Source organism: Furipterus horrens, unplaced genomic scaffold, assembly GCF_987537825.1.
Source record: "Furipterus horrens unplaced genomic scaffold, mFurHor1.1.pri manual_scaffold_3, whole genome shotgun sequence".
Lineage (NCBI taxonomy): Eukaryota > Metazoa > Chordata > Mammalia > Chiroptera > Furipteridae > Furipterus > Furipterus horrens.
Window position 1 is genome coordinate 161,740,491 of NW_028327173.1, and position 124,091 is coordinate 161,864,581.

At 40.7% G+C, this 124,091-nt stretch overlaps 1 protein-coding gene, 1 long non-coding RNA gene and 2 pseudogenes across 2 annotated transcripts; 1 reads left to right on the forward strand and 3 right to left on the reverse strand.

Annotated features, from left to right (window-relative positions):
• The first annotated feature begins 20,436 nt into the window (after positions 1-20,436).
• AQP9 (aquaporin 9) lies at positions 20,437-64,809 on the forward strand. The gene is made up of 6 exons (XM_090270665.1): positions 20,437-20,787; positions 46,413-46,539; positions 51,686-51,823; positions 52,640-52,758; positions 57,632-57,849; positions 62,840-64,809. The coding sequence occupies exons 1-6, from the start codon at positions 20,677-20,679 to the stop codon at positions 63,012-63,014; spliced, it is 888 nt and encodes a 295-aa protein (XP_090126791.1). The 5' UTR covers positions 20,437-20,676; the 3' UTR covers positions 63,015-64,809.
• On the reverse strand, positions 35,118-37,048 carry LOC150016557 (ADP-ribosylation factor 4 pseudogene; annotated as a pseudogene).
• LOC150016558 (PRELI domain-containing protein 1, mitochondrial pseudogene) lies at positions 40,426-42,099 on the reverse strand (annotated as a pseudogene).
• A 12,630-nt stretch (positions 64,810-77,439) lies between the features above and the next one.
• Positions 77,440-91,868, reverse strand: LOC150016559 (uncharacterized). The gene is made up of 3 exons (XR_016510055.1): positions 91,804-91,868; positions 82,462-82,565; positions 77,440-77,673 (listed from the first exon to the last, which is right to left on the reverse strand). It is a non-coding gene; the product is annotated as an uncharacterized LOC150016559 (long non-coding RNA).
• Between the last annotated feature and the right edge of the window lie 32,223 nt (positions 91,869-124,091).

Consider the following 124,091-nt stretch of genomic DNA (forward strand, 5'->3'; position numbering starts at 1 on the left):
AATAAGGTGACTAGGTAGCTTTTTTGGTTAAAATGTCATCATCATCATCCTGATAGGCCAAGGTTTTGGGTTTGATACCTGGTTAGGGCACATAAAAGAAGCAACCAATTAATGCATAAATAAGTGAAACAACAAATCAATGTCTCTCTCTCTCTCTCTCTCTCTCTCTCTCTCTCTCCTTCTCCCCTCCCTCTCTCTCCCTTAACCTCTCTCTGTAAAAAAAATTTTTTTAAAGTGACATTTCTGAAGCATGTTGATGTGCCTCTGTACTTTCTCTCTTTCCTCTTCCCAAAGCCTCACTCACCTCTTTCAAAGCTCTAAGACACACCATTCCTGACCTTACTCCTGAAGTCCCTGACCAAGATGAGGTCTGGATGGGGTGAGTCTTAGGACACAGGGGAAAGATAAATTGGAGTCTCTGTTATGCACATTATTGCTAAATTTTGTTTAAGATAAATACTTAAAAGTTTATTTCTTGGGTCATGTAAGAATGCCCCTGTGTCATGATGCCTGGGTAAAAATGGCTACATCAGAATGTCATGTAACAGGATTTCTGAAGAAGAAGGGCCATAGGAATATTTGAAAGTCATAGCTTATATTATAAGGTAGACGTATTCCATTGCATTAACATTAGAATTAATTTTGAAAACAATTTTCAAATTTTATTTTACTTTGAGGCAGTTTCAGAGCATTTCATATCAAGAAAAGTTTGAGAAAGCTTATTTATTTGTATGACAAATGCTTACCATATTAAGTCCTTTAGTCCATGCCAAGAAATATAAAACATAGTTATTATTTTTGAAGAATTTATAATTTGATTGAGGAGAAAAACACATATGTGCATACACACTTAGTCACACACACACAAATTAAGAAATTGTGCATAATTAAAGGATGAGTAATTCATACCATGAGGATATAGGCATTTGATTGTAGGACATTTCACTGTTCAATGGAATTGTGAGGAAACAGTTCATACATGAGCTGGAAAGTAGGCTTGGCTTTCAAAAGATGAGGTGAGTAGGAAAAAAAAAAAAAGGTGGGGTAAGGGAAAAAAAGATCAGGTGAGCAGGATTTGGGTGGAAAGAGATGCAGAGGCAGGGCATTCCAGGAGGAAAGATCCAACAGCAAGGACTGTAGGCAGAAATGAGCAAGGCACTTTGTGGGATCCTTCCAGGTGAAATGGAATAGGTATTGTTGGGAGGATTAACATAAGTATTGGGGCAGTTATGGGAAGAGCCAGATTTGTGGAAGTCCTTGAATATCAGTCTAGGACTTTGGACTTTACCTTTCAGAGAATGGTAATCACTGAGTTTTAGGAAAGGGAATGTTGTAACTACATCAAGTGTTTCTCTCTCAAGGGCATACAGGGTGAATCAGTGAACAACAGAGGGAGGCAGGGCATTCATTTTTCTTTTACTTTTCAGTTTTTCTTTATGACAAAAACGAATGTAAGTTATAAAGACTTATGATACAATGAACACCTATGAACCAACCTCCCAGTTTATTATGGCCTATGGGACCATCCCTTAAATCCCTCCCACCCCTCCCCCTGGAGCTTTTTGTTTATAATTTTTTTGCATTTCTTCACAGATTTACTGCCTATGCTTTGTTACTAAAAACATGTTGAACAATTTTGTATTTTTTTTCATAACGTAAAAGAAATTCTTTTTTTTAAATAATTTATTTGTTTATTTATTTTTAGAGAGAGGGGAAAGGAGCAAGAGAGGGTGAGAAACATCACTGTGTGGTTGCTTCTCACTTGTGCCCCCAACTGGGGATCTGACGTGCAACCTAATAATGTGCCCTGACTGGGAATTGAACCAGCGACACTTGGCTCGCAGGAGGAATAATTCTTCTTTTTTCTTTTTAATTTTTTTTAATTTTTGTTTTTCAATTACAGTTGTCCCCTTTTGTCCCAATTTCTCTCCCCCACCCAACCCACCCCTTCTCCCACAATCATATCCCTCCCGTTGTCCATGTCCACGAGTCATTTATACACATTTCTTGACTAAACCCTTCCCTTACTTATCCCCCTTCTCTCCCTCCCCCCTCCCCCCTAATAACTGTTATTCTGTTCCTTGTTCTATTTAGTTCATTTGTTTGTGTTGTTCCTTAGTCTCCTGTATTAGGTGATATCATATGGTATTTTTCTTTCTTTGCCTGGCTTATTTCACTAAACATAATTCTGTCTAGTTCCATCCATGTTGTCGCAAATGGCAGGAGTTCCTTCTTTCTCTCTGCTGCATAGTATTCCATTGTGTAAATGTACCACAGTTTTTTAATCCACTCATCTACGGATGGGCACTTAGGCTGTTTCTAGCACTTAGCTATTGTAAACAGTGCTGCTGTGAACATAGGGGTGCATAAGTTCTTTTGAATTAGGGTTTTAGGATTTTTCAGGTATAATCCTAGCAGTGGAATCACTGGTTCAAAAGGCAGTTCCATTTTTAGTTTTTTGAGGAAATTTCATACTGTTTTCCATAGTGGCTGCACCAGTCTGCATTCCCACCAACAGTGCAGTAGGGTTCCCGTTTCTCCACATCCTCGCCAGCACTTGTTGTTTGTTGATTTGTTGATCATGGCCATTCTGACAGGTATAAAGTGTTATCTCACTGTGATTTTTATTTGCATCTCTCTGATGGCTAGTGATGTGGAGCATTTTTTCATGTGTCTATGGACCCTCTCTATGTCCTCTTTATAGAAGTGTTTGTTCAGGTCCTTTGCCCATTTTTTAATTGGGTTGTCTGTTTTCTTGATGTTGAGTTATATAAGTTCTTTTATATACTTTGGAGATCAGTCCCTTGTCTGAGGTCTCATTGGCAAATATGTTTTCCCACATGGTTGGTTTCCTTTTCATCTTGCTAGTGTTTTCTTTTGCTGAGCAGAAACTCTTTAGTTTGATGTAGTCCCATTTGTTTTTTTTTTTTTTTTTTTCTCTTGCCTTAGGAGATGTATCCATGAAAATATTATTATGTGGGATATCTGAAATTTTCCTACCTATGTTTTCCTCTAGGACTTTTATGGTGTCACGCTTATATTTAGGTCTTTGATCCATCTTGAGTTTATTCTTGTGTGTGGCGTAAGTTGGTGGTCTAGGTTCATTTTTTTGCACGTTCCAGTCCAGTTCTCCCAGCACCATTTGTTGAAGAGGCTCTTCTCACTCCATTTTATGTTCCTTCCCCCTTTATCAAATATCAGTTGACCATATACTCCTGGATTTATTTCTGGACTTTCTATTCTGTTCCATTGATCTATATGTCTATTCTTATGCCAGTATCAGACTGTTTGATCACAGTGGCTTTGTAGTATAGTTTGATGTCTTGTATTGTGATTCCTCCTGCTGTGTTCTTCTGTCTCAAGATTGCTTTGGCTATTTGGGGTTCTTTGGTTCCATATGAATTTTTGAAGTATTCGTTCTAGGTCTGTGAAATACGTCATTGGTATTTTAATAGGGATTGCACTGAATCTGTAAATTGCTTTGGGTAGTATGAACATTTTAATGATGTTGATTCTTCCCATCCAAGAACATGGTATTTTCTTCCATTTATTTGTATCTTCCTTAATTTTTTTCTTCAGTGTTACATAATTTTCAAAGTACAGGTCTTTTATCTCTTTGGTTAAGTTTATTCCTAGGTACTTTATTTTTCTTATTGCTATAGTAAGTGGTGTTTTCTTTTTTGTTTCTGTCTCTGATATTTTATTGTTGGTATACAGAAATGTCTTCGATTTTCTGTATATTTATTTTGTTTCCTGCTATTTTGCCAAATTCGCTTATTATATCGAGTAGTTTTTTAGTGGAGTCTACAGGGTTTTCTATGTATACTATCATGTCATCTGCATATAATGATAGTTTTACTTCCTCTTTCCCGATTTGGATGCCTTTTATTTCTTTTTCATCTGATTGCTGTGGCTAGGACTTCCAACACTATGTTGAATAGGAGTGGAGATAGTGGACATCCTTGTCTTGTTCCTGATCTGAGGGGGAATGCTTTCAGTTTTTGTCCATTGAGTATGATGTTGGCTTCAGGTTTCTCATATATAGCCTTAATTATGTTAAGGTATGCTCCCTCTATTCCCATTTTGATGAGTGTTTTCATTATAAATGGGTGTTGTACTTTATCAAATGTTTTTTCTGCATCTATTGATACAATCATGTGATTTTTGTCTTCATTTTGTTTCGGTGGTGTATTATATTTATTGATTTGCAAATATTAAACCATCCTTGCATCCCTGGGATGAATCCCACTTAATTGTGTTGTATGATCTTTTTAATGTGTTGCTGGATCCTGTTTGCCAATATTTTGTTGAGGATATTAGCATCTATGTTCATCAGTGATATTGGCCTGTAGTTTTCTTTCTTTGTTGTGAGGAGGAATAATTCTTTATGTATCCTTGTGCAACATGCTTTTTTAAAAAATTGTTCAACATAATATTTCTGAGATTCACTTTTGTTGTTCAATATAACTGTAATTAATTCATTTAACTATTGATTAGTATATGGGTCTCTAGTTATTTTGCTCCTAGAAATAATGCTACTAGAAACTGTTTTGCATATTTTTCTAGGTACACTTATGCAATAACTTTTCCAGGGTGTATTTCTTGGTGTGGAATTGCTGGGTCATTGGATACACACACCTTCAAATTTATTAGATGATGCCAAACTGAATTTGGTTTCTAACGGGGGTTATATCAATTTTCATTGTCACCAGCAATGCATTGGGTGTTGCAATGGTTCTATAGCCTTGCTGACCATTGCTGTTATAATATTGTTTTGTTTTTGCCAGTCTGGTTGTTATCTCATTGGGGTTTTAATGTCCATTTGTTCAATTCCTAGTAAAGCAGAGTATATCTTCATGTTTATTGGCTATCTGGTGGTTTCTGAAGTGCCTCTTCAGTTTTTTCCCATTGGGTTGCTTACTTTTCCTTTACATATAAGAAATTACAGCCCTTTGTTTGTTGTATGTGGTGCATGTATCTTCTTCCAAATGTCTTCTAACTCTCTTTGTGTTATCTTTCGATAAACATTCTTTAATCTGAATGTAGTCAAATATATCAACATTTTCTCCTATGGTGTTTTCAGTTTGGGTCTTGTTTAGGAAATCCATCTCTGTGCTGACAGCAGGATCTTGAATGTTCAGCCTAAAAGTGTTCACTTTATTCCATCATTTATTGAAAAAGAGAAGTGAGACATGACCTGTGTTTTAGGATGATGGCTAAAAACAGTTTAAAGATTCTATCAGAAAGGACGATAGCGAGACCAGCCAATTTCAATTGTCAACACAAAAGACACAAAAAAGACTTCTAGAAATAAATATTACATGTTCCAAATATGTTGAAAATAGCTTTGATTAAAATTGAGACCAGACACACCACAAACTTCAATATCTGTAAGTTTCCCAAAGAAATTATGAGAATAGCAAAGTACTTGAGTAACACATCACCTTAGTTTATACAGGTAAGAGGGAAAACTAGCAGATAGTTGAATACTGGTTTCAAAAATTTAAATTATCTCTATTCTTATTCTAAATCTTATCTTCACAGGTAGGTGTTCATTGTTTACTAAAAAGGACAACAACAACAACAAAAAAAAAAACAACTTTCCTAAATATTTAGAGGCTTCTTTTCAAGTTTGAAGGACTATTGACTTGTAACATTAGGAAAATAAATCATTGTTAAAGAAAAAACATTTATTGTTTGCTGTATTTTTACAGTAAAGTTGTAAATTATAATTGCAATAAAAAGTTTTAATTTACTATGTGCTGATTAATCTGGTTATCATGACTTTATTCATCTAATTTACTTTAAATTAAATAGACTGTAAAGATCCACTTAAAGTCAGGAATACTCTCATATAGCTAAAGGCTTTCCTCCTTGTGAAAATTCATTTTACTAGTAAAATAAATAATGACTCTAAAAGATCAACTGTAAAATATAGTGTAGGTCTAATTTTTATTCAAAAGATTGAAAATTGAGGGATGGGCAAAGATGTAGCAAACAAATAAAAAGCAGAGGTGGTAATGTTAATAGTACATAAAATAAAATATAAAACCAAAAAACCATTTAATGGTTTAAAGAGAACTATTTATTTTTATAAAAGATGTAGCTCAAAAGAAGTTGTACTACTCATGAAAATTTATGCAAATACATTATTAGGGTTCAGTCAGAGAAGCAGAATCACATATATGTGTTATATGTATACACATATATATTTTTATATCTATAACTATACCTATATAGCCAAGTATGCATATACAAGGCCTGTCTGGGAAAAATCCAGCCATTGATAACATAATGAGAATGGTTTGCGCAACATTGATGTAACCTGGCAGCCAAGGAGAGTGGACTGGAATGCTCATGCATGAGCAATGATGACTTCAATGCACTAGTCAGTGGGGGCAATGGATGCCATTGAGTGAGCATGTGTACTGTGTTGAGCATGTGTACTGTGTGGCTGTCGCATTCAGAATGACTGAGGGAGTAGAGCAATGAATCTGTATCCAATTTTACATTAAGCTTGAACTTTCCTCCTCGGAAACTATTCGGATGATTCAGAAGGCCACAGCTATGGGCAACTGGTGACTGGCAGCTTCATCACAACAGTGATGTGCCCACTCATGCATCATGGCTGGTGCAGGTTTTTGGCAAAATATCACATCAGTCAGGTAACTCAGCCCCTCTACAGCCCAGATTTGGTGCCCTGTGACTTCTACCTTTTCCCAAAACAAAAATCACCTTTGAAAGGGAAGATATTTCAGACCATCAGTGAGATTCAGGGAAATATAATGGGGCAGCTGATGGTGATTGGGAGAACTGTGTGAGGTCCCAAGGTGCCTTCTTTGAAGGGGACTGAGGCATCATTGTCCTATGTACAATGTTTCTTGTATCTTGTATCTTCTTCAATAAATGTCTTTATTTTTCATACATGGCTGGATTCCTTCTGGACAGACCTCATCATATGTATGTGTGTGTAAAGTTATCTATTAAGGGATCTGACTTTATGTAATTGTGGGAACTGGCCTAACAATCTCTTCTAAGACTGTTTTCACATCTGATGCTGAAGCTTGAGGGTCCACAGGGCAGGCAGTCAGGAAGAGAAGGTGAGTAAAATGTGGTGCAGAGCAAGAACAAATTGGAATCTACTGGCACAATCAGAAGTTCACAAAGACAGAATGACCCCTGCTGAAACCTGTGTCAGTTCTTATGGCTTCTGCCCTTGAAGGTAAGAATGTGCTACAGAAGCTGAGACACTTCATGGAGTTAAATACACCCTATGAAGAATTCAGAGGAGCTACAGTGGATCCAGGGGAAGGTGGAGCAGATGCAACAAGGAGAGCCTTCAGACAAGTGACAACACATGTGATCTACAAAATGGTTGCTGCTTCAATTCTGTCCTCCACATCTTGTGCAAGAATTCTCTGGTGGCTCCCCCCAACCAGAAATATACAGAAAAGGGAATTCTGGAAAATGCATTCAGCCTAACCAAGTTGACACACTACAAAGCCACCATAAACAATATACCACAGACATATTTTAAGCAAATCTTTCTTTACAAGGATAATTTCATAAAATCATTATCATGGTGGAAGATTTGAACAAATTTTACTCAGAATTTGCTAGATTAAGTGTGGTAGGTAGATGTATAAGATGGTCCCTAGGTTCCCCAGCTTCTGGTGTATATACACCTTATAATCCATTCCCCTCAAGGGGGCCAAACTTGTAAGTATAATGGAATATCACTCCTGTGATGATATTATGTTACAGGGCTGAAGAGATTTTGCAGGTATAACTTAGGTCCTTAGTTGACTTTGAGTTAAACAAAGGGGTTTTTCCTGAGTGGAATTGATCTTGTTAAGGGAGTCATTAAAATGGACTAGGCCATTTCTAAACTAAGAAGCTTGGTATTCTGAGTGGGCCTATGAACGGGGTCACATGGCAAAGACCTGAGGCTATGACAGCAGCTCCCAGCCAACATTAGCAGTACAATGGAAACATTCTTTCAACAAGCTGAGTAGAAATGTATTTTTCTCTAATAGAAACTCCAAATAAGGACATAGCTGGCCAGCACTTTGATTGATCAATCAGTGAGATCATGAGCAGAAGAATTATTTATGCCATGCTAGATTCTTGACCCATAGAATCTGCAACATAATAAATTTTTGTTGCTTTAAGTTGCTAAGTGTGTGGTAATTTTTTATTCAACAATAGAAAATCAATATACTAGATACAATAAAGTAACACAAAATTAAATAAGCATTCATCTTCACTATGTGAATATATAACTTTATGTATCACAAATATCCTTCAAGAGTCTGCAGAACATTACAAACTTGATTATATATTAGGCCACAAATACATTTCCCATACATTCAAAGAACTTGAAATCTTATAGAAGACAGTCTCTGAAAATTGTACATTAAAGCAAATAGTAATAATAAAACGTTTTTTGGATATTATGTTTTAAAAAGTCATATTGACAAATAACTAAAAGAAATCAGCCAAAATGACATATTTTTCTGAGAATTAACATTGAAACACAATTTATCAAAATATATTGATACATGCAACTAAAGCAGTTCTCGTTGGAAAATTAACAGCCTTAAATCCACAAGAAAGAATAAAAATAAATTAATAAGTCAGTAAGTTTAAATAAATAAATAAGAACAATGAAAGAAGTTAAAATAAATCAGGAAAAATATAGTAAGAAAAATGAAATTAGTTGGTTTCAAAAAAAAACTATAATTGACAAAATCAAGGCATGTTTCTTCAAAAATAACATTAAAGTGATACAGTTCTGGCAACTGAGACCAAGGAGAAAAGAGAGAAAATATTAGTAAATAATGTTTGAAGTGAAAAAGGATACTTTAAATTTTATGCCACATCTGTATTAATAAGTTTGAAAATCTACATTAAATTTAAAATTTTTAAAAAGACATAATTGACCAAAATTCTCTTAAGACCTATAAACAACAGTAGCTATAGTAGATATTAAAATATTTTCAAAGATTTATACCCAAAGAAGAAGTTGGTTCATATTTATATGTAAACGGAGCCTATTAATTTTTAAGAAACAGATAGTTCTTGGGCTATTTAAACTGTTTCATAAGATAGATATGTAAATGTTCCTATTTTATTTACTCATGGCTAGTATTAGTCTGATATCAAAGTCTAAGAAATAAAACACAAATCACCTATTTATAATTTTACTTATAAATATTCAAGCCAAAAAATCAAAAACTAAATATCTATCTAAAATTTAAAATATAGTTTAACTTATTAATAGCATAATTAGTAATGCAAAAAAATTGAAATGCAATATCTTTGTTAAATATTCAAAATCCAACATCCATTTCTGTTTTTAGCAAAACATGTCTCAGTTTTTAAAAAAAGTCTTAGCATTAGAAGTGAGAAACATGAAAACTTAATGAATGGACCACTGAAGGCATTGTTATTAAATTCAATAACAATATAAGGATGCCTGTTTTCGTTATTATGAATTAATATTTTTGTAATGATTTCCATGCATACAATAAGGCAAGAAAAAGAAATTAATAAAAGAGTTAAAAAGGAAGAGATAAATAATGATTATTTATGTTACAGAAACAGGGGTGTCCAAAAAAAAACCCCGGAGTTTGCGACTGGGGGGTGGGGAAAAGGAAGCAGCTTTTAAGATGCCTTTGCATACTTGGGGCTAGTTGCTAGTATCTTTGTTATGCAAAATGGCTTTGATACTTCCAAGGCCCAAGAAGATGGGAGGAGTCTTGAACTATGGGATGGTACGGAAGGAGCCTACAGAGCCTGTGTAGGGTTCTGTGAATACCCAGAACTGGTTGCAACACCCACTGCATCAGAGGACGCAGTCAGGGATATATAAGCAGCCATGGACATTTTAGCGCTCTCTCTCTCTCTCTCTCTCTCTCTCTCTCTCTCTTGCACGCGCGCAATCACTCTCTCGCTCTCCCTCCATGTGGTTTGGAGGAGGGGGCTCTCCAGGTTGCTCTCTCTCTCGAGCTCCCTCCAAGCAGCTTGATGAATGGGCTTTTTCCATGTGGTTTTGAGAAGCTGGGTTCTCCATGCAGATTAAAGCTGAGTTCTCCATGTGGTTTTGAGAGGGCTCTCCAGGCTGCTTTAAGAGGCTTTCGCCATGTGGTTTTGAGAAGGAGAGGAGATCCACGAAGTTTGCAGGAAGAAAGCAGTTTACAAGGAGGCTGAGAATCCACGCGGTTCTGCATTGAGAGCTGGAGGGCACCACAGCACAGAAAGTACCTCCTCAATCAGATTTGAGTGATTGGCAGCTACTGGTAAAGCTGAACTGTGCCGAGGAAGTAGGGAAACGGTGTTTCTGACTTTTCTAAGACTGGCCTGGTTTGGTAAGGGGAGGCAGAACTATGTGTTTGTGGATGTTTTAAAGAACATAAGACTCAACAGCAGAAATCCACAAATAATCTAAATCTATTTAACTGTTAAACAATTCTTTTTCTTTTCACTAAACTCTAGTACTAAGAGTTGTAATTCTGGCAGCAGGCAATTGGGCCCCTAACTAAACGGCCTGTGGGTTCTGTTTCAATCAGAGCATCCCAGAGGTTCTGTTGCATTTATAGTTCATATTATTCTACCTCAAAAGTCCAAATAGCCAAACAAGTTAGGACTTTTCAATATTGATATTAACAGAAACCCCATTCAAACTGGCTTTGAAAATAAGAAACATTATTGGTTTACATAACTGCAAGCCCAAAGATGGAGTGGGCCTCAGGGTTGATTGATCCAATAATTCAGAGATTTATTAGGGACTCAGGTGTATCCTATCTTCATGCCCTGCTAGTCTCTGTGTCAACTTAATTACAAGGCTCGTTCCCCACAATATTATAGGATAGGAAGGAAGGCAGCCGTCCGTCTCGAGAGACGATGGTGTAGCTTCTTAAGAGTCTATCTGCACCGCCGAGAATGGCTGTGCAGTCCGACTCGGGAGTGACACGGTATCTGTCTCCTCCCGTGTTGAATCAACATCTTGCGATGACGCTGGAGTGTCCTCTCCAGTGGAGCTGAAGCTACAGAGCCTGGGCAGGGTGATATGGAGGGTCTGCTGTTGCCCATGCAGCAGACCCCCCCTCTCTTCGCAGCTGAAGGATCCAAGGGAAAGACGGAGTCAATACAGCTTGGCTTTAGGTGCGCCGCAGGAGTTGCCGGTGTTGACTACAACGTCGAACCGCCTTAGGGACTCCGGCTCCGGATTTTCTGTCGGGGTTTACTCCCTTAGCCTTTCCCCTGAAGAGGTATGCCGCAAGGCAGCGGAGGTTTTTTGGAATCAGAGTTTTCCTTCTCTGATTATAGGATAGGTGTCTGTAATATGTAGTTGGGGCTATAAGCTTCCTTGCTATGTCCGGGGATGATACAGAACTGGATTCTTCCAACTTTCAGAGAAGTGAGAGATTCCGTTCCAAACCCCAGAAATCTTCATCTTAAACATCATTGGCCCAGATTAAGTCACATTATTATTTCTGAACCAGCCATGGTTTCAAGGGATGAAAAATGATTCTGGTAAGCTTATACTATCTGTGTTCCACCCAACACCTATAGTTGCACAGGAAAAAAGGTGGATACCCAAATGAAAATCTGGTGCTATTAAAAAGTGGGTTTATAAAAAGAGGTTTAATAAATACCAAATAAGCAACTAACAATGTTCCCAACAATATGCACTACAAACTTACTTGAAACTATAAGACAGTTCATTAGGATGGGCATGTTAGGGATAAAGAAGCAAGCCAGTGACTCTCAAACCAGTCGGAGATGATTAACAGATGAATCATGGAAAAGGGGTGAGGAAATGACATTCCGCAGCTCCTCACACAATATCTCTGGGATCAAAAGGAGGAAGATTGTTGTCACCAAATATAGAGAAATAGGAAGATGTAGCTAGATAACTTTGCAAATAAACTGGAGATAGACCTATAACTAAATTACCCTTAGTTAATCACACCCTGAGTTAAGTAGTTAATCACATTAGATTTTGAACCCAGATTAACCAGTAGTGGAGAAACATGGGAGAAAGAGAGGGGTGGGGGAGCTAATTGCGTTAGGGTGGGGGAGCTAATTGCATTACTATAAACCAGTTTTCTTTGTCTACTTTGCACGCACATGCTCCTGGCTGGTGGTGTGCCCAACTCTGCAGACTCATGAATAAACGCCTCGCTTTGCTGCTCAAGTCCTGTGTCCCAGTTTTTATTGTGAGTGTTTCTTACAGGCAGATACAAGACATATACACAGAACTAGAGAATTGCTTGTGATGATCAGTTAGAAAATAAAATAAAAAAGGAATCTCATTCTGATTCCAAAATTAAATATGACAAAATATAAAATGTTTAGAAATAAACCTAGAAGTTTGCAAGATCCAGTGGGAAAAAACAATATAACTTTACTTGAGAACTTAAAAAAGACTTGAAAAAATGGAGAAATAAGAATTATATTTCTTCCCTAGTTGGTGTAGCTTGGCGGATTGAGCACTGGCTGTGAACTAAAGGGTGACCGTTTTGATTCCCAGTCAGGGCACATGCCTGGGTTGCAGGCCAGTCCACAGTTGGGGGCACATGAGAGGCAACCACACATTGATGTTTATCTCCCTCTCCTTCTGTCTCCATTCTCCTCTCTCTAAAAGTAAAAAAATAAAATATCTTTTAAAAAGAATTATATTTCTGAATGGGAAAATCCAATATTACAACTTTATCCATGAAGTTAATATTTTTCATTAATTATATTTGAAGGAGATGGAACTTAAAAAATGATTCAATAGTTCATCTATATAATAAATATTTGAAAATAATAATAAAAAGACTCTACCAGAAAAACATCAAAAAGTATAGCAAGACATCCAGCCAAGATGGAGGCCTAGACAGACACATTGTGTCTCCCTCCACAACTAAGAACTAGAGACAACCAGAAGTTCCAGAAAATCAAGCTGCATGAAAGTCCAACAAACAAAGAAATAAAGAGAAATACTCATCCAGACAGATAGAAGGGGCAGAGCCGAGGCAGAGAGGACACGATGTGATGATGGGAGCAGCGGCAGCAACAGCAGGGGGTCAGACATTTTAAAAACTAGGGAGGGACACCTGGGGAGAGCTCCCAGAACCAGACCAGATGGCACAGCTCATGATCCCAGCGCCAGGGAAAACAAAGCCTCATTGCTTCTGACTGAGCAAATCAGTGGGGGCTGGGGCAGAGAAATTCCTGGTCTCTCAGCAGAGTCCGCTTGCTTAAAGGGCCCCCACAGTCTTAGAATGTCCGCAGACCCACCCACTCTGGGAACAACGGCCAGGGCAACAGGTAGAGAGGCTCCAGTCCCATACGGTAGTGGGAGAAGTGCCTGAAAAAGGGGCAAGTGCTGAGCAAGTGGCACTGTTCTCTTTCAGACCCCTCCCCCACATATAGCACTACAACGTGGTAAAATGAGTTACCTTGTACTGATGAATACTTCAAGGCTCCGCCCCTTACAACATAACAGGTGTGACAGCTCTACATAAGATACAGAGCAAAATAAACACAGGAGCCTGTCAAGATGAAGAGACAGAGAAGTATGGCCCAAAAGAGGAATGGATCAAGGTTCCAGTGGGAGAACTAAGTGACAAGGAGATAGCCAACCTACCAGACATAGAGTTCAAAACACTGGTGATAAAGATGCTCACAGGTTTGACAGATATGCTTGAGTATGGCAAATGCATAAGGGAACAAGTGAAGGCTGTGCTAATTGAAACAAAGGAAAATCCACACAAAACCAATGGTGAAGGGAAGAAAACCGGAGTTCAAATCAATGATTTGGAACATAAGGAAGAAATAAATAGTCAACCAGTACAGAATGAGGAAACAAACATTGAAAAAAATGAGAAGAGGGTTAGGAACCTCTGGGACAATCTTAAACATCCCAACATCTGAATCATAGGGGTGCCAGAAGGAGAAGAGGAAGAGCAAGAAATTGAAAACTTATGTGAAAAAAATAATGAAGGAAACTTCCCAAATTTGGCGAAGGAAATAGACATACAAGTCCAGGAAGCACAGACAGTCCCAAACAAGCTAGACCCAAGGAGGCCACACCAAGATACATCATAATTAAAATGCCAGAGATTAAAGATAAAGAGAGAATCTTAAGAGCAACAAGAGAAAAGCAGAGAGTTACCTACAAAGGGTTGCCCATAAGACTATCAGCTGATTTCTCAAAAGTAACTTTGCAAGCAAGAAAGGACTGGCAAGAAGTATTCAATGTGATGAAAAGCCAGGACTTACAACCAAAATTACTCTATTCAGCAAAGCTATCATTTAGAATGGAAGGGCAGATAAAGTGTTTCCCAGACAAGGTAAAGCTAAAGGAGTTCATCATCACTAAGCCACTATTATATGAAATGTCAAAGGAACCTACTTAAGAAAAAGAAGATCAAAACTATGAACATTAAAGTGACAACAAACTCACAACTATCAACAACTTAATATAAAAAATACAAACAAAATCCAACTAAGCAAACCAGAATAGGAACAGAATCATAGGTATGGGGATCATTTGGAGGATTATCAGCTGGGAGCGGGGAGGGGGAGAAATGGGGAAATGGTGCAGGGATTAAGAAGCATAATTGGTTGGCACAAAATAGACGGGGAAGTTAAGAATAGTATAGGAAAGGGTAAAGCCAAAAAACTTATATGCATGACCCATGGACATGAACTAAGGGGGATTGCTGGAGGGAAGGGGGTTACTGGGAGAGGGAAGTAAAGGGGAAAAAAAGTTGGGATTACTGTAACATAATCAATAAAATATACTTAAAAATAAAAAAATAAAAGTAAAAGTAAAGAAGTATAGCAAGACTAATTAAAATCACAATTTTACTTCTGGGAATTTTTTTATACAGAAAAGATAAAATTTCAAATCAAATAGTGTTGAAAAACTTGTCAAACTATTTGGGGAAAAATATTAGAGTTTTACACTATACATCATAATATATTCTAGAAAAATGAAAAACAAGTGTAAAAAGTAAAATCATGAAAATAATGAATAAAATATAAGACAAAGTTTAATATTTTTGTAATTTTTGGATAGAGTAGATCTTTCTTAGCATTAATATTAAGTTGGAAACTTTATAGGAAAAGTTAATGAATTTAAGTACATAAATTTTGTAAACTTCTATATGGCTGTCAAACTACCATTTTAAGTGAAAGATAAATGATTAACTGGAAAATCATCTGCTACATATAACAGATAAATATTTATATTTTTACATTTTTATATTGTAAAAAATGACAAAAATTAATAAATAAAATACTGAACATTATAGGTGAAAAGTGGGTAGAGGACAAAAATAAAAAATTTATAAAATAATAAATGCAAATAGTAACACATGAAAGATGCCTCACTATTAACCAAGGAAATGCATACTGAAACAATATTATTTTTTCAGCTGTTAGATTGGAAAAAGATTGAAAGTGTTTACATTAACATATATTGAAAAGAATGGGAGAAGTAGGTACTTTAAAAACATTTTATATATATAACCTTTGACCAGTAATTCAACTTTTAGACAGTTATGCAAAGAGATAGATAATCTAATATATACATAAGGATGTTCATTTAATGTGAAAATTGAAAATAACAAACTATTAAAAGAAACTTGTTTAAATTATGGCATACTTGTACATTGGAATATTACACAGTCATTAAAAACATGAGTTCCACATTGGTACAGAAAGATGAATGAAATATTTTAAGTGGAACATATACTTTAGCATATAAATTATAATCCCACTTTTGAGGAAAAAAAGAAATAGACCTACTGAAAAAAATTCTGGAGGGATATATTCTAACCTGTTTATAGTGAACATCCCTGGTCTGGGATTATGAGAATTTTTTTGTTTTAATTTCAATACTTCTGAATTTTTTTCAATATAATATGATTTTATGCTCAAGGGGAAGTGGTTATTTCTTCCCAAAATGTAAAAGAAAGTGAAGGAGAGAGAGAAAATGGTTACCATGAACTGAAGGTTTGTGTCCCCCCCAAATTCATATGTTCATGCCCTAATCCCCAATATTGTAGTATTTAGAGTTGGGATCATTGGGAAGGAACTGGTTTTGAATGAAGTTATGGGGGTAGAGTCCCCATGATAGGACTGGTGCCCTTAAAAAGGGGATAGAGAAACCAGAGCTATCTCTAGCCATGTGAGGACACAGTGAGAAAGTGGCTGTCTGTCAGCCAGAAGGAGGGTCATCACCCAAACCCAACCACACTAGCTCCCTAAGCTCCGACTTCCTGCCTCCAGAACTGTGAGAGAAGATGGTTGTTGTTTAAGCCCCCCAGTCTATAGGTCTCGTAGGCCAAACTGACTAAGACAATGAAATTTGAGGCAAAGTAACTTTGAAGAAATTTTTTTCTTCTTTCTTTCTTTTTTTTTTTTTTAATCACTGTGTGGTTGCCTCTCACTCGCGCCCCCAAATGGGGACCTGATGTGCAACCTAGTCGTGTGCCCTGACCGGGAATTGAACCAGCAACACTTAGTCTGCAGGTGGACGCTCAATCCACTGAGCCACAGCAGCCAGGGCTTGAAGAAATATTTTTAAGGCTAGGTAAAACTTAAGCTTGTTTTAGGCCCTGGGAAAGAAGCCGATGTGGGAAGAGATTTAGGAGGGTGAGGGGAACATTAATCTGCCAAGTTCCCAGAGGGGCTGGAACAGTACACCAGTATCACAGCTAATTTAGAAAGAAGGAAGAAGGGTACAAGGACAACATAAATAAAGTTAGGACATCTTTTGGAGCAGGGACACGAACAGTATTATAGCCAATGAACCCATGTGTTTTCCCAATGGATTGGAAGAAATGGTCATTGGCTGAGTATGAGGGCTGGGACTGGGAACTGAGTGGAGTAGAAGAGGCGTATTGCTGCTGCATAGAATGAAATAGGGCATGGTGTCTGAATTATGCTTGTGAGATTCCTGAGCTTCATCTCAAATCTACCAAATCACAGTCTCTGAAGGTTAACTAAGGATATGGGACCACTGTTGATACTAGATCGTAATTATTTGAAAAAAGGTCAATTAATATATTTATATGATTTTCTCCAGCATTATTTAACAACCTGGGAAGAGCATATTTGAGAAAAATAAATGACTGTGTATACCCAGAGTTGAGTTTTGGCAATGTGACTGTGGAGGTTAAGTTGATGGGTCAATGGGACTTGAGATGTTGGTAAGTGCATCATTAACTTGAGTAATCACAAGGTAAGAATGGAGTGGAGAGAGAGGACTGGACTGGGATTTATGAGGAGTATATAAAGTAGATTTGGAAAGTCAGAGAGTGGGTGAAACACAAGAACAAAAAGTTTTGGTCATTGAGATGTATCCTGGGGTAAAAGATTTTGAAAGAGGAGATGGCGGCACACTCCCAACAGTGGCCATAAAAGGAGCGTCTGAACTAGAGGAGAGATAAAGTTACCCAAGCAGAAGAGGTTGGAGAAGTGAGGAGAGAGGATGAGATGGTTACCCTTTTGAACACCATGCTTGTTGGATCGCATGCCAGATAGCGAAGAAGAGAATGTCCGGATCAGGGAGGGACAAAGCCAGGGGGGAACTGAAGATCTGGCTAGGTGAACCCTGGACATTCAGCATGGTATTGCATCTAGGAGAGCACAATAAACTTTTGGGGGCAGGATGAGTGAATATTTTGGCAATAGACAGTGCCCTCTCAGATGTCTGTGGGTTGATAGCTGGAATTTTGGTTCAGTACTTTGCATATACTTCTATTTTACTATATGATGTGTTCATTTGGATGTCTTTTTCATAATTCTACCCAGTAGAGATCTTTCTTCCTCATATTTGAATTCTCACTGCTTAATACTGTGCCTGACATGTGATACTCAAGAAAAGCTTTTTCTGGATGAATGCATGAAAGAAATTAAGCAGCCCCATATTTCCAATAGGAACTTTGGCAGGAGAGTGGCTCTGCTAATATCTCTTCCCATGTAGAGGAGATATGTTATCCATTGTCTACCTTCTCTGGATGATTTTGAATATTTTGTTTGGTGGCTGGCTGGGGAGTGTAAACTATGTTTGATGATGAGTTGTTCATGGTGACAGAGGTGAAAAGTGTGACTGTTGTTTGAAGATAGAATAAAAAATAATAAAGATTTCATTCTCTTCTACCTGAGCACGAAATGTTCGGCCTCTGCTCCCTTCAACCTCTTTCCCTAGGTAAATTCATCCTTATGCATGACTTCAATTATCATCTCTATGTGTGCACAGACCTTCCTTTTGAATCCAGACCCATATCATTTCCTACTTGACATCTTCTCTCAGAAGCACCAGAGAGCCCATCAGGCTCACTCAGCACAAGCAGAACTCATGATCTTCCACTACAATCATGGTCCTCTTCCAGAGTTTGCTCTCTTGTTGCTTAGCACCTCTTCCCAGCAAGCCAAGAACCGAGCAACCAACCTTGATGAATCCTTTTCCCTTATCTTCTATATTCAAACCATCAAGACTTCTCATTTAAGAAATTAAAAACTCTTAAATGGTGCTATTTCTCTCTATTGTCAAAGCCACTGCCCAGTCCTAGATTTCTGTAATAATCCACAATGGGTCCACCTATGACCACGTCAGGTCTCCTCCAATCCGCTCTCTATCTCATCAGCCAGGATGATCTTTTCAAAACTCAAATCTCTTGGTGTCCTGTTCCTGCTTAAACCACTTCAACGACTCATTGATTTTAGCCCTAAACATGATTTACAAGGCTCAGTGAGGTCTGAGCCCTGCCCACAGCCTCAGGCTCGTTTTGCACCACTCCTTCACCAGCACTGGAAGCCAGCTGCAATGAGTTTGTTTCTTTCTTAGATAGGCACCGTACTATTTCCATCTCTAATCCCCCAGCACTACATGCTCTTCCTTCCCCAGTACCTGTCACTTACCCCTACACTTCCTTCTGACCTCAGCTCAGCCATGATTTCTTTGGAGGAGCCATGAGTGATCTTTCTGACAAGGCAAAATCTCCCTGTGATGTTCGCTCATGTCCCCCGACTTCATGGCATACAGCTCAGTTGTCATTTCATATTTCTGCGTGTGTGATTATTTCACTTACGTCTGTCTCCCTCACCAGACTCTTATAGCTCGGGAAGGGCAAGAACTCCATGTTTTTGCTAGGCTCAGGGTGTGGCACATAATGGGTATGCCGTAAATATTTCTTAGATGAGCCAAGGAAGAGACCAAAATAAACCTCTGTCTGGAATTAGCTATAGTCAGAGCAATGAAGTTTTGTTTCTCTGGTTCATCCTCTGGGTTTGGGAATAGAGTGATTATAATGAACTCTTCTAGGCAATGATATCCAGCAATTAAAGCCAAAATGCTTTATTCTTGGTGTGTCCTCAGGCAAGATATAAATTTTTTAGGCCAAAATTATCTGTTTTAGCTACAGATTAGGTGTCTTCTTTTGCCCTTAAACTTACAGCAGCTCTTTCTCCAGACCTCTCCTCCTTCCCATCCAGCCTGCCTCAACAGGTGGAAATGACTGTTGGCCTCCTGCAAAGATAAGGGAGGGCCTAGAACAAAGCCGGCTTCTCTGTAGAACGGTTGGGAGGAAGCATGGGACAGCCTTTGTATTCAGAAACAACTGCTGGATTCTATTTCTTCAAACAAACTAGTTTTGAAAAAAACAAAGCTTGAATATTTGACATGACAAGAAGCTGGTTCTCAACACTGTTGCCTGAAAGGATGTAATTCATCAAACTGAAAACCTAGAAGCTCGATTTAGGTGTATTTACCCACTTTCTTGTTTAATTGGGGTAGCTCAGTGATCTTTAAGCAGTATGAATTTTCAGGCTGCTATTGTTTATTTTCTATGTATTTTTGCCTAAATATTTTATGGTAAAGGAGAGACAATTGGTTTGGAATGTTTCTTCAGAAGGAGCTCAACAAATTGTCTTTTCCATCTTTCTGATTCTTGGATCCCAAACTATCCTCAGTAGATGAAGTCCAGTTTCAGTAACTGAGGAGGAGATCCCATCTTGTGCTACAGACTTGCAGTGTGAAATTTGCAATGGTGCCTTTGTATGTTACCTCTCTCAGGGATCACTGAAATGATATTAGAAGAAAACAAGAGTGATTTATCTTACAGAAAGACACATCTATATTTTCTTCATGTTCTCCAATTTGTGTGACAATCTCCTTCAGAAAAGAACATTTACACAAGACGTATATATACCTGGTTTCCTCAACCACCCACTTCTGAATAGTTGAAAAAAAATCAGAAGCTTGCCATTGTGTAACATAGAAATCTCTTCTGGAGCAGAGCCCATCGCTGTGGTTTGGCAACACAACCAACACATCTCTTGAAGAAAAAAAAAAAAAGAACCAACACAGAGAGAGTACCTTTAGAATAAAGGTAATGATTAATTCACCAGGCACAAAAAATGTAAAAGGATTCTTTGGAGATTTCAAAGGCTTTAACTTGCTAATTCAAATAAATAGCAGTGAACAGGGAGTGACAATTTAACCAGAAGAGGATTAAGTCACGGGCTGTAATCCGGACAGTGCGGAGTCAAATAATCTCATCAGAGATCTCAAGGAATTTATGAGCAGTTGTCAAACTTCCTTTTCCTGTGTGAGTGAAGTAGGGATCAGACAAAGTAAGTATTGGAAAGAGTCCTTGGAGAAGCCACAGGATGCAGCCTGAGAAGAGACAAAAGAGGAAAAGCTTCAAGCAGAGACTGGTCCTGAAGAGCAGTTTAGCTAAAGAAACACTCTCCGAGTTCTTGGGCACGTTTATAATGGTCGTAAGTATTTGCTGATTTTCTGTGTTCCAACCATTAATACCGCCTATCAACCTAGCTGGTGGTGGAGAGTTTTGTTTTGGTTTCTTTTCTTTAAATTCTTCATCGGATTCATCTCTTCCAGGAAGCAGCAAATTACTTCCAGGCTCTTTGGCTACCCAGTTGCCCCAATATTAGGTTTCCATTTACTCATTTTGTTTGTCCACAAGAGCTGATGGAAGTGGAAGAGGGAGAGTAAAGTACTTTCTTCACTTCAGAGATTTGCTTGACTCGAAGATGGCTTTGTGATTAATGTCAGACACTAGGAATTTTTCTCATTGATTAACTGATTTAGACCCTGCTGTTTCACACAAACATTGAGGTGACTAGTCACTTGAAGTATTGACAGTCAATAAATTTGATAGCAAGAAATAGCTTGTTATTGCAAGTGCTTGACAAAGATTGTTTTGACAGATGGATCACTTGATTCTTAAGTTGAAAATTGTACCAGGTGGAAATAGTGTACTATACTGTAGTCTAGTTTTGGCTTTGTATCATTTTTTATCTCTAACTAAAGCTAATCTGTAAAGATCTTTAATTAGACAATTACAAGAACTTTTCATGTACCTAAAAGAAGGACTGATTGTAAATCTCTTGAGGATTTTACGTAGAGATCTGCACATCTCATAATAAAAGACTAGAAAGTATACTTGAGTGGCATGAGCTCTCAGTTTTTATCCTGTTGTGTGTTCCTGCATTCTCTGGATCCTGGATTTTCAGCTGGAGCCAGACAATTTGTGAACAGAAAATTAAATCTTTGATTATCCTCATGTGTAGCTACTACTGATTTTAACTGGCTTTAAAAAAATCTGCTCAAGGATTTCCTACTCCATGTATAAATAATTTCATTTTTCTAAAGGTTATAGAGAATTGCCCATGAACTTTGTACATTGAGAGTTCTTTGATAATGTACAGCATGGTGACTACAGTTAGTAATACTGCATTGCATATTTGAAAGTTGCTAAGAAAGTAGATCTTAAAACTTCTCATCACAAGAAAATAATTGTAACTACATATGGTCAAAGATGTTAATTTATTGTGGTGACCATGTCACAATATACACAAATATCAAAGTATTATTTTATATGCCTGAAACTAATATAATATTATATGTCAGTTATATCTTAATTTTTAAAAAGTTATTTTCTTTGGGTGAATACATAGTAATTTAGGAGAATAAGAAAAGATTGAGAAATGAATGTGAACTCAAAAAATTGAATTAGTGTAAAAAAGAGAGAGTCATGTTTTCTGGTCTCCGGCAGCTTCTTTTTATCTATTCGCTCAGGTATTTTCAAAGCCTATGGACAGTTTCTTCCACTCCTTCTGGGCTGATCTCACATGGTTAGGAAGGGGAGATTTCGAAGGAAAAGAGCCATAAAAGCCCAGGATTCTTTTGATTCCAGTCTTTGCTTACTGGAAAATTGTCCTGAAGGAGACAGAAACCCTCAGTCATGCTACTTGACAGTTTGGTCCCAAAGAAGAAAGTGGTTGTCAGCACTAACTCACAGTTCAGCTCCACAGTAACGTGTGGTCTGGAGAAACTGAAGCAAATTCAGTCACAGCTCTGAGCGCTCTGCAGAAAACACAGAGGAGGAAGTGAAGTAAACATCCATTTTGCAACCAAAAAGTTAAAACTCTTCATGTCTTAACAAGAGCCTGTTTCATAATCCCATCCTGTCTGAGTTCAGTAAGTGAAAATTGCTTTCAGCCACTCACTGTTCTACTGTCAAAAAACAAACAAAATTCAACCAAGTGGATGTGAAGATCAAATTGGCTTTATTAAGCGATTCATTAATCGAGCAGCATCCCAGCTAGCAACTAGAAGGGTGGTCCAAGGAGTTGTACAAAAAGGAAGGTTTTAGCCCTGGCTAGTGTGGCTCAGTGGATTGAGTGCCAGCCTGTGGACCAATAAGTAGCTGGTTCAGTTCCCAGTCAGGGCACATGTCTGGGTTGGAAAACAGGTCCCTGGTTAGGGGCCTATGAGAGGCAACCAATCAATGTTTCTCTTTCACATTGATGTTTCTCTCCGTCTCTTCCTCTCTCCTTTTCCCTCTCCAAAAATAAATAAATAAAATTTTTTTTAAAAAAGGAGGTTTTATAGGCAGAAGGAGATGGCATTAAGAAATTAGAGTGGATCATTTCAGGCAAGGCCCCTTCCTTTATAGGGTAATGCAGGGGGTTAATTAGGAAGGTTTTAAAGAAAAAGAACTGATCCTTTTGGGGCCAGGACACCTCTTCTTTGGGGAAAAAAATGGAAAGGTTTTTTGTTTGTTTGTTTTCCCAAATATTTTATTTATTTATTATTAGAGAAAGAGGAAAGGAGGGCGAAGGAGAGGAAGAGAAACATAGTCCACAACCCAGGCATGCACCTTGACTGGGAATCAAACTGGCAACCTTTTGGTCGGCAGGCCAGCGCTCAACCCACTGAGCCACACCAACCAAGGCAAAAGGAAGGGTTTTTTAACCTACAGATTTCCTCTTTCTATGAGTTGGGGAGATTGGAGAGACTACTTAGGACAAATTACCTTACTGGTGTTTGGCCGGAAAATTCATCTGGGAGAAGTTGAAACTGCAATTAAATCAGGTATTAAATCTAGTTTTGGCCAGATGGCTCAGTTGGTTGGAGTCTCAGTCTGTCTCTCTCTCTCTCTCTCTCTCTCTCTCTCTCTCTCTCTCTCTCTCTCCCCGTATCCTCAGGTGAGGATTAAAAAAAAATCTAGTTTTGGTATCATGGGCTTTCAACACGAATGATGCCATTTGGGGCCTGTGGTTTTCTCTTTAAAACTAGTCATTTAACTAGCTCTGTGTCTTCCGCTAGGATTCAAGATGGGAGCTAAAGAAATAATATCTTACTAATATATGTTGAAAATTTAACCCTGTATTTTCTGCCTAAAGCCAATCCATTCCTGAAAGGCTCGGTTTCCATCTATACTGTACGTTTATTTTCTAAAGCGAGCTCTTATGAAATCTGTGATTGTGATTATAAGTTTCAATTTTTTTGAGGCCCTTCTGGTAGACAAGAAGTGGCTGCACAAACACAATCATTTCTTAATCCAGAAATCTATATGTTTTTGCTCAAGATTTCCAAAGTAATCATCTGTTTTATTAGAAAATGTTCATTTTGCCTTGTTTTCTCTAGTAAAAATCTTTGCATTTTAATAAGGCAGGAGGGGAAAGGGAGCCTTAAAAACATGGCAGAGGATAGTCAGCATTCATTAGTCCTTCATGTTTGCGAAGTTGCTTTTTCCCTCAAACCCTGGGAGTCTGGGGTCATTCCTCCCTGCCTCACAACTCCCGAAAAAGACCCTTGCTCTTAGAGAAAGCCACTCAAACTCGTTAACATCTGTTGGCTGTGAAAGGCACCCGGGGTAAATACTTAAGGGAGTGGTGTACAAGGGCTTGTAGTTTTGCCCACTGCTCTCCACCCTGGTGACCCTCTGCACCTGGCCTGTATTTCCTACTCTCCTCATGCCTAACTGCCTACTACAGACTTACTGGTAGCATTAAGAGAAGAGACAGTTGATGAAAAATTCTTAGTCAACTACAACTAAAAACAACAATAATAACATCGTAAGCCAAAGAACTAGCTCGAATTTGGCTTTTTTAGGCATTAAGATAGATAGGGCTTTTTGCCTTTGCTAATGTCAGGGAGGAGGTCTGCAATGCATCTTCCTTATCACAAATAAAGAAGTTAGAAGCCTTGAGCTGCAAAAGTAGGAACCATGTAGTAAGTACCTACCATTCGTTAGCTTCTGTGTGTATAGTTCTTTAATCCTCCCAATAGTTGCTTTAGGAAGGCTTTATTATCACCCACAAACAGCTGGAGAAATGAGGACTCAAGGAGATAAAGTAACTGGCTTTGGAATGAAGTGGTCTCTTTTGTCCAGCCTGTGTATCCCTCACATGAGGGAACAGAGACCCACATGCTCACAAAAATCTGTCAAATGCTCTTTCAACCAACAGCAGCACATCAGAAAGGCCATCCACAGTCTATCTCACCTGTACACAGCTTTTCATGGATATGCACTTCTGTACTTGGGTCTTCGGCCACAGCAAGAAAGTCCAAGTTTCCACAGTCTAAATGTGTGAATGAGCTAAACATGGAGGGCTATTGCCCTGTACGTCCAGTGGAGTGGATATAAAAGGTCCTTGAAGCAGGACATTAAAGAGGCGTGGTTCTCTCATTTCAAATAGTGATGATAACAAAAGACAGTGAAGGGGTTAATTAACATTGACTGAGTGTACTCTTATACCAAGACACTCATTCCTTGAAAAATCTCATGATGTAAAGGGACTGTTCTTATTTTACAGTTGAGAAAATCAAGGCTCAGTTGATTAAGCAACTTACTCATAGGCAAGTGTATGGTGGAGTTGGGGTTAGGGTCAAATCTCATCTCTTCACTGTGCTGAGGTTACTTAACCATTCTCCTTGTATGTCTTTGAACCTTTACCGCTGTTGCCTGTAACAATGTTACTCTTCTGTATGTTTTGAAAGATTACATATATGGTTTCATAGCTTGCACAACTTCTACAATTTGAGATTCTGTCTCCCACCCCCAATCAAGACTCTTTTTGAGATTCAGCTATTTGGAGACATGTAGAAATAAGGTAATTTATTTTAGCCATTGTGCAATATGGCTAAAACAAATTATGTATCCAGCACCCTCATAAACTGTTATGTTGATTGCAATTTGTCACAACTACCAACATTGCTGCAATGAACATCTTGTATGTGTCTCCTTGTATCCATGTTCCAGAGATTCTCTTGAGTATATACTTAGAAGAGGGTTTCGTGGCCCTCAGGCTGGCATCTTCAGTTGGATGGGTATTGTAAAATTGCTCTTCAAAGTGATTTTAAATTTATACTACTAGCAGCAACATGTGAGTTACCATTTTCCACATACTCACTGACCATATTATCCATCTTTTATATTTCTGTCCTTTTGACATATAAGAAATGTAATTTCACTAGTAATTTTTATGAATTCTTAGTGCAGTTGATCATCTTTTCATGTTTACTGAAACTTTAGATTCTTTTTGTAAATTGCCTGTTTATATCCTCTGCACATTTTAAATTTTCTTTTTCTTTTTTTTTTTTTTTTTGGTTATAGGATATTGGTATCTATTTAAAATCCAAATATTATATTTTGTGTTTTCTTTTTATAGTTTAATATCTTGCTTCTTGTGTTTAGGTTTTTAAATCATTAGAATTTATTTTGGTGTATGATGTAGAGTGGGTGTGTCTTTATCTGGAAGGACAGCCAGTTGTTCAGTACCATTTTTGATTCGTCTGTCCTATCTCTATGGATTGTGTTGGCCTATATTATATACCAGTTCACTTGCAAATGTGGTTGTATGTCTGGACTTTATTTAGTTCCATTGATTTCTCTGTCCAAACCTGCACTGATGCCTTATATTTTTGTAATTTTTATCTGGTATTTTTTTCCGTATTATTTTTTCAGTATCATCTTTGCTACTTTTAACCTTTTATTCTTCTACACAAATTTTAGGATTTTTTAATCAAGTTCTATGAATACTCTCTAGAGATATTGCCTGAAATTGCATTGAATTTATATATTATTCTGGATAGAACTAATATCTTTCAAATATTGAATCTTCTTACCCATGAACATAAAATAGTGCTTCATTCATAGGTCTGCTTTTTATATTTCTTTCTAAGTTTTTATAATTTACTTGATATTAGTCATATATATTTTGTTTAATATATTTCTAGGTTCCTACTGGATATTATTACTACTATGAATGGTACTATTTTTTTAAAAAAGATTTTCTTTATATATTTTCAGAGAGAGGAGAAGGGAGGGAGAAAGAGAGGGACAGAAACATCAATGTGTGGTTGCTTCTCATGCGCCCCCAACTGGGAACCTGGCCCACAACCCAGGCGTGTGCCCTGACTGGGAATCAAACAAGTAGACCCTTCGGTCCGCAGGCCAGCACTCAAATCACCGAACCACACCAGCCAGTGCTGAATGGTACATTTTTACAATTACATTTCTAATTGGTTACTACAGGGTTTAGGAACAATATTGATTTTTTATGTTGATCTTGTACTCAGCAAACTTGGTAACTCTCATTAATTCAAATAAGTCTATAGATTATGTATGATATTCTATATAGATTGAAGCTGTTAAATATGATAGCCACTGGCCATTTGTGGTTACTTAAACAAATAAAGTTTTGAAAATTAGTTCCTCAGTCTTAGGAGTCCCATTTCAAGTGATCCAGAGCCATATATGACTATTGACTACTGTATTAGCACAGATATAGAACTTTTTCCTCATTTGCAAAATGTTCTATTAGACTGTGTTGATACAGATATTTTTTTCTGAGAAGATAAGAACGCTAATTTTCTTTCTTTTTAGGTCTTAAATATTTAACTTTTTTCTGTCTTATTGCAGTTAAAACTTCTGGTGCAATGTTATAAGAAGCTGTAATTGTGGCATTCTTGTTTTATTTTCAACTTTAAAGAATCTGCTTCTCATGTTTTAACATTAAGTGTGATAGTTTCTTTAGATTTTTGCTAGACACTCTTGGTTTGTGTAAGGAAAGTCCTGTTTATTCTTCATTTACCAAAACTTTCATTAGGGAGGGTCACTGAATTTTTAAAAAATAAGTTTTCTACATCTATAGAGATAAGCATAGAGGTTTCTCTTTTATCTGTTGATGAAGAAAATTACATTGATCAATATTTTTAGCATTAAAACATCCTTACATTCTTGAGATTAATCCTTACCTAACCATGCAGCATTTAGTTTGAAATATTTTCTTAAGGCTTTGAACTATAAATTATTTTTATTATGTTGTCCTTGTCTAGCTTTATTACCAAGGTTATAGTAGAATCATTAAATAAACAGGAGTTCTTTCTCTCTCTTTATATTTTCTGGAACATTTTGTGTAAAATGAAGATTATTTGTTCCTTGAAGATTATTTTGCGTATGCATTGAAAATGAGAGAGAGAGAGTAGAGAAAGATAGGTGTGTGTGAGAGGTTTCTCTAATAGTTATGTCTTATTTAGACTGTCTGTTCTTAATTCCATTTTGGCAGTTTGCATTTTTTTCTAGGCAACTGTACTTCATTTTTACTTTCAAATTGTTAGTACTTTCAGAGAGCAATAATTTTGAAATGATTTTTCCTAATACTTGCTTGTGATTTTAATAATCTCTACCTGTGATGTCCTCTTTTTAATTTTTAACACCAATGTTTTTGTTTTCTACTCAGTAGTTGCTGTTTGTTTTTATTTTATTTATTTTTTATTGTTTTTCTATTAGTTGTTCCATTTTCTCCGCTTTGCTCTCCCCTGCTATGCCCACTTCCCCTTTCTCCCACAATCCATCCCCATTTAGTTGTCCATGTCCATGGGTCACTCATACTAATTCCCTGACTAGACCCTTTCCCTTCTTTCCTGCCTTTTCCCCTCCTCCCTTCCCTCTAGTCACTGTCAGTCTGTTCCTTGTTTACATGCCTCTGTTTCTATTATGCTCATTTGTTTGTTTTGTTCATTAGTTTCTTGCATTAGGTGAGATCATGTGGTATTTGTCTTTCTCTGCCTGGCTTATTTCACTTACCCTAAGTGCTAGAAACAGCCTGAGTGCCCATCAGTGGGTGAGTGGATCAAGAAACTGCTGTACATTTACACAATAGAATACTACAAAGCAGAAAGAAAGAAGGAACTCCTACCTTTTCTATAGCATGGATGGAATTTGAGAGTATTGTCTAAGCAGTTTCTGTTTTATTATACCCTTTCCTTGAGTGGATCAGCTTTCTTTATTTCTTCATTTTCTCTCCTACTTGCTTTTTCTATAAGTATTTACCCTTACTTAAGAAAATAAAAGATGTATTCTTGAGCTAATGAAGTGTAAAGTGAATTAGCATCTCCTTCTGAACAATATTAAAATTTTGAATCCTAATTCGTGAGTACTTATATAAATTTACTAACATATATCAGTTTATTTTCTAATCATTACTACATTCATACATCCCTTTCTTTCAGGTGCAATATTCTTTGTGCAGTAAAAAACTTTCTTTAGGAAATTTTTCAAGAAGGGTGTGTGAAAGAAATTTTCTCAGTCTCTGTTTGCCTCAATATGTCTTATTTCACTCTCAGGGTTCAATGATAAATTTTAGGTTGATAATTGATTTTGCTTGACATTTTGGAGGTGTCATTCCAATGTCTATTATTGCTGGTGATTTAATTTTGCCCTTAATTGTCTGCATTTCTCTGGTTATATTGAGGAGGTTCTCTGTTCTATTCTGAAATTTCACTATAATATGACTACGGTTATCTTATTTTATTTGTAGTCTCAGGATTCATGGTTCATCTTCAAGTTAGCTATTTACAATTTTCACCAATTCTGGAAAACTCTCAGCTTTATCACAAAGCCTTGCCCCCATTCTTTCCGTTTTCTCCTTTTAGAACTCCTATTGTATTTGTATAGGTGCTTGAACATAAAGAGCCAGACCAGCCTGGAAAATTTCAAAATTTCAGAGTTCCAAAGGGCCTAGTGATAAAAGTCTATTCTGGGTCACTGACCTAAGAGCCGCAAACTTCTAAAGCCAACTTGATTCCGCCCAACAGAACTCTGCTTTTGATCCCTGGGTTTTAATTTTGACCCAGAAAACTTGCTAGTTTCTTTGACTTTCAAAGGGGAAACAAGACTTTTGTTTTCTGCTTCCCAGAAGTGAGTTTGGTTGGTTTTTCTTTGGTAACAAAGTCCATTGCAACATATTCTCATTACTTGACAAGAAAGCAGAACATAACCATGAGAACAGAAGTTGGCTCATTTTTACCCATCAGCCTTGTGATGAAGATATGGCACAAAGTGAAGGACAGGTGAGGAAGATAAGCCTCATGAAAGTGAGATAATCAATAGAACTGATCAAAATGTTAAAGCAGTCCAGCAGTGAAGATTACTCCCATCATCTTGTGAGCAACTTATTCATGTCTGAGCTAGAATTGCTACCTAAAAAGAAAGCAAGTGTTTTAAGTGAAAATATGCCAGCAAAATATGTCTCCCCCCCCCTCCCTTTCTCCATCTTGATAGACTGGCTGGTCAGGCTAAGACACGGACCAGGGATGGCCAGTAAATACCAAAAGGAACTGAGGGCTTAGTCCCTCTCAGACTAGAATCCGCCACATGCTCTAGTCTCTGTCTGAAAGTTTAGACTTCCTTAGAAGCTCTCCCCCAAACCCTATGCCTCTATCCATAGATGGGTGGTTAAAGAAGTTGGGGTAGTGAGTCCACTTCTGGGTATATATTTGAAGAAATCCAAAACACTAATTCAAAAGAATATCTTCCTGCACCCCTATGTTCATTACAGCATTGTAATAGACGAGTGTATATATATATATATATATATATATGTATATATATATATATATATATATATATATGTAATAGACATATACACAATAGGCTATTACTTGGCCACAAAAAAAGAATGGGATCTTACCATTTCCAATAGCATGGATTAAATTTAGATGGTATTAAGCTAAGTAAAATAAGTCAGTCAGAGAAAGACAAATGCCATATGATTTCACTTATGTGGAATCTTAAGAACAACATAAATAAACAAACAAAATAGAAACAGACTCACTGATACAGAGAACAAATTGATAGTTGCCTGAGTGGAGGGGACTTGGGAATGGGTGAAAGGTTGAAGGGATTAAGAAGTACAAATTGGTAATCACAAAACGGTCACAGGGATATAAAGTACAGTATAAGTAACATAGTCAATGACATCGTAATACCTATGTATGGTGCCAGGTGAGTACTGGAAATATTGAAGGGAGCACTTTGTAAAGTATATCATTGTGAGGGTGCATCCATGCAACGAACCCTTATATAGCTATTAAAGACAGTGAAGCCAATCTTTATATGCTGATATGGAATAACTCTTGAAACTATCAAATGGAAAAAGTAGATAGAGATTGTATTTATAAAATACTCTTATCTGCACACATACACCTCCACACACACATTTTTTACAAAATATACCATAAAGTATTGATATTAGCTCCCTGTGGAGAATAAAATTCAAAATCTGAGATGGGAAAGAGATAAATTTCTTAAATTTTATTTTATAGCCTTTGTAATTGAAAAAGTTTTACATGTCATATATATTTTCTTCACTACCCTTTTCTCCACAAAAGAGCTCAGCAGCATTCGTCACTTCCAAGTGTTTTAGGGAGTTGCTCAGAATAGGTGCTGAAGAACTCTAGTTCCATGAAATGCAGATAAGAAACTAAGTGCAAGAAAATATGTTGTGTTTCCCAAATATGCTTGGGAATCACTGGGTTAAAACAAGTTAAGAAGATTTCTCAACTGAGGAAATTATCAGAGGCTTTAAATGTTCCCTGGGAATCGCTAACAGAGGAATAGACTATATAGCTGTCCCCAGATTCACTTGACCACAGATCCCTTCTACTGAGGAGCATCTCATGGAACTGATGATCTGTGGAATATGCTTTAGGAATTGAAGGGCTTAGGATGACTCTAAAACAACTCAGCTTCCAGAAGTCCTCCATCTTTAGGAATCTTGCAGATTGAGAGTGAACCACAGTATAACTGATATCATTGGGCCACTCTGAATAAACAGGACTGACCTTAGTAACCTTTGTCCACAACAGCACACTCAGACCCATGATCAGCCTGATATGAACATGCGCACCTTAATAAAGAAGTACTTTATTAGGTTTTTATTCTGGCCCTGGGATCATGATCAAGCTCTTGTCAAAGCGAGCATTATTTGGGATGAGCTGAGGGATGCAGTGTCGGTCAGAAAAGAAGAGCATTGTTTTTTTTTCAGCCTAGCAGAAATAATGGAGTTTAATCACCTTTCATTTCTGAGGCCCAAGTTTGTTCTTGGTACTTTTTTCTACTCAGAGAGCTCTGAAGCTGGCCATTTGCCCATTCACCTGCTTCTCAAGTCTCAGATTTGAGATTCCTCCCTTTCTGTGAGCCTGCCCTAATATCTCTTTTCAAGTACAGCTGGTACTTAATGGTTGATTGATGTCATCCTGATATTCTCTCAGGCTGCATGCCACCAAATACTTTATCTTTAATCAGAATGTCCAGGTTTCAGTCCTGGTCCTTTGTGACTATTTTTTGTTATGATTGAGAAAGTTTTATTTTTTTAAATTGGGAAACTAACTGACTGGAAAGTCGTGTATACATATGCACTCTGTCCTAATAAAGGGAACAAGTAGAACCACTGAGACAGCTGGGAATCACAGGACCTGTCTCCAGAATTGGATTTTGTCAAGCTGTACAGTCTTCCACTTTTTAAATGGGGATTGAGGATTAGAAGGAATGAAGGAAGTAATGTGTGTAAGAGTGCCTGGGTCAAACCATACTTGCTATAAATACGTGCCCATTCGCCCATCCAGAGGTCAAAGTTATGTGCAGTCACACCTGTGTGCACATGAGAAATTATCTTGACTTCTTAACCTTTCTAAGCTTTGCTTCCTTATTTGTAAGATGGAGACAATAAGAGGACCCGATTCATAGGGCTGTTGTATGGGAAGTGCTGAGCTCATAAAAGACACTCAATAAATATTAGTTGGTATTGCTGTGGTTACTATTATTATCACATGTTCCAATGCATATAGTCACATGAACAAAATAGGCATATGTAGACAGGTGGAGCAGGATGTGGGACTTCCAGTAACACATGCCTACAGCACAGGCGGGAAAGCCGAGGTTTGCAGAGAATGCTGTACCAACTGATTGGCATTTATTCTCCTTTCTCTCCAGTTGCAAAGAGCAAAATGTTCATAGGGGGAGGGGAATCTCTTCCAAATTGATGCCCTTCTCAAGAATGGGGACTGTGTTTCTTGGCCTCCATAGCATCACCATCTTAAAGTTTTACCTGTAGTCAGTCCTTCATTTGAAGATAGTCCAACTCCTTCCTCCAGAAACTGGGAGTGTGCTGCGTCTCAGCCCAGGCATGTTATCACTGTGATATCAGGGGCCAGGAAGCCACTGACACCAAAAGCTAACTAGCTTTCTCTTTCCAAGACTTAAGAATGCAGTAAATACCCACTAATCTTATTGTGACCAGGCAGGTAACAAATGTAAGTGAAGTGGGCATGATGGGGCAAGGGAGAGAATAGGCAGTATGTGCCCTGTCGTAGGGGCACCTGCCACCTCGACCCTCTCCTCTGTGGCTGAATAAGAGTGGTAAAAGTCTTTATCAGATTTTCCAGTTTTTCAAGAATGTCCAGAAATCAAGAGTTTCATGTGTAATTTTTCTATTTTTAAATACTGTCAATAATTACTAAAGTTTAAAAAAAATCACCATGTGAGCCAAACAAAACACATCTATGAGCCATGGACTAACAGCTTGTGGCTCTGCTCTAAAGTGTCCTTAACTACATTCTACAAGGACAAAATATTTTCAAAAGAAATGGGCAAATGGAGAGATTGTGATGGTCTAAGCCATTTGTTTATAACAGGCCTGATTATTTGAAATCTAGTTCCTATATTACAAGATAGTGGTCCTTTTTTCCCCCCATTCTACCACCTGACCAAATTTGTCAATACAATACTATGAAACCCATTTTTATTTTAAGCAATATCAGAAGAAAAGTCTTAATCTCATGTAATCTTAAATTTCTTATTAGGCCAGTCTGTTGTGCACTCATGTGCATACATTATACAGCTCAGATTCAATAGTACATCAGGTGGTTCAATAATTTGAGGAGACTTAAATGTTAAAATAACCATCACCTACTCAGCTAAGCTGAATTACAAAACTGTATCTTCATGCACACCTTCCCTCGGCATAAATGCTTAAGCCATTCATTAATAACAAGCTTGTAACATTAAATAACAGTACCACACTTCATCTAAACTTTTCTTATGATTCTTATCAGTTCTCAGCTATCTCACCTCTTCTATTGGTCTGTAAGTTCTCAGGGGACCTGTTCTTTTTTGTTGTTTGTTTGCATCTTTGCTAGCACCAGGCACCATATATGGCACTTCTAATGCAGGAGAGAAAGGAAGAAGTGGCTGAGTGAGTGCCAACTCCCAGTTAGAGGTACTTGTAGATGTGGGTGGGGATCTTAGTTTTCTACAATTTGAATTTTTGAAAGACAGACTTCTAAAGCACAAATTTATGTTCAGGTATAGGTGAGGGCAGTTTAGTGTAAGTGAAGGAACACAAAACTTTGGACAAAAATGTTAAATTTGGGTTCAAAGAGATCTTTTCATTAGTTGTATGTCTTCAGGCAAATTCATTTCTTTGTCCCCAGGTCTCTTGAGATGATAACAGCAGAGCTTTCCTCCCCCTCAGGTGATTATGAGGACTGAGAGTGTTTATAACAGATGTGGGTGTATATGTGTGTATACATATCTGACACACACACATAAAACAGATCAGTTTACTCATAATACAAGTACTGCCACTGACATGCTTTTTAAAATTTTACATATCTTATTATCTTTTTAGGAATAATTCCAAATAGGTTATGAAGAAAATTTATTCATTTGAATTTGATAAGTTTTCCAGAAAATCTTAATGAAGATATGTTCACCAATAAAACCTCAGCAGAAAGATCATGAACTGGGCAGAGTCAGGCTGATAACAAAAGCAACATACAACATAGAAAAGATAAAATATAAAGAAAGACAATCCACTAGATATTAAAAATCATCTCAATATGAACTCTGCTAGCAGCACAGAACTAATTATTATAGTTATTGAATCCAAACCACACCAAGGTAAGCTTGGCTGATGGAAGCTGGGAGTCAATAATGGGGAAAAAATAAGTTCCTCAGTATAAGAGATCTCAGTAGTGTTTTGGAGCATTTCTCTGGCTGGTGCAAGCAATATTAGAAAATCCTTTTGGCAAGGGAGAAAAATAAATATAAATGAAATGCTACATATTTTTTTTTAATCAGCATACTGTCCTAGGAATGATAAGGGCATTAGTAAAGTAGCAAGGGAATAACTTTAAAACATTATTTGCTGTGGGTTAAAAAAGCATCCAAACGGGTTTATCTGAAAGTGTCACAGTAAGTCCAGGTATTTAGGCTTAAGGGAAGTAAAATGAAAAGAGGATACTTTTTCCCAAGGTAAGGAGAATTTTTTAAAACCAAGCATATTGCTAAAGTGCAACATTATACCTGGTAAATAATAATTAACAAAGTAAGTTTAGACGCTGTAATATTCTTCCCAAACTAGTCCTAGATATTGTTTAATAACCAAGATGCAAACTAATTTTGTCATAACAAGCCTAGACCAATTCTATCAAACATGTTTTTGGTTCAGTTTCATTTAACGTTTGAAAGCTCACTTGACAGCCAGTCAAGTCCCTCACACAGACCACTTCCTAGTGTAGCACAAGTGGCTTGAACATGCCATGTTCTGTTAGGAAGAGACTGAAGACCTTATGGATCTGTCATTTTACCGATGGCCATTGCATTTGGCAAATTCTATTTGTTTGCAAAAAGCAACAATGCTGCATCTTGCAACTCATCTTCCTGAAGCACCTTTTATTTTATTTTTTGCAGCTCTTCAGCTCCATTCTGAATTCTTTGATGATCGTTGTTATCTACCACAAAAATAATACCCTGGGCATTCTGGAAGTAATGCTTCCAGAGAGGCCTTATTTTATGTTGACCATCAACAGCCCATAGTGTGAAACAAATGTTGTTCTATTCTACTGTTTCCACATTAAAATCAATGTTAAGAATGGCGGTGACTATCTCTCCTAACTTCAGTTTATATAGAATGGTCATCTTGCCAGCGGCAACCAATCCAACCATCAAAATATGCATCTGTTTCTTGCAGAAGAGGTGGGAGAAGAGGAGGAGATGGTGAGGCCCCTGGCAGTAGTGGCACTGGCCATGGGAGGAGCAGAGGGATTTGGAGCTTCCCCAGGCTTGTACTTTCTCAGTCCTGGCAAATTGAGTGAGGAGGAAGAGGAGCTGAGGAAGCAAGAGAGCGGTGGGGATGGCTTGCTAGCTGGGTGTCAGACGAATCTTCGGTACAAGGATTAAGGGACATGGATCTGCTCGACAACTCCAGGCATGCTTTTTTAATGCCGACTTTTGTTTCATGAATGTTTGCATCATTTAATGAGAGATTATCTCCTGAAGGACATTTTTCACTCGAAATATATTCCTTGCCTATTTCCAAGAAGGCCTGCAGCAATGTATAAGGCAAAGAATCATACATGACTCATGTTCTTGAGCTACATATTATTGCTGCAAACATGCCCAAAACTGTCACTACTGAGTTAAAGGAGAAAATTAACCTCTTAGAAAAGTTTTTAAAAGAGCAATTATAAATAAATACTAGCTGAGTGAACTTTGGAGGTATTGGGCATTTTAGAAGGGCCACCAGGGTTACTTCCTTGGCTCTGGTTCAGTAAAAGTTACAGAAGGGGCAGGCGTGGGTGGGGGAATTGCTTGACTGCTTGGGTCTTGGTGTTGTGAATGCTAGTAAGTTCCCCAAATGCTACCCAATGCCACAAGAACTCTATGTGGCTCATAGGTGTGGTTCATCAGTGTGGAAAAGGCCCATCTTACTATTACGTCATCCCACACATCCCTACTAGGCAGATTTGGTCAGCATTAGCAAGATGAGTATGCCTTCCTCTGATGACTACGAAGTTGGGAGATATTGTGAAGGAAGGAGATAGCAGGGAAGGGTTGAACTCTACCTTGAGGTCTGCTTTTCCCCTGGGGAGGCCTTGGTCATCTAGTGGAATTTGTTTATGCAAGGGGAGCTAGAAGTCAAGCGAATAGAAATCAGTGAATAGGTTTTGCAAGAAATGAAAAAAATGCACTTAATCACCAATGTGTCTCATTGACCTCTGGGAGAAAAAAAAGGGAAATGAAACTAAAAAAAACTTTTCTCCAGGTCACAAAAAGCTTCGGTGAAAAACCACAAGTTTTGGGGTATCTCTTTTTTAAACCCAAGTAATAATCTTTGATGTCACCAGAATATCCACTTGTCCTAGCCCAATGACCAGGACCTATAAAGTGGCTCCCAAATGGGCTTCAGCCTCAATCCCTTCTTCTGAGACTATCTGGTCTGCAAGGAGGCATTTGATACTGAGTAGTTTGCTAACATACGGCTGCTGCCTGGAATCTCCAAGGCATTCAACATTCCCAAACAGCTCTTCACTTTCAATATGCAGAGAAGAAGCTGGTTCCACATCCTGTGGAGCCCCAGTGTTCTCCTTAACTATTTCCATGGATTCTTGGTGGCATTGTTTGCTTATGATAACATCTTGCTTCATCCAGTGTGTTATTTAAGAGCACAGGCCTCTACGACAGACACGGGATCAAATTCTGGTCCTGGTTCTTTTATTTTCATTATATAACATTGTGAAAACTGTTTAGCCTTTCTCACCTTTAATTTCCTCATCCACAAAACAAAGATAATAATACTTCCCTCTCAGGGTGCTTATCAGTAAATAATGGGATGATGATGAAGGAATACAGGTACAGCACTTTTAGCATAGAGCCTGGCACAAAGAACACAACAAATAGATGGTAGCTGGAGTTTGTATTCTTTTATTCACACCACCCTAAACAGATAAGTAAAGGTAGCAAACATTTCATACAGCCTTTATTAAAGTCCACGACAATGTTTCCCAAGGAGCTCTTTTCAACTTCAAAAATTTTGAAGAACTCTGTGAAATAGGACCCTTTCTTAATTCTGAAAATACTGAACCACAAAAGATAGACACAATACATGTTTTTTCCCCCTTTTTTGGACAATGTTTGATGTGCACAAAGACTCACAGACCCCTTGCAGTCATTGTAAGTTTCCCCAGTGATCCCTGACCCCAGGTTACATGCATTTGCAAACATTTTCCTAAGGAATTTCTAACCTTCATTGACTGCTCCTTTTCTGAAAGGGCTCAGTTTTTAATACTCACCAAAAAAAAAAAAAAAAAAAAAAACTTATTGAGTCTGTTATGTGCTGTGTACTGTGCTAGAAATATCTTGGTCTATACCTTAAAGGAAATACTCTAATAGATGTGCAAGAGATTTGCAAAAAGTTAAATGAAAGAAAATCTGTGGGTTTGTTATGTTCTCTTCCATCCTCAGCATTTTGATTCATGATATTCACTTCATTACGTTAGGTTTTACATTGTATCCAGTAATTAGCTTATTGTAGAGGTCATGGCTCAGTTGGGAACTTCCCAACAGTCCCAACAGATATTTCTTAGAAATTACACCTCCTACTTTTCACATTCTACCCCCAAACTAACTTTTTCTTTTGAAAAGTTATTTACACAGGGGTTTTTCCTTGCCTGTGTTTAGAAATTTTGGTATCTTTCATCAACTGTTGTTATAACATAGAATATAAAGTAGCCCAACATGCCCGGATGGACATTATGGTCTTGGTGGGAGTGCTATAGGCAAAGTGGAATATCAGTATAATGAAATGACATTGTAAAAATATGGTAGAAGAAGAGGAAGAGCCCATGAGGCCTTACATTGTCAGAAAAAAGTCCCACAGAAAAATGTAGGGTTTTACTCAGTGTAAGGAATAGAATGGGTTTGGTTGGGGAAGGTACAAGGAAAAAAGAATCTGCTTGGAAGGTATAGCATGAGTGGGTATGCAGAAGTGGGAATGGGTGTCATGAGCTGTGGCAAGCAGGCCTGAACTAGGATGGCATCAGTCTTGTCAACTCAGAAGCCATCTTTAGAGCATACCCAGTAGAGCAACAACTGAGAGGGATGATGCAACCCCTCAAGCATAGGCGGTACAGTGTGGTAGACAACATGCCTATCCGAAGGTCAACACTACCCTCTCAGAGCATGAGCGGTAGAGCAACATAATCAGCATGTCCTTATTAAGATGGCACAAAAGTACATGTGTTAATCAAAAGCTGATGCAACATTGCACCATACAAGAGTATGAAAGCAAAGGCCTTTGAACAGACAGCTGAGGCAGTCGAAAGGAGCTCCGCTGCTCCCAATGACCCTGTTCTAGCTAACTCTGAAGCTGCCGTTGATTCTGCCTTGCAAAATGCTGACCGGCTGCCTCCCTCACCTGGACTCTTGGAACTTGGGTTCATTATCCCCCAGTTCTCTTGTATGATGTTGTTACTGATTGTTTCTGAGTGATTATTATTATTATTGGGTCATTATAGATTTGGATTGAACTTACATTAATAAAAGCTGAGTCATCTGTGTTGAATCACTGTTATTCTTTGGTGCCAGTGTTGCCTCTAGGGCTGGCAGCTGTATAGGCAGCCTGGCACCTCAAAGACAGGAGGATGATTTATAGAGAAAACTGTAGCGCGGATACTCATAAGGCTAGAGCATCACTTGTGACGTGAGCTCAAAGCACTCAAAGGGACTAGGATGCCAGCCTAACTGATACAGATTTATTCTGAAGAATACCAGGCTGGGGGTCATGACGCAAGGCACTGGAGGACCCCTGAGTACTGGGCTGAGGTGTTTGTGCCAGGACTTTCTGAGCAAGGCGGGGAGGGAGTATATGAGTAATGCTTCATCTGGCACTATGTGGGGAGATGTAGACGTGGAGACGCTGGTCGGAAGCTGCAGAAGAAGGTTCAGAAGACTTGGGAATGATTGGCTATGGGTGGCCAAGGGAGAGAAGGGGAAGGAATAGCAAATGATGCCAGCAAGTCTATCTGGCCTCAGTGACTGGGGAACGATGGGGTACCTTGCCCACCAATTAGTCTTTTGTGGGAATTCTTTCTTTCAAATGCCTTTCTTCCTTTCTCCCCTTTTCTCCCTGTCCTGTTATGCCTGGAACCTAGGAACTTATTTTTTGAAAAGAAAAAAGGGACATGTTCCAGGTGCAACTTCTATTTGGCATTCAAAGTACGGTCTGCCACCAAGTCTGGGATGAAATTCAAAGGCAGCCTGTGACATGTAGCCTAAGTACTTCCTTCAAGATACCAAGTTCCTCTACTGCTCTCTTACTGTCTAGCTGCTAGAAATGGCACAAGTCCATATATTTTAGAACCGGGGACTAAAGGGGATGTTAAAAAATCATCTAGATAATTTCTCTGCCTTCAAGGAGGTGCAAACCAAAATTATTCCAAATGTATTAAACATCCTTTGTTTGTAAATTACATTTCTCTGAAAGACTTCATCAATGAGCCCTGGGAAAGCTCTTTAGAATTAATTGATGACTCTCAGAAAATTGTTTATGTGCAACCTCTCATATTTCAGTTTCAAACTCCCCTTCTCATTTTTTAAAAACCAACAGATATTCATTGAATGCCTATTATGTGCTAGATACTGTTCCAGGTACTTAGGTCACAGCAGAGAACAAAACAAAGGTTCCGGCCCTTATGGAACTTACAGGCTAGCATTTATGACCCCTTTGCTGTATGCTGTCTGTGACCCTGGGCAAGACACAGCACCTCTCTCCTTGGCTATTTGATGTGGGAAGAAACAGGCCTGGCCCAGGCATGGGTAATGTGTCTGGTGCACTGTAGATGCCAAACAGACACCACTGCCAATCCACCACCCAGACAGGAGATCAGGCTAGAAGTTGACTTTTAATAATAAAGCACAAGGGTGGAGGGCAGAGGGAGTGCAGCCAGGTGGTCTGGTGTACTGCCGCCCCAGGGGTTGGCTATACAAACTGCTGCTGCTGCTCAGTGGCTGCCTTGCTGGCAAGGTCCTTGATCTCCTCTGTAGCTGCCAGTGCTGTCTCCTTTGCCTTCTCCTTGGCTTCCTTGGTTGTCTCAACAAGGGTTTTGGAAAGGCCTCACCTTGCAGCTTGGCCAAGATGTATTCAAAGCCCTTCATCATCTTGGTCATGTTGCTTTTGCACCAGGTATGACCAAACTCCTAGACAGCTCTGGAGACGCCAAATAAGCTAGAGAAGACCCAAGCTTCTGGGTGGATTTTGGTCCAGACGCTGTTATCAGAGTCCACATAGTAAACACATTGTTCCCCACCACCACTACCATCAGCTGGGCGTGGTTGATGTCCCAGGTGAAGGTGATCATGGTCTGGTTCTGTGGTCTGCAATAGAATCCTCCAGGATATACACCAAGTGAGCAGCCTTGACAGAAAATAGTCACTCGGCCCAGTGGGGCAGCCGGTTGATCTTGGTCAGGAGTCTCTGGGACAGGAACTTCTCGTCAGGGGTCACCTCCTGGTGCGCCATGTCTTCTGTCAAGACATATTTGCTATAGGGAATCGGGTGCCGCTGCCAGAAGGCAGCCAACACTTGGTCCCAAGAACTCCGGAGAACGCTCTGGTCCAGGACTACTTCGCCATCGTCCCAGCCGGCGGGGGATCAGCACCCGTGTAGCAACAGAGTTGCAGAACCCGAGGGGCACGCGGAAGCCAGGCTGGGGCTCAGCGAACACTCGCTACGCACGCCACTCGGTCACCACCGTGCTGAGCTCCACCTGTTGCCACTGCCCTCCTCTTCCGGCTCCCTTCTCCTTCTTTTGTGGAAAGAAAATAGCTGGTTATTATCTTCCTGACAAGAAGCCTTCACATTCTGAATCTCTTCTTCCTTAAATGTATTTGTTTCTGAAACTTTTCCTTATATGCCCTTACATTATATTCATTATTTGATGCTGAGTCCTCCCTCAGTTGGTTGCTCTTCTTTAGTTAGGAAACACAAACAAGACTCTGTGTTCTAAAATATGTTTGGCCAATTTGACATAGAAGAACAATGACCCGATGATTCTACAGACCAGAACTTATTCCTCCAGGACTATACTGGCTCTTTAAACCACAGGGTGAGGATGGCTGAGGGTCATTTGTTCTGTTGTTTTCCTACCAAACTTGCATATCACCGTCCCATCTTTCTCAATAGCCCTCCCTCAACAAGTGTTTTTTCTTTTTTTGAGTTACAATTGACATATATTATATCAGTTTCCATTGTACAATATGATTTGATATTTGTATATATTGCAAAATAATTACCACAATAAGTCCAGTTATTATCCACACCATACATAGTTATGATTTTTTTCCCTGTGGTGAAAACTTTTAAGATATACTCTCTTAGCAATGTTCAAATATGCAATATGGTATTATTAACTAGAGTTGCTATGCTGTACATTCCCAGGACTTATTTTATAACTGGAAAATTGTACCTTTTGATCACCTTCACTCATTCCCCCACCCCTTAACCTCTGCCTCTGGCAACCACTAATCTGTTCTCTGTTTTTATGAGCTTGGTTTCTCATCTTTAGATCCCACACATAAATGAGATCATACAGTATTTGTCTTTCTCTCTCTGACTTACCTTACTAAACATAATGTTCTCAAGTTTCATCAACATTGTTGCAAATGGCAAGATTTCATTCAAGATTTCAAGATTTTCATAAAAATGGTTGAATAATATTCCATTGTGTGTATATGTGTATGTGTGTGTGTATATATATATATATATATATATATATATATATATATATATCACAGTTTCTTACAAAATATTTCTTTAATGGACCATGACTAAATGGTCATTCAATGAATATATGGGTACTCTTTTAAATATTAGAAAATACATGGTGCTATGGTCTAAATGTTTTTGTTTTCCCTCCCCATCCCAACTTCATTTGTTGAAAACCTAATGCCCAAGGTAATGCTATTAGGAGGTGAGGCTTTGGGAAATAATTAGATCATGAAAGCAGAGCCCTCATCAATAGGATTAGTGCCCATATAAAAAAGACATCCCAGAGACCTAGCTTTCCCCTTCCACCATGTGAACACAGTGAGAAGTCTGCAACCCAGAGGAGGACCTCACCTGATCATACTGGCCTCCTGTTCTTGGACTTCCAGCGCCCAAAACTGAGAAATACATTTCTGTCATTTATAAGCTACTCATTCTGTGGGATCCTGTTAGAGCAGCACAAATGGACTAAGTCACATGGCAAAAAGAAAAAGGATATACAATGAAAAGTTTCTGTCCATCCTCTGTCTCAGCCATCTACTTTCCTCCCACAGGGTCCAATCCCATTTCCTGATGCTTGTGTATTCAAGAAGCTAGCCCATGCATATAAAAATAAAAATATATATATTAAAAAATGTATTTTTAATACAATTAGCAATGTGCTTTAAAACTGCTCTCCATCTTGTTTTTAAATTGAAAAATATACCTTGGTACACACAGATTTTTTTTTAATTGTATTTTATTGATTATGCTATTACAGTTGTCCTGATTTTTCCCCCTTAGCTCCCCCCTCCACCCAGCACCCCCTACTCCCTCAGCCAATCCCCCACCACTGTTCATGTCTATGGGTGATACACATAAGTTCTTTGGCTACTCCATCTCCTATACTATATTTTACATCCTCATGGCTATTCTGTGACTACCTATTTGTAATTCTTAATCCCCTCACCTCTTCACCCATTCCCCCACAGCCGCCTCCCTTCTGGAAACCATTTAAATGCTCTTTATTCATGATTCTGTCTCTGTTTTTCTTGTTTGCTAGTTTGTTTTTTATATTCAATTGTTGATAGATTTGTACTTTTTGTCATTTTATTGTTCATAGTTTTGATCTTCTTTTTCTTAGGTAAGTTCCCTTAAGCTTTCATGTAATAATGGTTTAGTGATGATGAACTCCTTTAGTTTTTTCTTGTCTGGGAAGCTCTTTATCTGCCCTTTGATTTTACATGATATATCTTTGCTAGGTAGAGAAATCTTGGCTGTAGGTCCCTGCTTTTCAAGACTGAAAATTTCTTGCCATCTCTTCTAGCCTGCCAAGTTTCTTTTGAAAAATCAGCTGACAGTCTATGGGAACTCCCCTGTAGGTAACTAACTTTTTTTCTCTTGCTGCTTTTAAGATTCTCTCTTTATTTTTAACCATTTCAACTATGATGTGTCTTGGAGTGGACCTCTTGGCATCCATCTTGTTTGAGACTCTCTGTGCTTCTCGGACTTGCATATCTATTTCCTTCAACAAATTAGGAAAGGTTTCTTTCATTATTTTTTCAAATAGACTTCCCATTTCTTGCTCTTCTCCATCTGGTACCCCTATGATGTGAATGTTTGACTTCTTGAAGTTGTCCTAAAGGCTGCTTATATTATCCTCTCTCTTTTGAATTGCTTTTTTGTTGTTGTTGTTCTGATTGGTTGTTTTTGCTTCCTTATGTTTCATATCATTAATTTGATTCTCAGCTTTATCCACTTTACTGTTCTTTCCTTGTAAACTGTTCATTTCAATTAGTATATCCTTCATTTCTGACGGAATCTTTTTTATGCTGTTGAGATCCTCACTAAGTTCCTTGAGCATCCTTATAATCAGTGTTTTGAATTTTGCATCTGACAGATTGCTTATCTCCATTTTGTTTAACTCTTTTTCTGAAGTTTTGATCTGTTATTTCATTTGGGCCATATTTCTTTGTCTCCTGTGTTTATTTCTATGTATTAGGGATCTTCTTTGACTCCATGTCTTGGTACTGTGGCCTAATGTGGTAAGTGTCCTGTAGGGTCTAGTGGCACATCCTACCTGTCACCCAACCTGGGAACTCAAGGTACAACCTTCATGTGGGCTGAGTACACCTCCCTCTTGTAGTTGAGCCTGGCTTGCTGTTGGCAGATAAATGGGAGGGATTTACCCAGGCCAGGCAGCTGCAAGGATTGGCTGTGATGACTGACCACCAACCTCCACCCTCTGTGGAGGATCAGCTGTGCAGGGGCAGGGTGGTGATGCTCCAACATGGTCTATTACTATCCACTGTGTGGGCTGGCCCTGGGGTTTCCCAGGTAATGCAGGCCAAGGTTAGCTCCCACCTATGTTTTGCCCTGGGCCACCCTTCCTGAGCTATAAAGCAATATGAGATGGCTGCTGCTAGTGTCAGACCTTAAGTTCACTGAGGCCAGCTGTTGCTTGTTTAAGAGGATTAGAAAGTTGGGAAGCATGAGCCAAGACCAGCCATTCACATGGAAAAGAAGCTTGAGTAGGCCCATAAGCTGAGTAGGGTAGAGTCTCTGGGGAATTTAAGGTGGGTCAAACAGTGTTAGCCAGGTTGATGGAGTCTCAGATATGGCACCAGCTTGCTGGCTCTGTGGAAGACTGTTTTAAAAAGGGACAATGGCCTCTGTTCGCCTTGATTCCAGATACTTCAGTGTCTCCCTGTATACCACTGGTTCCTTTCAAGCTGCTACCCCCATGCTGGAGCTCAGAGGGAGTGAGTCTGTGTAGGTGAGTCCGTGTGTGAGTTCTTTAAGAGGAACTGCTTGAGGCTCCAGCATTTTCTTCCACCAACTTAATCCCCACTGGTATTTGCAGCCATAAATCATGGGGCCTTATCTTCCTGGCTCTGGAACCCTAAGCTGGGGGACCTGGTATGTTACCAGGACTCCTCACTCCCGAGATATCCCTCCCGAGTTTTTATTCACCACACATAGGTGGGGGACCACCCTGTTCCCACATCTGTGTTCCTTCTACCAGTCTGAATGGATGTGGTTTCTTTAATTCCGTAGTTGTCAGACTTCCATTCAACTCGATTTCAGACAGTTCTGAGTGATGATTGTTTTATATTTTAGTTGTAATTTTGATGTGGCTGTTTAAAGAGGTGAGTCAAATCTGCCTATGCTTCCATCTTGACCAGAAGCCACAGATCTTTCTCATTCTATTTTATTATACTGTACAGAACACTGTACAGTAGTCTGCTGAATGGATGTACCATAATATATTTATTCCAAACCTTTCTGAACACTTATTCCATTCTCCAAAATATCCTTTACCATCTGAAGACTGTTAAAGACCATCACACTTCATCTTCATTTTACGGCTGTTTCCTGAGTGTTTATAGCATTGTGCTTGGTGCCATAGCAAATACAAGAAGCAGTGAATTTGGCAGCCTCTGCTCTCAAGGAAACTACAGCTCCATCGGGAATAAAAAACATGAGGATGAGGAAGGCTTGATTACCAGTTTTATCACCCCACACTTTTTCTTTGTTTTTAAGCACATCAGACTCTTTCTAAAAGCCTTCTACATGGTATAAATGGCCTTTCCACTCATTGGACATACATGATTGTGAGGCTAATCTGGTTTATACTGGCAGCCTCTAAAGCAGGGGGCCAGGAAGGAGACCTAAATCAGCGAAGTGAAATGAGCCAATTGGAAGAGCATAAGCTCTGTTTAAAGGGAACAGCCAGCTGCTACTTTTCTCCAGGAAATTATTTTCCCATAGGTTGCTACATCAGACTGATTAAGAAGAATCCATGGATAAAGGGTATATGGGATCTTTTTGTTTTCTTTCTTACAACCACATGTAAATCTATAATGATCTAAAAATAAAAAGTTTAATTTAAAGTAAAAACCAGAAATCTGGATCATTGTGTGAAATTACCTGAGTGATAAATGTAGGCAAAATTTTAACACTGCACAGTCCCAGCAAAACTCATCTGTAAGCTAAATGCAGCCCCAGATCCATCATTTTTGCTATCGGTGCATATTATGTGTTACATGCTGTTGAGTCAGCTCTGACTCCTGATGATCTGTGCACAGCTGGAGCATTATAATTTGATTTGTATCAAGCCTGTGGCAGCCAATCCATGGATTTGCATGAAAAGTAGCTCTGGTTACTTTGTCAAAGTCTTCAACAGTGACCATTTCCACCTGTTGAACTTCCTCTCATTCCAGGTGCTTGGATGTGGCTGTGTTGCCCAAGCTATCCTCAGTCGAGGACATTTTGGAGGGATCGTCACTATCAATGTTGGATTTGCAATGGCAGTCTCTATGGCCATTTATGTGACTGGAGGTGTCTCTGGTATGTAATAGAAATAATAATAGCTACTATTATCTCAACCATTTCAATGTGCTAGCACAATGCTGGGTGCTTTATATAACATCATTTATTTAGATCTCAGGAGTCCTAGAAGAGTATGTATTTGATTTTATCTTTAAAGATGATAAAATTAAATGTCCAGTAAATGGCAAGTGACATGTGCAAAGACAACATTTAGCAAGAGACAGAAATGGGGGTTAAGCCCTGGCTATTGTGGCTCAGTGGATTGTGTGTTGGCCTGCGAACCAAGTGTCACTGGTTCAATTCCCAGTCAGGGCACATTACTAGGTTGCATGTCAGGTCCCCAGTTGGGGGCGCATGAGAAGCAACCACACAGAGATGTTTCTCTCCCTCCCTTTCTCCTTTCCCCTCTCTCTAAAAATAAATAAATAAATAAATAAATAAATAAATAAATAAATAAATAAATAAATAAAATTGTAAAACAAACAAAAAATTTAAAAAAAGAAAAAGAAATGGGGGTTAGAACTTGGAACTTACTGATCCCTGTATCTGGCCACTGAATCGTATTGTTCGTCCATTGTCAATACAGTCTTTTACCTGCTCTATCCCACACTTGGAAACTATCTCCCAGATACTTTGTGAATAGCCCAGTGAAGATTGCCACTCCACAGAGGCCAAGTCCCTGGACCTTCAGTCATGATACTCAGAGTCTGGTCACTGACTAGTGCTTTCATGGACCTGCAGGTCTGATCCAAAGGTCTTAGTCTAATTATACCCCAAGTGGTAGGCTGATTAGAAGCCATTCTCAAGTTTCTAAGAAGCAAGATGAAATGATATTCACTGCAGCCTGAGAATATAGGAAGGGACTGTGAAAAGGACCCGGTTCCCAAAGGCTCTTGGAATCTTTCAGCAGCCTGGTTTGGGTGCTCAGAACACTAAGACAAGACTGTTGGTGATAAGGCAAAGCAGGGAATGGTGCATGCTGGGCACTGTGCTGGCTGCTGTATGTACTTTATCTTCTCTCCTCTCCAGCAGGACTGAAGTAGGTTTTAGTGTTTCCCTTCTACAGAGAAAACTGGAGCTCTGAGGGATGAAGTAAATTGCCAGAAGTCCCACAGCTGATAAAGAAGCAGACCAAAGATTTGACCTAGGTCTACATGACATCAAAGCTCACATCCCCATTATTACACAACATTTCCAACAGTCTGTTCTGGGAAAGGCATTACAGGCAGGGCTTGCCGTTAAACCAGCTGGCCTAGTGCTGGAGCAGTCACTTGGTGGCTGGCCCATTTTCTGTATCACAGTCAGACTCAGATCCTGGGGCAGTCCAGGTTACAGATCCTTCTAGATGTAATTTGTTTGGCATGAGCAGTGTTTCTGTTCAAACTCCTGCCGAACCTCTGCTGTGACCCCAGTACTGTACTGCCTGCCTAAGGCACAAGAATAACCAGGAGAGCACCCTGAATATGCATGTGGTATGGGGGCTTAATTACAGCACAGGCCTCGGCACCACACACACAGCACACTCACAAATTAAAGCAAGCATGAGGCATGCTCCTTGCAACCCCTACATGCTCCCATTCCATTCATATGGTGTGGTTTCCACAAATGTGAGCATATTCTCAGCTAGTTTGTGTGTGTGTGTGTGTGTGTGTGTGTGTGTATGTGTAGACTGTGGTTTTGGAGTACTTTGCTTACATGACATCCTGAATTGAACATCGTCAAATATTTACTTAAGATTACTTTTTTCCATATCCTACCCATGTAACTAACACCCTTTACCACACCACTATTCATGACTGTTTGCATTCACTGATATACTAGGGAATTTGGGCAGTTACCACAGGAGGACAAAGACAGGGACTAGCAGGAAGGGGGAGAGTAAATGAAGGTTGGTATGCAGACTTTCCATCTGGCCCCTGGACTAGGGTAAAGCCCCTGGAACAAGAGGGATGAGGGCCAGAACTGATGGTACTGTTTTTAATAGACTTGTTTCTGGGTGAGGGTTGAGAGCTGGTCAGATTGTTCATGAGAGATTGTGAGACCCCAGAATACAAGTAGAGCAGTTTCTGAGCTTGACTGATGAAAGGTAGGAAATAGAGCTCATGAACCCTTCTCTGTTTGGAACTTAGCACTGGTCAGGCTCCCTGAAAACTGGTGGCTTTGGGAACATGAACAGACAATACCCTGGCCCACCAATGACATCCATGCAGACTCAGTATTGGCTTTAGAGGCCGCAGGAATAAGAGAGGAGAGTGTGCAGGAGGTGACTTTCTCATAGTGGCTGCAGCTAACTTAATGTTGTGTGAGCATCGGTGAGGCCCTCTTTGAGGATTCCAAACATAACCCATGTATACTGGGCATAAACATAAACGAGATCTCATTTTGTGGTCACAGACTGGTAAGGTAAGCTGTCCTCTGGTTTTGAAATAGAAAACATTACCTAACTACAAAGAAGTTACAGCACCCTGCTTCCCTTGTGGGCATGCCAGGGGTCTGGGAACCTGACCCAGCCAATCAGAACTCCCAATGCCCTCATTGTGCAACGTCAACACTGAGTGACACACTGCCTGCTTGTACCTAGGCTACGGTGGCTATTGTGATGTAACACTTTATAAGTAACATAAATTCACAGAAAAATCAAAATAGCTTTGCTTAATGACAAATAAAATATAAAGGTTATCTCTGTCATGGAATTGTCCGTGGGTGGTGAGGAGGAGGGCACTCGTCTAGAAGAGAACTTTGAAAGAGTTCAGTCTGCTCACTTAAGACTTTTATCTGAGGCCTTGTGGGCTCCCGCTGCCCCTCGGGCTCTTTGGGTGAATAATCGGATCACCACAACAACCTTGGCAGGGCCAAACTTTGAGTGCAGCACTCTCTGACTCTAGCACTCATGTTCTTTCCAGTACACTGCTCTGCCTTGTCCTTTGGGTCAGCCAGAGTGACCACTCACCTCTGCAAGGGGGGATTGTCCTCATTGCTTTGCAAAGCACCCTCCCAGATACACCCTCTCTGGCCTCCAAAGATCTCTATAGATCTATGTAGTCTGAGCTATCTAGATAAAGGTCTCTATTTATTTCTTCGACATCTACTAACTGCCTTGCAGCATGGGAAATCCAAGGTATATAATAGTTCCTGTCTCAGGGTGCTTATGAGAGACTGTAAAGCAAAAAACCTACCTATGGGAAGTTTTATTTTGGAAGAAGAGCTTGCTAAACAAATACTCTTCCATTGATGGACTCATCTGAGGGGAGGCATTTTTCTTTGGAAGTGATTTCTGAGGTACCCTAGTCCTTTCACACTGAGTGACACTCTCCAACCTGCCCCTGGGAGAAGGGCAACAGGGTCGGTTTCAGGAACTTTGCGCTGCCCTGTGTGCTCCCTGTCCCTAATCTGTTTCCAGCTTTCCTAGTACACTAGGAAAGTCTCCAGAACGGCAACTCGCTTGGATTTAAAATAAAACAAAACAGGTCACGTGTTTGTAAGGCTTCAGGAAATCCTCTGTGCTTTGATATATTGGCATTTTCTTGCTCATATTAGTTCCTGAGAGTCAGGGGCATATGTAGACAGAACCCTTGTGGTTTAGCCAGCAGCAGACAGAGCAACCTCTCTCCACCTTGGCTTAGAGATTCGGGATAAGCATAGCTTTCTTCACTTCACAGGGAGGGCTTCCGAAAACTAGCTTACTTATAGGCACTGTGGAGGGTCAAATGTCTAAGTATCATCATAATCACCATTATCATCAATTATCCTTTTTTTTTATTAACTATATCTACAGCCCAAAGGTCCCCACTTTAATGTGGTCACACTGAAAGTAACTCTAATTCCCCCTCCACATGAAATGTCATCTGTATTCTTCAAATGTTCAACTTATGTCTGAAGGGAAGGGAGCCCACGTATTTGTGTTCTTTTCATTTCTTTTCTGCCCACTCAGACAGAGAAGCCTTTATAAACTTGGTGAAGAAGGTATGGAAGTAATATAACATAGGACATAAGCTCTAGAGTTCAGATAAGCCTGGGTTTGAATTCTAGTTCTACACTTATTAACCATGCAGCCTTAAGAAAGTTACTTTAGTTCTGTGCCTCAGTTTCCTCACCAGTTAACTGGAGTAGTACCCGTCTCACTGGATTCTTATGAAGATCAAGGGCACATAATACCCCTGTGATAGCCTCTGGCAAGTGTTCAATGAATGTTGTTACTAGCAAAGCCTACTGGGGATGTTAGCGACTTACCAGAGCAAACTCTGTCTGATCTTGTGGCTAGAGGCGAATCAAGGAGGTTGATCTCTCTAGCCATGGTTTAGGTTGGGATGACAGAATGCTACTAAAGTTGTGTGTGAGAGAAATATATTGTTTACGCAGAAGAACTATGGAGAATCCACTCAGATAGTGTGATCACCTCAAAGTAAACCAAGCCCCTTACCTCAGTGACAGGCACAGCCCAAAAGTCAAAGGACATTGCCCTTTACAGAGACATCTCTTTTTAGTTCTTAGATTGTTTTTATATCCTCTGGACATGGACTGAGAAATTACTAGATATAGATTTAAGCCTTATAACTATATTATATAAGTATATTGACTTTTTAAAAAGTATATTGAAATTAACAGCTCACATCAATCTCTTAGAGGTTATTGCTCTATAGATAGAGAAAACTCAGTAGATAGATGATGGATAAATGACAAATAGATAAATAGATAGAAAAAATGATACACTTGCCCTGGCTAATGTGGCTCAGTTAATTGACTGCCAGCCTGCAAGCCAAAGGGTCACTCACTGGTTTGATTCCCAGTCAGGTTACACGCCTGGGTTGTGGGCCAGGTCCCCGGCTGGGGATACATGAGAGGCAACCACACATCAATGTTTCTCTCCCTCTCTTTTCCCTCCCTCCCTTCCCCTCTCTAAAAATAAATAAATAAATAAACAAACAAACAAATAAATAAAATCTTTTAAAAAATGATGCACTTGAGTACAAGTTTCCTCCTGTTCAATATATGACAAAGCTAAACATCCTAACCCCTCTCTCTCCCCTGCCTCCACACACAAAAGACTCTGTGTCCTCACATACAGATCTCTACCTAAAAGACTAAGTTCTGCCCAGGGTTTTCATCATAATAATTCTCCCTGATCGGCCTTCTACCATTCCTCATCATCTTATTTTCCTTGCAGGTGGCCACATCAACCCAGCTGTGTCTTTTGCAATGTGTCTCTTTGGACGGATGAAATGGTTCAAATTGCCTTTTTATGTGGGAGCCCAGTTCTTTGGAGCCTTTTTAGGGGCTGCCATCCTCTTTGGTATTTACTATGGTGAGTAAGACCCCTGAGTCCAGAGTTTAGGGAGAGCTGGGCATAGTTTAAACATCAGTACTACTTGGAAGAGGCACAATAAGGCAAGACTAGGGAACAGTCTACAGTCAACAATCAATTCTAAGAGTTCTAGGTTCTATATAATGGGGCCAACATTATTATTAGGAAAAACTCATGAAGTCTCTTAATGAAAATGGTCACAACTTAAAATGGGGAGCAGAAATCAAAGGAAGCATCTATTTAGGCCCAACTGGTGCTATAATGTGAACACGCACAAAATAAATAGCTGTGCGACTGAAATAAGTCATCTGATCTTACCTGCCTCAGTTTCCTCCTCTGGAAAAATGAGGGAATTGAATTGTGTTAGGAGAGACCTGGGGTCAGCACTGGCTCTGTGGGGACTGCTGTCTCCCTTGCTCCAAGGACAACTTCACTATACATGACACCCACAAATTGTGAACTCATATTAAAGTTATGAATTCTGCCTAGAGTAGGTCCAAGTTCTACATTGGCTTTCAGTCAATCTCAAAAATTCCAATAACTCCCCCAAATGAAGATTGTTTCCAGTGGTTAAGGATCTGGCTCAGTTTAGAGTGAACCATTGAGGGCAGCAAGAGCTTTCTACCCTTGATCCTCCATCCTGTGACTTCTGTGGTCATCTCTGAAACTCTCAGACTATAAAATGAAGAAGGTAAACAATATGGATCTTCCAGACTAAACCTGAGTGTTTGGCCGGAGCTGGTTAACACAACCTGGCATAAGATCTCCTTCACCCCTTCCCAGAGAACATAACGTGCAGAGCTCTGTCTTCCACAGATGCACTTATGTCCTTTGCTGGTGGGAAACTACTCATCGTGGGAGAAAATGCAACAGCACACATTTTTGCAACATACCCAGCTCCTTATCTGTCTCTGACGAATGCATTTGCAGACCAAGTAAGTGTACATTCAACAGAGAGCTAACTTTGGTGAAAAGATAGTATTTAATAAGGAGACTGTATGGGAGCACTATAGGCTTATCAGAAAGGAAAGGCTGTGTTTCCAAAGTCAGGGGTCACTAGGTATCACCCAAGCTTTGTTGACAAATTTTTGCCTTTGTCGAACTTGATACTATTAAAAGTTTTTTTTGCTTCCCTTTAATATATAAACTTGTTCATACCAGTTGAGGTCCAGAAAATAGTGGATGACTGGACATTTCAACCTCTGTAGGAACAAATAGGGTTTGCTTCCCTATTACGTCTCTTTTGTGCACATGATCTAAACATGGAGACCACAGGAAAGACATTTCAATCTCCATTCAAGGACTGTGTAATGAGGTAGTTGATCCCTAGGTATCACAGATCCTCTCTGTCTCCTCACGTGAATAGGTTTATCCAAATTCTCAAGGAAGTTCAAAGTATCAAAGTTTGTCTGCATCAAAGAATCTGTGGTATGGCCAATAGCACAACTATTTTGGTCAGTCTGTGGCAGGACCAACATTGTCAGCTCGACAGACTCTTCCTCCCTTACTGTATCCCAGGAATGCTGCCTACCAGCTTGGTCAGGGCAGGGAAAGGAAGGAAGGAAGGAAGGAAGGAAGGAAGGAAGGAAGGAAGGAAGGAAGGAATGAAGGAAGGAAGGAGGGAAGGAGGGAAGGAGGGAGGGAGGGAGGGACTCTAAGTCATTTTCTTGTGTATAGGACTTACACATGAGGCAAGTGACAGTGCACATATGGATAAAATGGATCTTTCTGTTTGCCAACTCTGCCCTCCTCCGTTCAGTGGGCAAAATATCTATGTTAAAATCAATGTTCTCATGGTCTCAGCATTGTTCTTTTACACTTTGACCAATAAACCAAACAGGCAGCAACTTCTTACTGCACACTCACTATGTGCTCAGCCCTGTGTCTGGAGCTTGAGGGACACCGGGCTGTGGGTTGAAAGGAAATATAAGTTGCAAAGATCCAAGACTTGGAACCCAAGTGCCTAAATTAAAATAATTTTTCTGCCCCCAACTCCCTATGCAAAACCAGCAAATTACTGAACTTTTTTGGTCTTGGGTTGTTCATTTGTAAAATGGGGCTAATATTAGCACTTATCAGGTTACTGATAAGGCTAGAATTAATAATATGAGGAAAATGCATTGTAAACAGTATCTGCCCAGGTAATTTAGAATCTAGTTGAAGAACAAAATGATCACATAAAAACAAAAGAAACAATGCAAAACTGAATATAATTAGATAAGAAACTGGGCTGTAGGTGTCACATTAGCAACTTGGAACAGTCTAGTTGAACAATTATGATAGAAAAAGTTTCAGTGGAAAAGGTTCAGAGAAATGTTAGGAAAAAGAATATTATCATAAGCTGCAATAATAGAAGCATGGTATTCAAATGAAGTGGTTGAAGGGCTTACTCCACTCTGTACAGGGAGTATTAGACTCATTCCCAAATGTCACACTTCAAGTGGTCATGCTACCAAAGGAGAGAAACTAAAAGGGTAATGATGTCACACAGCAATGAGTGGAAATGGGGAAGTTTGGTCAAGAGAAGGTGTGTTAGGAAGGTGGGGAAGATGGATGTGATGGTGGCTTTCAAAGATTTGAAGGGCTGTCAAGTGCAAAAGAAGTTAGATTTGGTGTGTTTATTCCCCATGGAGATTTGGTGGAAGTACAAAGCCTGATTAAATAATAGGTGCTCAATAAATGATAAATGTTTATTAAATGAATGGATGAGTTCATAAATGAATGAAATTGTGACGACTTAAAAGCATGTTCAAGAAAAGAAAAACTTTTCTAGCAATTGGGGCTGGGCTAAATACAGACCCTGTTGCCTCAGGACAATAGTCACTAGGGTGTTAGAGGCTTGTCTGGGTTACCTCTAGGGGTGGAAAGTGGGGAAAAGGTATTCTAGAAGAGATTCAAACACCAGATGCTGAACAATGTGGCATATATCACTCTTAAGTTACTTTCTAAATTGGAGACTAGATTAGCCAGCTGGAAAGTAGGGAAAACTAGTGCCACCTGAAGGAAGCAGACAAGAAGGTAGTTGTTTCCTAAACTGGGGACAGCAACACAGGAAAAGATGTGAGGAGGCAAGGATAGAGAGGGGGAAGAGATCGCTGAAAGCAAGATGGTAGGGGTTCTTCACCTCTCGGGGCATCAGTCTCTACTAACAGAGAGAGATGACCAGGTGACTCTTTCTAGCTTCAAAGTGTCAAAAGTCTATTCTCTGAGGCAGGTCAGGAAGGACAGGGAGGGTAAGAACTGTTAAGCCTTGAGTGCACATATTGACTAGAGCATTTAGCTGAGTCAGTAAGGGTCCCAAGAGGTACCTCAGAATGGACTTTAAGGATGAGTAAGAGTTATGGGGTTTCTCAGGGATCATACTTTCCATTCGATTCAAGCCCAATTTATCTTGTAATGAAGACGGTATTGGAGTCAAGAGCTGTTGAAGGAGTTTTAGAGATTTCTCATGTGAATTCAGGTTCTTTCCATTGGCAGTAAAAGAGAAAGAATGCTGACTTTCTCAAACCTTGACTTGCATTGAAAAAGATGATGTCTTTGTTCCTTGTGATTTGGACCCACAGCCTCCTTCCTGTCCTCTTAGTCTGTTCTGAAAATATGACAAAGTGAAAACTCCAGCCCCTATAACTTTCCTGCAGAGACAGTCTCTCTGCACCGAGTCCTCCAGACATGTTCTCCTCCTTCCTTCTCCTCTGGAGAGTAAGCTGGCCCCAGGACATTTCTATTGTTCAAGCATATTCTATAATTTCATTAACAGAACATCATTCTTTTACCTAATAAGTCATTATTGACACCTACTCAGCCAGGTGCAGTTCCATGCTGTTCCTTGTTCAAGGAGTACAGGGCTGGGACCTCTGACAAGTAACAGATCACTCTCCTACAGGGTGATAATGGCGAGGATAGAAATCAAGTCAGGATGCAATGGGAGCCCAGAGGTGAAAGCTTCCACTCTGCTTGGGAGAGCAGGAAAAGTTTCCCAAGGAAGAGAGCTCTTGGGAGAACATGTCTTTTGAACACAAATTCTTGTAATATTATTAATTCAGAAAGCAGACGAAATGATGAAGAGCTTAAACTGTACAATCAGTTGCCTGGTTGTCATTCTGATTCTTCTGCTTATGAACTCTGGGCACTAGGACAAGTTTCTTAATCTCATTCATCCCCAGTGTTTTCATCTGTAAACTGAAAATAATAATAGGATTGGTCTCATAGGTTATTTGAAGTTCTAATGAGATAAAGCATAGGAAGTACCTGGCACATAATAAGTGTTCAGCAAATAGTCACTGTCTTTTAGCTGTTAAAGTAAGATAATAGTTTGGGAAGTTTAGAAAACAGAGTGGGGAAAAACACAAGCTAAAAACCTCCACTTCAGAATGTATATTCTCTTTGAAGTTTCCTTTTAAGTGTGTTTTTAAATGTAAAGTATTATGCACGTACATCTTTTTTACGTGATATCAGAAGCTTTTTAAAATGCTACCCCTTAGCTTTTATATTATTTTTTAAAGATTTTATTTATTTATTTTTAGAGAAAGGAGGAAGGAGGGAGAAAGAGAGGGAGAGCAACAACAATGTGAGAGAGAAACATTGATCCGTTGCCTCTCACACATGCCTGACTCAGGACCAAACCCACAACCTAGGCCTGTGCCTTGACTGGGAATCAAGCCAGTGACCTTTTGCTTTGCTGAATGATGCCCAGCCATCTGAGCCACACCAGTCAGGGATATTGTTTTTAATAACTATATAATAGACTATAAAATGGGCACTCAGTTCCCCATTGTTGTGTACTTAGGTGGCTTCCAGTTTTTCAATACAGTAAGTACAGTTGACCTTTGAACAATATGGGGGTGAGGGGTGCCAACCCTCCTGCAGTCAAAAACCTGCATATAAATTTTGACTCTCTCAAAATTTAACTATTAAGAGCCTAGTGTTGACTAGTAGAAGCTTTACCAGTAACATAAATAGTTGATTAACACATATTTTGTATGTTGTATGTATTATATGTTCTTACTGTAAAGTAAATTAGAGAAAATGTTATCAAGAAAATCATAAAGAAGGGAAAGTACATTTACAGTATTTATTGAAAAAAGTTCACAAATAAGGAGACCCATGCAGTTGAAAACCCACGTTATTCAAGGGTCAACTGTAATGGTTAAGTGAACACATCTGCTTTATGATTTTTCCATATTTTAGATTATTTTCATGGTATGGTTCTCAAATACCCAATGGGATCAAGTTGAATAAATAATTTTTTAAATGCATATTCCTAAATTCCTGCTGAGTTTCTTTTTAGGAGTGTGGCGCACGTTCAGCTCTGCTGGGAAAGCCTGGGAGCACATTTGGTGTTGTTTGCATTTCTTTTCATTACAGATCTGTTTCCCCACTTTCTTGTTTCTTAATTCTACTTTTCTTTTATAAATTTTCTGTTCGTTTCCTTTGCCCACTTACCTACTGATAGCTCACATTATTTGTCTTGCCAGTTTGAATGAGCCTCTTTGTTCATTTTTCCACCCTGCAATTTGTCTTTCTGTTTAGCTGGGTAGTAGTTTAGCAGGAGAGTGTAGGAAGGATAACAGTCTCTAGGGCCTCACTCTCTGGGTCCACACATAACTGCCACTAAGTGCCCGACCCTGGGCAGGCAACCTATCTGTAAAGGAGAACATTGGCACCTACGCCTGAGAGTGCTGTGATAAAAGGAGCACCCAGTGGATGTTAGTTCTTACTAGGTTTGTTTTTAACAAGAAGAGGTAAATTTTGAGGTGGGAAAATGGACAGAATAGAGACTAAACCCTTGCATATTTTCTTCTTCCCCAGGTACTGGCCACTGCATTTCTCCTCATGGTTGTCTTTGCCATCTTTGACTCCAGAAACTTGGGAGCACCCAAAGGCCTAGAGCCTGTTGTCATTGGCCTCCTGATTATTGTTATCTCTTCCTCTTTGGGACTGAACAGTGGCTGTGCCATGAACCCAGCTCGAGACCTGGGTCCAAGACTTTTCACTGCTTTGGCAGGATGGGGGTTTGAGGTCTTCACGTAAGTAACACTGGTGAGGGCAGAGGGAAGAGAAAGATTCGTGCTGTGCTTTATCAGGATAGGCTGTGCTTTGAATTGGGGTCGAGGCGCATACAATTGGAGGGGTGGAGGTCAAGTGCACACTCTGGTCATGAGTGTGGAATCTTTCACTGGTGATTTATGATAAGGTGCAGCTGTGTGTGCATGTGTGTGAGAGACAGACAGACAGACAGACAGAATTCCAAAGAGATAGTCCTGTCCTATATATAATTGGTATATGGTTTAATGCATTTTGATTGTATAACTTGTCTACAGATTCACTTTGTGACAAAATTGGACTAGAGTTTACATCTTTCAACACTATTACAGGGCTTTCTAGTGAACCATGCTAGCTATGTTTCATTCATTAACTCATTCATTCATTCAGTAGATGTCACTGAACACTATCTATGCTGTGGTCATTGAGTTAGGCAAGGAAGTTTCAAAATTAGCTAAGTCAGCATCCTTGAGCAATGTAATAAGTGCTCTGGCAACCCCTAAAACCAAGTTCTGAGGAATGACTAGCCCTGCCTAGGGAAGCTCAGAGAGGCACAATTGAAGAAGAAGCTGGGTTGGGTCTTCAGGTATGAGTAGAAAATTTTTATCAGAGATAAAAGAGAGCCTGTGCACAGGAAATGTCAAGACCCTGTGCTTTCAACTCAGAATGTGCTGAGGAATCATGCCAACTGTTAGGACCAAGCTACTAGGACAAACTTTGCTCATTCATTCCTTTCCACTCCCCCCCCCCCCCATAAAGTCACAGTGACTCACCCTATCCACTCATCACGTCTCTCTACAGGAAAGGAACCTACTTTTGTTCCTCAGGAAACAGGGCTCTAAAATTTAGAAAGAGAAGTATGAAAAACACGTGGCAACAAATTTTCAGAACAAAGGATTTGACTGTCCCTAAATGTTGACCTGCACAAATAGTCATATCCATGTGATGACTGCATTTAAGTGAGAGTTTGTCTTGCCTTCAAAAGTGTGAAGAACAAGCCAATAACTGGCAACACTCTGCATTCACATCACTACCACAGGCAGCGTTGAGAGCTGCTAGAATAGAAGCATCATGAGGAAAGAGACCTTGAGAGCTTTTTCACAGCTGTATCTACAGTGACTAAAATAGGGCCTGGCACATACAGAGTCTCAATAAAAGTTCCTGGACAAAGGAATGGATAAATGCTGTGTTCCATACATGTCCAAGGAGATAAGGGTTACAAGGGGAATCAAGCCACAAAACTATCTTTAAGAAATTAGCAATACAATGAATTTTCTAGAGCAGTGATTTTCAGTCAGAGGCATTTTGTCCCCAGGGACATTTGGCAATGTCTGGAGATATTTTTGGTTGTCATAACTGGGGAGGGTCAGGACAGAAGTTGTAGGTAGAGGCTAGGATACTGGGATACTGCTAAGCATCCTACAATACCCAGGACTGGTCCCCAAACAAAGAATTATTGGGCCAAATATGTCAAGAATACATAGTTAAGAGGCTGTGTTCCAGAATAATCACCACTAGAACATGAGAAGGTTGAATAAAATGTCCCCAACTGAAAAGGATCCTTTGTGTTCTTCCAATGGAAAATCAAAACGTAAGTCCCAAAGATCTCCTTATTCCTAGAGTCCAAAATTAGCCCATGAGTTTCCTTTAATCACACACTCCTGAGCTTCACTCAGGAGACCACTACCCGCACTACCAAGTCACCTCTGTTAGCTTCACACAGACCCCTAGAACTAAGATGCTCCAAGGTGATCTGGCCTCCCTTCGAGCCCTGCTTGGTGTTTCACCCAAAGCTCTGTGAGTGATGGTGGTTCTGAAACAGGCAGAGATCTTGTCTACTCTCTCTTGGCTTTGCTAAGTATGTGGTAGGAGACCATATCTGTGGGAGAATGCTGAATCATCAAATGCTGAACTGAACTCCATGTCCCTTTTTAGCATCAGGGCCTTTTCCCATAATGCAATCATTTATTCGTCCATGCAGCTACCCGATCTCTTATTCGAGGCCATGTGCTAGAGATGGTAAGACCCAGGTGATGCCCTTCACAGTGCATTGTTCTATTTCAGAGGGGTTAGCATAGGCTCCTACGCAAGGTTGAAGCTGACAAGTGCCACAGAGGAAATTTGACTAGTTGCCTCTAAGAGTTGAGAGAAGGTCTGCAGCTCCAAATTTAGGAATTATGGTGTGAAACTGGGGCATTTTGTGGTATCTGGACACGTTTGAGGATATTTCAGTTGGAGAGGATCCTGTATAAAAACACTGAATGTTAAAACAACAAGGGGTCCAGGCTAGCTGGAAGGGTGCATGAAGAAGGATGGAAATGGCAATTATTGACAACCCTTAAAGGTCCTAGACTCCCAGAATGAAAATTGGGGGTTTTTGCTTCTCCCTATTCTACAGGTTATGGGGAACAGCAAAAGATTTAGGGCAAAAGTTTGACATGCTTAGAACTTTAATTTAGCAAAATTAATCTGATATAATCATATAAAAATAGATTAAAAAGGAGAGAGTAGAGGGGGCAGAAACCAGTTAAGAAAAAGCTAGGCTTACTGGTAATCCTCAACGAAAAAGTTCCTAAGAAAACCTTTGAGAGACAGCAGGTTTCCAAGTGTCCCGAGAGAGTCCCATCCTTTCAAGTTTCTCTAGCCAAGGTAAGCATCTTGGTAGGTATCCTAGCTTAAATCTACACCCTCAGATAAAGCCAAGAATGCTTATTCTCATATCCTCGCTTGCCCCTGTGTGGCAAGCAGTGAGGCTGACCTGAAAGTGGACCACTAGAAGGCCCAACAAGAGCAGGAGTCAACAGACCCTGACTGATTCTTGCTTTTCCCATAAACGTGAGGACGTTTCCCATTCAGGTTCTCTCCATGAATTCACATTAAGATGTTCATGACTTAATGGATGAAGGATCTCAGGGGTAATTTTAATTTTTTTTAAGATTATATTTATCTTTAGAGTGGAAGGGAGGGAGAAGGAAATGGAGAGAAACATCGATGTGTGGCTGCTTCTCACATGGCCCCAACTGGGGACCTGGCCAACAACCCAGGTATGTGCCCTGACTGGGAATCGAACAGGCAAACCTTTGGTTCACAGGCTGGCACTCAATCCACTGAGCCACACCAGCCAGGGCTTTCAGTTTTTAAAGGTTTACCCAAAGGAATGAATCCCTGATGATGGCCCCTTAAGCAATCAGCACAGACATTTTCCTGGCATCCCCCAAATCATAGCGTACAAATAACCCTGTGCCCATTTAAGACTTGGCCAGGCAGGGAGCCACATCTGAGCCCTTCCATTTATGACCTGCAACCCCAGCACATGGCGTTCAGCTCTGATAGGACAAGGGAGAGGAGAACATGTGTCCTGGCAGATCTCTTGGACTTTTAATCTGTTAAAATGACAGTGAGATATTCGCCGTAAAATAGTGATGGAGGAAAGGAAATGAAGGACCTCCTAGTTCTTTTTTTCCTTTAAGATTTTATTTATTTATAGAGAGGGGAAGGGAGGGAGAAAGAGAGGGAGAGAAACATCAATGTGTGGTTACCTCTTGAGTGCTCCCAAATGGGGACCTGGCCTGAAACCCAAAGCATGTGCCCTGACTGCGAATCAAACCAGCGACCCTTTGGTTCACTGGCTGGTGGTGCTCAATCCAGTGAGCCACACCAGCCAGGACATCTCCTAGTTCTTTAAAGCCCCTATGCCTCTCAAGAAAGTTCCACCTGAATTTGGGGTTGTGGGGAAGGACGCCGCAGGAAGAGCAGGGCCGTGTCCTCTCTCCCACGCAGTAAGAGTGACATCTTGTGGCTGCTGTGCTCAATCTCGGTGCCGTTCCTGCGCGCCTGCATGGATGACCTGAGGTTTGTAATGTAGGAGTGCCTGATGGTCCAAGTGGAAGAGACCCCTGTGCAGATGGAAGTATGAATCTCAAAGAGGGGGAGATGTGCAGAAAGACCTCCTAGAGACTCCCGAGATTAGAACTAGGTCTCGCGAATCCTAGGACAGATCTCCTGTTTGTGCTTACTTCCTCTATTATACTTTCTCACCAAAATTGGATGCAAAGCAAAAGCCCCTCTGTGTAGTTATTAAGCATCATGATATTATGTTATTAGGCACAGCCCTGAATCAACAGAACACAATGGAATCCTCATGTGATCGGTTGCTCCTCCTGTTTCTCCTGCCCTCCTCCCATTGTCCTGAATTTTTCTTTTGTTCACCATTTCACAGCTTTTAAAAAGTTATCTCAAATGTATATGTCTTAAGCAATGTATGATATAGTTTTGCTTGCTTCTGAGCATTCATGTGCTTTCTACTGAGTTATGTAAATGGATGTCCTGTCTCCAAAAGAGATGGTGACAATTCATACAGACAGCTGCTTTCTCACAGAACTTATACCTTTAATATAACGTCCTGGCACTGAGGATTTCTGAAGGGGAGAGGGAATCACAGCACAACAGCCTTATCAGAGAATAACTTTAAGCTGAGACTTCAAAAAATAAGCACCAAAACTATATTTAGTACATAATTCATAGCCCACCTTTGATTTTTTTTAAAAACTTCATTCATTTATCAACAAACATTCCTGATTATTTTGGGGCTGCCCTCCCACCCCATAATGTCCCGGAATCACTCCACATCTTTCCAATCGTGATCCTCAGAACTCCTCATTAATCATCCACCTGGACTTTCACTAGGTGCCCTCTCTTATGACCACATTCAAGGACTGTATTTTGTGAAAGGAAAATCAATGGCACATATTCTCTCATAAGTAATAATAGGACAATGGAATGGATCGTCTGAAATCAGGGGTATTGGGAAACCCAGGCTGCCAAGCTGCACTGAGTGAGTGCCCTTAGGCTTACCTCTTGCTGTGTGAAAAGGGGGCCATAGGCGTGAGAAAGGCGAGCTGGTTAGTGAATAACAAGCAGTAACAGCAGGGAGAAGGCCAAGTGACAAACCACTAATTCCTTGTTTGATTTCAGAGCTGGAAATAGCTTCTGGTGGATTCCTGTAGTGGGACCTTTGGTTGGTGCTGTCATTGGAGGCCTCGTCTATGTTTTTATCATTGAAATCCACCATCCAGATCCTGACCCAGACTTCGAGGCAGAACAACCTGAAGACAAACCAGAGAAACAGGAACTTAGTGTGATAATGTAGTAGCGCACTCAGTTCTAGGTTTACAATCAGCTGAGCTGATGCTCTCTTCAGGAAAAATGGCATCCAGGTGTCCATGTCTTCATAAGACTAGGATGGATCTGCTCAATGTTCTCTGCTAGCCATTTGGGACACCTAATTGGAAAAGCATCTGAATGAAGTTTTGAAAACACTGACCTCTTCTCTACCAGTTTCCTCCCCCAAGAATAGTGTGAACTGTCTTCTGAAACAGCCTTCTCTCCACCCTCTTTATTTCATTCTTTCATGTGAAATTTCATTACTGGGTAAGCACTAATAACTTGCAACTTTGACCATGGACTTATTTGGATAGTCTCAACTGTATCATCTGTATAAAACAGTATCACCCAAAGTCTTATTTTCAGACCCACAAAGGTTACATTCTGAATATCAACCAACACTAAATTGAAAGATGAAACAGTGATTTCAGTTAACATATCCATGAATTAGGGAACTAAAGGGTTAACTCTCTAGTTTTGCTGTGCCACTATTATTGGATAAATACTGGTATTCTCCAAACCTAGGAATGGAGGAAGCAGTAGAATGCAGCTGGAAAACATAAGAGAAGGACATTGTGGCATTCAGAGACCTCAGGAAACAAGATAAATTTGGGAAACCAAATGAAATTTTTTTAATGGAAACCATTTATCAGATTAATCCCTTGCTCTTTGCATTTTTAGAGGGCACCAATTAATTTCCTGGTCTTTAGTATGTAATAACCTAAAATACAATCATAACCTCAGTCATGAAATATACATCACTCTGTATTCTTAGCTCAAATTTATTTTCCTAATTGCCCACTTGAGGACAGACATTTGACAAGTTAAGTCAATGGCTACACTCATCCATTTTTCTATACATGCCCCAGCAGCCAAAATAGAAAGCCATTGGCTCCTGGTCTAGTATGATCTACAGGATGGAAGTTCCCTGGAAATAACATACCTCCTGGGCTTTGCAGGAAACAAAGTACTTTTATACACATTCTCTCATTGAATCCTCACAGGGACTGTCTGAGCTTAATATCATGCTGCCCATTTTTCAGATAAGAAAACAAAATGTCAGTGAAGCTAAGAAAGTGGCCTAGGTCAGGTGGAAAGTGGAACATCTCATGTATCCTACAGCTTCCAGAAGATCAGCAACTGGCTGAGACTCTCAGCCTGCCCTTACTGGCTGGCCAGAAGGAGCGGGGTTGACAGCTGCCAGAATGTGTACACCTTCTGGACACAATTCTCCTGGATCCTAAGATAAAAGACCTTCACTGTCTGGTTTTATTCCCACTGTTTTGAAGCATTAACAAAGGAAAGAGGTAACGATTTGATCACATTTTTCATCTGCTGGAAAATATTATCAGAAGGCCTTCTTTCCTAGGCCACCGTTGTTATGGCTCAGTCTTGATCTTCCCTCCCTGCTAATCCTAAACATTACATTCAGGACATTTCCTCTGGGTTAGGCTCTTCCCTTTAAAGTCCTCTAATTGATGTTCTTTGGTCAAACGAGCCTGTGAGTTACAAACACCAGAGAAATTGCTCTACATCCAGTGACGCATCTTTAGTCAAACTGTTAAAAAGCCCAGAATTCCCAGAGGGACCCAGTTTTTCAATGACTCTGTGATAGTAACAGAACCACAAAAAGCAGATGTGAAATACCTCCAGTGGCCTGTGTTCTGTAATCTACTGACATATGGAATTTTTTTCTTGCTCCAAAACTACTTGGATATTTCCTATTTGAAATAAAATTGGATTTTTTTGAGTTTTTATAAATATTAAGATTGCTAAGTACACTTAGTTCAGAGATTGTCTAGCCTATCTCCAAATTCAATCTTCTGAGGAGTTTTTTAATGTGCTAATGCCCAGTTGGTCATTCGTAATGTCACAGGTTATTCTAATGTACAGCCAGTCACAGGTAATTCTAATGTGCAGCACATTGACTTGGTAAACTACATGGCTCTAAGGTTTCTTCGAGAACCGAGTCTAGTGGTGGCCAGCTAATCTTGGTAAGTTTCTCAGTCTTGAGAACCTCATGGATCAGAGAACAGAGGCTCCTACTGCCCCCTTCCCACTCCCACCTACCGCTCTTGCAAAGGGGACATTTGACAATGTCTGGAGACATTTTTGGTTACCATGACTCGGGAACAGGTGTTACTGGCATCTGGCGGGTAGAGGTCAGGGATGCTATTAAACATCCTATGACGCACAGGACATCTCCCCCCACCCCCCACCAACAAAGAATTATTCAGCCCTAACTGTCTACAGTGTGGAGGCTGAGAGACCCTGGATTAGAGAAGACGTTGAAATCCTACTCCTTAATTCAAGTTCTTCCAAAAACAGAGAGGCCAAATGAGTCAGAAACAGACCCTGGAGGTGGATTGTAATTATTAGAGGATGAGACTACCCAAAATTTGAGTTTTCAGGTTGCATTGTGGAATCTATGATCCACACAGGTGTTCATTATACACTACTTGGTGATTATGAAGAGGAAATGTACATTTATGACAATCAACCTCAGGAATGTTTTTTAAAATAGGAAAAAGTGTTCTTGTTCCAGGTGCTCACACTCAAGCCCTCCCCTCCCCCCACCTAACATGTGTGTTTGCCTGTGTCAGGTTCTTATCCAAGAGAATGTCTATGAGGTTGAATGTTCATTATCAGAAATCAGTTAGTTAGAAACAACTAACCTACTTGTCAAAAAGGATTCTTTAAGCGCTAACATTGCAACATGCCCCCCTTCTCTCTTCCTTGTCAACCTTAAAACTTATTAGAAACATTTATCGATGCCAAAAACAGAATTTATGATTTTCTACCAGTTGAGATCTCAGGGCATGTCTGACATTGTAGGACTTTTCTAACCAGTAAGAGACAGAGTTAAATTCAGCTATTGAACAGGGTAAGTGGAGTAAAAATGTCACGTTTAAAATCTAATCCTGGAAATATGAATGATTACTTCCTTTACATTGCTTTCACACACACACTTGTCTCATTTAAAGGTATGTCAGTGCTCAGAAATGTCATCATGGAAAAAGAATTACCACTTCCAGTTATAAAGAATGATTTATAAGTTTTATTGAGCCACAGTACCTATTGTTCCAATAAAAACATGTGGTAACCCACAAGTCAACCTCCAAAGCTACTATAAATGGAGAAATGGTGGGGAAGGGGATGGGAATTTCATTCTGCCTGTGATATCATCTTACACCCCTCCCCACCTAACCCAACACAGCCCCTTAGAGGTCTCAGAAAAGAAGCTCTATGGGGTGGGGGGCGAGGGCAGGGGCGGTGTTCAGAACACAGTTTCACAGATGGAAAATCATTGATAAAATACCTAGAACAAGTTGTTGAACATTTTTATAGAAGTCTCAAGGGTAGAAGCTACCAAAAACTATGTTAGTTCAACCTTACATAATTTTCCAGGCTTCTTAATAGATAGACAGTTTAAACAGAATTACTCAACACACCAACCATCACCCACAAAGAAATGTATATCAATTCTTAAACTGGGACTTGGGTTCTCTGAGAAAACATGTTGATTACTTACACACACACACAGAGAAATGGTAGTCCTGGTCAGACACACTGTGTTAACTTTCTAAGTCTATACAAATAAACAGGTAAATAGGTGGATAGGTAGATGATCAAGTGATCCACCAAGGCTTGACCTGTTTCTTTTGCTAGAAATGGAGTAGCTTTTATCCACAAGAAGCTGTCTAATGAAGGGAAAACCCCCTTATAAACTGAAAATGAATAAATGAACTGAATTAGCTGGTGGAATCCATGGAACTATGGGTGGACTCTATCAAGCACAACTTGATTCTATCTCCCTCCAGGGCCACGTTATGTCTTTGGTGGAGCTTTAGGCACTTTTGTTTTGGGGGGACCTCCCCCCCAACACACACACAAATTATAAATTATATTTTACGGCTGTACTAGTGATAGGCTAGATTATATTATTTCTTTATATCATGTTAGAAAAGATGAAAGCATTTTCATGGGCTACTAAAAGTATAGTGGGTTCTAGGCCTCTTGCCAAATGAGTAAATTGGCCCTGCCTCCTGCTTCCTCCTTCTCGTGCGACCCCTGGTGTGCAGAGCCCAGTCACACAGCCGCCTCTTCCTCGTGGCTCTCAACTCCCTGCCTGCAGGGTCTCAGGAAATAGAACCCAGGGAAGACTGAAACTCCAGGTGGGAGTGGAGCCAGAGGAGAGTTTTAGGAGTCCTGGAGGTTGTGAGGAATATTCCAGAGGAAAGGCCAAAGGCCTTGGGGATCCTCCACATCTTGGTCCCTCCCTCCTTGTGAAGCACCTAGTAGGAAAGGGGATTTCGGGCCCCCCTGAGAAGAAAGCATGGGGGTCTTGGGGCCTGGGCACCATGAGGAACAGAGACCCTGTGCTATGTTATTTACACATAATTCTTGTGTAGTCGTCGTCGTCGTCGGCAGCCGTCCGTCTCGAGAGACGATGGTGTAGCTTCTTAAGAGTCTCTGCACCACCGAGAATGGCTGTGCAGTCCGACTCGGGAGTGACATGGTATCTGTCTCCTCCCGTGTTGAATCGACATCTTGTGATGACGCTGAAGCTACAGAGCCTGGGCAGGGTGATATGGAGGGTCTGCTGTTGCCCATGCAGCAGACCCCCCCCCTCTCTTCGCAGCTGAAGGGTCCAAGGGAAAGACGGAGTCGATACAGCTTGGCTTCAGGTGCGCCGCAGGAGTTGCCGGTGTTGACTACAACGTCAAACCGCCTTAGGGACTCCGGCTCCGGATTTTCTGTCGGGGTTTACTCCCTTAGCCTTTCCCCTGAAGAGGTATGCCGCAAGGCAGCGGAGTTCTTGTGTAGTATCTCACAGTTTACAAAGCACATTCACATCTAGTGTCTGAGAAGATGCTCAGAAGAGCCCAGCAAGTAGATTATTCCCATTTAGAGATGAGAAAGCTGAAGCTCAGAGGCCTTGATGATTTGCATCAAGTTCCAGAGAAAACACTGGCAGAGGTGGAATGCAAATCACATGTCTAAGTAGAGGGAGCAACCATCCCAGTGTGCTTGGGACTTGAGGATTTTTCTGAGATGTTTGAAGCCCATGCTAAAGCTGGGAAGAGTCAGTCACCTTACATCCTAAGTCAAGACCCACACACTTCCCACCACTGTGCCAATAAATGTATGAAGTAAAGAAAAGAGTACAATAGTAAAATGTCCTCTCCACTCAGGTGCAACAGCTGCCAATGCATGGCCAATATTGTTTCCCCTATACCCACCTCTCTGCCTCACTGCTTCCCTGGGATTATTTTTTGAAGCAAACCCCAGATGTGATATCATTGTATTCATGAATATTTAATATGTATATCTAAAGGATAAGAATTCTTTAAAAATATAAGTATCATAGGTAAAAATAATTCTCAATAATTTTTAATATCAAAATGGAATCACAGTTTATATTTCCAGTGAGACTGTCCAGCGAATAGCAGCATGGACTCTGTGACTATGGCAGACAGGTGGTTTACTCTGAAGTCCAATTCCTCAGGAGAACATTGCCCTTGTTTATTTTTTTCTTGAGATTTTATTTATTTTTAGAGAGAGGGAAAGGGAGGGAGAAAGAGAGGTAGAGAAACATCGATGTGTGAGAGATACATTGATTGGTTGCCTCTTACGTACCCCCAACTGGGGACCCAGCCCAAAACCCAGGCCTGTGCCCTGACTGGTTTGCAGGGCAGCACTCAATCCACTGAGCCACACCAGTCAGGGCTATGGCACTTGTTTACCTGTATTTTGTACCTTTGTATCAGAGTATTCTATAAAATGTTTGCAAAATATTTTCATTTTTACACCAAAAGGATAATGCATTTGCCTATTGTTATTAAAAGTAGCCATCTGGAAGGAGTGAAATTATGTTTACACAAGGAAGAAGTCTCGAATTTACTTGAAATTGTGGGAAAGATTTTTAGTATCTATTGTTACATCAAAAGTGCACACTCCACAAAATGCTCACATTTTAAAAGCTAAAACGCACTGTGAAAAGAACTCCACATTTTTAACAACCACTCATCCCTGTGTGAGGTGCTGTGGCTGATTTAGGTAAGTGAAAACCTAAACATCTCTAGCTTTCTATAATCTTCAGTAGTAGTGTTTGTTTGATACGTACTTCCTATTTACTTATACTTTTTTACCCAAAGACTTCAGACTTTTGGAAATAAAAGCAAATAACAAGTGGCACAATACTTCTTAACTTTTGCCTTAAGGTTATCACCTCTACTGAAAGCGGGTTTTGATGGCTCTCAGCGGACCGATCTCATCTGGTGATATTCTGATAATAAGGTTGTGATCTAATAGATGACAGAGCAAAGAAGACCTCGATGGAGCAAGGCAAAGAGCAGACCATGCACTGCCCGCATGGGAGCCTAATCTTCACTGGGAGCCGAGGGCAGGGATAGGTGTTTGGTTGCTGAACCATTGAACTAGACCATGAAGGGAGTCTGTATGGTCACAGGTTGGAGGCTGTGTGGCTAGTGCTCAAGAGGTCAGCATCTAGAGACAGCCACACTGAACTCTGATTCATTGCTGAATAGCTGGGCGACCCTCTAACCCTCAGTTTCTTCCTCCATGAAATGGGACTCATACTGGCATATGCTTTCTATTGGTTGTTGAAAATATTAAGAAAATATCTGTGGAACATTGAACATGGTACCAAGAATTTACTTCCCTCTTTATAAGTATCAGCTAATTCTGAAATTATTTCACATTTACGTACTCAGCTATATATCTGCTTTGCTAACATTAAAAAAAAAAAAGCCTGATGAAGAAAAGTGTCTGGGGATATACTTTTGCTGACACTTAAGTAATCCAATTAGACAATGGTTTACACCAAGAGCATAATCAACAAAAGGAAAAAATAGATAAATCAGACTTCTTGAAAATTAAGTTTTGTATTTTGAAGACACAGTCAAGAAAGTGAAAAGAATCTACAGAATGGGTGAAAATATTAGCAATTATATATCTGATAAGGAACTTGTAAAAAGAACTATCACAACTCAATAAAGGGACAAATAACCCAATTTTAGAATGAGAAAGTGATTTAAATAAAAATTTCTCTGAAGGAAATGTAAAAATAGCCAATAAGCACATAGAAACATGCTCAAAATAATTAGTCTTTAGGAGATGCAAATCAAGACCACAATGAAATTCTACTTCCCACCTACTTGAATGGCTATAATAAAAGAGATAGGCAATAGCAATCGTTGATAAAGATATGTAGACATTGGATCCTTTATATATTGCTGGTGGGACTATAAAATGGTGCAGCTACTTTGAAGGACAGCCTTAAACGGTTACCATATGACTTGGCAATTTCATGCTTAAGTCTGTACTCAGAAGAATTTAAAATCTATGCCCACACACACAAAAAAAAAATTATACATGAACGCTTATAGCAGCATTATTCACAATAGCCCCCAAACCAGCCCAATTGTCCATCATCTGATGAATAGATAAATAAATGTGATATCTCTATACAATGGAATATTATTCAGCAGCAAAAAGGGATGAGGTACATTCCTTCAAAACAATTTGCTAAGTGTGAGAAACCAAACACAAAAGTCCACATATAGTATAATTCCATTTATATAAAATGTCAAAAATAGACAAATCTATAGAGACAGAAAGCAGGTTTTCAGCCCCTGGTTGACAGGGGCCAAGGGGAGAGGAAATGTGGAGTGACTGCTGATAGTTACCAGGTTTCTTTTGGAGGTGCTGAAAATGTTCTGGAATTGGATGCACAGGTCTGTGAATAATCTAAAAACCATTGCATTCTATACCTTTAAAAGAGAAAATTTTATGGTACATGAATAATTCCTCAATAAAAGAGTATGTTATAACCATTTTAAGAAAAATATGGAAGCACTTAGTGATATTAAGTATATGTATCCCTATGACTCAGAAATTTCATTCCTGTCTGTGTACTTCTGATAATCAGATCCATAGTGGCATATGCATGCTGTTTTTGACAGCAGGATGTTAAAAACAACCTAAAAGTCCATCACTAGGGAAACTGATCATTGAAATGTGGTGGATTCATACCATCAAACACCATGCAGCAGTTAGCAGAAATAAACCAGATAAGCATCCCACATTATAAATAGATCATATAAACAGTATATAAATAGTGTTGAGTTAAAAATAGAAAATAAGAAACAGAACAAGACCCATACCAAGTCCCATTTTTTATGTAAATTGAAAATACATAAATACAATATATTTTTCAGTGATGCATGAAAATGCAAAAATATAGCATCTTAGAATAGGTACCAGTGGTAGGAACAGGATGAAGAAGGAAAATAATAAAATAAGATGGGAGCAAAGCCAAGGATATGCAAATGTTGATAATGCACTATGACTGAGAAATATAAATAACTCAACTCTCTCACCTTGAGGTCCAAAGAGAGAAAGAGGGGAGAGGATGAAAAGGAAGTGGGGTGGCAAAGAGAGGAGGATAGGAAGAAAGTAACTCAGATGCACTCCAAAATTTTAACAGATTGTCTCCAGGAGGTAGAATTGTGGTAGGGTTTATTTCTCCATCTCTTTCAAAACAAAAGCACTTAAAGATATTTTTTAGTTTTAAAAGATTAAAAAATGACAAAAGTCTTAGATGGCTTTTGAGTGACATTTAAGGACACTTTGATGCTACAGACAGCCAGAGAATTATAATCAGTATCCTTCCCTCAGGTCATTAAAGCAGATTAAGAATGACTGCTTTGTGAAGTATAACCCAACACTGCCTCTCTCCATTCTTATCAGATCTATTCTAGCCTCAAATTGACATTTTGAGTACTCAGAGAGTCACCAGTGACTGGACTCCCACTCAGCCGTCATCAAATATTGTCATCCTGCTGGAAGAAAGGCATCTAGTAGTTTCTGACTAACCTTACAATAAAGTCATCTCTCAGAAACTCAGAAATCAGTAAGAGAAAGACCCTCCAGGTTTTAATTCAGGACCAGCTGGAAGAAATGGATGAGGAGAGCAAGGGTCGGGAATCTTGGAAATTCTCTAATAAGATGTGTTAGTGCCTTACTTGGCTCTCTGCTAGAGCAGCACACTAACCGCCACTGCTGGGGCCCCCTAATACTACTTAACGGATTCAACTCAGCCCCAAGATCTGATACCACCAATTTCGGAGGAGGACATAAGAAAGCCTGGATTTCTCGTTAAGATACTTTCTGGTATCTTAATATGTTAGGCCTGTGCATGGTCCTATGACTTGGTACTCAGGTCCCTGCTGCTATGACTTTGTTCCCGTTCTCCCCTTGGTGCCCTAGTTCTCTATGATGAGGGTGCTCTCCTGCTTCTCCAAATCCTGCTCCCGAGCCCTCTAACCCATCACTTCTTAATGTGAATGGTTTCCTACCCCATTAACTCCGGACAGAGCTAAATAATGTCTAGGTCTCACCCAACTCCCTCCTGGTAATGACAGACCAATGCAAAATATGGCAAGAACATAGTGATCCCAAGGGGTCTGTCTGATGGTGGCTGAGCCATGGGAAATATGCTAGGGTCACAAAAGGTGTAAGTTGGGCATGGGGTCAGGGACACATTTTAATCAATGTTTTGAACATGAAGAACAAAAAAAAGGGATATGCCCACAGCTTTGGGCAGATGGTTCATGCTAACAGATGGCAAGCAGAAAGCAGCACTATTTTTAATTTTGCTGTATTCTTCAACACAGTGCCATATACTAGATAAGCATGTGTTGTTCAAATTTTCAGAAGAATGAAAAGAAAGAGGTCATATTTAGAAACTACAGATTGAAGAACAGCTCATCATTACAATAACAAGACAATAACAATAACAGAACCCAACATGTATTGAGTTATTACATGCTGGGCATGGTGCTCGGTGCTTTGCACACATCATGGCATTTTAACTGTCACATCAAACCCATAAGAAAGTATCACTATTCCCACTTTACAGACGAAGAAACTGAAGCTCAGAGAAGGTGTGTTGGACTGCCAAGCCTGTTCTCATCAGATTCTAAAACAAACCATCCCTGACTATGTAGGAAGTAAAGTGGTGTTCGCTAGATGACATGAGTTCACTGACTACAGTGGGTAGCCAGTCGGGTCAGACTACATTTAAACTATGTTATTGGAAAGTTTCACCCAGAAAGGCTACAGTAAATATTCATTGACGTCAGTAAGGCAAATTCTCGCAATGTCATTATGAATCAAAACAAGAAAAGCAGTTTGACAGACAACAGATTAAACAGATTTGTAGCTGGAATGATCATTTTCTAAAAGTATTGCTCAATCAATAGAGCAAACCTGCTTAGCAGATCTTTAGTGCCGGGCCAAAGGACTCTGAATTTGCCTGGTCCCAACTCAACAATTTTATCAATGATTTGAACATTATATGTGTGGCATGTTTGTCAAATTGCAGGGGACACAAGGGGTAATGATTATATTGGATGACAGATTTGAATAGATTGTTTAACTAGAATGATCATTTTCTAAATATGGTTCTGAATTAATATATCTAAATCTACTCAAAAGGAGACCTTTTAGTGCACTGCTCCTAGAAGACTGAACTAGCCTGGTCCTAGTCAGCAATTTCATCAATGATTTGGATAAAATATGTGTGACATGTTTGTCAAGTTGCAGAGAACACAAGGGATAATTATAATATCAGAAGGCAGAACTTAAACATATTTTTAAAGATTTTATTTATTTATTTTTAGAGAGAGGGGAAGGGAGGGAGAAAGAGAGGGAGAAAAACATCGATGTGTAATTGCCTCTCATGCACTCCCTACTGGGGACCTGGCCTGTAACCCAGGCATGTGCCATGACTGGGAATGGAACTGGCAACCCTTTGGTTCGCAGGCCAGCACTCAATCCACTGAGCCAGGGCTCAAATATTTTCTAAAAATATCATCAAGCTGGGATGATGTCATAGCAGGCAAGATGAAATTATGAAGAAAAAATATGTAAAAATCCTTTATGTAGGTCCATAATACCATTTAGGAAAACATTGGAGAGAAGTAGCCAAACAGTCATTCTATGACAAATGCCAGGGATTTGTAGTTGGCTGCACATTCAATTTAATGATAGGATTGCTAAAAGTAAATCAAATCCAGGGCAGTGTTAATAGTGTCAGCATAAACAGAGGCACTATGCCGTCTATCCTCAGCACGAGTCACATCAGTTTTGGTTCTGGGAATACATTTGAGTGGGTTGTTTCAAGTTATCTATTACTGTACATCAAACCACTCAGACTAAGTGGCTTAAAAAAACTGTATTCTTGTGTCTCATGATTCTATGTGTTGGTTGGGCTCAGCTGAGTGTTCTGTTGGCTTTGCTGGGAACCTCTGTGGCAGCTGCCGTCACAGACAGGACCTCAAGACAGCTTCTCCACTCACAGAGCTGACATCTCAGCTCTCCATGTGGCATCCTGTCCTCCAGAGGTTTCCTCTCCAGCAGGGTAACTGATCTAACCTGGTGGCTAGCTTCCAAGAGCACAAAGATAAAATTTGTTTTTAAGGCTTTGGACCAAAACTGGCACAGTCACCTCTGCCTAGTCTGTGTAGTTCAAAGGACAGCCAAAACTCAGCATGGGGCAGACTACACAAGAACATGAGTACCAGGAGGTGTCATTTGGGGGGGGGGGGAGCCATCTTTGGAGTCCATTGGAGGAGGACAACCAGGATTATAATAAATTATCTTCTAAAATTCTTGTATACTGTGAAAGACTTAAATACACTTGGGAATTTTAGCACAGACATGCTGTTTTATAGGTTCACAAGAGTTGTTTTCAAATTCTTGGAAGACTATGTGGAGAAGAGGGCTTAGTTATATCCTGCATACTCCAGGGAACAAAATGAGGACTAGAACTCGGTTTCAACACAACTGCTGAGCACCCAGTTACCTAGGGGTATGCAGAGAAGCTTCCGTCTGAGCAGAAAGTCTGACTGGATGGCCTCAAAGGTCCTTTCAACTCTTGAAATCTCAGCTTTTAATTACATGCCTCTTTCTGTTAATTATTTCTTGGTATGAGTCCTTTCTCCTCAGCCAGATTTTAAGTTGGAGAAGCTGGATGAAGGAATAAAAAGATTTCTGGACTAGCCTCTCATCTTAGCTCTGCCAATAGTCAGCTGCTATGCCTGTGGGTAGGTCACTTAACATCCATGGGCCTCCATGTCTTTATTTAGAAAGGTGGTGGGGGGGGATTGGATTCTCACCGCCCTCCCAGTGCAAAGCCAAGGTAATAAACAACTGTGTTCTGGTTACATTAAGGATAAAATGAAAAGGAAAATAGATAAAGTACTTTAAATGTTTTATTTCCTGGCCTATTGTACTTAATATTAGCTTTCATTATTTTCCTGATCATTATAGTGTTTTCTGAGGCTGTGATTTCCATATATACAATACAATCTTGAGTTATTTTACACCTTCACTTCTTTTGCTCTTCTCGGTGATGATCAGAAAGTGACTCATAATCATTTCTAGTCCAAGTCTTCTCAACCAGGAACCAGGAGCCCACCATGACCTTGTATAGGTCAAGCCCTCCATGAGTAATTGAATTAAATCTGACATAGCTCGGGCAACAAATGTGTTCTCTTCTCCATGCCCAGCAGAGGGAGCCAAACAAAAGGAACACGTTCTTTCTCAGATTAGGCACCAAACAGTAAAATTGAAGGTCAAGGCTTTTAGAAGTCTCCCCAATCACTGTCCCCACCCACCCCATCCCCACCCCAACGCCAACCGCCCTCATTTTATAGATTGCGAACCTGAGGTCAAGAGAGAAAAGGGAATTTCCCAAAGTTACGAACGAATACCAAGTGGTAAAATCCTCGGCGAGGGGGCCTGTATTCACAACCGTAGCTCTTTGCTCTTTGACCCATGGTCCTTTGGATGCTGCCATGTTGCTTTTCTGCTCTTCAAGGAAGTTAGCTATAGATAACTGTGACCCCAACATTCGCTTTTGCTCAGTTATCTGACAGCACAGGCTTTGAGTTTGAATCCTGGCTCTGCTCCTTACTAACGATGTGACCATGTGTAAGTTACACAGCGTCACCAAGACTCAGAATCGTATCTTCAGAATGGTTATAAATAATTACACTTATTTGAAAGGGTTTTTTGGAGGATTAAATAAAATTATGTAATGGAAAATGCCTTAACAGATGTAAACACCTATCTTTGTCAAAAGAAAATTGTTTTGTCTAAATGAAGCTGGATTACATGGGTCTCAAAGTCAGATGCTTCCAGGAGTCAGCCATTTAAATAAAGCTGTGTGGACACATGATGACATGGACTGCCAGGGGCTGTAGCAAGCCTCAGAACTCATAGCCATGGGAGACGATCAACCTTTACCAAGAGGAAATTCAAGCCCAGGGCTGCCAGATTTTCCAATATGTCAAGAGAAGTTGGAAACTGGGTTTTTATGTGCAAATTTCTGATTTTTAAAAATACTGCACAGACCAAATAAAATCCAGGCCAGCAGCTTGTTGTGCCTGCTTTTAAAGCTAATTTTAGAGCTCCATATGCAGTCACACAGCATTCTAGAACTGAGAAACCCAGCCCAAAAAAATCAGGAGAAGAAATTATCTCTCATTTGGAGGGAATGTGCTGATAATATAAGCCCACAGGATTGTTTTTCTAAGGGCCTTACTCAGCAAACACGCTGAACCTCTGGGCATTATTTTGCAATATCTACTATATCCTCCAACTTTCCTTGATGACTTTTTTTTTTTTAATTGTATCAGCATGTTTGGGGCTTAGGTTTTCCAGAATTCACAGAGGGAAACAGAACTTTATTTATTTTTTATTTTTTTTGAAGATTTTATTTACAGCCTTGGCTGGTGCGGCTCAGTGGATTGAGCACTGGCCAGGTCCCCAGTTGGGGGCATGTGAGAGGCAACCCCACATTGCTGTTTCTCTCCCTCTCTTTCTCCCTTATTTTCAAAGAGAGAGAAGAAGTGAGGGAGAAAGAGAGGGAGAGAAACAGCAATGTGCGAGAGATACATCAAAGAGTTGCTTCTCACTTGCCCGCAGTCAAGGACCTGCCCGAGACCCAGGCATGTGCCCTGGCTGGGAATCAAACCAGTGACCTTTCAGTTCACAGGCCAGCTCTCAATCCACTGAGTCACACCAGTCAGGGCTCCTTGATGACTTTACATGTTTCTGCCCACTCCGTGTCTGACTCCACAGACTTCCAGCTTGGAAGTCTCATACATTATACTCATATATCCCACACTGATATATTCTTTTCTTCACAAGGTAGAAAATAACATTACTCAGCTTTGTATATTACATTCATTTTTATTTAAGAGCTACCTTCATTAGATATTCATTGAAAAGAGGTTCATTGTAAGCAACAACTGGGTAGGGGAGAGGGGTTAAGTGTCTAGACATTTTTATACCAAACTTCTAATACACATTAAGAATGAAAATCATTTTTTGTTCCAGTCAAAGTAAAACAAATTGCAAGCACATCAAAATAGAAAAAAGAAAATAAAATGTCAAAATGAAAAAAGGGCAAGGTAAAGGGAGTGGAAAGGGAATAGCAGGAGAGTCCAGTCCCACCTTCTTAAAGATCTCTGAGTTGTGTTTACCTCTCTGCCCAGCAGGCTTAAGTCCATGGTTTGTGCTTGATTTCCATAGGGCACCTGCATCATTTCCTGTGGGGAAAGAGGGCTGTTTGGGCAACATATTTATTTCTTATTGTTTCACTACTTGCAAAATATTCTTGGGCAAATTCAGCCTGGTGGTTTAATTTATGGGTTGGAGTATCGCAAGCAATTCCTTTGGAGACTGGGGGAGGGGGGTGTTATTGCTCTGAGTGTAGCCTTTTGTTTCAAACTGAGGTTTCCAGTTGGCATGGTCAAGGTATCATCATGTTGACTTGGTGATGTTACTGTTTGTTTCAATAATGCGAAGAAGCTTTTTAAAATCAACCCAAGAATATTCAGAAAACTGCTGAGGCCAGGTCAGTGAAAGGGCCCCAAGATAATGAAAGGAGGAGACGGCAAGCCCCTGGCTGCTGCCATGGGAAACCAGTGTGAGGGGCTGTGGAGAGCGCCAAGGCATCCTGAGTCCAGATGCGAAGGCCGAGTGAGCAAGAGAAAGCCTGGCCCTGAAGAGAGACAGGGGGCCAATGTCAAGGCCTCGTGTGTGCCCTGCCTCCCCCAGTCATTTTGATATGGAAAAGCCAGTGGATTACTAGAGAAATTAAGAACTGTGCATGCCAGCAAGGCAAGGTTAATTTTCACAAGAGACAGCAAAGACTAGTAGAAACAAGAGGCCACGCTCTCTTGCTTAGTAACTAACTCTGTGACCTGAGCAAGCTACTTCATCCCTTTGGGGTTTAATTTTACAATTTACAAATGAAACATTTAGAAGATAAAAATCCAAGGACCCTTCCAGATCTTAAGCTTCATAGTCAGACATTTTCCCCTAACTTTGTATTTTGGAAAAAAAAACAATAATAATTCAAGTCTATAGAAAAAAGAATTGAATCAATACCCAGATTCACCAATCGTTAACATTACACCACATTTGCATTAGCTTTCTACCTCTATTGCTATCTATCTAGCTATCTATCCATCTGCAGAGAAAATACAGAAGGAAAAAATATATATTAATATTGGTGCTGTTAAAGCAGTTAAGTGGCAGACATTCGTTATATTCTACCACTAAATGCTTCACTATGCATCTAAGAATAAGGACATTCTTATATTGTATATATAACTACAACATCATAGTCACATCTAAGAAAATGATCACTATTTCATATAATCTAATATCCAGTTCATATTCATATTTCTACAATTATACCAAATTCTTGCATTTTTTATGTTTTTAGCCTTTAATTTTAAAGTATTGAGTAGTGCTCATCTTTCTCTTTTCTTTTTTAAAAAAATTTTACATTGACTTTTTGAGGAGTCCAGTTATTTTGTAGAAGATTTTATACATCCTGCTCTTTATTCTCTCTTTCTCTGTCTCTCCATCTCTCTCTTTGCCTCTCCCTCTCTCTTTTGTTCCTTTCCTTCTCCTTCTCCCTCTTATTACTATGATCTCATGAGTCTCTTTTCTATTTAATGTTTCATAATCACTTACTTTATTGTTTTTGATGTCCAAATGGTCCCAAATTTGGCTAAAGAGAGTTCCTTTAAAATGGGTCCTATATCCTTACTATAAGAAAGCATTGGTTTTTGAGGTTTTTTCTTGTTGCCTAGCAAGGAAATAAAATATTTCTGATCTGTTTCATATTTTTCTTCCCCAAACCTAGATTCAGCCATTCTCCGAGGAATCTTGTTCCTTTTTAATGGAAAATGGTATCCACATCAAGATCTGGGCAGGAAGTGTGCTCATTACACCTAAGTGTCATTATTTGTAAGTCCTTTCAAATGGACAAACCTAGGGAATATATATACTTAAGACTTCCTATATTCAAATTTAACATAAAATGTTTATTTAAACTCCTTTTATTTTCTACTTTTATTTCTTTTCCCTTAGAGTAAAGTTTGGATTGCTAATCATATTACTATATCCACTTATTTGCTTTGTCCTACAAAACCTATATATCATTTCAAAATTATAATGCTTACATTACTAATAACCAATAAACATAATAAAACTTTATATGCCATTAAACTCTTTTTGTTCTTAGAATATATCCCACTAAGACATGGTCAGCCAGAGTCCCAATATCAAAATTTAATGGAATCAATTCTTTTCTCTATGTGGTTATTTTATCAATACAAAATAGCTAGAATCATTTGTTTTATTATTGTATTTTAATTTTGGAGCTTGCTTCTTTCCATCCCTTCTAATTTAATTTAATTTTCCAGACATATAAGACATTCAAATGCTCCCATATCCATTCCCAATTCCCCAGTCCTACCCCTTCCCCTTCCATAGAGGTTTTGTTAATTTCTGGTTTATCCTCATTGTGTTTTTTTTTTTTTTTTTTTTTTGCTACACACACACACACATTTTGCCTTCTTTCTGGGCAAAGGCTAGCCTGCTGTACACATATTTGTACTTTGCTTCTTTCACTTAACAATATATTCTAAAAGTTCCTCTATATCCATTTATAGAGATCTTCCTCATTCTTTCTTATGTATCACCAGGTATTTTCAAGTCATATTTACGACAGGACTTTGGAAAACAGGAACCAATATGTACCTGACACTAAAATGGACAGAGGCAGGGGCCTTTATTGGGGGGAGGTAGAAGAGGGCAAAGGCGGGAGAAATGGTGATGGAAGAAGACTTGACTTTGGGTGGTGAACACACAATACAATATACAGACAATATATTACAGAAATGTACACCCGAAACCTATATAATTTTATTAACCTATGTCACTCCAATAAATTTAATTTTAAAAGTCTTTATCTTTAGAGTTATATGCCATCAAAGATAAATTTTTTTGTTTGTTTTATTTAAAACATAAGACAACCAGTAATCAGCTAAGATCTCACAACCCTTTATGATCTGGATAAGATTGGCCTGATGTCCCATTTCACACTCTGAAAATTCTCAAAGAGCTTATATTCTTAGATCAATTCTGGCTCTGGCTCTCGCTTCTAAATGTGCTGTTTGGTACATAGCAGGTGCTCAATAAACTTTATTGTTTGTTAGCCAAGCAGCTCTCCTTTCTTCTGGGAATAATATTTTCTTCCTTTGGGAAATAATTTCTTTCCTCCATCCCTTTCTACACTATAATATGACCTAAATCAGAGTGGCTATCTTTTTATAAGCCACCATGACTGACCCGGGGATGAACACATGACCTGACCCAAGCCAATTAGAGTCTCTTCCAAAGAATGTATAAATTAGAACTAAGAAAAAATGGTTTTTTCCTCTCTGATAACAAAGCTTTGAGGATAAGAGCCTGGAAGTGCTGGTAGCCACACCCCCTGCTGAGTGTACTAGGAAGAAATGAAGCCAGCACATAATGATTAAGAGAGAGAGCTCATGGTGTTTGAGTCCCTACATATCACAGTCTCTGAGGCCAGCTCTACCTTCCCCTTTTCCAGAGTGTGAATTGAAAAATGACATAATTATCAGTGCAGCCAGCTAACTTACCTGCTCCAAAGACAGAGATGATGATAAGTGGCAATAATTATAGTGCAAAAAGAATGTAGAATTAGACAATAATCCATTAAAGAATAAGCTGGAAACTGCACAATGGTGAAGAGGTGTTGTCAGATTAAGAATATCTACCATGGGGTCAGGGGGTGGGGGCAGGGCATGGTGACGGTTGAGGGGTGGAGGGATCAAGCAAAAAATAAAAAGAATTCATAGAGACTGACAACAATGCGGTGACTGGTGGGGACAGGGAGTGGGTAGAGGTGGGAAGACGGTATAAGGGGGATAAATGGTAATTAAAAAATACAATAAAAAATAAACTACTAAAAACAAAGAATTTCTACCATGTTACACAGTTCATTTGTGGGGTGTTAAAAATACAGCCTGGCCCTGGCTTGTGTGGCTCAGTGGATTGTCTGCCAACCAAAGGGTCCCTGGTTCGATTCCCAGACAGGACATATGCCTGGGTTACAGGCCAGGTCCCCAGTTGGAGGCATGCTAGAGGCAACCACACACTGATGTTTCTCTCCCTCTCTTTCTCTTTCCCTTCCCTGCCCTCTAAAAATAAATAAATAAATAAAATTAAAAATCTTAAAAAAAAAAAAAAATGCTGGCTTCCTACAGCTGAGTCTGTTAAAAAAAAAAAAAAAAAAAAAGCCGCCTGCAGTTGGAGAGCACTTCCTTCTCTTCCCCCTACCCCTACCTTATACCCACCGGCAATACACATGATTCCAAAACAAACCCATGATCTCTCCTCCAGAAGAGTTACCCACAGAAGGATATTTGCTATCTAACCTCTCAACTCTACAAACCTCTGTAAATACAACAGGAAGCCTGGAGACAGCCTTTGCTAAATACTTACCAAGAAGGCTTCAAAAACCTAAGTGAGTTTCTATTATCTACTACCTATAAAAAAGTGACCTTTGAGTTAGTAGAATGGCCTTAAATTGGTTGTCCATCTGTCCACATAGTTTTATCAAATAATCGCAAACCTCCAATTTTCTCTGCCAGGGCTTTGGGAAGTGGAGGTTTTATATTTTACAAACTATTGACACTGTTTACTCTTTCTTTTACTAGAAGGGGAAGAAAAGGGCTAGTCTATCCTTAAATATCAGAAGAAGAAGACCTTTGTTTCAGTGGGATGAATTTGCAAATCCTTCCTCTTTGGGAATTCTAGATAGAAAAGTTTGCTGAAATGATGGACATGACATACGATTTATGAGAGCCAACCTTTCGATTTTAATCCCCTCCCCCAGTGGTCTTGTTCAAAAAGTTCCCACCTAAATTCTCCCCACCTTGGGGCCTGTGAGTTCCTACTGATGAAGGGTCTTTTGGCCATCACACCCAGGGCTTCCTGGACAAGGGGCATACCTCCAGCTGGGTAAGTCACTACTGAGTTCTTGATCGTGGGCACTTTCACAATGATTAGACTTCAAAATCCTCCAGGCTTTGAGATGAAATGTTGACTCTGCTGCCTACAGGGAGACCGAGAAGAAATGGAAAACACCACTTTAAACACCAAACATTAGATTATAATATTAATTTTCAAAACTAAAATTCCATGAGCTTTAATTTCTGCATCCATAAAATAAAAAGAATATAATAGCTACTTCACACTGCTATTTTACTCAGGGAATGCTAATGGAGTAAGTGAATCACTGAACTAATTAATTTGCTGAATAGATGAGTCAGGATTCTTGGTTGCAAGCAAAAGAAACTCCATATGATTAACTTAAAAAGAAAGGGAATCCACAGGCAAGATACCAGGGAGCTCACAGAATTGTCCAGAAAGCAAAAGAGACACCCCGGGAATGTGGGCTCAGTCCAAGGCAACGGGAAGACAGCCAAGGTCTTGCCACGCAAACAGTCCCTTTGGAGGCAGCTGCTGGTCCTTCCTTCTGTGCCACTCCATTCACCTCTGCAACTTTTCTATCAAGAAAGGTAGACATGCTGTGACCAGGGTGCTTAGTTGGTTGGGTGTCATCCTGCAAAGTGAAGGGTCACCATGTGTGAGAGGCAACCGATCGATGTCGACATTTCTCTCCCTCTCTTTCTCCCCCCTTTCCCTTCTCTCTAAAAAAACAAAATTTCCTTTAAAAGGTAAAAATTAGTCCCATTCTGCTATCTTTGAAATATGTCTACATATAACTATGTAAGGAAATTATTGCAATTTTGAAACAACTATTGCTTTCACAATCTAAGGAATTTGTTTCAAGTTTGGTCTATACCTGCATACCTGCTACTGCCAAGGACTTAGGTCCTTCTACAGATTAAAACTCAGTCCAAAAAATAGATACATGGACAAATGGACAGAGAGACAGACAGGTAGTCCAGCTTTAGAGACAGCTGAAAGAAAAGTGTCAGGCACCTGCCTTGAGCAGATGAGAACATTAAGACAATGAGTTTCAGGTACCTGGCACCCAAGACTTGGAGGAAAATGTGATGGATTATGTAGTTTTAATTTTCCTTCTCACACCACAATTTCCTCTATAGAGACAAATGTTTTTTGGCAATAACCTCATGCAAAAGATTTTCATTTGAGTTTTATATGAAAGGTGTTACAGGAGATACTAGACAGTATCCCTAGTTAGGGTTTCCAAACACAGAAAGCTTTTTACATGTTATAAAGTTCCTGTGAGGTATTTTGTGAAGGCAAATTGTATCTCAGAAGTGTTTCTCCGGTCACGCTGGATGGAGACAGGGCCCAGGTGCTGTGGCGCCTCCAGTGTAGTTCCCGGGTGCGGCCTGCAGAGCCTGGATGCACACCCGGGGGGGCCTCCCTTCTGCAGCGTCAAATGTGTGAAAGTGAGGTTTGGGCGCAGTGCGCCCGCGAATGAATGAACCCGCCTCCGAACACGCTTCTGAGGTACTGCAGGTCTCCGGCAGGTTTGGAGGGAGCAGACGGGCATCCTGTTCTGGAAGGTTTCAACTCCAGACAGCGGCAAGGGCCTCAGCAGCAGGGGGAGTACCTGCTGATGGAAATGCTGCGCCTGCTTTTTCTCCTTTGTCTGGAAGAAGCTCAGCAGCGTCTCCAATTCCAGAACAGTAATAGCGCTCCCGCGGCCTGAGAGGCAGCCTTCCAGCAACGTGGATGCTCGACAGATATTACATCGTCCAGGGTGCGAATGACATTTGGAGCCAAGAGGTAAATCCTGAGTTACTGGTTTACACAGAAGAGAGTTGGGGGAGGCAATGAGGGCCTGAAAACAACAGTGAATATGAATGCTGTATAAAAGCAGCCGAAATGCAGGAAACCTCAACTTCATTCCAAACGAAGATTCAAGGCAGGTTTTTTTGTTTTTGGGTTTTTTTTGTTGTTGTTGTTGTTTTTGTTTTTCCATTTTAGGAAGAAATCAAGATGAAGATAGAAATAAAATTAGGTTAGTAAGATGAAGTGTGGTGTCAGAGTGGTTTTGTGAAATGCATGCCACATGGTCCCATGGGAGCTGGATGAGCCCTTTAAGGAGAAAAAGCCAGCTGTCTCTTCTTCCCAGCCCTGGACTCTGCCATCTGCCTTAGCTCTCCCTGTATCCTCTGTGGCAGCACACCTAGGTAATGGACTCTGGGTCCCTTCCACATTCACCACAACCCTTTCCATTCCACGGAACCACACCCCCAGGCTGGGCCAGGTGCCCCTTCTCATTTGGTAACTTTCATCAGGTATGGGGATGAGGGTGAGGGGCTGGGGAGAGATCCTGGCAGCAATGAGCACCAGCAGGCTGAGAGGGAATTTGAATTCCTGGGTCTATTCCAGGGAAACTCAGTCCTGTGATACAAATAGAGGGCAGAAGGCAGCCATGGGTTGGGAAGTAAGACCTGGAATTTTTGTCTTCAATTTGCAAGGGATAATAATGTCCCTGGGGCTAACATCTGGATAACAGAGCACACATACACACAGCATTTGACTGTTTCACCAGCATGATGACAAATGTAATTATCTCAGTTTTATAGGCCTGGAAACCCAGCCTGGGAAAGTAAAGCAAGTTCCCCAAAGAAGTAGCAAAAAGCAAAAGTAAGATTTGAATCTCCTGCTTCCACAGTGTACTTCAGCAATTATTTCAGAGGATGGAGAATTAACAAAATAAGAAAAATATGTATAAAGAAAAAAAAATTAACCTGTGCAAAAGTAATCCCACTTAAATTCCCTGATGTGAACTAATAATTGTGGAACTCAGTGTGATGATGACTATGATGAACTGTCTGACTAATAAAATTCTTATGAGTTTTATTTGATTATTATGATCTAATAAGATCTATGCACTTATGATGTTTTCACAAATTATATACTCATGGTGTCTGCTTACAACAGTCTTATGTTCTTTAAGAAATTAAGGTAATCAGGGGCATGTGAGAGGCAACCACACAGTGAGAAGAAAATAAAAAAAAGAAATTAAGGTAATCAGTTGTTTCATAAGGCTCATGGTGCTTCACACGATAAGGTGAAAAACAAATATAAAGACAGTCTTTTGGCCTGCGAACCAAGTGTCTCTGGTTCGATTCCTAGTCAGGGCACATAACTAGGTTGCACATTAGGTCCCCAGTTGGGGGTGCGAGTGAGAGGCAACCACACAGTGATGTTTCTCTCCCTCTTTTTCTCCTTTCCCCTCTCTCTAAAAATAAATAAACAAATAAATAAATTATTTAAAAAAAAAAAAGACACAGTCTTTGCTCCAAATTGACTCTGCATTTCAGATAAACACAATAGCATCATAGGGGACAAATTGGCATCTTTATAATTTGGTCTCTACAATTCAGTTCCCAAAAGGGGGGCTCTCAGGACACACACACACACACACACACACACACACACACACACACACACAATGGCAGAGTGGGGTAGATGGTAAGGACTTAACTTATGTACACTGCCACCAGGTGGAGGTAGAGTGCCATGGGTTGTGGGCAGACTATTTGCTAAAATTAGGATGTGGTTCTGGGTTCAAACTATACACATTTACAATCACGAATTTTTCTATTTCTTACTTATTAGAGTTACTGAAATAGCAAAATGCAAGCAAACTATACACATTTTAAATAGCTTTTTAGAGGGTTTTTACAAATGAAAAGTATTGTTATGTCTTTCTCTTCAATCTCTTAAGATTCCTTTTCTTCCCCTGACTGGTGTGGCTCAGTGAATTGTGTGCTGGCCTGCAAACCAAAGGGTCACCAGTTTGATTCCCAGGCAGGGCACATGTCTGGATTGCAGGCCAGGTTCCCAGTTGGGGGTGCTGGAGAGGCAACCACACATTGATGTTTCTCTCCTTCTCTTTCTCCCTGCCTTTCCCTCTTTCTAAAAATAAACAAATAAAATATTCTTTTAAAAAAAAGATATCCTTTCTCATAAATACCTTCAAAGAAAGTTATTGGCTATTCCTTATGTTGCTTCAATGTGACATTTCCCCAGATCTCTGGTTGTGTTTATTTGGCAAAAATCTTCCAAAGCTCAGCTTGGGGCTGTGACCTCTCCCCCATCTCTTCTCTTGGCTCCTATAAGAAGGAGCACTAAAGGGAATTTGCAGGGTGGTGTTGGGGAAGGCACCAGAAGAGAACCTACTGCTCTGGTCTGCTCAAGAGCATCCTGGTTTCAGCACTGGAAATCCCACACCTGGGAAAAAATCCCTTAGTCCCAAGAAAACCAAAAGAAAAATATAAATCCCCAATTTAGAGGCTCTGCTCCAAGATCTTTATTTCTTGTCATTGGTGGTGGTGTGGGGGGGAACAAAGTGCCCCACTATTTGCTGAACCCCTCAACTCCTATGTATAGAAACCCTCCTTTAGCATGAGGCTTTGCTTCTACGTCAGGGTGTGCTTTGTGTTTTACAAGGAGGCTGATGGACAGCCGGTGTATAAAGGTGTGTGCTGGTGAAGGGGCACTCAGAGCAGGTGGCCAACCTCATCAGGCAGATAGACTGGGCCTTGAAGAAGTCTCTCAGCTCCCCATGCCGACCTCAGAGGTACATCCTTGAGGAGGTGGCCATGCGGGTGGAGAGGAAGCCGAAAGGAAATCAGTCCCAGCTGATAGAGGATGCAGACTCTGGAGTAAAGGCTCCCAGAAGGGATATATTTAGCCCAGTCTGTTAATAGCTGACCTCCTTGGATCGCCTCAGGAATGTAGCCAGGAGAGTTTCTGACAGCAAGTCAGGAGGGAAATAACAAGAACAGGCTTATAACTTGAAAAGAAAAATATCTTTAAGGAAATGACCCCAAAAAGGACAACTCCATGGGGATTAGATGAAAATGCTGTTATCCTATCAATTGCTTTCTTGACCAGTTTATATTCTTTATATTCATTTTCTGTATGCTTTCATGGAATTGGTTCAATTCTAATTGAGTTTTTCTTTTGGACAAGTGTTCTTTGTCAAGTTCACGTTCTTGAGCAAACGGTACCAACAAATCCTGCTCCATACACCTGTCACCTGCCAGCACATATTAACAAAGAAACCAGTGGGATGTGGTAATGTTCTTAAAAACCAAGATCTGGTAAGAATTACCTCCAAGCCCTCCAAAGAATAAACCAGAGATGCTGACCTTGGAGACAGTGTCACAGTAGGAGGGTAGGGTTGTCCTGCCCCAGGCACCGTGTGGGCACAGACATTGAACAAAGGCAGTACAATGGCACTATCACCATTAGAAAACACATTTATTTATTGGATCTGAGGCTGGGGAACTGAAGACAGCTGAGAAATGTGGTCGAGTTTCTAACTTGACAATGAATAAGCAGGCTCTGATTTACATTTCACGGGTGTAAGCCAGCCATATATTATGTAAATAGCCGTAGGTCCCTTTAAGGAAAGAAATGGTGTGAAAACAAAGCCCTTTTGTACTACTGACTGAGGCCTACCTTGATCTGGGGAGAATAAAGGAAAGGCCAACTGGATAGAGTTGCCAGATAAAATACAGCACACCCAGTGACATTTAAAAATATCAGATAAGCATTGAAAACATGTTGGTATAAGTATGTCCAAAAATATTGTCTATCTGAGTTCAAGTTTAACTGGGCGTGCTGTGATTTTATTTGCTGACTCTGGTAATCCTACACCTGGGAACAAAAAGGAAAGGACAGTAAGATGAGAGAGAAGTGTTGTTGTCACTAAGGCAAAGGAGCAGGAAATCCTCAATGTGGGTAGAAGTGGAGAAGCTCATGCAGTGCGAGAGCCCAGGAGCGAGTAATCCAGAGAAGAAAGGCTGGATTCCCCAGCGCAGCCTCCCAGGAACCTTTCCGATGAGCTTCAAAGCTTCCAGTTTGCCTTGTTTCTGCTGGACTGAACAACTGGGCACTGAAAACTATTTTATTGGCCGTGACGGGGCATATAATGTTCCCTTTTATTTGGTGGAGGCCTGTCTTTTGAAAGGGGCAAGCGAAATTCTTCTGGTTAAAGACCCACCCGAATGAAAGCCAAGGGGAGTGAGGGTCAGGGGGATGAAAGAACAGGAGGGAATACAGGAGACAGAATGCAGCCGGATTTTTGGAAGGTGGAGAGCAGGTAGGTGGAGGCAAGTTAACAGCTCTCCCCTGGAACACTCACAGGGCTTTGGGTGCCTAAGTTCAGAGAGGCCAGGCATGCCAGAGAAAGGGAAGTGGGATTTGTCACTGAAGAGTGGAAACCCACAGTCCCACCCCCTCACCAGTGGCCAGTGTGGTGTCCCTGGGCCAGGAAGCCAGAGGGTTGCTCTCCACGGAAACTGAAAGGTAAAACATCAGTCTTCGAAAGTCCAGGTACACCAAGAGATAGAAGAAAGTCATCTGGGCTGAAGTTGGAGGAGTAACTGCCAGTCTGCCAATGGTGTGGCTGGATCCCAGGCACCTTCCTCTGCCCTGGGCACAGACAAGGTCCTACCCCAGCCCCAGGCAGGGAGAAGAAAGTTTCCTCCCCAGAGAAAGGGAATGGCCTCAGAGCAAGGACCCCCACAAGTCACCCTTCCCCTGCCCCAGTCACAAACATAACTCACAGAACTTCCAATCCATGTATCAATGCTATAATTTTAATTATAAACAGACAACCAAGCATCTTCAACCACACAAGGAAATCTCCCTCCTCTGCCCCAAAGTCCCTTTCTTTCTCCTGAAAGAGACCAAAATAAGCAGAAAAAAAGAAAAAAGGAAGAAAGAAACTAGATGAATAAGTAATAATGTCAAATAAAGTTTAAAAAATTAACTTCTAATTAGTATCTTCAAATAGTTAAGAAGATATTACATATTCTTCCTCCCCCTGAAAAAGAACAGAATGTGATTGAAATGAAACAACTACAAAACAAAAATAATACTGAAAAATTTAAGCATGATACCAAAATAAATACTCTCTTGAGGCTTACAATATAAAGAAGAGGGGCCTCACATAAACTAAAACAAAAAAAACAAAGATAGCGCCCTGGCTGGTGTGGCTCAGTGGATCGAGTGCCGGTCTGTGAACCAAAGGGTCACTGGTTCAATTTCCAGTCAGGGCACATGCCTGGGTTGTGGGCCAGGTCCCCCGTTGGGGGCGCATGAGAGGCAACCACACATTGATGCTTCTTTCCCTCTCTTTCTCCCTCCCTTTCTCTCTCTCTAAAAATGAATAAATAAAATCTTTTTTAAAAAGACAGAGATAAGAAAATATAAAAGATATAGAGAATCAGTTCAGAAGGGCCAATATTCACATAATGGACCTTCCAGAAAAGAGAAAACCAAGAAAACAAAAGGAGGGGAACTATAAAAAAATGACCTTGAAAACTTTATAGAACCAAATAATAACCGCTAACATTTATTGGGTGTTTACTGTGCGCTTTGTAAGTGTTAACTCATTTAATTCTCCCAATAACCCTGAGGTAGCAACTATGGTTATACCTATTTTATGTTACTGGTAAGGAAACTGAAGCAGAGCAGTTAAGTAAGTTGCCCAATGCACTGGGACCAGCAGGGCCAGGGCCAGGATTCAAACCCAGAGCTCGGCTCCAGAGCCCAAACTCTTGAACTCAATGTGTCTTTGTCTGGGTTCCCTATGAAACTGAGCCAAAGACACATGTTCATTTGCTAACCCTTTATTGGGAGTAAAACCCAGGAAAGCAGGAATGAGGGAAAAGAGGGAGGAAGGCGGGAAATGAAGGAGAATAAACAGAAGAGAGGTAAAATAGAAAGAAGAGAGGCTGCTCCCAGGCAGGCTGTGGGCTCTAACAAATGCAGCTGAAGTGGGAACAGGGAATCCTTAGCACAGGAGGTAAAAGATAGGCACCATGAGGTATGAAACAGGGTCCTATTGAATCATGCCTATGAGTGATAGGAGGACAGGAACAGCTGCCACTGAGGGGCTGGTCAGACAGTAGGTGGTGACCGAGACAGAACACAACCGTGATTGAAACCTCCTCTCCAAGGCATTGAGGAATGTTGGCTGGTGGCAGGTGATCTTCCTGGAAGGCCGCCTGTACGTGGAAGCCAGACCTTTGGGGGAGACACACACTTTAGTAAGCACCGCATACTGAACCGTGCTGAGTCCCCACAAGTGAATCCTGATGTTGACTATGTACTACAGCAAAAACTTGTACTGAGAGGCCACCTACTGCCAGATACTATTCTGAATGTTACATTTAGTTATTTATTTTAATCCTCACAGCAATGTCATGAGATTTCTCATGATGTTACAGGCAGAGACACTAGCAGAGACAGAGTTAGCGGCTCAGCCAGTGCCATAGCTGAGGGAGCCAGGCTTTAAATCCAGACCATCTGACGCTGGTGTCAGTACACTGAACTGTCAAAAGCTCACTCTGTGATCAGCAAGTAGATGAAAAAGACCTCCCAAAATGTGAAAATGTGGAACATCAGGGGGAAAAAAAGCTGATTCTAAAAGCTTCCAGGGGAACAAATCACAACAGAATGAGAATCAGAATGATATTAGTCTTTTCAACAACCAGGAGACAATGGAACAATGACTTCAAAATATTAAACAAAATAAATTTTCAACCTAGAATTTTACATCCAGTCAAATTGTCAATCAAGTATGAAAACAGAAATAAAGAGGTTTTCAGATGTTGTTTTATTTTTATTTTTGAACAGCTATTTTTTTTAATTCCTATTTTTGTGTTAGTTTCTGGAGTACAGCACAGCAGATAGACATTTATATAGGTTACACAGTGCTCCCTCTGATAATTCAAGTGCCCATTGAAAGGAGACAGCGCCGTTTGCTACTGTGGCCCCACTTGCTGAGCAGGCCTATGACCTTGTTAAACATGACTGCCATTTTACTCTTCTGAGCTTCTGTCCCCAGGACTGGAAATGACTGGAAAACAAGAGCAGAACTAACCACTCCCCACAGCCACCGGCAGAAGATAACAGTGGAACAAACTGCAGCCTCGTGTTATAACACCCCAATGGCCCAGCGACCGCACAACAGAAACCCTTTTTAAATCCAATTATAATCCAATAAAAGCTCCAAATCCCCACCCTTGATGCTGGTGTATCTCTCCACACCACGCCCTCCTTTCTTGGAGAGTGAATAAGAACTTTACTCTCTACACTTTCTTCTCTTTGTGAATTCTTTCACAGCCCATGCCACTGGCCACCCTAAAACCCATGGTATCATAGATAGTTATTACAATATTGTTACCGTATTCCCTATGCTTTACTGTACTTCCCCAAGCCTATTTTGTAACTACCAATTAGTACTTCTTAATCCCATCACCTATTCCACCCCTCCCAGAAACATCCCTCCCCTCTGGCCTCCGCCAGTTCTCTGTATCTACCTGTAAGTCTGTTGAACAGCTATTATTATTGCTCCCTTTCCACGCTCTTCCTCAGTCTTCTCAGGCCACCAATTTATTTAGACACCTGCAAGCCTAAGCTGACAAAGTGAGCTTCCCTGTCTCTATGCACATTTGCCAAACCAAACAGGCAGAACTGGACTTTGGCTTGAGGACTTTCTGGTCACAGCTGGTTGTTCTGTTCCCGGCCCCCATTTTTTGAGGGGTGAGAGGAATATGAAAAAGAATCACCTAGAAAACTTGGTGAAAAACAGAGTCCCAGGTCCTGCTGTACTTCAACAAGTCTAGCTCTCTTTGTCCTTTTTTTTTTTTTTTTATCTCAAAGAGAAAGCTTTTTATGTTTCATCATTATAAATCATGCTTTATCCTCTTTATTTTATTTGTTTTTTGCTTGTTTGTTTGTTTGCAAATACCCTTTATTAAATTAAATTATTTCTTTTTACTCCTGGGTTACTACATGTTTATAATAATTGGATAACATTTTTTACATCTGTTAAGATTATTACATGATTTCCCTTCATTCACCTAGTAATGTTAAAACAAATTTAACTTCCTAATGTTAAAACCTTGTGCTTTGCAGGTAAACTCCACTTTGTCATGCTATGTGGTCATTTTTATGCTCTATGAAATTTGATTATCTTTTCCTTTTACTTAGGTTGGCACTTTAGCTCTAAACGTCTAAGTACTGCTTCGCTTCATCTCACACTGTATTTATTCCCATCCTCCAAAGCCTCCCCTTTGATAACCATCAGTTCATCCTCTATATCTATAGATCAGGCATGTTTAAATTCAGAACTGACTTTCCTTTATTAGAAAGTGACTGAAAGATGCATCAGCAAGACACAAAAATAGACCAAGAAAGGAGGAGATATGGCACCCCCAAAACAGTAAATCCAACCCAGAAAAGCTGTCAAGAGAAGGTCCCATGTTGTTAACTGTGTGGTGGGACTAAAAAGCCACCAACATACAATGGAGCAGGAAGTGAAGAAGGACCATCTGGGAAAAGAATGGACCCAATAAAAAGGGTGAGATGATAAATGAGATAATGGAGCATCTGGAAAAAAATGTAATCAGGCCATTGTTAATTCAAGTAATGACAAAGGCTTGTAAGAAGAAACTTGTAATCACAGTATTTTAATAAGTTCTATGGTAAGAAGTATTTATATTTTCATAATGATGTAAACACTAAGTATTGATATAAGTCAAATTATGATACTTTACTATTTATAATTTTCTTTTTTTATTTTTGGCTTTTAAATTTATTTTTAGAGAGATGGGAAGAGAGGGAGAGAAACCTCTTTGTGGGAGAGCTGCATTGACTGGTTGCCTCTTGCATGCCCCCAACTGGGGACCTGGCCCTCAACCCAGGCATGTTCCCTGACTGGGAATTGAACTGGCAACCCTTTGGTTTGCAGGCTAGAGCTCAATCCATTGAGCCACATCATCCAGGGCTATTTATAACATTTATAAATTTTAAAATTGCAATGTATGCATGTTATTTAAACATGTGAGGGTCACTGTCAGAAAAACCGACTAAAAATTCAAAGCAGTTCCCTTTGGTGAAAGACTGGCAGCTGGTCTAGGGTTGTGCCAGGAACTACTGTTATTTTTTTTAGCACTATTTGATTTCTTAACTACATACAGAATTACTTATATATACATTTTTTAAAATACATTTTTTAAAAGGCAAGCTTATAAAAGCAGTTTATGTGATCAAGAACACAGACTCATGGACCCCCAAGTTCTTTTCATAATTCTGCTCCTTGGCACTGGACCAGCTTCTCATGAATTCCCATCCTTTGACTCACCTGTGTCTCCTGTCTGCACCCCATCTGTGGCTTTAACTACCTGGTAACCTCTGGTTCCCCATTTCAACATCATGTGCACAATGACCCAGTTCACGTTCTGTCATTAACTCTGAGATCTCAAACTTCCTCTTCCCTGATCGTTCCCCCTAGTTCATAACACAAATGGCTCAGAAGGATGGCTTTAATCAAACAATTATAGAAATATAACTGGTCGTAACTTTGTGACTCTGACCAAATAACCTCACTTCTCATAGTTTCCTTTTCTGTAAAGTGAGAGGTTGAGTCTAGATGATCTTTAATCTCCTTCCATCTCCAGTGTGCTATGATTTGTATCCGACTGTAAGGCTGACTTGGCAGAGGTGTTTAAAAACAATCACAAAGGAAGTGATGTCATCTATTCTATGATTAAGGAAAATAATTCCCTGAAAAGTCATTCTGGGTTCCATTCACTTTAAAAAGAAACTTGAAACTCTATATCTGAAACCTAAGGAATCAATGATCTGTATCAGAATCAAGATAAAGGAAAGCTCAAATGGAGAGCGATGAGTTTCAAAGTCATTGAACTAGTCAGTCTTGATCAAGCTTCTCTTATGAACCCTTTTATGAGAGAAATGTTCAAATCCAGATACAATAATGTCTCAGGCCTCTTAACACAATTGAAGGAGTTTGATTTTAAATCCCGTAACCTCTTAGGAGTGATAGAGAGTAGCTAAAAACAAAGACAGAGACTCACATTAAGAAAGATGGGCCCAAATGACAAAGAAATAAAATAAGCCCAACAATGCACAGATTTCTTCAGTTAGAAGAAAGGGGAATTTCACTGTTGTAAGGAAAGGCCTTTTTTCTTTCTCCCAAGGTATACTGCATCAAACTGTGTGAATTAATCCACTTGCCAAGTAGGTCTTAGAACTGAAAGAGAAATAATGATGTGCCTTTTAATCACGAAAGAAAAGATACAAATGGCAAGTTTAACATACTTTCTGAAGTTTGACAGGAAGTCTTGTTAGATATATGAGATCCCAGAGCCCTCAGGTCACTAAGCACATTAGAGTTGATGAAACCTTGCAGCTGTGTCCCAGGGAGATCCAGGGATGTCAGTCTTCTGAAGTATTGATAATCTGTAAGTCTTTCACAAATGCAAGAAATCAAACAAATATGGTATATCTTGAAGTAGTACATACATGCTCATGTGTGCACACAAACACACACAGACATATGAGTGTTTTGAGAAGCAGAAAGTAAACAGAATACCAACAGAAAAGAACAAAAATGAACTTTGAAAATCCAAAGGGAGAATGAGAAATCACTAAGTATTCTCAAGCCTTTGCTAAAACCAAATTGATTTTTAAAAGATAGATAACTCCATCCTACTAATGGATTCATTCTTATGTTATGGCATTGGTTCTTAAACTGGGGCACATGGAGCCACAATAATAGAGACATTCCTTTGTGATGAGAAGTTTTCAACCATGTATATATTTAATACGTATTTATTGAACTAACAGAGAATATTTACTGAAACTTTCCAATATGCCAGATATGTCGTTCTGTGCCTTACACATTTTGACCCATTTCAAAACAACTCTGTGAAGTAGGGACTACTAGTGACCACATTTTTTAAAAAGACTTTATTTGTTTATTTTTAGAGAGAAGGGAAGGGAGAGAGACAGAAAGGGGGAGAAATATTGTTGTTTGAGAGATTAGTTGTCTCTCACATGGCCCCAACTGGAGAGCTGGCCTGCAACTCAGGCATGTGCTCTGACTGGGAATCGAACCAGCAACCTTTTGGTTCACAGGTCAGTGCTCAATCCACTGAACCACACTAGCCAGTGCTAGTGGCTACATCTTATAAGTGCGGAAATTGGCATAGAGACCTTAGGGAATGGACCCAAACTTCATAGTTGAATCTGTGCTCTGAACCATGGGTAGTCCATCAGCAGTAGTAGGAAAGGTGCCTCATTCCCATTCATGTCTGGAATTAGATGTGATAATAAAAATGGGGGACTGAGAAACATTCATGAGAAGTAGGCAAACTTTTAATGTCATGTAATAGGGAGAATTGTTAAAAATAAAAACTACTTGGTATTAGACATGACTTTTCAAAATATTTAAACAGTAATCATGCATGGACCCTTCAGCTGCGAAGAGAGGGGGGGTCTGCTGCATGGGCAACAGCAGACCCTCCATATCACCCTGCCCAGGCTCTGTAGCTTCAGCTCCACTGGAGAGGACACTCCAGCGTCATCACAAGATGTCGATTCAACACGGGAGGAGACAGATACCGTGTCACTCCCGAGTCGGACTGCACAGCCATTCTCGGCGGTGCAGATAGACACTTAAGAAGCTACACCATCGTCTCTCGAGACGGACGGCTGCCGACGACGAATCATGCATGGACACTGATTAATCAATAAATGGTACCAGGCATGTTACCAGAAGGTCATCCCAGGGGCACCAGTGGCATATCTGCTCCTCCTAGAATTAAGACTTGTCCTCTCCCATCTAGGAAAGAGAGTCTAGTACTGTGGAATAAAACAGCTTTTGTATTCCAGACACCTTGAGGAGGATTCACCTCTCTGGCTTCCAGTGGAAGTTTGGGGGGTGCATTTGGTGACCTGCATCCCTCATGGGGAAATGGCTGCTGGATGCCTGTCAGAGAGACCTGCTGGAAGAGACCCCATTGAAAACACTATATTGCAGACTTGCCTACAGTTTTTCCATATGGAATAACAAGAGAAGCAAATCAAGGGGTTCCTTCATCTCCCTGGACCCAGAGGTCCTTATGCCTGGCAAAGAGGTTGTCAATATCTACCTGAAGTTTGGCCGGTGTGTATCTGATGTGTGTGTTGTAGTAAGGGGAGGAGGGGGAGTGGAACCAAAGTTCCCCTCAAGCCCTAAAATGTTTGAAATCTCATAAAACCTTTGAAATTGCATGAAATCTTTAAAAACCATGCTCATTTTAAATTCTTCCTTTATTTAATACAAAAAAAATTCCCTTCTGAGATAGTCAGTAAATCTGACACTCCAGAGAGAGGGCCCATGATTATGTACAGGTTCATGAGCCCCAGATCAGACCGTGTCTGGTACCCCGTGCATGTTTCTCTAAAGAGGAGCAGGGCTTGTGCACAGAGCACTGTATGGGAAGTGAGGTTGTGTCCCACACACCCACGGCACGTGCTAAGCTGAGGATGCTCTGGACAAGCCAACGAAAAAAAATAATAAATGAATGAATCAATCAACCAAGCAATCAATGAACAAATGAGCAAAGAGGCAGCGACACCTTGTGGAATACCAAGTTCAGTGAGGCCTCTCCATGTCTGTTATGACCTGTCTAGACTACAGAATGTGAGCAATTTTCACTGATACCCAAGGCACCAGCCAAACACTTTCAGAACAGACCCGGAGATACTGAATGATGAATCTAGCAGGAACAATTAATCACCTGGGAAAAAAGAACCTGAACCCAAGAGACAAAGCAGCTAACAAGAGGGGAATTCTATATAAAAACATGGGTGTTAAACATCCCCACTATCTGTGTGGCAAGAGGATAAATCATGTTGCCAACAGCAACTGGCAGATAAGGAAAGGTTAAGAAGAGAACTGGAGAGCCAGCTAACACAGAAGGGTCTCTCAGATAGGAAGGGGTCATCACACCACCTGGGTCTGGACCCTCCAAACCCAGAGAGGGAGCTACACCAGGTACCCTGAGGACAGCTATGGTGACCCAGCTCAAAACCAGATGCTGAGACGGCTTGCAGAGGGTAAGAACAGAGAGGTCTCCTCCCTCAAAGAGCTAGGCAGTTGCCTGGCAAAGTGATGTAAAAGAATGGGAAGAACAACCGTTCAAATTCAAGTATATGGCAGCTAAGTAATTGCACACCAGTTTTTACCCCAATATGGAATATTTGCATTTTTGTGTGCTTCAGATATGAAGAAGGTAGCCTTTGTGCATTTTGTGTTCTTTCAATGTTATATAAGAAACAGTCGAAAGATTTATAAGGCAAGGGAAATAAAGGAAAGAGTAAACCAATGGGACTACATCAAACTAAAAACTTTCTGCTCAGCCAAAGAAAACATCAGCAAGATAAAAAGGAAACTAATCACATGGAAAAACATATTTGCCAATGATATCTCAGACAAGGAATTGATCTCCAAAATATATAAAGAACTTACACATCTCAACACCAAGAAGACAGACAGCCCAATTAAAAAATGGGCAAAGGACCTGAACAAACACTTGTCCGAAGAGGACATACAGAAGGTCCATAGACACATGAAAAATTGCTCCACATCACTAACCATCAGAGAGATCCAAATAAAAACCACAATGAGAAACTCCTTTACACCAGTCAGAATGGCCATCATCAACAAGTCAACAAACAACAAGTGCTGGCGAGGATGTGGAGAAACGGGAACCCTAGTGCACTGTTGGTGGGAATGCAGACTGGTGCAGCCACTATGGAAAACAGTATGGAATTTCCTCAAAAAACTAAAAATGGAACTGCCTTTTGAACCAGCTATTCCACTACTAGGATTATCCCCAAAGAATCCTGAAACTCCAATTCAAAAGAACCTTTGCACCCCTACGTTCACAGCAGCACTGTTTACAATAGCCAAGTGCTGGAAACAGCCTAAGTGCCCATCTGTAGAGGAGTGGATCAAAAAACTGGGGTACATTTACACAATGGAATACTATGCAGCAGAAAGAAAGAAGGAACTCCTGCCATTTGTGACAACATGGATGGAACTAGAGAGAATTATGCTTAGCGAAATAAGCCAGGCAAAGAAAGAAAAATACCATATGATATCATCTGATACAGGAGACTAATGAACAGCACAAACAAACAAACAAAATTGAACAAGGAACAGACCAACAGTGACAAGGGGGAGGGAGGAGGGAGAGAAGGGGGATAAGTAAGGGAAGGGTTTAGTCAAAGAACATGTATAAATGACTCATGGACATGGACAACGGGGTGGGGAATGACTGTGGGAGAAGAGGTGGGCTGGGTGGGAGGGAGCAATGGGGGGAAAATGGGACAACTGTAATTGAAACATAATGCAAAAAAAAATAGATTAAAAAAAACAGTCGATAAAATTATGCAAAGGATTTATAATCTGCCTTGATTTCTGGATTAGAGTTTGATAGATATGGACTTTAGAGCCTAAAAACCTGGGTTAATTGATGCAAAATGCCCAGAATAGTCAAGTCCATTAATAAAGATAGAAAGCAGATTAGTGGTTGACTAGGACTGAAAGGAAATTTGGGGGTGATAGAGGGTGACTGCTAACAGGTACAGGGTTTCTTTATGAGGCAATGAAAATGTCTTAAAGTGAAGTGTGGTGATGGTTGTGCAAATGTGAACATACTGAAGGCCACTGAGTTGTACACATTGAGTGAGCGAGTTCTATGCGAACTATATTTCAATAAAGCTATTAAAACAAAACAAGAAAACCCTGGGTCAGTGCCCTAACTGTGCCACTTACCACTTATAAGGCCTTGAGTGAGCTTCTTACCCTGATCTCAATTTCCTCATCTGTAAAATGGGGATGATAGGACAGCACCACCTGTCTCATAAAGGTGATAGGAATTCTCAATGAGATCACGCCTGTGAGAGGGCCACACACGTCCTGTACGTGCTAGAGATGAAATAAATGTCATTTGTCCCAAAGTAACAAATAAATGGATTATTTTGAAACATGAATTTGGGGGTTAGATTAATGGATTCCAGTAGAGGGTACTCAGACCCCCAGAGAACCTAGAAAATAGTCATTGAGCTTCCTCTATTTTCTGCTGGAGAGCCTACCTAAAGGTGCAGTTACCTGAGATCGGGCTAACCCAGATGGCTAAAAACATCAAGTTTCTCTGCTTTGGACTGAAATTAGATGAACTCAGCATGGTTATTTGCCAATTGCAAGTTCAGTGTGGCCACTATGTAATAAGTCTTTGGTTAATTATCTTATTGTTGCTTGGTAAATACTGTTCATCTGAAAGACAAAAGTCTTTCAAAACCCAGGGCCCAGGAAATGAACTAATAAAAGAGGTCTGGGTAGTAAAAGGGTTGAGAACCACTTGGTGCCTTGAAGCTCTGTTGTTTGGGTTGAGGTTTGGAGGATGGGTGTTTGCCTGAGCCAGGGAAGAAAGGCATTTTGTGTCACTGCATTATGCTGGAACCGCAGCACATGTGACAGCTTGGAGCAGGAGAGGCCCAGAGTGTGTGGGAAAGAGAAAAAACCTCTGACTCCTCCCTGGCTCTTTCTCCACTGCTAAGACCTAATTCAGGCTGCAGGATCCAGGCTGTTTGGAAAGCTCCTCTAAGGTAATCCAGCCCATATTCCTGTCACCAAGGAAGTCTTTTATTTGGTGACACAGCTGAGGTCAAAGCCATTGTCTTAGTCACTATTTGTCCAGGACAAACAGAGGCTAGATGTGGCCTGCTCTGCCTCCTGAATCAACTCATCCAAAGCACTTTGCCTGGCACCTGCCAGACTCTGCAGCTGAGTTACTTGCTGGAAGGCAGACCTGCTTGGGGACTTCGGTTCCAGGTGGGTCTGATCCTGTTCAGGGTGCTCAATGCCCCTACCGTTGTCTATGTGTCAGCTGGCAGAAAAAGACTTCTGCCCACAGAGGCTTAAAGTAAGAAAAGGGGCTGACAGCTGTCTTCTGCATGGTTTCCCAATATGGCAGTTATTCACTAATGACCTGCCGTGGTCCACGGACTGACCTTTGGTCTTAAAGTAGACAACATGAAGAGAACAACTTAACATGGTCACGTGACTGATGCATAAAACTATTCTCCTCTTGCAGATGGATCTAGGAGAGAAGCTCACCAGCTGTGGAAAGGGGCCTTTTGGTTCTGAATCAGGACAGAGAGGAGTTAGGCAGGCAAAAGGTGGCAATTGTTAAGGCTGCATGGGACAGCCATCTCCACAATAGGGTCTGACTTAATAGTAGGTTGAGAACCCTTGAATGACGATGGCTGATGCTCCGGCACCACTGCCAACCCAGACAGAGTGCAGACAGACATTGCCCACCTTTGTCTCAGGGCCTCTCCTTTCTTCTTAGTTTTCATGGTGACTGTGCCCTTGTGATTGACTGACATCATCTGTCTTTAAGTGCATTAAAATATTCAGCCAAATTGGTCAAATCTCAGAGGCTTAGAAGCTAACCTGTCTCTCTAAGATTCTGCCCATAGCTTTTGGGATCTAGTTGGACCCTCCAAGGATAATTTCTGTTCCCATTCCTTCAGGGGGTCTCAGTGCAGCCTCTGAGCATTAAGAACAGCAGACTAATATTTACTGAGTGCTTACAATGTGCCAGGCATGATGCTAAGTACTTGGCATGCACTTATGAATCCAATCCTCATAAAACTTCATAAGGAGCGGTCTGGTATTATTCCCTTTACAAACGAGGAACCTGAGGCAGAAGACATGCAGCTCCTAAGTGGAGGAGGCAGTCCAGCTCCAAAGTCAATACCCTAACCTGATGTGCCACAAATACTAATAAGCCATTACTTGAAAGGTCTTTCCCAAGAAAAAGAAAAGTAACTGGATTCCAGAGATAACAGATGGAGTTTGCTAGAGATTCAAGATTGTTGTGTGTTGAATATGCAGCAGCCAACCTGGAAAGGGGAAGGAGATGTAGCTGAGGCCTTAGGTCTGGGAGTGCCTGCCTCTCCCATCTGGTTTAGATTGCCTGCTGTTGCAATCTCTCCTTTGACTTGCTGTATTATTCATTCAGTAGACTTGTATTGGGCATTTCTTATACAACAGCCAAAGAAAGACACACAGTTGTTGCCCTGTCCTGTGAGGACCTCCCAAATATGTTAAGAGATTACCATTTGCTTCTACCTACATTGTCTAGTTAATCCTCAATCACTCCATCAAGTAAGCAAGGTGGGAATTGGTTTACCCATTTTATAATTGGGAACACTGAGGTCTGAGTAGCTAATTGTTCTGCCCCTTGTCTCTATCAACCACACCCACTAGAATTCTAAATGAAGGTCTATTTCATTTCAAGTGTTCTTCTTGCTTCCATTTACATAATGTGACTTATGTGGCCAGTCCGAAAGGAGGATATCACTAATCATTGATCACATGAGAAAAAAAGGAGATGGAGAGGTTTGTTTTTTTAAAAATGAAGCTAAATCTCTTCTGTGTAAAGAACTATTCTCTATTCTTAAATTATGTTCTTCCTACTTTTAGGTATTAAAATGCCCTTTTATAAATAGGTATCAGTAGAGTTTTTTGTTTTTTTTTTTTTCTTTCTTTTTTTAATTCACTTACATGGCAAAACAAAATGTTGGTAATTCTGTTGTTTCCCAAACCTGTTTGCTGGTCCTTGAACAATTGCCCTAAGAGTGCACATGATCCTTGAAAGGGATAGAAAGTCCATCCCATCATCTGCGGGCATAGATAAGCCACTCACCATTTCCTGTACCTGAGACCATGGCCTTGACTGAAAAGACAGGGACTCTTTGAGGAGCATTGGATTGAGAAAAACAAAGAGCAGTGATATGCTGCAATCCCTTTACTCTAATTTACACAAAACACGATTTTCCATAGCCATGGCAACTAGCCAAAAATGATAAGGCTGATGAATTCCACAAATGCATTCATTATTCACATGTACCAAATATTGACTCTTACCAACCTTCTGCCCACCCCACCCCCAGCCATCTGCCCTGGTGTGTCAAATCAAAATAAATCAACAAACAAAAAGTGGCAGGTACATGACACCCCAGGGATGCTGCTGCCATTTGTACAGTTTCCAGTGCCAAGCTGAGCTCTGAGTGGCTACCCCGTTTCTCCAACTCCCTTCTTCCCCACTGATGAGGAGTGCACATGCATGCACAGAGGCATGAACACATGCATGTATACATACATGTGCACATGCCCACGGACACAATGATATGGGTAGGTGACAGGGAAATGGTTGGGAGCAACAGGGGTGGAAAAAACTTAAAAGATCCTAGGAAGTAATGATAATAATAGGTCACTTATTGAGCTCCAATCATGTGCCAGGTATATAAACGGCACAATAATGTTTAACCCTCACTATGACTCTGAGATATAGGAACTATTATTATTCCCATTTTATAGATGAAAACTTAAAAATCATTATGTTAATCAACTTGTCCAAAGCCAAACACCTAGTCATTTTATGGTCTGAATTCAAAGTTAATGCTTTGAATCCCTATATAAGTCACTTCACCTTTACTGCCAACTGGACATGTTTTTCAACCTCTCTGAGCCTTCATTTCTGCATTACGATAATGGGACAATTATGATACCCAGTTGACAGGGTTTTTTGAGGAACCAATGAACTCATACATGGAATGTACTTAGAATAGTCCCAGCACATAATAAGTGCTCAGTGTGTATTGACTGTTATTATTGACTTTGTAGTTATTTTTATCACACAATGTTGTCCTCCCTAGATGGAAGAAGGAAGTGTGGATTTTACAGGCGAAGAAGATATATTTGAGTGTGTGAGCATTCTTAAGAATCCAGTGCCAAGAGAAGTAAATTTCTATTCCCAAGCAGAGGATAAGTCATTTTCTGTATACCTGCCCATACCATGCTGTGTATTTCTACGCCTTGTGGATTCTGAGCATCTCATTTACCTCTCACTTCCTTTTGTGTCCTCTCTTCTGACATCTGTCCAGAGAGGCCATTTGCCTCATTCTCCACAGCTCTCTCTCCCTGAATCAAAATCTGATAGACTGCCCAATGAGCAGTGGTTAGGATGAATCGTCACATCAATGGCTTGGTGCTGGTGTATGAGACACTTGCAGAAACTCCCAGCAAAGTATAGAGGGAGCTCAGTTCATTGCTCCAGCCTGCTCATTTTTAAAAGCAATTTCCAGCATTTCTTCCCTCCACTGCTTTCCACCAAACTAGAGAAAAACACAACAATTAATTGACTGTAACATCCCTAACAGCTGCTACCCATCTCCGTGCGGGGCTAGTGGTGCACACTAATAACTTTAAATGTAGTCTTAAACTTTGTAACTTGGGAAATATAAACAACAACCCCTGTGATATGAGTGGTTTCATTGAGTTTTCTTTTCTGGCTTCTGAAACTGATGACTAAACTTCTAGCCACCAGCTCGAGTGTGTCACAGATATACTCCTTTCCCACATGGCCTTCTTCTATCATTGACTGCATTTTCAAAAGTAGCCCAAGGCCAGCGGACCAGCTGTTTGTTGCTTGCTTCAAGAGCAAGTTGCAAATGGTGTATCACTGACTTGTGCTTTTTGCTTCCTTGAGGGATGTACTTAAATGTGCTAAATGGAAGGGAACAATCATAGAATGGATAATAGGATGTTAAAATTAGAAGTTTCTACTAGTCACCAAGACATAACAGATGTGAGTAAAAAGCAAAGTGTAGATTAAGAAGAGAGAGAGAGAGCCCCATAACAATTTGTGTTGGGTTGTTCTACTGTCAACTTCTTTATACCAGGTACTGCATTTCCTAGAATCACCTTTACAGAAGTTGATCAAATATAAATTTGTGTGGGATTAGAAGTGAAGCAGTTGCTCTTACCCTCCAGTGGTTGCTGTGGTTGAGGCAGGTGAGAGACAGATGCAGAGGTGCCAGTGGGTTCCAGTTTGTTTTGCTTTTTTTCTGCAGCAAATCTAGATCTTCTTCCCAGCTACTGACCCTGCCAGCCAGCAGTGACCCCAAGCCCACAGCAGACACTTTCTGTGGACTCCAAGGCAGCAACCATGATGAGCAGACAGCCTTCCACACACTTCTGTGCTGGCTACTCTGGCAGCTGAACTAGCCTGGCTCCCATTGTCCCTGAAAGCTCTTGAGCATTCACCTGTGCCAGGGCTGCACATGACCTTTCTCTGACCCTCAGCTCCTCTTTTCAAACCTTTACTTGCCCAGTGCCTCCCACAGTTGTGTATGGTCTCACTGCTGGAATATATTCATTATTCCATAATGCTCACAACAGTTCTGCCTCGCTTATAGAACCTCAACTGATGGACACCTGGGCCTCACAGCCAGATCAAGGATAAAGAGAAGAGTGTGAAGCAAATAGAATTGTCAAATTATTTCCTTGACAGATGCAGCTGCGCCACGTGTCCCCCCATCCTCCTGTACCTCAAATCTCATGAATAATGGGCCACCATGGCCCCCTCCAAGAGCTGTGCCATGTGCTCCCTGCAGCTGAGCTATGGAGCACTGCCCCTAACTTGTGCCTCAGAAAGCTGCACCAGAGAGTCAGGATGGCTGCACAGGGCTCATTCACTCCCAGAGTGTGAGGGTAGTGGGGTCTCCTAGTCTCAGATCAACAGGACTAGTGGGAAGGCACAGAGCAAGCTCAGCAGCAAGATGCAGAAGGTCGGCTCGCCTCTCAGGGAGGAAGCATCACCAGCAACCACCAGGAATAGGCAGGTACCACCAGGTCCAGGGATCTGCCAGAGAGCTCCAGCATCAAGAATCTTGGCTAAGCCCTGGAAAACGCCTCCCTGGAAGAGCAGTGTACTGACCCACAGAGCATGAGGTCAGCGCTGGCGCCAGTCAGCACCACCTTTACCACTTCCTTCTCCCTCCTCTCTGTTCCTGGAGGAGTCACAGATTGCCTCCAGCTGGAATGGGAGGAGGCACAGAAGAGGCAAATGTGTGCATAAAATTAAGTTCAGATTCTTGGTTAATCTCTTGGAGTGGACATAATTCAATTGAGACTGTGATTTGTGAATAACGTAACCATGTTAACTGAGAGTGAGCTGGAAATTATAGGCCTGCTGGAGTTTTTCCCCAGAGATGGGAAAAGTATTTCCATTTAATTTACTCTAAGATAGGAAAGAAGAAAGAACTGTGGTTGCTCATGCCCACAGGCCAAGCACTGTGTATGTCAATTACAAACGCCAAGGCAGGGACCAGGCCCTCCACGCTCTGTTTGTGGAGCCCCGGATTCCTCCAGTGAAGCCTTGGGGACAGGAGGAGCCACAGAGAAACTGAGAGTGTGGGATTTGGAGAGCTGTCCCTGCTTCAGAGCTTACACAATTTTTTATATGGATGTTCCAAATAAGTTTTTATTGGAAGGCAGGGTAGAATTCTACTGCTTTAAAAGATCTTGAAACTCAATTTGTGTTTAACCACCTTTAACCAATCTAAAAACAAAGGCCATAGAGAGGAAGCAATCCACCTACGTAGAGGCGGGACAGGAAGCAACAGTGTTCTGGCTTGTAAAGCTAGATTCTCTCCACATCACCCACAGTCTGCCAGTTGATTTCAGATTTCTCCATAACTGTCTCACTTTAGATTTCGCAACTCAAAAATGAATGGAAAGGCAAGAGAAGCGTAACAAAGGATTAGAAACTAGATCAGTAAGTTCAGGGTCAAGAAATGGGAGACTGGGCTGCTTCGGAGCACGCTCAGCTCTGGGTCTCTCTTGACTTCAGCTGTGCCCTGTCACCTGGGAAACCAGCGTAAAAGCAAAACCCCAGGGCCATCCTGGGGCATGACCATGAATCTGGATTTTAGCAAGAGTCTCAGGTGATTTAATGGCCAAAACGGGTTTGGAACCACAGAGTGGCTGTATGTATCAAGCCAATAATGCCCAGTGCACAGAGTTCTGGGCACTGGTACTGACTGCTTCCTCCCCACTGAAGCACACTTTGGAGGAGTTCAGCAGGGCTGCCTCTGACTGGGTGGTGACTCAGGCTTGGAGGAAACCCAGGTGTCATCCATGAAGGAACCAATGCTAACCCAGCAGAGGCAGGGCATCTGGCTACACAATGGGTGGACCCAAGAATGAAGCCAGAGGCAAGAGCTGGACCAGGGCTTCCTGGGAGGGGGGCTCTAAAGCCTGGGAGAAGGAAGAAGTCAAGATTCTAGGGGACAGGGGCCATCCTGGGGAACTGTAGCCTCAAAGTATGAGGGAGGAGTTGTGCTACATTGGCAACCTCTGAGTAACACTTTGGCCACAGAACCTCATGGAAAAGTACTGTGTTTTCATAACTAGTTCAAGTCCCAGAGCATCTGAAAGTAAGATTCTTCTTGCTCGTCTATGACAGAAGTTCTCAGTTCGGGGTGATTTTAGCCCCCAGGAAACATTTGACAACATCTGAAGACATTTTGGTTGTCACACTGGAAGCTACTGAACATGAAGAAATGTCCCACTGTGAAGAAATACCTGGCTGCCCTGGCTGGTGTGGCTCGGTGGACTGAGCGGCAACCTGCAAACTAAAAGGTCACAGGTTCGATTCCCAGTCAGGGCACATGTCTTGGTTGTGGGCCAGGTCCCCATTTGGGGGCATACCAGTGGCAATCAATCGATGTATCTCTCACACAACAATGTTTCTCTCCCTCTTTCTTCCTCCCTTCTCCTCTCTCTAAAAAATAAATAAATAAAATCTTTAAAAAAAAAGAAAAGAAAAGAAATACCTGGCCCAAACAGTCAATAGTGCTGAGGTGAACAAACCCTGGTCTATGGTGGAATCATTACAGGAATCCATTGTTCTTTAGGGAAAGTCATATCCAAGATGCTCAGGATATAAAGCCCTGGTTTAACTCTGCCTGGTTTAACCAGCACACACTAGGGTCCTCCCACTCTGGAGGGCAGCTAGTCCTGGAACAGGACACCAATATGCTGGCCACTATGTACCACAGCAAGTTTTAGTAAAATAAATATAAACAGCAACACATTTTGTAATAAGCTAATGATAGGCATTGAAATCTGTTGACTTTGCGTCCTCATGTCCCCACTGTACCTTACCTGCCATACCTCCCAGTCCCACAGTGAAGGTTCTGTGAGTCACAAGTTGTGGAACAAGCACCTTTGCATCCTTAACCTCTGACACAAGCCACTAGGACTCAGCTCACTTGGTTCCCAGCAGGCAAATCTGATGTCTTTTGCAAAACCAAGTGCCCCAAGGTGAAGGGTGGGGCAGAGAGAGGGGGGTGTTGCTTCTCCTCTCACAAAAGCCGGTTTACTTTCTTTCTGGGCCAGCCAGTTTGCAGATAGAGTGACTGTAACCCCATCCTGATCCCGGCACATCTCTTACCTCTCAAAAGGTGCAGGCAGCCGTGTCGCCAAGACACTGCTCCAACTTACCCAGACAGCAACACTCCGCCTTCTCCCAACTCATCTTATTTATTCATTTCACTGGGACACTCAGCGTTATCCTCTAGAATGTCAGAGGACACAGGTCCTGTGCATCTCTCAAGTGTACAGCCAAGCCCGTGAACGGGCATGGCAGGAGCAGAGGGTGAAAGCTGGGAATTCTCGCTCTAGCTAAGCAGGCGCTGCCAGATTTATTTCCGCCCTGGAAACAAACCTATTTGTTATTTTGAGCCGTGACTGAGATGACACTTATGACATATAGCAAAGTGGTAATTATCTTAAGAAGCAGAGAGGCAAAGACATACTGTGGGTCTGATAAGATAAAGGCGGCAGCAGATAAAAACATTTATAAAGGGAGAGGATGGCTATCTGCCAAGCAAGAGCAAGGAAACTCATCCCCGAAACACAAAGAAATGAGACAAAGCTGGCCAAGTTCTGTGATGGTGGCATTCGAGCATCCTTGCCTGCAGAAAGATTCAGCAACAGGGCAGAAAATGGAGAGGATGTTGGGTGTTGGGGTTTGGGGACACTGTGTGACCTTGGATGGCTGTTTCCTGTGTTTAAAAAGGAAGGGAGGCCCCTGTTTCCCTCTCAGAGTCATGGTTGACATTTCCCTGAGTGGATGCAGGTTAAGATGCTGTGAGGGGGTGGGAGACATCACATATTTAAGACATGGGTTCTCGAAGAGTACCATACAGATGTGTCACATGGGTGAGCTGTGAAAGTACAGGTTCCAGGCCCCAACTCCCAAGATGCCAATTCAGTAGGTTTAAGCTGAGGCCCGGGAATCTGGACTTTGGACAAGTACTTCAGACGATTCTGACGTAGGGAGCCTCCATGATCCTTATTTGAGGAAACAGAGGCACGGTAAAATCCAGTAACTTGCCAAGAGTCACCGAGCTATTTGGTGGTAGATCCAGTGATCTCAGACTCAACAAATGAGAAGTGAGGTTGTCAAGATCTGGGCAGGGAGAGGAGTCATCTCCTCTGAAGCAGCAAACAGAGTGGCAGCCTGTCTCCAGAAGCATCCAGCAACCTCGCAATGCTGTATCTCTGAACCCCTTGAGCTTCAGCAAACAGATATGCCTGAAGCAGGTGTAAACAGACACACTCCTGAATGATAGAGATAGAGGAAGAGGGCAGGAGGGAAGAGCCTCATTAAAAATTATAATTTATATCAAATTTGTGTTTCTCTATCACTCTGAAGATTCACTGAAAAAATGCTCTAAAATATGTCCATGCCCAGGTGATAAAAATGCCATTCTGTACCGTCAGTGTGCAGAGGAGAGGGGACTGCAAGCAGAATGTTAAGTTTTCAGAAAATGATAGAAAATGAGTAGGTGAATTATGAAATCTTGAGCCGTCGAATGTTAGAGCAGGATTTATCTGTGGGAGTTACCTTGATTAACCCCTTTAGTTTACAGGTGAGAAAACTGAGTCTTGGTGAGGGGACATGCCAAGGTCAAACAGTAGAGCCCAACCCCATACCTCGGGGTTCTGCCCCAATCCCCACCCCCACCCCCACCCCATCTGGTGCTCATTTTTCTTCATGCCCTGCCCTTGTGAAACATGAAAAGAAAGGGAGTAGTCCTTCATGGAGCATTCCTTCCAAACTCTGTAACTAACGCACTGCCTTGCTTGGAACAGCAGCTAAAGGAAGAATACAAGAGAGGTGAGGAGACAGTCAGCTGTTGATTCAGTAAATGGGGAGAGATTCTCAAACATAATTAAGGTGTTGAGAGATCCCATGTCTCCAGCTCACCCACCAAATTAGAAATCAAGAGGACAAGTGACTGAGGGGAGGAGACCCAAAGGACGACTCCCCAGGACAAGCCAGAATGGGTGGACACATTAACTCCTCTTTCCCCATCTTCCTGCCTGGAGTGCCCAGGGACACTGCTAGAAAAATCAGCATCTTTGAGACACAGGCTGCCGTGGCTGGAAGTGACTTCCATCAGGGATTCCCTTCCAGTGCAAAACCCTCACAGGAGCCCTTGGCCAGGCATCCCAGGTCCAGCACGGTCTGGTTGAAACTTGCCCATGCAATTTTATTTCCTACCCCACCCTGGTGGCAGCACACATCCGAGACCCTGGATTATTCTGACCAACCAATACTGTGGGGGCAGTATGGGTGTCAGCCGGAGAGGCCAGCCCAGCAGCAGTCAGCCCTTGGCAGTGGAAGAGGAAGCATTTCTAGGAAACCAAGGACTTGGGTGTGAGGCTACAGGGGGCAGTCCTGAGGCTGGAGGGGAAGGGACAGAGGCCTCTGGACACAGACCTGGGCAAGTGGTACCCCAGGACTCCTGCATCTTCTCACTGCCTGCCATCAGCATGCCCCCTGCACACATGACAGCACCATGGTGGTGATAGCAACAATAGAGGGGGCCCCCAGCTTCTGAGCTCTCAACCCTCCTGCAACCAAGCTAGTGAAGGTCAGCTCTAGAACAGCCATTTTCCTGGGCTGGGACAAGAGCAGCATGTGGTAGCGGGGGACAAGTCGGAAAAATCCAAATTTGGGGTTTTCTCTCCACAAAGGGACTGTAACCAGGATTGCTGTCACAGAATGAGTAAACCCTGAGACTATCACCAGAATGGGGCATCCTGGGAGCAAAAAGGACTTAATCTTAATAGTGAGAGATAAAAGAGACATGAGCTTATTTTCTCCTCTAATTGGTAACACAGCCGTGACACTGGCTTTGGCTTTAACTTTGTTTAAACCAACTTGCCTTAAATTGAAAGGGAAGATGCTCAAGGTGTTCACCATGAAAATAATCTACTGGGTGACCTACTACCCATCAGGCTTATCAAATTGTCTTCATTTTCTGAACAGAACCAGCATATGTGGAGACACCAGAAAGAATGATTGCCCAGCTAACCCCAGCAGGTCCCGAAGAGCTGATAGAAATTCCTTCTTCTTCTATTTATCTCAGTAATGAATTTTCTGAGCCCTTGACCTACCAGTACTGTTATCTTTCCCTATCTCTGACAAAAGCCTAGCTGTGGGGAAAGATAATGTTTTCTTAATCAAATGAGTAACAGTGGGATCCATGAAGGAGCTTCTAACATTTTTTAATGACTTGACTCTTTAGCAGCTTCTCTTAGGAGAAAGCCATTGAGTATGACATGAATAGGAAGGATAGTCTGGATCTAGTCAACTCATCATTTTTTTAACTTTAAGAGTTGGCTATACCTATGATTTTGCTTTTTTGTGGAATCAAAACAAACACACAACAAACTGAATTCATAGTTACAGAGAACAGATTGGTTGTTGCCAGAAGTTGGGGTGGGGACAATAGAGGATGAGCAGAATGGGTGAAGCTGGTCAAAAAGTACAAAATTCCAGTCATAAATTAAGTCCTGGGGTTGTAATACAGAACATGGTGACTGTAGTTAATAATACTGTATTGTATCTTTGAAAGTTGCTAAGAGAGTAGATCTTAAAAAGCCCATTACACACACAAAAAATGTGTAACTATGTGAACTGATGGATGTTAGACTTATTGTGTTGTTCACTTCACAATATATACAAATATTGAATCATTATGTTGTACACCTGAAAACAGTACAACATTATATACCGATTACATCTCAGTTATATATACAGGTTGGGGCAAAATAGGTTCATAGTTATAAAAAATAATACAATAATTAATAAATAATAATACAAAAATAATACAGTTGTGTAGTCACAACTGTAAATTTACTTTTGCTTTAACATCTATATATATGAGTTAGCTGATGGAATCTTTGAGCTTTATAGCTTTTTCAACATTGACAATGGCAAGAAGAAATTTGAACAATTATAGATTTGATAAGTTTTAGCTTCCAATCAGGATCCTCAAGCATAAATGCTTAGGGTTTAAATGAGATCAGTTAGAATCTTTTCTCTGCTTCAGTTTCCAAGCCTGTAAAGAGACTATCATAGTGCCTCCCTCATAGAGATATTGTGAGGATTATGTAAAATAATGGCTGTAAAACACTTAACACAGAGTCTGGCTCAATAAATGCTGTTTTCTTTCCTATATAAACCAAAGGAGTATCTCAGCTTTGTATTTTATTTTGCCTTTATAGACATGGCCTCTAAACATTCTGAATGTCATAGGGACACCTCCAATAGTGAAGAGATAGCCTGCCTGAGCAAGCTGAAATGAACAGACCTGTGTGTTTATTGTTTAGAAGGTAAGGTTACTGTATTTGTTTCCTAGAGCTGCCACAAAAATTTACCACCAAGTGAATAGCTTAAACAAATTTATTCTCACTGCTATGAAGACCAGAGGTCCAAAGTCAAGGTGCCAGCAGGGCTGGCTCCTCCGGAGGCCCAAAGGATGAAGCTATTGCATGTTTGTCCCAGCTTCTGGTGGCTGCTGGCAATCCTGGCATTCCTTGGCTGTTGCTACCTTCCTATCTCTGCTTCCATCTTTTCCTCTGTGTTTATGTGTCTCAAATTGCTCTGTTCTATCTCTTACAGGGATACCAGTCATTGGATTTGGGGCCCACTCTAAATGAAGGATGATCTCCCCTTGAGATTCGTAACTTAATGACATCTGCCAAGACCCAATTCCAAATGAATTCACATTCACAGATACTGAGGGTTAGGACTCAAGCATGCCTTTTGAAGAGACACTATTCAATTGTGTTAAGATCTTCAAACAAAATCAAGGTGTTGGTTCTAACACAGTGACACCAGTTTTGGACTTCTGGCCTCCAGGACTGTGAGAGAATACATTTATGTTGCTCTAAGCTACCCAATTTGTGTTAATTTGTTACATCAGCCATAGGAAACAAATACACATCCCCTCCCCAATCCAATTTCCCTCTCCTACTCTTATGTGGTTTTGCCCTGGCTGGTTTGGCTCAGTGGATTGAGCGTCGGCCTGCGAGCTAAGTGTCGCTGGTTCGATCTTCCAGTCGGGGCACATCAGAGAAGGAAAACTCTGACTCCAAAAAACCTCCGCTGCCTTGCGGCATACCTCTTCAGGGGAAAGGCTAAGGGAGTAAACCCTGACAGAAAATCCGGAGCCGGAGTCCCTAAGGCGGTTTGACGTTGTAGTCAACACCGGCAGCTCCTGCGGCGCACCTGAAGCCAAGCTGTATTGATTCCGTCTTTCCCTTGGACCCTTCAGCTGCGAAGAGAGGGGGGGTCCGCTGCATGGGCAACAGCAGACCCTCCATATCACCCTGCCCAGGCTCTGTAGCTTCAGCTTCACTGGAGAGGACACTCCAGCATCATCGCAAGATGGCGATTCAACACGGGAGGAGACAGATACCGTGTCACTCCCGAGTCAGACTGCACAGCCATTTTCAGCCGTGCAGATAGACTCTTAAGAAGCTACACCATCGTCTCTCGAGACGGACGGCTGCCGACGACGACTCTTATGTGGTTGATATATGACGTGATACACACATGTATACTTGTAAAATACGAATGGTTGTTTTGAGGGTATTATGTGTTTTTTTATTAATATCATCCATGTTATACTCTAGTTCTTACTCTGTTTCTTTCTTTTTCTGTACTCAACTCTATACATTTAAAGTCTTCCCAAATTCTCATGTACACACACACCTGGTTTGATTTGTTCATCTGTTGCAGAGCATGCTATAACGTGCCTCCACCAGATATTCTTTTTCCATTCTTGTAGAGATGGACATCTAGCTTGCTCCCAGCTCACTGTTTTCAAACTACCACTTGAATAGAATTTTAAAATTTGCTTCATCAAGAGGCAGATAATCGCTGATGCACTCTTACAGTACTAGGTGAAAGGAGCAGATATCATAGTTGGACCAAAGCTATAAGAAGATAAAACAGTCAGCTCTGTAAGTGCTTGAATGACAAGTATAATTCTTCAGTTCCTTTGGCCCATCCTTCCCTCACAGGTCCCTCTGCCCTGGCCTTCCCTCTCCCCAGGAGATCCCAGGAAATTGAATGGTCTAACAAGTCCAGATGTCTTGCTTGGAAAATTGGAATGGAAGTCAGCAGCTGTTTTCCCTCCAGCATCCTCTGGGAAATCCTCCCAAGTACATGTTCCCCGCCTGCCCTTGCTTTCAAAGCTGTAATGTTCAATTCCAAGTGGCAAGCACAGGACATTAGTGTCAGGAAGTAGTGCACAGGCTGAGAGGGGCAGACATAGCTCTTGGGAGGAAAAGAAGCCAGAGCTATTTCGCTAGAAGAAATGTGGATGGGATGGGCTCAGCTGGCTCCAAGTGTATAAACAATGATGCTAAACAGTTGTGCTAATGCTGAGTCAAGGAACAGACACAGTGGACTTGAGCTGATTAAAGAAAAGAAACAAAAACCTAGCTCAGAAATTCAGAAGGAATTTTTAACAAGTGAGATTAGCAGCAACAATCATGTAGCCTCAAAACTGGCAGATATGGACTTGAATTAGCTCCACCAGAGCAAACACTTTGTCTGGAAGGAACAAAGATGATCTATCTTAGCTCTATCACCAGTTTGCCTCAGAACCAGAACTAAACCCCCTTACATCAGCTTCTTCATCTGGGAAGAGGAAGGTTCAAAAGATGCAGCAATACAAAATCAGCTCAAAATATAACATAGAACTAAATGCAAGAGCTAAGGTTATAAAACTTCAAGAAAACATAGGTGAAAATCCTCATGACCTTGAGTTATACAAAGATTTCTTAAAGAGGACACCAAAAGTATGATCCATAAAAGAAAAAAGAAAAAAGAAAAAAAAAAAAAAACAGATAAATTGGACTTCTTCAAAGTAAAAAAAAAAATTGTTCATTTTTTAAAAGACACTATTAAAAAATTAAAATAGGAGCCAATGACTGAGAGAAAATATTTGCAATATATAACTGACAAAGGGTTGTACCCAAAATATGTAAAGAACTCCTAACATTCAACAATAAAATGATACTTGAATAAATATTTTACCAAAGAAGATACATGAATAGCTAAAAAAACACATGAGAAGATATTCAGCATTAGACATTAGAGAATATAAATTAAAACCACAATAAGATATCCCCATGTATCCACTAAAATGTCTATAAACAAGAAGCCTGACAATACCACGTATTTGCAAGGATATGGAGAAAATGGAACACTGCTGGTGGAAGTATATGAACAGCCACTTTGGAAAAAAGTTTGGCAGTTTCTTAAGAAGCTAAATATATACATACACACAACCCAGTAATTCACTGTAGGTATATATCCAAGAGAAACGAAAACATATGTTAACACAAAGACTTGCATGTGAATGTTCATAGCAGCATTCACAATATCCCCAAATTGGAAACAATCCAAATGTCGATCATCTGGTGAATGGATAAACAAAATGTGGTGTATCCATACAGTGGAATGAGATTCAGCAATATAAAAAAATAATACTGACATAAGCAATAACATGGTTGACTCTCAAAAACATTACTATGTAAGAAAATCAAATACAAAAGGCTACATTTTGTATGATTCATTTATATAAAATCTCTAAGATTCATTTATATGAAATCTCTAATAAAAATATAACTATAGATACAGAAAGTAGACAGTGATGACTTGGAGCTGGGTATGGAAAGGGGCATGACCATAAATAGATATGACAAGGAAGTTTTGGAGTGATGAAAGTGATAATAGTTTCAAAGTTGTACAAATTCACTAAAAGCCATCAACTCTACTCTTACCAGAGGTGGTTTTAATGGGCTGTAAATTATACTTTGGTAAGACTGGAAACTATATATATATATATATATATATATATATATATATATATATATATATCTATCTCAAAATGAAGACACTGCATGCTCCTGAAGGTCTGCACAAATTTTGGGTTTTGTTGAATAGACACCCACTTGTTCAACAATCCAGTTAGAAAATGCCTAAGAGCAATGATCTAGCAGGTGGTGGGTTTGTGAAACTTCACACAAAATCAGGAGTGACCTGGGTTAAGGCTACCTTATAAAATAAGTGACTTTGTCTCTTTTCTGTTATCCATCCTCTCCTCCAGGTTAACACTTCTGGCCACCACGTTTTACTCTTCCTCTTACCCCTTTTCCTACAATGGGTAAGAGTTAGACAGACTTGCGGTCAAATGGACAAGTGCCTTAGACTCTGAGAGATAGTTCCTTCCTCTGTAAAATGGGGTTAATCAAACCAACCTCATAATGCTGATGGGTGGCCTGGACCCACATATAGTAGCTGTTAGCTATTAACATCTCTCCTTTATTCTTTATTCTCAAACCTGCTTCCAAGAAAAGAAGGTGCTACTAGTCTTTGGCACCTTAGTGACAATGCATTGCATTAAAGTCCTTCTCTGCGGTTGAAACTATCCTCTCAGAGTGAAAAAAAAGGCTTTTTCTGCACTGAAGGGAAAGATGACCCCAGCCAGCATGCAGCCCTTCCTAAAAATCCCCAAATCTTACACCCTGGTCTCCTTGTTCGGTTACCCTACAACAACTCTGAGAGGAAGCCAGTTTGGGGCAACCTGAAAACTATGCACTTTCCCATCCTGAGGTTCTGTGCTCTCTGTCACAGGGTCCCAATGAGTATAGTGCTAATACAGATGGCCTCAGTAGACACACCCAGAATGCCAAAGACACAGCCACAGTCACCAGAATTCTATGTGCTTGTATGTTATTGTCGCTGAGAACAGTGGTGTAGAGCAGACCTGACACTAGGGTAAGGCCAGTGAGGTGCTTAGGGTGCAGCATTTAAGGATGCGCTCACTACCAGGTGTCAGCCTTGCACTTGCACGATCCTGAGATGGAGTGCCTCCTTAAGAGTAAGCAAACTCTCCAGGGCACAGCCTTTAGAGAAGCACTCACTCTCAGGGCGGCAAGTACAGGGTAGTGTAGGGGAGCAACGTTTGCCACCCCAACATGTGTCTCTTTGGCATGAGGATTATTTTAGGCTGACTAGTTTTAAGAAACAAAAGATTCAGGACGTTTTTCTTTTACCTTCCCCTTAACTGTCTATTCCCGGAAGGGAGCTATCATCATCAGAGATAACTACAAAGACTATGAGTGAGGTGTGGTGGACCCCAGGGAAACTTAGCAAGGCCTGTTTGTTCACATTCCTCTCTGTTCTTCTCACCTTCCTGTGAACTGTCTTCCTCCCTTTGAAGCCTCAGACCCTTCCCTGCTTCTCCTTAGCTCAGGATAGCATATAAACCTCAACTTCTTGACAGTGGGTCTCATTTTCTTATGCAGCCCCATATGTATGAAATTAATTTAATTTTCTCCTGTTAGTCTGTCTCATGTCAATTTAATTCTTAGACCAGCCAGGAGAACCTTGAAGGGTAGAGGAGATATTTTTCCTACCCAACAGTAGGCTTAGAGAATGGGCTCCTTCAGTGTATACCGTAGACAGCTCACTTGCCTCACTTCAGTCTCAGCCCTACTGGAGAGGGCCCCACCACCAATTAATTGTGGGACCTTGGGCAGGTCTATATCTCACTTTCTTGCCTGTTCTGGATCTGTGATTCTAAGGCTGCTTTGCTCCCCTCAGCAATAAAGCAAAACAATTATGGAAATACGAATTACCTTAATCTATTAAATATCAGCTTAAATTTCTTATCTTCTCAGAAGCATTCCCTGATCATGTAGACCATTCTTTGTCATGTTCTATTAGCAATTGTTTGTTTTATTTGCAGAAGTTATCATAACTTATAAATTTTATTTTATTGTTTTCTATCAACCAGGATAGTCTAGACTATGGTACATTAATAACCCACCCCCCCCACCCCCCAATCTCAGGAGCTTAAAACAACAAGGATTTATTGCTCTCTCACTCCACATGTCTGTCATGTCAGCTGGGAGACTCAGTTCAGGGACCAGGTTGATGGAGGAGCTGCCAGGTGTAGTACTTCACTGACCATTGTGCTGAAAGGCAAAGAGAACTCCAGGGGGCCTCAATTAACTCTCAGCCCAGAAGGGAAGCACATCACTTCAGTTATGACTCATTGGCCAGAACTAGACAATGTCCCCACCCACCCACAAGGGACACCTACCACTACACTCCTAATGTGTGCTGGAAAACCAGAAAGCCAGAAAGGTCTGGGAGCAGCTCTAACACCTCCTGAATTATTAATTTTGTTTTGCCTGAATCCCCTGATCAGAATGGCCCATCAGGGCAGGATGGTCTGTCTTATTCACCATGTTCTCCTCATTACTGGTACCTACTTGGTGCTTACCAACAATCTGTGACTGGCTGAATGGTTCTGGGAGTTTAGGATTTGGTGACTAAGACTATTGGTTAGATGATTGTCAGCTCCCAGTAAACTGCTTAGACTCTGGAGGACTTAGGGCCGAGCTTTGTATGTTAACTGGACCCTCCTGAAGTGTGAAGAATAATTCCTCCAGCTGCTGCTTTTCATAATTCTCTCCTTGAGGATCTAACTGCAGACAAATAAGCAAAAACCTCTGGGAGTCTGGGAGCATTGTCCAAAGTGGTCATTTAAAATAAAATCTCTTTATAATTTTATTCATTTCTTAAAAACTAATGTGAATTTTATATTTTGTTCCATATTATATCCATGGTCAAAAAAAAGGTTTTAATATTTAAATGAGCTTAAATTAATTAATGCTTCACAAACATGTGTCCTGCTTACACAAGGTTTCAAGGCTCCCCCAACAGCCTGCCCTCTCACCAGCCTCCCAAGCCAGGAAACACAGCCCACCCCCACACCCTCCCAGAGTGGTATGCCCCAAGCCAGGAAACACTGCTCAATGCTCTAAACCTCCTTACATGGCTCCTGAAATGGGACTTAAGGCCTAAACTCAAAGCCTTAAGAAAGTCCTCTTCATTTATTTTGTGGTGACCTTTTTTTTTTTTCTGATAGGGATAAAATTCTTATTGCACGTGAGAATTAGCCTTTGTCTAATGAAATAAGAAAAGGCTGATGATAAAGGCCTTATTTTCTTTCCCACAAGTTGCTGGACTAAATTCTTCTAAACCAGTTTTTCTCAAATATTTTTTTTCTGTGACCCATACTAAGTGCATTTTATATCACTTCCTGTAATGGACACCATTGGGAACGCCCTGCAGGCTGGTGCACCCGTCCCCCAGCAGCTGAGTGTTGGCTGCTGCAGATCACAGCTGTCTCCTTCTCTGGGGACTCCCCTTGGCTGAGCAGGCACTGTCTTTCCAAAAGGTTATGCACCCCTCTTCCTCAGAGCAGCCTGCAGCCAAAGACAGGTTGTTGACATGGTTGGGGGCGGGGGGCAGTCAAGAAGCTACCCCTTTGTCTCAGACACCACCAGCTCTGGTACCATTAAAGCTTCAGTGCTCCCCGTGGGCTCATGTTTGAGAGCGCAACCCTCTCAGCTCCTCCCCTGCCCCATCCAGCTCCCCTTCTCTCTGAGAGCACTCCCTAAAGAGATCACACACACCAAACCCTGTCCTTGAGCTCTGCTTCTAGGGAACTTAAGTTACTACCCAACACACACACACACATACACACACACATATTCCTGAAATAAAATTTCAAAAACAATATTTACATTTACTTTATGTGATGCACACTGATATTTATATTATTCTCTTTGTTTATTTAATGCTCATTTATGACCCTCTAATTTGATTTCATAATCTACTAATAAGTCACAGCCCCACAGTCTGAAAAATAACAGCACTAAACCTTTCCAAGTTAACCTTCCGCAGGCTGGTGTTCAGCACCTGGGCAGGTCAGAGAGGAGGTGGAGCGAAGGGATTGTGTCTCTCTGCACAGCATCAAGACTTCAGAGACACAGGAACTTGATTCTAATAGGGCTGAGCCTCTTAAGGGAGAATCAAGAGTCCACTGCCTTCCTATGGTGGGGGCGGGCACCAGCCTCCTCTGCACTCCCTAGCTGTTCTTCCTTCCCTGCAGGAACATACTTACTCAGGGCTTCAGTAGGAAATGGGGTTCCAAGGAGATAAAGCAGTTTTTGACCTCCCACAAGTGCATAAAGATAGACATGTGAGAATGTGTATTCTAGCATTGTCTGTGATGGTCAAAATGGAAACATCCCAAATGGCCATTAAAAATAATGAAGTAGGTATCCAAGCACAGAAAATTTTCCATGATACACTAAGTGTAAAAATTAATTGGCTCTACTGTTCACTAATATAATTCCATTTTTTTAAATTAAGAAGTACAAATTGCCAGTTATAAAAGTAGTTACAGGGATATAAAGTGCAGCACATGGAATATAGTCAATAATATTGTAATAACTGTGTATGCTGCCAGGTAGGTATTAGACTTATCAGGGTGTTCACTTAATAAGGCATATATATGTCTAATTACTATGTTGTACACCTGAAACTAACATAATATTCTATGTCAAGTGTAACTGAAAATAAATTTAAAAATAAAAAATAAGAAGTATGCATATAGTAAAAATATGGAAAAATGTGCTCAAGATTCTTTGCAATAATCTGCAAGGGAATGATTAGGGCAGACTTTTATTTACACAACACACATTTTCACATTTGAACTTTTTACCACATGCATGATTTATGAAATGAGAAAAAACAATAATTTTTGCTTTAAAAAGTAAAACACAAAAGACGCTCTTAGAGGCAGCACATGTTCCTTTGAAGACACAAAAGCAGTCCTTCAGGAGGTAAAGTGTGCTTTCAAATGCCAGGGATAGAAACCGTTTCTAGGAGTTCATGCCAGGAGACAACATCTTTGCTCCAACATGCAGACATGCGAGACAGAACACACCTCGAGGAGATGTGTAAATCATAGCAAGGCTCAGAAACTATATAACCATCCTTGTGCACCAGAAACAGAAAAGAAACCCATCATGGGTCAGGACGGAGGCCAGAGCCTCTAGGGTCAGCTTCTGGAAACTGGCAAAGGCACTCAGTTGACTCCAGCAAGGACAGAGGGACTAGAGGTGGGAATATGGAGGGCTAGGGTGTGCAGAGCGATGCTCCCTGCTGGGCATGGGCCTGGGGGCTGGAGGCAGCTCCCCACTGGTGAAAGGAACTGGGAAAGAGGCTTATTTTTTGTTTTGTTTTATTTGTTTTTGTTTTAAAATCAGAGGTTATTGACCCTGGCTGCACCTTAAAATTACCAGAGACTCCTTTTAAAAAATACAGTTGCCCAGAAATTCTGATTTCATGTTTAAATTCTCTCTCTGCCCCTCTCTCTCTTCTAAATGCATCATTTGAGAGTCTAAAACACATCCCAGATTGAGATTTCACTGAAACATTAGGCTTAGGTAGAAGTAAGAAGACACAAATACAAACTCTGTCCAGGCACGCCAAGCAGGTCACCAGCTTGGAGGTGAGACCTGACATTTCCCCCGCTGTGATCTGAGTGGGCATTTCTCCATCTGTAAGGCCTGCTTTGGGACTGGAGGCCCTGGGGTCGGGCCTACCACTGCTGGTCAGGGTAGGGTACACAGAGAGATGGACAGGAGAAAAATGTCCATTCATAGGTAAACGGACAAATCGATATATACACAATATAGCCATATAACAGAATATTATGTAACAGTGAGGTTTAATAGCCCAGCATTAACATGGCACCAACATGCATAATCCTCAAAACCATGGTGGTGAATTAGAAAAGCAACTTGCAGCATGGCACGGTATGTTATGTTACCATTTATTTAAATTTTAAACTATAGGAAACACAAAAATAATATATTGATTGTGGCTAAATACATATACACTAAGACTACAAAAATAGTCATGAAAATCAAACACATTGACTTAAGGACTGTGGTTAACCTTTGCAGAGGGAAAGAGAGAGGGAATAAGAAAGAGGAACAAACTTGGATGAACTTCAAAGGCATCACAATGTGTGTGTGTAAGAGGCCAGTGTTAAAAGTCATATGGTTTATGGACAACAAACTCACAACTATCAACAACTGAATCTAAAAAATAACAAAATCCAACTAAGCAAACCAGAATAGGAACAGAATCATAGATATGGGGATCATTCGGAGGGTTATCAGCTGGGAGGGGGAAAGGGAAGAAATGGGGAAATGGTGCAGGGATTAAGAATCATAATTGGAAGGTACAAAATAGACAGGGAGAAGTTAAGAATAATATAGGAAAGGATGAAGCCAAAGAACTTATATGCACAACCCATGGACGTGAACTAGGTGGGGTGGGATTGCTGGAGAGAAGGGGGAGTACTGGGCAGAGGGGAGCAAAGGGGAGAAACTTGGGACTACTGTAATAGCATAATCAATAAAATATACTTTAAAAAAGAAAAGAAAAAAGTCATATGGTTTATGATTTCATCTATGACATTTGTGAAAAGACAAAACTATACTGTTGAGAACAACTTAACAGTTGCCAGGAGTCAAGTGATTGGACCCTTCTGTATCCTGATTGTGTTGACAGTAATGTCAACCTACAATGTATTAAAATTCACAGGACTGAAATTCACAAAAATAGTAAAATGGTAGTTGCCAAGGGCTAGGAGGAGAGAAAAGTGGGAATTTCAGTTTGGGAAGATGAAAAAAAGTGCTGGAAATGGATGGTGGTGATGCTTGCAGAATGGTGTAAATGTCTTTAATGCCACTGAATTGTACACTTAAAATGGTTCAATGGTAAAGTTTGCTATGTATATTTTACCACATTAAAAAAGTGAAAATAATCAACCCTGGCTGGTGTGGCTCAGTGGGTTGAGCACTGACGTGAAAACTGAAAGGTCACCAGTTCGATTCCCAGTCAGGGCACATGCCTGGATTGTGGGCCAGGTCCTCAGTTGGGGGCGCAAGAGGCAACAAATCGATATATCTCTCAAACATTGATGTCTTTCCCCCTCTCTTTCTCCCTCCCTTCCCCTCTTTCTAAAAATAAATAAAAATAAAATCTTTTTTTTTAAATGTGACAAAAATTATAGGACCGTACACCAAAAGAAGAGAAAAAGGCAATTTTATTACATGGCAATTAAAACAAAACTGAAAGAAAAAGTCTGAAGCAAACATTGTAAAATGTTAAGATGTATTAAATTTACATAACAGATATATTTACATCCGTTACTCAATTTTGTTTACTTTTCTGCACGTTTAAAATGTCTTAATAAGTTTTTAACAGTTTAAGGTAGAATCAAAACTTTAGGGCTGCAGGAAGATTTTGAGATTCTGCCCTTCATATTCCTTACTTGAATAGAGAGAAACAAGAGTTTTCTCAGCTAAAACTCCTGACTCCCAGGCCACTGCTTAATGCACACTGGTTGATAATTTGGAACTAAAGTTTCTAATTGATGATAAAATTAGACTTCTTCCATTTAGAAGAGCATTTCAAATGAAACACACACTCACACAGAGCGTGCTCAACTTCCCCTGGTCTATAGGAAAAACAATTTCTACATAATCAGGACACTCAACAAAGTATTCTCAGGAAGAGAATGAAAATTTAATTAGCAGCTATCTTCAAAAGAACTGTCAAAACAATTTTAAAAGAAAAAAATCACAAGTGTCCATTTTGTTCTGAGATATTCAGATTGACCTCATAAAGCATCTTTGTTTCATTTTTGCACCTGCCCATCTTTGCTCCCACCCTGCTCTCCTTCCTGGACACAACTTCACAAGAGAGCGGCTTCTGTGAGCTCCCCTTACCCTGTGTCTAGAGTGAGGTTGCTTAAGTTAGAATAAACTTTCTTTAGAAAGTAATACTTTGAAAAATTCTTAGGTGAAGAAAATCTCTGTCATTGCATCTGCAAGGGTCTTGGTTGCAAGCAAAAGACTTCCAAAGGCCAGGAAAACCAGGCCTGCGCAGGGCAAGATGTGAGGGGAAAAAGCCCAGCCAAGGACCCCTGCCCCTCCCCACCACAAATATAATCTTAGGTTATTACTCTTTTTCAGATACTGCCTTTGGGACCATTGCCACCAGCAGGATTCTCCCCTGGCGGCAGCCATAACGAAGAATTCCTCAGCTGATGAAAGTCTTCCATGCGTCATTCCACTGAGAGCTCGGGGTGTGGGCTCAGTTAGCTGAGCCTCGGTCCCCAGTCTATTCCCCAGCTGCCAGGAGCTTCGTTAAAGAGAGTCTGAGCCCTACGTTTCAACTACACTCACACAGTGAAGGCTTCTCCTCTCCCACAAGGGGGAGAATTCAACCCTGGGGAGCAAAGCAAGCAGAAACTGTCTACCCCAAAGGATTTTCATAGGCTTCCTGATATCCACCCATGCCAGTCTCTCCTTAACCTCCCCTCATCGCTCCCCGCCCCTCGTGCTTCCACCTTAGGCCATTGCAACTCTCTTTTGTGCAACCCAAAATATATTCACCCCTCTCCAAAGGGACACCACAGCTCTGGTTTCTCAAAGTCCTAATTCTACTCTTAACCTCAGTCACTCCCCCACCAGCAACCAGAATGACCCTTTTAAAACCTACACTCGATCTTGTCACTCCCCTACCCAAGCCCTCCAAGGGCCCCCATGTCACTCAGAGAAAAAGCTGAATCTTCACAA

Coding starts and splice junctions, on each gene's coding strand:
- AQP9 (XM_090270665.1), top strand. CDS start 20,677: ATGCAGCCTGAGAAGAGACAAAAGAGGAAAAGCTTCAAGCAGAGACTG. Junction 51,824..52,639: donor CCTCTTTGGTATTTACTATG/GTGAGTAAGACC, acceptor TGTCTTCCACAG/ATGCACTTATGTCCTTTGCT. Junction 52,759..57,631: donor CGAATGCATTTGCAGACCAA/GTAAGTGTACAT, acceptor CTTCTTCCCCAG/GTACTGGCCACTGCATTTCT.